General features: G+C 44.7%; 4 protein-coding genes across 9 annotated transcripts; all 4 read left to right on the forward strand.

Moving 5' to 3' along the window:
• The first annotated feature begins 15,075 nt into the window (after nucleotides 1–15,075).
• On the forward strand, nucleotides 15,076–41,994 carry rbm10 (RNA binding motif protein 10). Of its 3 annotated transcripts, none has more exons than XM_083769242.1 (23): nucleotides 15,076–15,213; nucleotides 16,913–17,007; nucleotides 17,889–18,453; nucleotides 20,353–20,526; nucleotides 21,063–21,132; nucleotides 23,239–23,312; nucleotides 24,942–25,028; nucleotides 26,081–26,141; nucleotides 26,581–26,739; nucleotides 27,068–27,228; nucleotides 29,157–29,254; nucleotides 30,109–30,196; nucleotides 31,210–31,390; nucleotides 31,624–31,718; nucleotides 32,311–32,398; nucleotides 33,057–33,148; nucleotides 34,839–35,036; nucleotides 35,508–35,696; nucleotides 37,305–37,367; nucleotides 38,405–38,605; nucleotides 39,550–39,597; nucleotides 39,973–40,034; nucleotides 40,959–41,994. In XM_083769242.1, the coding sequence occupies exons 2-23, from the start codon at nucleotides 16,991–16,993 to the stop codon at nucleotides 41,047–41,049; spliced, it is 2,862 nt and encodes a 953-aa protein (XP_083625368.1). In that variant the 5' UTR covers nucleotides 15,076–15,213; nucleotides 16,913–16,990; the 3' UTR covers nucleotides 41,050–41,994. The 3 variants fall into 3 exon arrangements, with proteins under 3 accessions (XP_083625368.1, XP_083625369.1, XP_083625370.1); XM_083769243.1 differs by having other exon boundaries at nucleotides 17,892–18,453; XM_083769244.1 differs by lacking the exon at nucleotides 20,353–20,526.
• A 783-nt stretch (nucleotides 41,995–42,777) lies between these two features.
• lrrc23 (leucine rich repeat containing 23) lies at nucleotides 42,778–47,755 on the forward strand. Its single transcript, XM_083768534.1, has 8 exons — nucleotides 42,778–42,959; nucleotides 43,128–43,237; nucleotides 43,368–43,488; nucleotides 44,149–44,290; nucleotides 44,394–44,524; nucleotides 45,509–45,645; nucleotides 47,281–47,485; nucleotides 47,696–47,755. The coding sequence occupies exons 1-8, from the start codon at nucleotides 42,870–42,872 to the stop codon at nucleotides 47,738–47,740; spliced, it is 981 nt and encodes a 326-aa protein (XP_083624660.1). The 5' UTR covers nucleotides 42,778–42,869; the 3' UTR covers nucleotides 47,741–47,755.
• A 1,415-nt stretch (nucleotides 47,756–49,170) lies between these two features.
• Nucleotides 49,171–62,569, forward strand: tktb (transketolase b). Its single transcript, XM_083769377.1, has 14 exons — nucleotides 49,171–49,391; nucleotides 53,454–53,571; nucleotides 53,811–53,924; nucleotides 54,082–54,179; nucleotides 55,968–56,159; nucleotides 56,284–56,411; nucleotides 56,516–56,712; nucleotides 57,808–57,972; nucleotides 59,036–59,192; nucleotides 59,721–59,851; nucleotides 60,096–60,179; nucleotides 60,560–60,656; nucleotides 60,796–60,915; nucleotides 61,320–62,569. The coding sequence occupies exons 1-14, from the start codon at nucleotides 49,285–49,287 to the stop codon at nucleotides 61,490–61,492; spliced, it is 1,881 nt and encodes a 626-aa protein (XP_083625503.1). The 5' UTR covers nucleotides 49,171–49,284; the 3' UTR covers nucleotides 61,493–62,569.
• Nucleotides 62,570–67,988: 5,419 nt separating this feature from the next.
• Nucleotides 67,989–102,634, forward strand: LOC310861676 (extracellular matrix protein 2-like). 4 transcript variants are annotated; one of them, XM_083769238.1, is made up of 11 exons: nucleotides 67,989–68,681; nucleotides 69,265–69,425; nucleotides 71,093–71,293; nucleotides 72,162–72,306; nucleotides 72,853–73,179; nucleotides 74,875–74,990; nucleotides 79,180–79,312; nucleotides 80,444–80,601; nucleotides 80,940–81,079; nucleotides 94,855–95,181; nucleotides 100,522–102,634. In XM_083769238.1, exons 1-11 carry the CDS (start codon nucleotides 68,453–68,455, stop codon nucleotides 100,685–100,687), a joined length of 2,103 nt encoding a protein of 700 aa, XP_083625364.1. In that variant the 5' UTR covers nucleotides 67,989–68,452; the 3' UTR covers nucleotides 100,688–102,634. The 4 variants fall into 4 exon arrangements, with proteins under 4 accessions (XP_083625364.1, XP_083625366.1, XP_083625365.1 ...); XM_083769240.1 differs by having other exon boundaries at nucleotides 67,990–68,681; nucleotides 69,262–69,425; nucleotides 72,162–72,273; nucleotides 72,877–73,179; XM_083769239.1 differs by having other exon boundaries at nucleotides 67,991–68,681; nucleotides 69,262–69,425; nucleotides 72,889–73,179.
• Nucleotides 102,635–110,157: the final 7,523 nt, after the last annotated feature.

Genomic DNA, 110,157 nt, shown 5'->3' on the forward strand with positions numbered 1-110,157 from the left:
GTCGAAGGGTTTGGTTTGAGGGCTGGCTGATTGAGGTTGGTCTGATACCACTGTGCGATGTTATTCTCCTGTGGGTCGGTGGCGGTTTTTCGCGTCTCGGTTCCTCAGGTGCAAGCTGCATAGTTGGGTTTGTGTGTGTCTTTCTTTTTCTGTCTTTCTTTCTTAGGACGGAGATCAAGGTAGACGCCGTTGGAAGGCTCAACACAAGCCGATGCCCCTAGAGATCCATCCCAAAGCTTCCCTCAGGGAGTTCAGCAAGCCAGCTAGCCAGCAAGCCTGCCCAGTCAGCGAACGCAGCCAGTCGGCTCCGCCAGTCAGCCAGTGTAGAAAGTCAGGCTGCCAAGCCAGAGCATATCAGCCGTTGCAGTCAGCCACTGCAGCCATACCAGCCTTGCTCAGTCAGCTCAGCCAGGCCTCTCTCGAGGCCTGGCTCTCTGTCTGCCTGGCCCGGTCTGCCCTGCCCTGCCTTGCAGCAACAGAACCAGCCTTTCTGGCAAGCCAGCCAGCTCAGAATGCGAGCTGAGCAAGCCAGTGCAGCAGCAAGCCCAGACTAGGTTACCGCAGCCTTACTGTGCAGCCACAGCCACTCAGCCAAGACCAGCAGGAGCTGGCCAGGCTCCAACCCTTGCAGCGCAGCCTTAGGCCGGATAGTCCCCCTGCCTGCACTTTGTTGCCTTCCTGGCCTGTCTGCCTGCCTAGGCGCCTCGGTCTTCCTGTCTGTCTGCCTTGGCCTGCCTGTCTGAAACTGGTTTAGACTAACTGCGTGCTTGCCAGCTGCGTTGGCTTGCTGAGCTCGTATTCTGAGCTGGCTGGCTTGCTAGCAAGGCTGGTTCTGTTGCTGCAAGGCAGGGCAGGGCAGACCGGGCCAGGCAGACAGAGAGCCAGGCCTCGAGAGAGGCCTGGCTGAGCTGACTGAGCAAGGCTGGTATGGCTGCAATGGCGGACTGCAAGGGCTGATATGCTCTGGCTTGTCAGCCTGACTTTCTACACTGGCTGACTGGCAGAGCTTGCTGGCTGCGTTGGCTGACTGGGCGGGCTTGCTGGCTAGCTGGCTTGCTGGGCTCCCTGAGGGAAGCTTTGGGATGGATCTCTAAGGGCATCGGCTTGTGTTGAGCCTTCCAACGGCGTCTACCTTGATCTTCATCCTAAGAAAGACAAACAGAAAAAGAAAGACACACACAAAGTCAACTATGCACCTTCCACATGAGGAAGGCAGGCAGGAAGGCAGGCAGGCACGCAGGCAGGCACAAGCTGCCTGCGTGCTTGCTTCGCCCTCCAGTTGCTGCTCCAGTTATTTGTTTTCCCTCAAACCCATCCTCAATGTGTTGGGTGAGGTTGAGCTCTGTCCAGCACAGGACGGGACGGAAACCAGCTTGGTCTTTAGTCAGCTTGGTGTCTATGAGTGGTATGAGGCGTTGGAGTAGCAGCCTCTCTTGTAGGTGATGCAGAGGAGGGAAATGGGTCGGTAGCTCTTTGAGGATGATGGGTCTTTGCCAGGTTTGGGGATTGCAACCACTTTGGCCTTTCTCCAGACAGAAGGGATGGTTTTCTGTGCCATGCATGTGTTCAGCATCCCCACGAGCCAGGTCTTTGCGTTAGGTTCCAGGTGCTGTATAATTTCTGCCAGTATGTCATCAATCCCTGCTGCTTTTCCGGGTTTCAACTTTCCCATTGCAGTTTCGAGTTCTTCTAGGTCGAAGGGTTTGGTTTGAGGGCTGGCTGATTGTGGTTGGTCTGATACCACTGTGCGATGGTATTCTCCTGTGGGTCGGCGGCGGTGTTGGTTACGACTGTTGGCCACCAGTTGTGATGCAACAGAGTTCGCTGTGACCGTTGTGAATTATGGGTGGCTCCCTGAGGTCCTTGATCCCCATGGGGTCCAACAGTGGTCATTGAAGCGTGCACACACACATGCACACATGCACCTACACACGCACAGGCGCACATGTGTATGCACACCTGGACCTTTAAATGAACAACAACACAAAAACTAAGGCACTGGTGTCCGACTTCTGGTTTACCGGAACGGGGTTCAACTCCCTGCAGTGCCCTGCTCAATGTGTTGTATTTCATTCATTGGTCCATGGTCTCAGGTCATTGAGCGGCGCGCTATAGTGCGCGATTCTTCATCATTGTTGAGGATTTTTTAAAGGTGAAAATCAAGGAAAAGCAAAAGGCTATAGTCCATGGTCACGGACCGCATACTGGTCAAGGTCATTTATACTGGTGAAGATCATTTACTAGTCTTATAAAGGTCATTTATACTGGTCACGGTCATTTACTAGTCTCATGAAGGTCATGTATACTGGTCACAGTCATATACTGGTCACGGTCATTTGTACTTGTCAAGGTCATTTATACTGGTCAAGGTAATTTACTAGTCTTATTGAAGGTAATTTATACTGCTCAAGGTCATTGATATTGGTCAAGGTCATTAAGTGGCATGCTATAGTGCACGATTCTTCATCATTGTTGAGGATTTGAAAAAAGGTTAAATCGCAGAAAAGCGAAAGGCTAAAGTCCATGGTCACGGAGGGCATACTATAGTATGTTGTTTTTCTTTTTTTGGTGGTGTGCGGGCTCCATCCAATAACTACACCAGTTGTGATGCAATAGAGTTTGCTGTGACCGTTGTGAATTATGGGTGGTGTGGTCTTTGCCAAGACGGTGGATTGTGGCCCATGCCTTCCTGCTGTTATTTGTCATGTTGGTGTTCTCTATATCTTTTCGTCCTGGGCATGACGTTAAACTGTTCCGTTCGAGAGGACCGGCGACCCTCGAATGTAAACAGCCACGAAAGGAAACTATGTGTGTGTGAGGTGTTCTATCATTTCATTCCAGTACTACTACTTTGGGTAGTGGCTGGACGTTTGTGTAGATATTGAAAAGGAGGGGGCGAGCAGGCTACCTTGTGGTAGGCCGTTCTTTTGGGCTTTCCATTTACTCCTCTGGTCATTTAAGTGGACATAGAAGCGCCTGTTGTTGAGGAGGCTTTTCCTGACCATTGTGCGGTGTTGGACAGTGTCATAGGCAGCAGAGAGATCTCTGAATGCTGCTCCAGTTATTTGTTTTCCCTCAAACCCATCCTCAATGTGTTGGGTGAGGTTGAGCTCTGTCCAGCACAGGACGGGACGGAAACCAGCTTGGTCTTTAGTCAGCTTGGTGTCTATGAGTGGTATGAGGCGTTGGAGTAGCAGCCTCTCTTGTAGGTGATGCAGAGGAGGGAAATGGGTCGGTAGCTCTTTGGGGGTGATGGGTCTTTGCCAGGTTTGGGGATTGCAACCACTTTGGCCTTTCTCCAGACAGAAGGGGTGGTTTTCTGTGCCATGCATTTATTCAGTATCCCCACGAGCCAGGTCTTTGCGTTAGGTCCCAGGTGCTGTATCATTTCTGCCAGTATGTCATCATTCCCTGCTGCTTTTCCGGGTTTCAACTTTCCCATTGCAGTTTCGAGTTCTTCTAGGTCGAAGGGTTTGGTTTGAGGGCTGGCTGATTGAGGTTGGTCTGATACCACTGTGTGATGGTATTCTCCTGTGGGTCGGTGGCGGTGTTGGTCACAACTGGTGGCCAACAGTCGTAACCAACACCGCCACCGACCCACATAGAATACCATCGCACAGTGGTATCAGACCAACCACAATCAGCCAGTCCTCAAACCAAACCCTTCGACCTAGAAGAACTTGAAACTGCAATGGGAAAGTTGAAACCCGGAAAAGCAGCAGGGATTGATGACATGCTGGAAGAAATGATACAGCACCTGGGACCTAGTGCAAAGACCTGGCTTGTGGGGATGCTGAACACGTGCATGGCACAGAAAACCATCCCTTCTGTCTGGAGAAAGGCCAAAGTGGTTGCAATCCCTAAACCTGGCAAAGACCCATTATCCCCGAAGAGCTACCGACCCATTTCCTTCCTCTGCATCACCTACAAGCTCTATGAGAGGCACTAACATTTCTGAACAGACTATATTTACATCAATATGTCTGGGTCCCCACATACTCACTCAGGGTTGACGTGTCACACCTGCAGTGATGGGAGGGGCACCAAAATGTGGTGTTTTGATTGGTTGATGGGGGCACTCCCTTAGTATAAAAGTGTATGTTTTGTGTACACATGACCTGATGAAGATCAAATAGATCGAAACGTTGTCAGTATTTCAATACAGAACGTTTTTTTTACACCTGTGATGTGCGGGCTCCATCCAATACCTACACCAGTTGTGATGCAACAGAGTTTGCTGTGACCGTTGTGAATTATGGGTGGTGTGGTCTTTGCCAAGACGGTGGATTGTGGCTCATGCCTTCCTGCTGTTATTTGTCATGTTGGTGTTCTCTATATCTTTTCGTCCTGGGCATGACGTTAAACTGTTCCGTTCGAGAGGACCGGCAACCCTCGAATGTAAACAGGAGTAGCAGCCTCTCTTGTAGGTGATGCAGAGGAGGGAAATGGGTCGGTAGCTCTTTGGGGATGATGGGTCTTTGCCAGGTTTGGGGATTGCAACCACTTTGGCCTTTCTCCAGACAGAAGGGATGGTTTTCTGTGCCATGCATGTATTCAGTATCCCCACGAGCCAGGTCTTTGCGTTAGGTCCCAGGTGCTGTATCATTTCTGCCAGTATGTCATCAATCCCTGCTGCTTTTCCGGGTTTCAACTTTCCCATTGCAGTTTCGAGTTCTTCTAGGTCGAAGGGTTTGGTTTGAGGGCTGGCTGATTGAGGTTGGTCTGATACCACTGTGCGATGGTATTCTCCTGTGGGTCGGTGGCGGTTTTTCGCGTCTCGGTTCCTCAGGTGCAAGCTGCATAGTTGGGTTTGTGTGTGTCTTTCTTTTTCTGTCTTTCTTTCTTAGGACGGAGATCAAGGTAGACGCCGTTGGAAGGCTCAACACAAGCCGATGCCCCTAGAGATCCATCCCAAAGCTTCCCTCAGGGAGTTCAGCAAGCCAGCTAGCCAGCAAGCCTGCCCAGTCAGCGAACGCAGCCAGTCGGCTCCGCCAGTCAGCCAGTGTAGAAAGTCAGGCTGCCAAGCCAGAGCATATCAGCCGTTGCAGTCAGCCACTGCAGCCATACCAGCCTTGCTCAGTCAGCTCAGCCAGGCCTCTCTCGAGGCCTGGCTCTCTGTCTGCCTGGCCCGGTCTGCCCTGCCCTGCCTTGCAGCAACAGAACCAGCCTTTCTGGCAAGCCAGCCAGCTCAGAATGCGAGCTGAGCAAGCCAGTGCAGCAGCAAGCCCAGACTAGGTTACCGCAGCCTTACTGTGCAGCCACAGCCACTCAGCCAAGACCAGCAGGAGCTGGCCAGGCTCCAACCCTTGCAGCGCAGCCTTAGGCCGGATAGTCCCCCTGCCTGCACTTTGTTGCCTTCCTGGCCTGTCTGCCTGCCTAGGCGCCTCGGTCTTCCTGTCTGTCTGCCTTGGCCTGCCTGTCTGAAACTGGTTTAGACTAACTGCGTGCTTGCCAGCTGCGTTGGCTTGCTGAGCTCGTATTCTGAGCTGGCTGGCTTGCTAGCAAGGCTGGTTCTGTTGTTGCAAGGCAGGGCAGGGCAGACCGGGCCAGGCAGACAGAGAGCCAGGCCTCGAGAGAGGCCTGGCTGAGCTGACTGAGCAAGGCTGGTATGGCTGCAATGGCGGACTGCAAGGGCTGATATGCTCTGGCTTGTCAGCCTGACTTTCTACACTGGCTGACTGGCAGAGCTTGCTGGCTGCGTTGGCTGACTGGGCGGGCTTGCTGGCTAGCTGGCTTGCTGGGCTCCCTGAGGGAAGCTTTGGGATGGATCTCTAAGGGCATCGGCTTGTGTTGAGCCTTCCAACGGCGTCTACCTTGATCTTCATCCTAAGAAAGACAGACAGAAAAAGAAAGACACACACAAAGTCAACTATGCACCTTCCACATGAGGAAGGCAGGCAGGCACGCAGGCAGGCACAAGCTGCCTGCGTGCTTGCTTCGCCCTCCAGTTGCTGCTCCAGTTATTTGTTTTCCCTCAAACCCATCCTCAATGTGTTGGGTGAGGTTGAGCTCTGTCCAGCACAGGACGGGACGGAAACCAGCTTGGTCTTTAGTCAGCTTGGTGTCTATGAGTGGTATGAGGCGTTGGAGTAGCAGCCTCTCTTGTAGGTGATGCAGAGGAGGGAAATGGGTCGGTAGCTCTTTGAGGATGATGGGTCTTTGCCAGGTTTGGGGATTGCAACCACTTTGGCCTTTCTCCAGACAGAAGGGATGGTTTTCTGTGCCATGCATGTATTCAGTATCCCCACGAGCCAGGTCTTTGCGTTAGGTCCCAGGTGCTGTATCATTTCTGCCAGTATGTCATCAATCCCTGCTGCTTTTCCGGGTTTCAACTTTCCCATTGCAGTTTCGAGTTCTTCTAGGTCGAAGGGTTTGGTTTGAGGGCTGGCTGATTGAGGTTGGTCTGATACCACTGTGCGATGGTATTCTCCTGTGGGTCGGTGGCGGTTTTTCGCGTCTCGGTTCCTCAGGTGCAAGCTGCATAGTTGGGTTTGTGTGTGTCTTTATTTTTCTGTCTTTCTTTCTTAGGACGGAGATCAAGGTAGACGCCGTTGGAAGGCTCAACACAAGCCGATGCCCCTAGAGATCCATCCCAAAGCTTCCCTCAGGGAGTTCAGCAAGCCAGCTAGCCAGCAAGCCTGCCCAGTCAGCGAACGCAGCCAGTCGGCTCCGCCAATCAGCCAGTGTAGAAAGTCAGGCTGCCAAGCCAGAGCATATCAGCCGTTGCAGTCAGCCACTGCAGCCATACCAGCCTTGCTCAGTCAGCTCAGCCAGGCCTCTCTCGAGGCCTGGCTCTCTGTCTGCCTGGCCCGGTCTGCCCTGCCCTGCCTTGCAGCAACAGAACCAGCCTTTCTGGCAAGCCAGCCAGCTCAGAATGCGAGCTGAGCAAGCCAGTGCAGCAGCAAGCCCAGACTAGGTTACCGCAGCCTTACTGTGCAGCCACAGCCACTCAGCCAAGACCAGCAGGAGCTGGCCAGGCTCCAACCCTTGCAGCGCAGCCTTAGGCCGGATAGTCCCCCTGCCTGCACTTTGTTGCCTTCCTGGCCTGTCTGCCTGCCTAGGCGCCTCGGTCTTCCTGTCTGTCTGCCTTGGCCTGCCTGTCTGAAACTGGTTTAGACTAACTGCGTGCTTGCCAGCTGCGTTGGCTTGCTGAGCTCGTATTCTGAGCTGGCTGGCTTGCTAGCAAGGCTGGTTCTGTTGCTGCAAGGCAGGGCAGGGCAGACCGGGCCAGGCAGACAGAGAGCCAGGCCTCGAGAGAGGCCTGGCTGAGCTGACTGAGCAAGGCTGGTATGGCTGCAATGGCGGACTGCAAGGGCTGATATGCTCTGGCTTGTCAGCCTGACTTTCTACACTGGCTGACTGGCAGAGCTTGCTGGCTGCGTTGGCTGACTGGGCGGGCTTGCTGGCTAGCTGGCTTGCTGGGCTCCCTGAGGGAAGCTTTGGGATGGATCTCTAAGGGCATCGGCTTGTGTTGAGCCTTCCAACGGCGTCTACCTTGATCTTCATCCTAAGAAAGACAGACAGAAAAAGAAAGACACACACAAAGTCAACTATGCACCTTCCACATGAGGAAGGCAGGCAGGAAGGCAGGCAGGCACACAGGCAGGCACAAGCTGCCTGCGTGCTTGCTTCGCCCTCCAGTTGCTGCTCCAGTTATTTGTTTTCCCTCAAACCCATCCTCAATGTGTTGGGTGAGGTTGAGCTCTGTCCAGCACAGGACGGGACGGAAACCAGCTTGGTCTTTAGTCAGCTTGGTGTCTATGAGTGGTATGAGGCGTTGGAGTAGCAGCCTCTCTTGTAGGTGATGCAGAGGAGGGAAATGGGTCGGTAGCTCTTTGAGGATGATGGGTCTTTGCCAGGTTTGGGGATTGCAACCACTTTGACCTTTCTCCAGACAGAAGGGATGGTTTTCTATGCCATGCATGTGTTCAGCATCCCCACGAGCCAGGTCTTTGCGTTAGGTTCCAGGTGCTGTATAATTTCTGCCAGTATGTCATCAATCCCTGCTGCTTTTCCGGGTTTCGAGTTCTTCTAGGTCGAATGGTTTGGTTTGAGGGCTGGCTGATTGTGGTTGGTCTGATACCACTGTGCGATGGTATTCTCCTGTGGGTCGGCGGCGGTGTTGGTTACGACTGTTGGCCACCAGTTGTGATGCAACAGAGTTTGCTGTGACCGTTGTGAATTATGGGTGGCTCCCTGAGGTCCTTGATCGCCATTGGGTCCAACAGTGGTCATTGAAGCGTGCACACACACATGCACCTACACACGCACAGGCGCACATGCGTATGCACACCTGGACCTTTAAATGAACAACAACACAAAAACTAAGGCACTGGTGTCGGACTTCTGGTTTACCGGAACGGGGTTCAACTCCCTGCAGTGCCCTGCTCAATGTGTTGTATTTCATTCATTGGTCCATGGTCTCAGGTCATTGAGCGGCGCGCTATAGTGCGCGATTCTTCATCATTGTTGAGGATTTTTTAAAGGTGAAAATCAAGGAAAAGCAAAAGGCTATAGTCCATGGTCACGGACCGCATACTGGTCAAGGTCATTTATACTGGTGAAGATCATTTACTAGTCTTATAAAGGTCATTTATACTGGTCAAGGTCATTTACTAGTCTCATGAAGGTCATGTATACTGGTCACAGTCATATACTGGTCACGGTCATTTCTACTGGTGAAGGTCATTTATACTGGTCAAGGTCATTTGTACTTGTCAAGGTCATTTATACTGGTCAAGGTCATTTACTAGTCTTATTGAAGGTAATTTATACTGCTCAAGGTCATTGATATTGGTCAAGGTCATTAAGTGGCACGCTATAGTGCACGATTCTTCATCATTGTTGAGGATTTGAAAAAAGGTTAAATCGCAGAAAAGCGAAAGGCTAAAGTCCATGGTCACGGAGGGCATACTATAGTATGTTGTTTTTCTTTTTTTGGTGGTGTGCGGGCTCCATCCAATAACTACACCAGTTGTGATGCAATAGAGTTTGCTGTGACCGTTGTGAATTATGGGTGGTGTGGTCTTTGCCAAGACGGTGGATTGTGGCCCATGCCTTCCTGCTGTTATTTGTCATGTTGGTGTTCTCTATATCTTTTCGTCCTGGGCATGACGTTAAACTGTTCCGTTCGAGAGGACCGGCAACCCTCGAATGTAAACAGCCACGAAAGGAAACTATGTGTGTGTGAGGTGTTCTCTATCATTTAATTCCAGACTTTCCTTCGTTCATTCCCAACTTCACTGTCTATCTCCTGTGTTCTCCATTCATCTTGAGCGATACACAGTTGTCTGATGTGCGGGGGGAGGTGCCGGCTAGTGCATAAAGGCACGGGACAGGTGTTGTCTTGACGCATCCCGTGTTGATGCGACAGGTGTCATTTAGGGCTGTGTCGACCAATTTGGTGTGACGTGATCGGCTCCAGCTTGAGCAGGCATACTCTGCTGTAGAGAAAGACAGGGCCATGGCAGTTGCACGGATTGTTTGTGGGTCTGCGCCCCTCTTGGAGTTCACTAGTTTTCACAGGATGTTATTGTGGGTGTTGACCGTGGCTTTTGTGTTCTCCAGGTGTTTTTTGAAGAAGAGGGTCCTGTCCAGTGTAACTCCAAGATACATGGGGTGGGTATGGTTGGAGAGTTTGTGACCATCCCAAGTGACGCTCAGTTCTTTTTTCGCGTCTCGGTTCCTCAGGTGGAAGCTGCATAGTTGGGTTTGTGCGTGTCTTTCTTTTTCTGTCTTTCTTTCTTAGGACGGAGATCAAGGTAGACGCCGTTGGAAGGCTCAACACAAGCCGATGCCCCTAGAGATCCATCCCAAAGCTTCCCTCAGGGAGCTCAGCAAGCCAGCTAGCCAGCAAGCCTGCCCAGTCAGCTCCGCCAGTCAGCCAGTGTAGAAAGTCAGGCTGCCAAGCCAGAGCATATCAGCCCTTGCAGTCAGCCACTGCAGCCATACTAGCCTTGCTCAGTCAGCTCAGCCAGGCCTCTCTCGAGGCCTGGCTCTCTGTCTGCCTGGCCCAGTCTGCTCCGCCCTGCCTTGCAGCAACAGAACCAGCCTTTCTGGCAAGCCAGCCAGCTCAGAATGCGAGCTGAGCAAGCCAGAGGTTGGGTGAGGTTGAGCTCTGTCCAGCACAGGAGCGGCCGGGACGGAAACCAGCTTGGTCTTTAGTCAGCTTGGTGTCTATGAGTGGCATGAGGCGTTGGAGTAGCAGCCTCTCTTGTAGGTGATGCAGAGGGGGGAAATGGGTCGGTAGCTCTTTGGGGATGATGGGTCTTTGCCAGGTTTGGGGATTGCAACCACTTTGGCCTTTCTCCAGACAGAAGGGATGGTTTTCTGTGCCATGCATTTATTCAGTATCCCCACGAGCCAGGTCTTTGCGTTAGGTCCCAGGTGCTCAACTTTCCCATTGCAGTTTCGAGTTCTTCTAGGTCGAAGGGTTTGGTTTGAGGGCTGGCTGATTGTGGTTGGTCTGATACCACTGTGCGATGGTATTCTCCTGTGGGTCGGCGGCGGTGTTGGTTATGACTGTTGGCCACCAGTTGTGACGCAACAGAGTTCGCTGTGATCGTTGTGAATTATGGGTGGCTCCCTGAGGTCCTTGATCCCCATGGGGTCCAACAGTGGTTATTGAAGCGTGCACACACGCACGCACACACACATGCACCTACACACGCACGGGCGCACATGTGCATGCACACGCTAACCAAATGTAACTCTGAGAGTGTAACACATGTAACCAAATGGACCCTTACAGCTCTAACTCTGAGAGTATATATGGTGGCCGACGGGCACGTACAGGTCTAGTGTAACCAAATGGACCATTTGGTCCATGTCTGTAAGTCTGAGAGTGTAACACATGTAACCAAATGGACCCTTACAGGTCTGTCATTCTGAGAGTGTAACACATGTAACCAAATAGACCCTTACAGGTCTTTAACTTTGAGAGTGTAACACATGTAACCAAATTGACCCTTACAGGTCCAACACTGGTTATCGAAGCATGTACACACGCACGCACGTGTAACCAAATGGATCCTTACAGATCCAATACTGTTTTTTGTTAATCATCGAATGAAATGTGGGAGGTCGGCAAAAGAGAAAGTTTAAAAAATCAAAGCAAAGGTAATTCGAAAATGTTATTTTTGTGCTTTTGTGTTTCTCTTCTTTATACATTACTTTACTGTTTGAAATGTAAAATTTACATTTCAACGAAAGGACCTGTAAAGGACAACACAAAACCTAAGGCACTGGTGTCGTACTTCTGGTTTACCGGAACGGGGTTCAACTCCCTGCAGTGCCCTGCTCAATGTGTTGTATTTACATGGTTCATTGAATGGGGTTCAACTCCCTGCAGTGCCCTGCTCAATGTGTTGTATTTACATGGTTCATTGAACGGGGTTCAACTCCCTGCAGTGCCCTGCTCAATGTGTTGTATTTACATGGTTCATTGAACGGGGTTCAACTCCCTGCAGTGCCCTGCTCAATGTGTTGTATTTACATGGTTCATTGGTCCATGGTCTCAGAGGTCATTGAGCGGCGCGCTATAGTGTGCGATTCTTCATCATTGTTGAGGATTTTAAAAAAGGTGAAAATCGTGGAAAAGTGAAGGGATATAGTCTATGGTGTCGGACTGCATACTGGTCAAGGTAATTTATACTGGTCACGGTAATTTACACTGATCAAGGTCATTTATACTGGTCAAGGTCATTTATACTGATCAAGGTCATTTATACTGGTGAAGGTCATTTATACTAATCAAGGTCATTTATACTGGTGAAGGTCATTTATACATGTCAAGGTCATTAATCCATGGTCTCGGAGGTCATACAATAGTATGTCGTTTTTTTTCGATTTCGGAGGATTTGAAAAAAAAAAGGTGAAAATCGCGGAAAAGAGAAAGGCTATAGTCCATGGTCACGGACCGCATACTGGTCAAGGTCATTTATACTGGTCAAGGTCATTTATACTGGTCAAGGTCATATATACTGGTGAAGGTCATATATACTGGTGAAGGTCATTTACTAATCTTATGAAGGTCATTTATACTGCTCAAGGTCAGTGATTGATTGATTGATTGTCGAATTACAGTACATTTCAAGCACAAACTCAATACTAAAAAGTTCCAGCATGTGTCTCCACAGTAAGCTGAATAACAAAGTGTGAATGTAGTTTCTAGGTGAAAGTGATTTTTAAATTTCCCCATTGACATGAATGGGAAAAGGCAAAAATTCACATTCAAGTATTTGTTCCTCGGAGACTGTAATCACTATAGTTACAAAACTTTTAGGGATAATTCAACATTATCCCTAAAATTATTTAACCCTAAAATTTTATCGGTCGGCCTCATGGTGGCGCTATAACAGCCCACTTTACCTTTTGGCTTATAACTCTTGAACCGTAGGTCGTAAAATAAAAAATATTTTTTCCCTGGATTCCTTGGGTCATGACGCATCTCCCCATATAGGCCACGCCCATTTCCGCCATGATAGATTTTCCGCCATTTTGAATTTTGTCCAAAACACACTTTTTGCTTTTCCTCCTACAGATTTTGTCCAAATCTCACAGAAATCGGCACACGTGATCTCTGGACCCATCCAATTAAAACTGAACTGCAGAATTTTGAAAGTGCGTATCGTTCGGCCGTAATCGTCTTCCGAAGTTAGTAGGAGGGGCCTATATCACAAAAAATGCCATAAATCACGAACGGAATGTCCAATCCATCCCAAATTTGAATCACATGTCCGGGGTGGTTCAATCAACCAAGTTCTAAAAGCAATTCCATTTTCATCCATAGGGGGCGCCGCAAATGCGAGAAATGTAACCGTTTGTCGCAAAAACATGAATTTCGGGGGTTAAATCCCCTCCGAATTACTTACGCATGATCTAAGGCGTGACTTGAAATTGTAATTGGCTGGTAATACTAGTGGGAGGGGCATATGTAAGCCACTGCGGCAACCACACTCTGCAATTTTTTTAAATTGCGAATTTTCTAGTTGGCATATGTGACCATAACATGTCCGGGTTCACAATGGGGCTCTATGGGCTGGCTACTAGACTACTGTGACATGACATGTTTAATTTTATATATAATCTTCAATGATATTGGCATTGACCACATTTACAAAAAACGATTTTTAACAAAGTACTTTCCATTCTTTCTCTTGAGAGCCAAAGAAATGTTCAACTTGTCTTGAACTAAGAAGAGAAACACTGAGGAAACAAGGCAGGTGTTTTGTATGTCTGGTAGGCAGGCATGTCGCGCGTAATTGTAGAATGCAGCAGGGCATACTGAGACATTGATGAGTGTGCTGTACAAAGTAAACAAAAATATACAATATTTGGAATTATAAACATATCCAATAAACTAAATAAATAGCATTCAATTCATATTCAAGATTGGCAATAATAAATAATAAATCATATTGATAATCATAAATCTGAATATCATATAATACTTAAAGCATCAAATAAGATTACATAAGTATACCTCAGATTTACTCAGGATTAAATGTGAGAAACTATATTTAAGCAGGATAAACATTTCATCATATATTAAATAATCAATAAACATAACTTAAATGCACTGCTTAGGATTTCAGGTCAGAACAAACAGTTTTTTGATTGATTGATTGATTGAAATATTTATTAACAGTTTGTAGAATTTACAGTACATTTTAAGCACAAACTGTTAAAAGACTGTTAAATGTGAGTGGACGACCCAATTAAGCATTACACTTGTTTACAACAGGGTCCACATTGTTCAATTCATCAAAACATTTAGAGACATACAAACATTTAGAGACATACAAATAATTAAAGTGGTCGAGCTACAGCTCAAACATATGCTGCAGTCCATAATACATTGTGGTACATTGTCCCTTATATTAATGTGTGCTCATTAACCCCCACTGTACAGGGGAGAATTAACAAACAGTGGCTAAATGATTCAAACTTAGGTTCGTTCTTGGACTCACACAGGTTGGAGGGTTGCAGATGATTAAACGGATGATAGTTTCTTAGTTTACTTATGATCCTAGATGATTTTCTATGTATTTGTACCCTGTGTTCTTGCTTACTGTAAATGTAAATCGCTCTGGATTAAGAGTGCCTGCTAAATGGCTAAATTGTAGACAGAAATGTAAGCACGAGGTAGAGTGGGCTAACACAAAAAAGTCCTATATGTTTCCATTGTGGACCTATGTATTCAATATTCATCAACATTGATTGAATACTTTATTTACAGTTTGCAGAGGGAAAAAAGCACAGGATAGTACATTTCAATTCAACACAAGGTCCCTGGATTTATAACCCAAGAGAACCTATGGCTTGTTTCCACTCGGGTCCTTCATATTCAATTCGTCAACATAGCATGTGTATGATGTCATGTTGAGTGCATGAAATGCTAATGAGTTCATGATATGCTGATATGTAGGGCACAGGCCACAGGGTTCATATCAGTCATACCACCCGTTCATATCATATCATATCAGACGTCACGGTCAGACCCTGGCCTATACTAACTAAACGTGAAACGTTCAGGGTTGACCTGTTTTACTTAGGAATATCAGTTATCCAATCACCGTCGTGGTAGCTCCGAGCCTGAGCCATAGAGCACCAATCAAATGGTCGGATAGAGTATCTAGTCTTCGTCCACTCCCACAAAGGAATGTGGCCAGGGTTGCCATGTCCGCTTATTATAAGCAACGGTGGGCTTGCTTTTCTGTTGCTTGTAAAGATTTGCAGTTGCGGGTTGCGACTTTTTGGGGGGCTTGTTTACTAATGTTAATTTCCTAATTGTCTAAACAAAAGTTTTTCATCAAGTCAAGAACCCCCACCACACATTTGTCTGCGGACCCTCAGGACCCGGCCCCCATGCAATATTTGTGTTGTTAAAATGTTTAAAAAATATTCCACATTTTTCCAAATTTATGTTTTTGTTAACGCATTGCATCACGCCGTCACAATCACAACGGCGTGATGCAATGCGTTGTGAGCTTGTAGGGCTCGCTTCTTTTGGGCTTGTTTTCACAGACCTGGGTTGCTTGTTTCTCGCAAAACCAGGCAACACTCACTGGCTGTGGCTGAAGTGACTGTAGCCATTTTAAATGTTTTACACTCTGTTCTCTTGGAGGAAATTACATTTATGTTTTCAGCCCGGCATCCTTCCTAGTTCCTACATGTCCTTTCAGGCACCGATGCAGATCAAACGTGGCACTAGTAAGTTTTCCGCCTTAGTTTGTGCGTGACTGCGTGTGTGCACGGGCTGGCTGGCTGATGACCCAAAACAAGAGAATGCTAACCAGCCAGCCATGCCTCTGCTTACATGTAGTGCTGCTAGCTAACATTATGTTTAACCTCGCGTCACCAGGCTTTCACCTAGGAGGAAATACATTATGTTGGATCATTGTGTGTGTGTGTGTGTGTGTGTGTGTGTGTGTGACTGTGCACATCATTTTGCAACTGTTGGTAGGACGTGTGTGTGTGTGTGTGTGTGTGCGCGCGCACACATCATTTTGCAACTGTTGGTAGGACGTGTGTGTGTGTGAGGTCTGCACATCATTTTTCAACTGTTGTTTAGACTAGTGGACAATACATCTGATGCAACGGATCATGCAAGAATTGAAACTAGCTTCCCTCCCTATTATTCTAGGGTTGAACAATAGGCGAAAATAGCAGATCTACAAGTTCTATTTTCGGTTAAGATATTTAGTAGTAGAGAACGAAAGAAGGAGGGTCCCTAATTCTTATTCTGGGGGCGAACATTTGGTGAAAACAGCAGATCTTTTATAAGCTTGCCTATGCCTCTGGTCCATAGCCAATGCTTCTATATGAGCTATGGACCAGAGCTAGCCCTCCAAGCAGAACCCAAATGCTACTGAAGTTTCTGACATTTGTTCGACCCAGTGCATTGGGTCCTGTTCCTCGTCGTCCATGCCACCTGATTAAAACATTTACTGGTCATGTTTACATGTTAAAACGCCTCCCCGCGGCATGTGACGCCATTATTTTCCTTGAGTTATTCTGAATTCGGTAACTTTAAGTAGCTATACATCCCGGTGCGAATATCTCCTGTGGCGCGGAAGCCGTTAAGTATTTTTAATATATGTTTGCCCGATTTGGAAGCTTGGATTCTTCTTGTTTATTGACACCTCATTGTACCGCCTATCTGGCTAGCTAGTGGCGCTATAGCTATGACACAGCAGATCAGAGGCAGGGACGTAGCCTCACAAGCCAACCGCACACCGGGAGGCGGTACAATAAACGGTAAACAAACAAGAAGAAATAAAGCGACCAAATCGGTCAAACAAAGATTAAAAATACTTAACGGCTTCCGCGCCACAGGAGATATTCGCACCGGGATGTATAGCTACTTAAAGTTACCGAATTCAGAATAACTCAAGGAAAATAATGGCGTCACATGCCGCGGGGAGGCGTTTTAGAGAGAATCTCCACATCCGCATTTAGGAATTTCCATACGAAAATACACTAGCGAGCAGGGACCCAACGTAAAACTAAACAAAATATCAAAAAAGTTTTACGTAGGGTCCCGAAAGGGGCTAGACCAGAGCCAAAGCTTGCCTTGATGTGTAGAAGAAATGGCCTGCCTGCATATAATGGGGGTTTATAGTGGTTTAATAAAACACAGTGCCACTAGCCACATTCTTTACCTTCACCAATCAATTGCATTGTTGACATTGTCATCAATACACTGATAGCACAAAATTCCTGTGTGTGACTAAAACTAGGAGGTGTCTTTGTCTACTAGGCCTAGAGGGAACTCCGTCTCGGGGCATTAGTTCTTTAGTAGTGTTTCAGAGCTTTCACCCTGTCTGTCTGCCTGCCTGTGCCATCTCTTGTGTACAGGCTTACAGTGCAACAACCTCCATTATTATATCGCATCGATTTGTTTTTCAAGGGCACCTAATGTGGTAACCGAGAGGAAGGACGAAGCAAAGCAAGCAAAACATCCCCAAAACCGAGTCAGTGGACCAGTATGGAATATGATAGACGGTGAGTAACAACAGCTACAGTCACCCCACGTTGAGAACCAGGGGTCCTTGTGGTTCCAGTTTCAGTTCCAGATGGTCCCCAGCTAAATATTAAATAGTTAGAAACTCAATGGACCACTATCGCCGGGCGACGTCGCCCAAAAGATGATTTCTTTTTATCTTTTCGTACGACGTTCCTCCGCCCACTTTTCGACCATCACTTGCTTGCCTTACCTATCGCTTCTATCGCCAGTAGTTGCCGGGTCCCATTGACAAATAATGCACTTCCGGAAAATTAGTCTGGCTGTCGCCCACTGTTAAAACTTACTGTTATTCGTCACATTCCATTCGTACATCTGAGAGTGTACATACGGTTGAGTTAATGAGTTGTGGGGGGGGGGGGTCTGTGGCCTAATTAAGCATTATCATACCACATAGTGGGTCCTAGACGTTAAAAAGTTCCAGTAGATTTGTGAAACGGACTGTCTTAGTCCCACAATTAAAAAATGCTTCCGTCATATGGATGCATTTGAAAGAGAAAGCGGTTGTGACGCCTCCTCCCCTCTCCCCGGCTTCTGTTTTCTGTCTTCACACGTCGTGCAACTTTGTCCTAATATATAAATGTAAATAATCAAAGCCTATATAGCTGGCTGATTATGAAAAAATAAAATGTAAAGATATTTTAAAAATGTATTTTCGCTGGAAATGACAGAACAGATGACGGCTTCTTTCCTTGGCTTTCGGGGAGGTGTAGCTCCAGACTATGGAATTCGGGGAAGGTGGATAAGTTTTCTGGCTATGCGAGACTACAGTACCAGTGTCGTTAAAACATCTGTCGGCTGTCGCATAATGTTCCTAAATAATTGTAATTTCTCGTAAATCTCCATTGTTTTGTCCCGGCAGTAGGAGTGGGCGTGGCGACCGCACGGGTCGCTATGGCAAAAACGCCCCCAACGATCACAACTTTCGAGACATGGACTACCGCGGCTATGGCCAAGAGGATGAAGACCCGGGAATGGGATACGATGGCGTGGAGATGGAGAGACAATATGGCCGTGACGAGCAGCCGGCCGGCAATCGAGACTTCTCCCCGGGTCGCTTCCAGGACCGACCCGGCTTTCCACAGAGGGGAGAGGGGCGAGGAGAGGACGGGCGCAGCAGGGGGAAAGGCCTCCTGTGCCCCTCTCGGTCCCAGCAGGCCCAGCCCGATCTGGCCTTCCCCAGCAGGCTTCAGAAAGACGAGGAGGGATCCTCCAGGAGGGACTTTCAGAACTTCAGGACCGGCTCGCAGGGAAGGGGCCAGGGGGGCCAAAGTGGGAGAGGCTACCCCGAGAACAGGAGCCCCCGCTCTGGGGCCCGAGAGGGCGAATGGGGCCGTGAGGCTGGAGTTCAGTCGGAACAGTTTGAATGCAGTCCAGCGAGACACGGGGAGGAGGAGAGGTTCCCCCGTGGGCCAGGGAAGAGGAGGGTAAGCTGAATAGGGCTGTCAGTCACCATTACAAATTTGAGTTGACGATGAATTTTCACACAAATAATTAAGATTAATGATTTAATTGTGTTTTTTGCATTGAGCATTGGTATGTAACAATTTGCATTTCCGTTTGCCTTTTAGGCTTTGTAATCACAAATTGCACAGTATAGAAGCTGTGTTAGTAGGAGTTTTGTCCACTCAACCATTGTTGCAGCGCTAAACAAACTGCCTCGCTGAAATGTTGGTTGTGTACTCTGGGGACTGTGTTGTCTTTATTGTCTCCACCAGGCCGAAGGCATGGGGGGAGAGTATGTTTTGCACTCCGTCCGTCCGTCCGTGTGTGTGTCCGTCCGTCCGTCCGTCCGTGTGTGTGTCCGTCCGTGTGTCCGTGAGCAGCTAATCTCAGCCACCGTTAACCCGGTCGATGCCAAATTTTGCACACACACTCCCTGGATGCCAACGATGAACCTCTGCCCCAAACTTTCCAGAACGGCCTGTTATAGCGCCACCAAGAGGCCGCTTTGTGCAAAACAAGTTTTTGCACAGTACACCTACAGATTTTGTCCAAACATCACGCAAATTGGTACACAGTCTAATTGTCTCCACCAGGCCGAAGGCATGGGGGGAGAGTATGTTTTGCACTCCGTCCGTGTGTGTGTCCGTCCGTCCGTCCGTGTGTGTGTCCGTCCGTGTGTCCGTGAGCAGCTAATCTCAGCCACCGTTAACCCGGTCCATGCCAAATTTTGCACACACACTCCCTGGATGCCAACGATGAACCTCTGCCCCAAACTTTCCAGAACGGCCTGTTATAGCGCCACCAGGAGGCCGCTTTGTGCAAAACAAGTTTTTGCACAGTACACCTACAGATTTTGTCCAAACATCACGCAAATTGGTACACAGTCTAATTGTCTCCACCAGGCCGAAGGCATGGGGGGAGAGTATGTTTTGCACTCCGTCCATCCGTCCGTGTGTGTGTCCGTCCGTCCGTCCGTGTGTGTGTCCGTCCGTGTGTCCGTGAGCAGCTAATCTCAGCCACCGTTAACCCGGTCGATGCCAAATTTTGCACACACACTCCCTGGATGCCAACGATGAACCTCTGCCCCAAACTTTCCAGAACGGCCTGTTATAGCGCCACCAGGAGGCCGCTTTGTGCAAAACAAGTTTTTGCACAGTACACCTACAGATTTTGTCCAAACATCACGCAAATTGGTACACAGTATCTCTAGAGCCATTCAACGAAACAGGTCTTTCAGATTTCTCAGACTCCATCCTGATTGGTTAAGATTGGCTTCCAAAGTTCACAGGAGTGCTCAGTTTCAAACAAAATGCTGCAAATCATGAACACATCGCATGATTTCCGTGAAATTGTGCACCCACATTCCCACTAGGCCAAGGACGAAATGCCACATGAACAATTTCGACTCAGCCTCAAGGTGGCGCTATAACTGGCCGAAAAGTGTTTTTACCTCTAACTGCACGGATCTGTGGATAACTTTGTATGCCAACTCCCTAGAGGCCAAGGAAAAACCTTTGCCTGGAATTCTTCACATCTGCTCATCCTGGTGGAGACCTGTGCCCAGAAGGGCACTTTTTCTAGTGTTGTGTATATTGTTGACCATACCATACCATACCACCTTTTATTTATATAGCACATTTAAAAACAACAACGTTGTACCAAAGTGCTTTACAGTAAAACATTAAAAAACACAACTTCATTGAAAAACCACAAACAACATGCACAGTGTCACATTAAACATCAAAACATCTCATACTGTGCTTGGAAATGCCAAGGAATAAAGGTAAGTTTTGAGGCGTGATTTAAATACCTGGAGGGTGGGGGCTTGTCTTATGTGCAGAGGCAGCTCATTCCAGAGCTGACTGTGTGACTGTATACAGGGTTTCCCGGGCGGGGCAGATGATCGAGGGGCTGTGGGTCCAGGCCTCATGGACATGACCCTGGACGAGCTGGAGCAGAGAGACCAGGACTATCGGGCAGACCCAGACCTCAACGAGAGGCACAGCAACATCATCATGCTGCGCATGTTACCGCCCAGCGCCACTGCCAACGAGGTGTGTGTGTGTGTGTGTGTGTGTGTGCAGTGATGCAAATAGCCTGCATGCTGCATCCTTAGACTCCCTAAAATGAGAAAGGACCCAATCCTGTCACCCTCCGGGGGTCCTGGGATGCAATACTGCAGGGGTTCTCAAAGTTTTTGCCTGCGGAACCCCGGAAATGCTTTGGCCATGTCTCGCAACCCCCGCCCGGCCCCCCACCCCCAATACAAACTGACTGACTGACTTTTTGGGGTTTTTTTTAAATAATTTGGCGACCCCCGAGGGGTATTTTGTGGTTCACCTCGAAAAAAGCCAATGCATTTTTCTCATAGAGATTTCCAAAATTGGCAAAACTGTTCCTGTGTGTGTATGCAAAACGATATTATACTATATATCTGATTGACCTTTATACCACTTAAATGGTACAAGTTCCAATGTTCAATGCCACAAACACAATTAAATCGTTAAACACAATTATTTGAGGGACAATTAATGGTCAATTTGTAATCGTGACAGCCCTACCTGTGTCAGACTGATCTTTGCGTCCCCAGATCCGGACCCAGCTGGAGGAACAGGGGATTCTGCCCAGAGAGGTTCGCCTGATGAGGAACAAATCTTCAGGTGAGGACCGCTCCATTGGACTGATTTCTTTATTTTTGAGGGGGGCTGCTTGTTTCCTCTCTCCCTCCTCTCCCTCCATTATATTTTGCTCTCCTGTTTTAACTGTTGGAATCTTGCATAACCTTCCATTTACTTCCTGATGTCCCCTCCCCTCTTCCTCTCTTCCCGTCACCCCGCCGTTCATATTTCCCTCTGGAACTAGTAGTAGTATTAGTTGTGGAACACACACTACTCAAACTCCCCTCTGTGACTCTTGTCTGCTTGTTGTAACCTTGCTATTACATGACTCTGGACAACAACACACACACACACACACACACACACACACACACACACACACACACACACACACACACACGCCAGCAAAGGCAAACTCAATTCATCGCTTATTCATAAATCATATAATACCTCTCAGCACTAACCGGAATGAATTGTAGGCTGCTCAATCTATAGGTATTCTCTCCATGGCTCTCATTTCCCATGTCCCCATCCCCCCAGTCCCCCTCCCCCTTCACGCTGTCGCCTACTCCACCTTGATGGCAGATGTTTCTGATCCTGCAATCACTGAACAACGCTGAAATACTGTCAGTTGAGAGAATCACGGAAGAAGACTGTGTTTATGCGTGCCATTGTGGTGTGTGTGTGTGTGTGTGTGTGTACGTGTGTACTATCCACTTCCTCTGTGTTCACTGGCTAGAATATGAGTGTTTCTCTCAGTCTCAGCTACATGGTAATTCTTCACAATCACAACCCTCTAACTGTGAAGTTACTCTTGTTTTTCTAAACAGTAATACGGTCTAGCTAGCCTATGTGTCACCTGCTCCATGCTGTAAGGTTGTCACCCACCGGTCACACTTACAGTCTCCCCTCTTTCTGCCTCTCACTCTCTGTACCTCGGAGTACAAGTTTGTGTGTGTGTGTGTGTTTTCTTTAGGATGCTCTTGATTTAAAAGAATCTCTGTAATATGTCTGAATGCATCGTTGAATGTGTGGTCATGTAACAAGCATTCGTGTATGGCAAGGAGGACCAGTGGCGTAATATCATGGTGTTTCTCTCTTAGTACTCGGGTGCTTCGTATTTCAAAACGAATGAGCCTCGGTGACACAAAGTGAGGAGTGGGTAGAATCTCTTCCCTTTCCGTACCCTGTTGAAATGCATGACACGTTGACATTGCTTTTCTCTCCCACCCTTGGTGTCCTCAAATCATTTGATTGTCTTTCCAATTGGCCCGGGTGCATTTCTTCGAGCGGGGAAGAGGAAGCAATATTTAATAACAGTGGTTCTCAAGCATTTCCATGTCAAGGACCTTCGACATGGTGGGCATTTGGCTGCGGACCCCCCCCCCCCCCCCCCCATAAGAGAAGATTTAGTTAGTGTTGACGTGTCCTTGAGCAAGACTCTGAAGTCTGAACCCCTAATCGCTCCCGATGTGCAGGTTGGTTGGTGCCTTGCATGGTTTCCTCCGCCATCGGTGTGTGAATGTGTGTGTGTGAATGTAATGCACAATCTATGTAAAGCACGTTGGATAAAATAACGCTATATAATTGCACCATTTAACCCATTCTGACCGGGCACCCATTTTGGTGTCAGCATCATGTTATGCTTTATCTATTTAAAAATAGCAGATCTACAAGCTCATATCGCGCCACCGAGTGGCGTGATACGAGCTTGTAGGTCTGCTATTTTTTTTAAATCGAAGAGCGACTGACATTTTTTAGAATCTGATCTCAGGTCAGAATGGGTTCATCAGACCAGTGTGTGTCCGGCGGAAACCTCGTATGAATCTGATCTCAGGTCAGAATGGGTTAAGATTTGTCAACATCAAGATCTTTCAACATTTGTAGCTGGAAAAATAAAATGGGGGTGCTTATGTGTTTAAAACTGTTCCTCATTTTGCTGGGGACCCCTCGGGGTACTCCCAAGGACCACTGGGGGTCCCTGTACCCCACTTTGAGAACCAGTGATTTTAATCAGTACTGATACAGGGTCTTTCTCTCTCTCCCTCTCTCTCTCTCTCTCTCTCTGTATACATGAAGCACTAACCCCTCACTGCGTTGTCATGTTGTTGTTGTTGTTTGGTTGCCATGGCGCTGGGCGGTGTCCAGGTCAGAGCCGAGGATTCGCCTTCGTCGAGTTTAATCACATACAGGAGGCCAGCCGATGGATGGAGACCAACCAGGTCACTCTCCCCTACACAGACACACATACACATACAGTACCACACGCACGCACAAGTCACATCACAGCCTATAGTCATAACTAGGAATGGAGCTCAAAACCCCAGCCCATTACAAACTCCATAACAAATGTATCAATAAGGTTTGTGGCTTGTGCTTATCGAGTCTGTTATCGAGCATAGCGTTAGCGGACTACGATGTCAGAAATCAAATCACCCACGCTGGCTGGTCTGTCTAAAAGTGTGTTGATACCTCCCAACCAGCACTGCCCGGGTAAATAAAATGACGCTTTAAAATGGACAGTGAGTACACACATTAACCAGTTAACAAGAAAAGTTGTCTTCTGTCTGTTAGAAAAGTACTGTATTTGAAGGCCTTAGTAAAATGTAGTCCAAGTGATATTTGTTGGTTAAATAATCATGCATTTTCTATTTATAAAGAGCTGAAGAGACATTAATTATTTCAGTACTATTCATAATATAATTAGTAAAGCCGTTTAACACTAATTGCACATTAATTAATCGTTGATTTAATGATGGGCAAAAATATTTTTTAACTGTTCTCTTCATTTAATTGTAGATGGTCAGCAAGATACCAGTTTTGTTCAGAATTTGTCTATTGAGAGATGTCCACAACATAATTAGAAAACGCTCAATAGTAGGCTCGATAAAAGCTTCGATCAATAAGCAGTATCAATAAGGTGCTCATTATCAATGAAAAATGAACGAGCTCCATCCCTAGTCATAACGCACACCTAACAGACAGTCCAGTAAGAGGTACACGAGAGATTGGCCAACACTTCATGTTTGTGTCTGAGGTAGGTAGGATTTCATACTCACTCTCTACACAAAGACAGTGAAATCCACCACAAGCAGGCACATTCCCTTTAGGGCCATGTTGATGATGTCTGTCTGGGCGTTGATGTGCAATTTCACAATTGGACCCTACCAGTCACATAATTCACATTTGTTCTTTTTTTGCTTTTATTTTTGTTTTACATTTGGACACAGGTTCCTATTTCCCAAAATGTTCTCCCTCTTATCCCTTCCCCAAATATTATGTCCTGACACCTGGTCTTGGGTAGTAGACCGTGTGACAGTCAGACTATCATATCCGACATGGTATATTCCATGTGTTTGTTTTTCTTGAGTCTAGTAACTTCACGTTCTTTTTTTTAAAATCACGTTTACGACAACGATGTCTTTTGGAGCCGCGATGAGGCTGAAGGTCGTGCCGGCCGGGTTGGAATGGGTGGGATGGTCGAAAGCTGAAAACAAAGAAAAAGGTTTCCCCTTAAGGGGGGGGTTTCATTCATAAGATCCAACAGAAACACATTGTACCGACAGACACAGGTCTGGGGGCACACACACACACACCTACATACACCATCACAGTCCGTCCCAATTTCTCTAAAGCTGAAGGTTGCATTTCTCTCTTGTCCTCTTTTCCTTTCAACCTCAATTCTATATTCTCTCTCTCTCTTTCTCCCCCTCTTGTTCTCTCTCATCTCTGGTGAGATGAGGCCTCTCTCTAGCATGTGTGGCCTATTTATCCCCGATAATCATTCTTTGTCATCCCCCCTCCTCCCCCCCCACCCCCTTTTTCTTTTCTTTTTTTCCTTCCTCCCCCAGAGAGTCCTGTCTATTCTGGGACAGAGAGTGTCCATGCACTTCAGCGACCCCAAACCTCGGGCCAACGAGGACTGGCTCTGCAACAAGGTATTGTTGTCTGAGGCGGCGCCGTTTACCCAAACTGTGGGTCACATTTAGTTTGAATTATTTCAAAACATTTAAAAGAGAAATCCCCCCCTCCCCCCCCCCAAAAAAGGAATTGACAACAAATTTTACGATTTCAGAAAAGTCAGAAATTAGAAATCAAAATAATGAAGTAGTAACTAGTGAAAATATCTACAATATCTATATCTACAAGCTCTGATCGTATGGAGCGTTGTGAGCTGTAGATGTGCTATCTTCACTAGCTTGGGTCCAGGGAAGGAATCAAATTTCTCTTTTTGGTCGAATAAATGTTTGGGAACCAGTGGTCTGAGGCGTCAAGCGATATTTTTTGTGGGGCCGAAAATGGTGAAGCCAGTGTGAAAGTGGTTAATCAATCAACGTATTTTTATTTTAATTGATACAGTACAGATTTCTAATATGTGCTGTTTACACCAAAATGTCGATGCTCCACTTTGTTCCATATTATAAAATTAAACTGCTGATGTACATTAAGCATACTTTGTTTTATTGTTATTTTATGGTCTAAAATGTATCCAATAATCAATAGATTAATCGATTGGAAGTATCAAAATTATTGTTAACTACACACAGTGCAGGTCTGATAGTCTGCGATGTGTTACATATTGTTGCTGTCAGGAGGAAACCACCTAACTCCATTTTTGAGGCATAAATCCGTGTTTAACCCTGTGTTTCGAAGAATTTTACCGATAAAGTAGTAAAAAGTGATTTGGATAAAATCACCTAACTCCATTGGACCTTCAAACTGTGCTAAAGCAACTAACCACCACCTCTCCGGCTCGCCCCCTCTCATGCAAGTGAGACCAACTTTGATGAGGCATTATTGGTTTGTTTTTTAATCTTCTTTTTTCCTGAAAAAATATATATTTTAATTTCCTGAACAATGAGCATTTTGGAGTTAAGTGGTTTCTTCCCGACAGCAGAGATATGCAATGCATGCAAATGTAAATTTTTAAATGTGTATATAAAGTGACTGCAGACAGTCTCATTAAGTATTTAATTAACATTTCCTACAGTGTGGCGTACAGAACTTCAAAAGGAGAGAGAAGTGCTTCAAGTGCAGCGTGCCCAAATCAGGTAAACATGGCTGTCATTCATGACCTCAGCTCACGGTCACTGACTGCTCATGGCGCTACGGCTGGCCAATATATAAACTCCTCAGAGAACCTTTGGAAGCTTAGCTTTGGTCAATTATTTCTCCTCATCAATAATACCAATTGCTATAGAGCGCCGAAGTCCTGACGTCACTCGCTCATCCCCTGGTTCATGGAAGTTTTGAGGTCAGGCCTAGTATGCTGGCAGGTCGCTGAGACTATGTATGTAATAAGGGTTTCACACTTAAGACCTCTTTTATTTTTAATGTAATTGTCTGTGTTAATATAATGTAATGCTTTTCTAGTCTCATGTGTGGACCCCCAGGAAGATTAGCTGCTGCCATGTAGCAGATAATGGGGATCCTAATAAACTTGAATAACACTCCAATGTAATTGAAGTAAAAAAATATTTTCTTTGTCAGAGGCTGAGCTGAAGTTGCCCCAGCTGCAGAGGGACTTGGACTCGGGGCCCACCAAGGAGGGGACTCAGGGCTTACTGCCCCTGCCAGTTCCCTACCATTCTGCAGGTCCTTCCGTCGGCACCGCACAGGCTGCACAGCAGGCCGAGGTGGCCAACGACAGTAAGTCCTTAAGTACTTTCGTTTTGTGTTCGCGATAGTCAGGGATCGGACTATAATCGTTATTATTGTGGATCGTGATTAATGCAGTGTTTTATAAATCGGATTTTTCTCCCGTGCTCTTGCACACCAGCTCTACTCCTGAGGAACCTGGGTCCTCACTCTATACTGTCTGATAATTCTCCCATTCTCTTGCACACCAGCTCTACTCCTGAGGAACCTGGGCCCTCATCCTGTCTGATAATACTCCCATTCTCTTGCACACCAGCTCTACTCCTGAGGAACCTGGGTCCTCACACTATACTGTCTGATAATTCTCCCATTCTCTTAGCTCTAATCCTGAGGAACCTGGGTCCTCACACCTCGGTGGAGGCCATCCTGTCGGCGCTGTCTCCGTTCGCCACGCTGTCCGTCTCCAACGTTCGCCTCATCAAGGACAAGCACACCCAACTCAACCGAGGCTTCGCATTCCTCCAGCTCTCCACCATAGTGGTGAGAAATAATACACTGAGTCACTGACATAAAGCACCACAGTGGTGAGAACTAATACAGTCATGGATTAAAGTTCTCAGTCGTCACAACTTATTTGAGTTGTTTGGATTTCATAGTAGTCAGCACTCAGCATGTCTTTTATGGAAGGAAGTGCCACTGGAAATGCCAGATCTACAAGCTCACAGAACGTAGCGCTGCGTTTTGTGGATCAGCTATTTTCAGTCATTAGTAATTTTTAGATGAAGGCGTATTTGAAGTGGTCAATAGACTGCATGTTCAGATTGAAACATGAATGGTTTCAGATATTTCATAAAAGGATTAATGCCTCAATCTGTGATTTCTTCAACTGGTCGGCTGTGTGTAGAACAGCAGGTCATCGGTTTTCAGAACGATAATGATGACACCTAAACATTGTCATCTTACATTACATACTGTGTTTTATTTGGGAAATAATAGTAATAGAAATAATAGAAATAGTCACTAGTCACTATTCAGATTGGGACAAAGTGGTTCTGTCCATGAGATTTAGCTTTATTCCATGTACACTGAGTCACTGACATGAAATATGCACGTCAAGACTGGAAAGCCATGCCTGGGCACTGATATTATTGGTTAATATTTATCTAAATGGGATGGCGTCTGGATATTATCAGACCTTATGGGTTAATATTCAATCGGAAGGATAACTTTTTTTTAAAGTTCATTGATAATGTTGTCGAAGATGTTTGCTCTGCACAAAGAAAATTGCTCTGAACTTTGCAGTTGCAGTTTAAGTATCTACATTTATTGCCTATTCATAGTGTCCTCTGGCACACTAGGCCATAGCCACAGACTTTGGGGAGAGACGATGTACAATCAATTGTAAAATGATATATTTGATTAGTAGGTGTGGCTGCTACTCAATGTTTAATGTTTTTGTCAGTTCAACCAAATCAGTGGGTGCTGATGGTCTTTAACTCATTAACTACCCAAGTTTCTCTAGAACAGTCTGCCCACACCGCCAGCAATGAAGATAATTGAAAATCTTAATTTTTATTCTGTTCGATTTGCAAAAGGAACAAACACCCGCACACTGTCTTCAAATGCAGTGACCAACTTTTATTTCAGGGAAACGGCAACGTTTCGGCCTATGTGGCCTGGCCTTCATCAGGCTATCTTTATCACATAGGCCGAAACTTTGCTGTTTCCCTGAAATAAAAGTTGGGGGGGGGGGGAACCCCGACACCAGCGCTGCAAAAATAGACAGATCTACAAGCTCTCAACGCGTAGCGAACGGCACTGCAAAAACAGGCAGGACGCGATGCCTTGAGAGCTTGTAGATCAGCAGCAGCCTGGCCGCAGCAGCTTGTGGGCTCCGCTGCTCCGCTCCGAGCCTCCGACGGACCGCCGGTGCGGGGAGGCAAGGGAGCAAGTTACCCTGGCTGCGCTGCAGTCTGCAGAAACGGACTGATCTACAAGCTCTCAACGCCTAGCGAACGGAGCTGCAAAAACAGGCAGGACGCCTTGAGAGCTTGTAGATCTGGCTTTTTTGCGACCTGCAGTGAGCTGTTCTCACTTTACTTTTATGACACGAATACATCGTTAATCGGCGAATATTTGTCAGACGATGGGCGGTTGAAAAAAATTGGCATATCGCCCAACCTTACTGTAGGTGTGCAAAAGCTTTGCTTTTTATTGATTCTGTTCGATTTAAAATTTCTGAGCTCAGTTGACGACCCTAATAAAACACACACATCACAGGTTTGTATTACTATATTTGTGAGTACGTCAGTAGTGTGAGTAGGTTGGCCATTTTATGAATGGCATTCTTAGCCTAAAGCCGAAAAATTCCTAACAATAATCGTAATGCAAACACGCGCGCACACACACACACACACACACACCCCCCCTTTCCTCACTGGTCTATCCGTATGTGTTTTTGTCTATAGGAAGCGTCGCAGTTGCTGCAGATCCTGCAGGCTCTTCAGCCAGCTCTCACCATCGATGGAAAGGCCATCGCCATAGAGTTTGCCAAGGGCTCCAAGCGGTAAACAAATTCTTCCACCTCCAAATCTGACTGCTTGTTAATAAATAAAATCACACCCATGTGAAGTGTAAAATTGTCAGTGAGAATATTTTTTTTATGTAGGACAAGGTTTGTGAACATACACTGAAAGCTGGATATAGGAGGGGCTAGCGCCCCGCAAAACAAACACACACACACACACACACACACACAACAAATGCGCTGTTGTGCAAAGGAGGGAAAAGGTCAAATCTTGAGGCTGTCACGGTTAAAAAGACGCTTGCGACAAGCGTTTTTACCAAGATATGAAAATTCAGGGCACTCGGGTGGCACAGTGGTTAAGTGCCTGCCCACCACTGCCGAGTCAGAGGGTTCGAATCCACCGTTGGTGCATCCGGCTTTGTGGAGCGTCTATATGAACACAATTGTCCCTTGTTCAGGAGAGGGAAGGGTGATATTTATCACTGTACATACTCCTACGAGCTGGAGAGTAGGAGTAGGACGGAGGCTCTATGTCCTCCCGGTGGGGGCTCCTCACTGGCAGATGAGCCAGTAGGATACAGTGACAACACACAAATATGTGTGGGGAGGAATCAATTGGCATAACGACTACATTTGGGAGAAAAATTGGTAAAAACACCTAATACCAAAAAGATAATACTATATATTTTTTACTGAATTAGATCCTTTCATGTGTAGGCCATTTTATCCCATACACCTTAAGTTTGAGTTCATGAGAAAAGTTTAAATATGAAGGATTTGTTTTTACGTCCGGATACCCCGTCCAGGACAGGCTTCAGACACGCCTCCTCAGGAGACTTGGCTCAGATCTGAACCCATTTGATTGTGAGTGTTCTCTCTCTTTGTCCTGTCAGTGATGTGTTCCTGACGGACGGCAGCAGAGTGAGCGCTGCGACAGTGGCCAGCACAGCCATCGCTGCTGCCCAGTGGGCTGTCACACAGGTAAACCAACATCCATTTATCTATCTATCACAGTGGGCTGTCACACAGGTAAACCAACATCCATTTATCTATCTATCACAGTGGGCTGTCACACAGGTAAACCAACATCCATTTATCTATCTATCTATCACAGTGGGCTGTCACACAGGTAAACCAACATCCATCTATCTATCTATCACAGTGGGCTGTCACACAGGTAAACCAACATCCATCTATCTATCTATCACAGTGGGCTGTCACACAGGTAAACCAACATCCATGTATCTATCTATCTATCACAGTGGGCTGTCACACAGGTGAACCAACATCCATGTATCTATATCTATCACAGTGGGCTGTCACACAGGTGAACCAACATCCATTTATCTATCTATCTATCACAGTGGGCTGTCACACAGGTGAACGAACATCCATGTATCTATCTATCTATCACAGTGGGCTGTCACACAGGTGAACCAACATCCATGTATCTATATCTATCACAGTGGGCTGTCACACAGGTGAACCAACATCCATTTATCTATCTATCACAGTGGGCTGTCACACAGGTGAACGAACATCCATGTATCTATCTATCTATCACAGTGGGCTGTCACACAGGTGAACCAACATCCATGTATCTATATCTATCACAGTGGGCTGTCACACAGGTGAACCAACACTATTAGAATAATGTTAGGTTCAAGTGAGCTAACCCAGACGCTGCCGCGGCAGCATTACTTTATCTCTGAAGCAGTCTGCACGGCTGCACGGTTCCTTAGTTATGTACTCTTTATTTTTTGTATGTACTTTTCCGGATTTCCGCATTCAATTCTGTGAAGTTTCTCATAAAGACCTCAGGTTTTAGGGTGTTTTTCAGGTGCTGGACAAACGATCACTGGGATCTTCTTCAGGAACTATTCCTGAAGATCCCAGTGATCAAAACGTCCCTATCGCACCTCAAAGAATATTTTCTTTATAAATGGAACCTCTAGATTAAGCCATCATGTTGTCCTCTCTTTGGGCCACGCCAGTCTGTTCAGAGTGAAGCTGGTGGAGATGTAGATGTGTCGGTGTACCAGCAGGGGGCAGCGGTTCCCTACAACCTGGAAGGACAGGAGTACGTGGTGGGCTGTGATGGCACCGCCCTCCTCAGAGCCCAGGCATTACACGGCGCGGGAACAGGCCTAATGGGGCCCTACACCGGAGCCCAAAGTATGGAGAGACCCCATTATTACTGCACAATTACTCAGCCTTTAGCAACACACTTTAACAAATAAACATAGTTTTAACCAAATGTATAGCTGCACCTTTTAAAGACTGTGTGTGTGTGTGTGTGTGTGTGTGTGTGTGTGTGTGTGTGTGTGTGTGTGTGTGTGTGTGTGTGTGTGTGTGTGTGTGTGTGTGTGTGTGTGTGTGTGTGTGTGTGTGTGTGTGTGTGCGTGCAGCGACCTCATCGGAGGTTGTAACAGTGGGTGGTCTTCTGCAGCCTCTCATTCACACACAGGGTGCTCTCATCGCCACCAGCGCGACGTCCAGCCAGGTAGAGTCACTTATTCACCATTTTCACTCCTTGACATGACTTTTGGCATAATTTCTATTTTCAATGGCACTCCCCGATGACGTCTTTTTTATGTTTTTTATTGATAAAGTAAAAGAAAATCATCTGGCGACCCACCGGTTGAGAATCACTTTGGTACAGTCAAGTCAAGCATTAAGGAAACTTGCAGAAAGACAGATTAGGTAGATGAAGGCAGAAATTGTACAGAAGGGTCCAACCTTACATGCACAGAACATGTATAGCCCACAGTTACATATATGTTACAGTAAAAGCGAGAAACCAGTAAAAGTGTGAAAAAACTTAACAGGAGAATGCCCGTTGTTCCTGCAGACCCCACCCCCGCCTCCCCCCCAACGCTAAACTCATCACCGGGGGCCGGGGTGGCGGGCCCCAGTTGGCACCTCTGCCTCCCATTCGCCAACCCCACCACGGCCCCAAACCGGGCGTTCCTCGCCTCGCTTTTCTTACTTTACTGGTTTCTCACATTTCCTGCAACATATTCATTGTTTAGTTCATATGATCCTCCGTCCGCCACCTCCTCATTTTGTGCTGTGTCGTTCCCTTTCCTGTCTAGGCCCTGGTGTCGCAACAGGTGGAGATCGTTGGGAAACCTCAGCCTCACCCGGCCACCCCTGGCACTGAACACGAGTTCCAGCAATACCGTAAGGCTTTGTGTGTGTGTTCGTGTGTTCAGAAAAGTTTGCATGTTCTCCCCGTGTCTCCTAGGGTAGGTACCCTCACAAAAAACATGCAGTAATCCTGGTCACTAAACTGCCTCCCCTGGCCAGCCTGATGGAGGGGAAAGGAACTGGTTGGAATAACGTGTTCCTTTCACCCGCTACGTCCAACCAGGGAAACTCCCCCCTGTCAGGTGTAAAGGTGCAACCTGGACACTCATGCATGAAGGAAGCATGAGTTCAAGTCCGTTGCTCTCCCCAGGTTGGCGGAGGGTGTGTAGAGCCCAGGATCACAATAGATAATTGACACAGGGGTGAAAAATGGGTTATAAAATCGTGGAGAAAAAAAAAGGTATTGTACTCCTTGCCGATACACATGGCTACTGTATGTACTGTATTGATATGATAGTTTGTTTGCATATAGTTATATCGCAGTTTTAACAGCCTGCTAAAGGACTACAGATAAAAATGAGCTTCTGGGCTACCTAGCTCATTTACATGGATGTGAAAACTGACATGTTTAATATGCAGATTATGCACTGTCACTGGTTGGTGCATAAATAAATACAGTGTGTGTGTGTGTGTGGGTGTGTGGACTGGATCGCTGTACTCTGCCTGTAATCGTCCGTGTCTCTGCCCGTAGCTGTGCCAGACGTGTCCACATACCACTATGACGAAAGCTCTGGCTACTATTATGACCCCCTGACCGGACTGTACTACGACCCAAACTCGCAGGTAAGCCCTGTAGAACTGTTGGGAATGATCTTCTAATCTTTGACCCATTAACACATTTAGTACAGGAAGTGCCTTCAAAATAAAGGCTATAGAGTGCCAGAGTTGTCTGATCGCTTTTACTTTGAAAGCCATGAAACAGGAAACACTTGCCTAAAAAAGTTGACTTTACAAAGGGACCTCACATCCCCGATCATCTTAATATATTGTTTTACGCTTCAAAAAAACGTTCATATTTTGCGGGAGAGACGGATGAGGAGCAGAAATGAAGCGCCAGCATATCGATCCATTCATCACCGCGGAGAGCGCCTTGGATTAGGAGATACGAGTCATTCTTTCCGCCGCGCTAACATGGGAGTCAATGACAAGCTAATAGTTGCACTGAGTGTTAGCATATGGCAAGCGAAAAGCGAAAAGCCAAAAAAAAAAAATAGGAAAAATTCTGAATATTCTTATCTCGCCCCGCGTCGCTGGGACGTCGCTAGGACGTCCTCACACGTCAATAGTACTAATATTTCGGGGTCCTTATGACGTTCTCAGACGTCATATGTACAGAATCTGTTAAAAACCATGAAAGCTTCCGTGTCATTTTAGAGTTGAACCCAGGGGGGCAGTCAGCCAGATATTTCGTGAAGCCTCATTTGAAATCGGTAGTTCATATAATGGCCTGTTGGACTGCTGGACTGGACCCAAAAAGCCCCATAGCTCCATAGAGGCCCATGTATTTTGGCCCAACTTCACCTAGACTGTATTACCTTAATAAACATGGTCATGAATACTTTCTTCTTCCAGTCACTAGTTTAAAGTCTCATTTCTAATGTCATAATATTCTTTTTGGAAAATTATGGTCCCATTAATTAAAAAAATGACCATAAAGTCGCGTATGTTCTGAGGGGCGTGGCTACCGTTACAGTCTATGATCGGGATTCCCCTCCCACTCAAGAGTCTTCTCCTCCCACTCGAGTCAAAATAAAAACCAACGGAGAAAAGGGGGGAAGTCCCGCCTCGTTGTCTGGGCCGCCAATGACCAGCTGGTACAAAACGGAGCCAGCCAATGGCCAGCTGGTACCAAACGGATCTAGAAAGATGGCGACTTACATCAGGAATTAGCATATCATTACAGGCTTCATTTTACGTTCATGTTAGACCCGGGGAACGCTTTGTCCATATTTTTTACAGTCTATGGTTGAACCACTTAAACCGTTATTTTTATACTTTGGCTATTCAAAAAGAGCAGATCTGCAGGCTCACAAAGCGTCACTTTGTGCTGCGCTGTGAACTTGTAGATCTGCTATTCATAGAAAAGTTGTGAAGATTTGTGCAAATCTTTGAATATATATATTTATTTTGATATACTGTGTGAATGTATATATATATATTAATTTTTTTAAACTCCAATCTTTGCTTCTGGGGGTCTCTGGAACACGATATTTTTAGATGTGGGGCGGTGGCATACATTTGTTGGGGGTCCTTGACATGAAAATGTTTGAGCCTGGTCTGCTCGAAACTTTAACACAGTAAACGTATACACTTGGGAGCATTAATTGGTGCTGGTGACTCTTTTTATTCTTACACAACATACGTTTTTCAGAAAACTGGCCTCTGGTCTTAATGGGTTGAAATGTTAAGTAAACATTCTTAATATAAACTATGCACATGTTTTACACCATGTCTTTTCTTCCTCTGTGTTTAGTACTACTACAACGCCCACTCACAGCAGTACATGTACTGGGACGGCGAGACGCAGACGTACGTTCCCGCCGCGTCCCAGTCGACCGCTGAGGCCGCCGCCAACGCCGCTGAAAACCCCTCCCCTTCAGATCCTCTGTCTGGAGGCGTGGCTGGCGCCAAGGAGAAGAAGGAAAAGCCCAAGAGCAAGACTGCCCAACAGGTACGCACCCGGTTATCCTGTTGCAAAGAGATGCACGTGAATGATGCAAGCTGTCCGAGGTCTAATTTCCAAAAGAAATGGGAGGTGACAAAAAATAAGCCCCACTTCTAAAATAACAAAAGTAGTGGATCTATAAGCTCTCATCGCGTCACTTGGTGACGTGTTGCCAAGAAGTTAGCCTGGTCGGCAGCATTCATTGGGCAGCCCACCGGCCATATGCCCTGTATGTCAAGTGGCCAGTCCAGGCCTGGAGTCGTGGCTAAACACATCCAGGTTAACTGGCTAAATTAATCTGACGAGAAACTCTGCTTTCATGAAACCGATTCATGGCTGACCCTGGATACATTTGCTGATAAATCTTGGTTTAATCCCCAATCTAGGTTTCGTGAAACAGGCCCCTGGATTCAGTTTAGTAATTTGGATGAAGTTAGTAATCTGATGTTTCTTTTTAATTTATTTTGTTATCCACAGATCGCCAAAGACATGGAGCGCTGGGCGAAGAGTCTGAACAGGCAGAAGGAGAACGTTCGCTCCGTCTCGTCCTCCCCAGCCATGGGATCCACGTCACTGCCCTCTGGCTACAGCAGGGCAGCCAGTCGTCTTGACGACCGCCGGGAGTCGGCAAGCGCTGACGCAGGCTATGCCGTCCTGGAGAAAAAGGTTTGTAACTTGCGCACACACACAAGTTACGACTATACTTGAGAGGATATCAGCAGTTTAAGGCCAGACCGCACCAATGCAACTAGTTGCAACTCCTTGCAACAGAACAGTTTTAAGGCCAGTCCATACCAATGCTACTCCTTGCAACAGAACAGTTTTAAGGCCAGTCCAACTGTCCATACCAATGCTACTCCTTGCAACAGCCATGTGGTTGCAAGGAGTTGCAACTTGCAAGAGTGCAAACCACACCAAATATTCACCATGCAACTCCTTGCAACATGCAACTACCTGCAACCATTATCCCCAATTGCACACATGATTGCCTTTTTTGTCCTTAGACATTTTTAACCCTACCCCTAAAACTGAAAATAGCTAATCTACACTCTTGCAACGCCTCGTGCTGCGATGTGTTGTGAGCTTGTAGATTGGCTTTTTAACCGGCATGCAACTAAAGTATTAAATGGGCATACTGTAACTCTGTTCCTAATTGTAATCCTAACTGTAATCTTTCTTAACCATACAATGGTCCTCACAATGTCCATTTCTACTATACTGTACTGGTATAGTACAGTATAGTATAGTATGGGGACCTTTGACTCGTATAGTTACCGCATACATACACACACCAGGGGCCATCAATAAGTCCATACACGAACAAATGTGTCTGCGGCAAAGACTTGTTATTGTCCATGGCAAATTGTATATTTTCTTTTATGCACAGTAAGTAGCCTTGCCGAGCCATGAGGCCCATAGGGCAGGAGCCTATCTCCTGTTTCTGTAGCATGAGGCAGCTTGATGTACAAGTACACCCCCTGGACATGACGCTAATATGTCGCAGGGACTTATCCTCAATCCAACCCTTGATGCTGAGTGTCAAGCAGGGAGGCATTGGGTCCCATTTTTAGAGTCTTTGGTATGACCCGGCCGGGGATTGAACCCCGACCTCCCAGTCTCAGGGCGGACACTCTAACCACAAGATCACTGAGCTGGTTTTTTTATGCACAGTACACTGAAATGCAAAGCTTTTGCACACCTACAAGCGACAGGTGCGTAGGAGAGGGTACGGTGCCCCAAAAATGAACAAGGAAAAAACAACCGCACACTGTCTTCAAATGCAGTGACCACCAATTTATTTAAAGGGAAATGTAGCAACGTTTCAGCCTATGCGGCCTTCATCAGGCTATCTTTATCATGCATATTTATTTATGCACAGTACACACCATTAGAATGTTCTTATTTTGATCATAAGACCCAATTGCTAAATGTCAAGTCTCCAGGTTTTCTTCAAAATATGTATGACACTGATTTACTTATTACTTAATTGCCCACTATGGCATATTAGGAATCCAACTAGTTCTCACATGTATTTGCAAGCACCTGACAAAAAAGACTGATTCTGATTCTGGACTCTGAGAGTGTACAAATGGACAACACTCTCAGAGACCTGTTATGGACATTCAGGGCTAGCTCTGTTTCTGGTAATATTAATGTCCACTCATTTTGTATGTCTAATGCACATAGTCAGCCATAACCTACTGTTGTGTTGTGTTGTGTGTGCCCACATCAACAGTCCTGTATTAACAAGTGTGGTGTTTTTTTCACTTGCAGGGAGCACTGTCGGAGCGACCCCAGCTCCTCCTGGACCAGATCAGACACACCGCAGACAGAGAGGTTAGACTCGGTTTGGCACAATGGAAACTTTTATGGGATTTTATCCATTTGGCAATTTTATTCTATGCTGTTGTGGATGTATGGAACGTGTGTCAAATTTGAAGTCAGTGGGGCGAACGGTTCTCGAGTTACGTAGATTACAGATGTACACACGTACATACAGACAGGGACTTGGTGCATTTATAGTTAGAATACATATTTACTTAGTCATCGTTTTAGTCATCATAGCTCAGTTGTGTGTGGGGGCCCTGAGGGTGGCTACTTTCACACCGTTTCACAAATCGCAGATTAACTTCAAAGCTTTTGACTTTTCAGTCGTCAGGTTGACTGATGATGAATGGTAAAATAAAATGGTAAATGGTGCATTTATATAGTGACTTTATCCAAGGTGCTTTTCATAGATTGTGCATTACATTCACACACCGATGACGGCGGAAACCATGCAAGGCACCAACCAGCACATCGGGAACAATTAGGGGTTCAGTGTCTTGCTCAAGGACACTTCGAAATTAACTCTGGGGGAGCCCTGGTTCGAACTGCCGACATTGCAGTTACCGTCCGGCCACTCTACCCCTGAGCCATTGTTCCGCAACGTGTAGGTGCATTTTAATTTTGCAATGCACTAGCCACTTCAAACAGTGCCTTGGTCTCACCTTTTTGCATCCAAACTTGGTAGAGTGTTTGTCTTTACAGCCTAAAACATAGCACAGCAAACATTGTGCTTTTTCTGCACATTCAGAGCACTGATTTCAATTTGTTACCTCACTGATTTAGCTCGTGTCAGGAGCTGAATGTCTCTTCACCGGGATCCTCCACCAAAGGGATCCCAGGACATGCCAGCCCTTTGCAAAGACATAGGAGCTCATTTTAATGCTCATAGATGATATATAGTAGCAAGAATTATGCTAAATCTATTCAACCGAAGTCGAGCCGTCTTTGTAACCCAGAGGTACAAAATGGTACGGGCGGACCTCGCCCGAGTGCAGTCTAGTTTATTTTTCGCTTTGAACCCTTGTTGTGTTTGCTTCATTCTGCAGCGCTCTCCGCCTCAGCAGCAGCAGCTAGGCCTGGTCCCGGCCTACAGCGGGGAGACGGATAGCGACGAAGAGGGAGGAGACCGAGAGGAGAAGGAGGGCAGAATGACCGACTGGGTCAAGCTGGCCTGCCTGCTCTGCAGGAGGCAGTTCCCCAGCAAGGAGGCCCTCATCAGGCACCAGCAGCTGTCCGAGCTGCATAAGGTGCTTATAACCCTAAGAGACGTACACACCAATATACCTTGGGTGATATGACAGCTGTCCGAGCTACATCCTGCACCTTTCCTTTTAGATTATTCTGTCCTATATGCCTGTTGTTTTATTATTGATGTCTTCTGCACTGTATTGTATTGCATTTGTGAAGCACTTTGGTACAATGAGAAAAACAATGTTTTTAAATGTGCTATATAAATAAATTTAATTTGATTTGATTTGGCATAAGGTGCTTATAACCCTAAGAGACGTACACAACTACACACCAATATACCTTGGGTGATATGACAGCTGTCCGAGCTACATAAGGTGCTTATAACCCTAAGAGACGTAAACACCAATATACCTTGGGGGATATGACAGCTGTCTGAGCTACATAGGGTGGTTATGACACCCAGAAGTTACTTTTATGACCTTTATAATATCTCCCCAAGAAAATAAAGAACAAACATTGGCCAAGCTTGTAGATCGGCTAGTTAGTTTCACAATATTTATCTGTGGCAGCGAGTCACACTCAATGTAATGCCTCAACTTTTTTGGGGGGTCGCGGCCTGAAAAGCTTGAGAACCACTGATCTAAAGCCCAAACTGCACCAATGCAACTAATCGCAACTACTTGCAACAAAACAGTTTTAAGGTCAACTGCACCAATGCAATTCCTTTCAACTGCCATTGGGGATAATGGTTGAAAGTAGTTGCATGTTGCAAGGAGTTGCATGCGAATCATTGGTGCGGTTTGGCTTAAGTGATGGCTTGTGGCCAGCCGGTTGTATCTGTCTAGAAAAAAAGTAAATACGTTCATTACACTATCGTTTTACTTTCCATCATCACAATATCAATTCCGGCCTTGAAAGTATCACAATTTTCTTTTATTAATAAAGCATACAGGCCGCTATTTGCTACTCAATGTCAACCTCTATACTTGTCTGCCCTCAGCAAAACCTGGAGCAGAGACGAGGTCAGCCAGATCCCACGCCTGCAGAGGTTGGTCACCCCGAAAAACAATACACGTTGAAATGAAATGGGATTGTGTCCAGTGGTGGAAAACGTACTCTAAATGTAGCAATACTGCTATATAGAAATACTCAGTTACAAGTAAAAGTCCAGAATTCAGCATGTAGTTAAGTAAAAGTACTCATTGTTAAAAAAAAAATATATATATATATATATATAATGAACAAAGTAGCTAGTAATTAAAGTTGTCAAATGTAGTGCAGTAAAAGTACAATATATTGGAAATACTCAAAGTACAAAAATACCTCAAATTGTATTTAAGTACAGTATTTAGTTACTTTCCACCACTGAGTGTGTCATGTCGTTAGTTGCTTCTTAGTGACTGTTCTTTTGTCTGTCTTTCAGCGCCAGAGAACCACAGACAGATCCGAGCCTCCTGACCCCAAGAAGAGAAGATTCAGCCCCATGTAAGCAGCGTTAGAAAATGTCACACACGTCGTTGTGATAAAGGCTTGTCTGCTTGTCCCTACAGACTTGTAATTCCAACCAAGTAGGCCAAAGGGCTGCTTTGCAACATAGTGGAATGCATTGTCTTGCCGCCGTGCCGTTGTTTGAACAGGGCGGCAGCCAGATTGATGTGCGAGTCGTGGTGGATTTGCAACGTTGCACGTTTGTGCACACGCGGCTGTTTCTTTCACTTTCTTTTAGGGATGGGCAATCAGTCATCAGATCATATCGGTCATACGGATGTTGGCCTTAAAATGTGGTATCGAAACGAAATTCTGGGGAAGCTTTCAAAAGGGTCAACAAGTTCGAACAATTTTAAGTGAAAATACTACATTCAAGCTGTTTATGTTGGGATATGGGCCAACATTTAAATAACGGTTCATCCCTACTATTGGAATAAAGACTCATTGCTTTTTCAAATTCAGTATTTATATGCCTTCTTTTCAGAATGGACAAATTTTTTAAACTTTTCTGCCTTAGTTTAGTTTATATAGTGCATTCAGTATCGCTAGTATTATTTTTATCGGTTATTGACGTCCCCGCCTGGGAACGTTTGGCTTCCGGCTGAAAAGCGTCAGAGGTAAAACATTAAACGCAGTACTTAAGGTGTTAAATACAGAATGAGATCACATCGACATCGAGTTATTTAGTTTAGTTTATTAGTTTTATTTATTTTTCCCATACAAAACATTCTTAGTTCGTCAGTTTTTTTCTTTTTCTTATTCTGGAAAAAAAAAAGGTATAGACTGAAGCCTAGGCTTATTACGTCTACCCTTTTGTACTTGAGGTGTTAAATACAGAATGAGATCACATCGACATCGAGTTATCAGCCATAACTGCAATTATCGGCCCATCCCTAACGTTCTCTCTCTGTCTTTCTATAGTGATGGACTCAGCGGCACTAGTCTGGGTGCCAGGATGCTGCAAGGAGGAATGAAGAAAGGCTTTTTACTGCGCAACGTGCAAGTGGACTGAACCTCAACTTCCTGATCCAGATAGGACTAGGGTGCAAAACCCCGCATACAACACTCCCACCATTATTACCGTTATCGTTACAGTATAGATAGAAAAGTAAAAAGCTTGACATGGAATTTACCTCAACCGTTAAATTAGACTCCGATGAACTGAACTTGTAGCAGTGGGGTTATCGCACGGAACGCACCTTTTACTTTTCTCTTGAATGATTAACATTCAGATGCTAGCTCATACTCTCTCCGACCACCGAACTTTTCGTCGGAAAGATCAGACTTTAATTTTTTCTCCGAAGTAGAGTTCGGAGAGTCACAACATCTGGGAGTGCAGCTTTCAGAACAAAAATTCAGAAGAATGCGTTTCAGAAGTTGCAAGTGACGTCATGTTGTAGTTGTACCGGAGCTTTCCGACGAAAGGTTCGGTGGTCGGAGAGAGTATGGACTGCCCTTAAGCTTTCACTTTTCTCTTCAGAGCTTGTGCATCACGAGCAAGCTGTATTACAATGGGAGACTGCTGTTTGGAAGATGAAATCAAAGGATGGTTAAAAAAAACAATGTAGATCTCTGGCATCAGAAAAAGAAAGATATTTTAATGTCTATGCAGCCTAGATTGTTTGATTTAAAGATATGCCTTGTCATTCAATGAATGACTGATCTGGACTGTGCAAATTTTAGAATGAGCACTTTTGTACCCCTAGAGAGAATACCGTCTCCTATGGACTGGATACGGTTACTCTTAACACTAGTGTGTGTGTGTGTGTGTGTGTGTGTGTGTGTGTGTGTGTGTGTGTGTGTGTGTGGATTGTACCTGTGTACAGTATGTAATATTATGGTGTTTTGGATGTGTATGTATGTATGTACACTTAAATGCATATTTGTCTCTTGAAAACTGAATTTATTGCATCATTCTTATTCGTAAGTCATCTATGAAAATACAAACTCGGAATGATGTGTCCCACTGTCTACTGGCCTGTTAATTATGCTAATATTGCTACATCACTGTATGTAATTTCCTACGGTGGATTTGCAAGAGTAGTGGTCAAAAAGGAGAAGTAAATACTAAGAATTGAGCGCATCCTTGTAGGTAGGCCTGTCACAATTATTACCTAATCACAATTTTGACATAGCAATGTTTTTTGCATAATCAATCGTCCATCGTTTCAATGTTGAAAAATGTCCATACATTTTCAAACATTTTTCAAAAATAGTCAAATTGTAGCGTTCAAATGTTCAATGCAAAAACTACAACGCAATTTAATCCCAATTTTTTGTGCGACAATTAATCTTCAATTTAAATGTTTAACCGTTACAGCCCTACCTACCTGTAAGTTTTATCTTGTTTTGTGTTACCGGTTCAACCACCTCCAAAGACAGCAGAAGTTGCACCACCTTATTTCTGCACTGCAGTATGCATTGAGGTTGCTGCTGATGTGAAGTGACCCTGTATCTCCATGGAAACCACAACAAACGTTGCACAGCCTGTCCTTGCTGCAGAACTAGCAAGCTAAGCTATGGTGTTAACTGAGACAATTAATGAACTCTATGACACACTTAACCATACCATAACCTACTCGGGTAAGTTAGATTATTTACTGTCTAGCATAAAGATTTAGACATTGGATAACGTTGGCAGATTGTCATAGGCTAGGGATGCCATGGTTAATGTTGCTACTGTCAAGTCCAACCTTTTGACCGTTTAATTTTTTCTGTATCAAATCCATAGAACAAAACATTAAACAGGAATTACTGTTTAGCCGACCACCCCAATTTATGAGTGCCTTTTAGGTGAACCCTCTGTAGTAAAAAGAAAGAAGTCAAACAATTATGTCGGATTCTGAGATGGACGAAGATGTGGTGCCTTCAGAGGCTGAGGGACAGGACGGAGTCCAAGAAGGACATGCAGAAGAGGACAAGGTATAATAATGTTACTGATGTTTTTAAAATAAGTTGTGAGGCAAACATGACTCGATAAAACCACCCGGCAACGCAGGGCTCCAGTAGACGAGAAGTTTTAACAGTTTTTGGGGGTTTGTTTTGAGCGCTGCTCATGTCCTATTCCTCCTCAATGCTCCACATCCACAGCCAGAAGAATGTCCTTTGACCAAAGAAACCATCGCTCAGGGACTGTCATTGCTGTGCCGTACAGGAAACGGACTAGCGCATGCCTTTGTCAAACTGAACCTTAAAGACAAGTAAGAGTATACTGTATATGTCACACAGTACAAAACAATTCTTTGGCCCATGGCCTGCATGACATGACATGACTAACTTTGAGCCGTAAATTGTGCAATCCCCCATTTGTCATCTCTCTGTGCTCTGCAGAGGGCTGACAGACATGGCTGCGATTTGCAACTTTGTGCACCTGCGCTTCCTGGACGCGTCCAACAACCACTTGACTGACCTTTCCCCTTTGGCTTCATTGAACCAACTGCTTTGGCTGAAGGCAAGCTGTTCTCTGCTCCTTTATACAGTTTCTGTACATCTCAATTACTGGCATTTACAGTGGTGGAAAATAACTGATTATATTTACCTATGTAGTATGTACTGTACTTAAGTACAATTTTGATGTGCTTTTACTTTACTGGAGTATTTCCAATTTATAATACTTTTACTTCTACTCCACTACTCAGATCCAAATGTTGTACTTTTACTCCACTAGAATTATTTGAAAATGTCTCCTGTGGTCAGCACCTCCCCGCTATTGGTGGGCGCTCCTACCTCTTTGTATTACAAAACATACATTAACCATTTCAGCCCTGAATACATTTCAGCCATTTCAAAATATAGCCGATCTACAAACTCATGTGTCGCGATGTGACGCACTGTAAGCTTTTAGATATGCTATTTTCAAACGTTTTTATAGACATTTTATACATTTGAAATCTTGTGAAATGGGACATTCTGCATAATGAGTACTTTCTACTTTTGGTACAAGTACATTTTGATACCAATACTTTATTTTGAATTCCGGACATTTACTTCTACATTCTACTTCTACGTTGCAGTGTTGATACTTTTACATAAGTAAAGAATTTGAGTACTTTTTCAACCGCTGCAGAATTGTATAACCCTGAATTCAACTCTTGTCTCTCTCTACCTGTAGCTTGATAACAACTCACTGACCAGTGTGAAAGGGCAGCCCTTGGATGGGCTGCCTTACCTGCAGTGGCTGAGCGTGGCAGTGAACAAGTTGAAAGATCTGGCGGGGCTCGGTGGGCCGGCGCTCGAGAGCCTCAATCTCTTCGGTGGGATTGGAATGTGTTTGTTCTCCTTTTGTGTGTAACGTTTTCAACCACAATATCATGACCACTCTACATGGCAATGTGTTGTGTGATCTCTCTTCCATAGGCAACAATATCCATAAAGTGAGTGGTCTGAACTATGGCCGCTTAACCAATCTGGTGACTCTTGAGTTGAGAGGAAACCGCCTGGAAACCACCGACGGCATCTACCTCCCCAACTTGCGGAGGCTCTATCTGGTAATACCATACCCATGGACAGAGTACAGTACATCTACCTCCCCAACCTGCGGAGGCTCTATCTGGTAATACCATACCCATGGACAGAGTACAGTACATCTACCTCCCCAACCTGCGGAGGCTCTATCTGGTAATACCATACCCATGGACAGAGTACAGTACATCTACCTCCCCAACCTGCGGAGGCTCTATCTGGTAATACCATACCCATGGACAGATTGGGGCCAGTGCCCAGGTGCCCAATTGGCCTTGACTGCCACGGGGCCCGTGGGCCATGAGGCCAATCAGCAATTTACTAAAATCTATATAGGTTAACGCTCAAATATGTGGCCCCTTCATCCTATACAGTGCGAGGCTATCTTACTAATAGATCTGACTGTTATGTTATTGGATTTGGGGGCGGCAGTGACTCAGGGGTAGAGCGGCCACTTGGGACCCGAAATGTTCCCAGTTCGATCCCAGGCTCGCCCAGAGTTGGTGTCAAAGTGTCCTTGAGCAAGAGTCTGAACCCCTAATTGCTCCCGCCTTGCATGGTTTACTCTGCAATCCTTGTATGAATGTGTGTGTGAATGGTAATGCACAACCTATGTAAAGTGTCTTGGATAAAGGCACTATATAAATTACCATTTACAACTCAGAATCAGCTGGAATGATCTTTATTGTCACATCACATGTGGCCGATATGTAAAGAAGCGCACACTCCCATCATTCTGTAGTGGATATAGGTAGAGTGAGAGCAGGAGAGAAAAGGGGAAAAGGCAGGATAGAAACAAGTTATATAATACGACATAGATGTGTGTGATAGCGGGTATATGTTCAGAACATTGGCATTATATGTACACAAACATATGTTCAGAACATTGTCATTATATGTACACAAACACGAGTAGTGCCAACTCAGCCCAGGGTCCTCTGTGAGTGTAACACTGAAAGCATTGCTCTGTCCCGAGCTGTGACTCTTCTATCTGCTTTCTTTCCGTTCAGGCCCAGAATGCCATTAAGCGCCTGGAGGGTCTGGAGAGGTTGGAGCGCCTCACCACTCTTCACCTCCGAGACAACCAACTGGAGTCTTTGGATGGCATCAGCCCCAACATGAGGTCTCTGCAGTACCTTAATGTCAGGTACTGTAACAATCAGCCCCAACATGAGGTCTCTGCAGTACCTTAATGTCAGGTACTGTAACAATCAGCCCCAACATGAGGTCTCCGCAGTAGCTTGGCTTAGGCCTGGGCTATACGTCTCTAGGTTTTTATAAAACTGATATTTTCGTACTCCGTTGTCGTATGGGCAGGGGCCCATACGACAAAGATATCTGTGTCCACACATACAACCCAAAACGATAATTTTTGACTCCAACAAGCATGCCAGGCCAGTAGGTGGCGATAAGAAATATGTAACGCAATAGAAAAATGTTCTGAGCATGCGCGGTGAGCTGGTTTCCCAATAAATCCCCCCACGTAACCCGGTAGTACTAAAAACAAAACAAACAAGGCATGCAGACAGGACTCCGTCTAGTGAGCAACTTTGGAACTCACCTTCTAATATATAGGCTATAGGTTTGTGTTTATATTAGATGGTGATGATCCGCCCGCGCGGGTGGCGCTAGCTTCCATCGTGTTTGTTGTCGTTTCTATGGTAACCTCACGTTCACCCCGGAAGTTGTTAGTTTTCAATCCATGAACTGATGCGCATGCTCAGTGTTAAAAGCAACAACGAACATGCGCGACTAGGGAGGTGACGTCATCCTTCCTCAAAAACTCAGTTTCGCATGACTACACAGCTCCACCATCCGGATCTTTTCGAAAATCTCCACTTATTTATCCGTTGCCAAAAACCTCCGTTTGAGTGGCCGAAAACGCCGTTTGCGTCTGGCTGAAAGGCCCAAACGCACATAGAAATGTGCGTTTGAAAAAACACCCAGAGTCGTATAGCCCAGGCCTTAATGTCATGTAACAATGTTTTCCCCATACAATGAAGGGCCATATCTTGCCATATTCTACTATTTTTAAGACGAACCCTGGCTAATAAGACAAATATGCTTTAAAACATTATACGTGCCCTCTATAACTTAAGTATTTAATTTCTTTCATAAAGAATAAAGTATTTAAAATATAGCCTACTCATATTAACCTTAGGAAGTATTAAGTTGTTTTTTATTAGCACATGCATTCCATATATTCCATAGGGCTGGACCACACATGGACATATGACATCATCAACATGCGAAGGGAGCAGTTCCTATTGAGTGAAAGATTCTCTATTTATGAAAGCAATAAAATATTTAAGGTGTTTTTATTTTTTTATTTTAGTTATAGAGGGCAAGTATAATGTTTTAAGGCATATTTAGCCAGGGTTCCTTTTAAAAACATTTTATAATAGTTCAACTAGCCGATCTATCGACACGTTGTGAGCTTGTAGATTGGCTATTTGAACTATTTTAAAATGTTTTTAAAAATAGTAAAAAATTGAAGTTTATGGATAAGGTGTAAGGCAAGATAAAGCCCGAAGTCTCTCTACTACAGTATCTCAATGTTAGCTAACAATGTAGACCTATAGTACAGTGTGTTTTACTCTCATAAAATTGACATTTCTGCCTAACTCTACTAAATAAATAACTAAATAAATGTTATGACTTGACGGCAAGAAATTAATCGGAGAACAATTATGATATTGTCACACAGAACTTTGAAACAGTGCATTTACATAGTATATCAATCATGCTCTCTCTCTCTCTCTCTCCCCCTCTCTACATTTAGAGGTAATGGAATTGCCAATCCAAACACCCTGCGGAACCTGGTGCCAGTGTCCAGTGCTCTGCAGACCCTGGTTCTTTCCGAGAACCCTCTGGCAGAGACAGAGGACTACCGCCTGTCTGTGCTTGATCACCTACCGCGTCTGAAGCAGCTCGACAAGGATCGAGTCTCCTCCGAGGAGAAGGAGGAAGCGGAGGAGAGAATTCAGGTAAAGTTACACGCTGGAAGTATGCTTCCTTGTCTTGGCCAGATGGAAGCAGCTGCTCTAATGGTTAGGGCTGTTACGATTACAAACTTAAGTTGTCACACAACACGATTATGACAAAAATAATTGTGATTATCTCAAATAATTGCGATTAGAAGATCAAGTAAAAATTGTGACAGGCCTAGCTCTAATGGTGTGTTTGTCACTTTTTAGGCACTCCAGGAAGAGGAAATGCGTTCATCAGAAGACTTACAATAATGCCTGGATGGAAGATGTGTTGTGACTGTCAGTGTGGTACACCTGCTGTCTTCCTTCCAGTATGTATGGGTCTGGTGTAACGGGTTGGGTTTGGAGGGTGTGACTGAGGAAGAGTGTGGTTTGTAAGAGAGCAGATATTACCTAATATTACACAAGATTGTGTGTGTTAAGGGTTTTGTGGTTGAGATAAGAATTAAGGTCTTACTGTAAGTCTGGCTACTGCGATCCAAAAATAATATCCTTGAGTTATTTAATTCACTGAAATTAAGAGTGCATTTTTTTTAAACCCGCTTTGTTTTGTAAAACAATAAAACAAAGTTAATCTCTTTGTTATTACAATAATGCATGTGTACATTATTTTCAGCAGTGTTTCATTTCTTTTTCATGTCTGTTTTCTGTCTTTTGAAAATATAATTATAAAAAAAGTTAAGTCAATGTTTTAATTAAGACAATTATCAAAAGAAAATAGATTTAAACATCAGTTAATTACTGGCTAAATGCTGTGGCGTAAAGTAACTAAAATACATTTACTCAAGTACTGTACTTGTAAGTTTTTAGATATTTTTTGTTTGTTTTGTTTTTACTTTACTTGAGTATTTCCAATAATTTCACTTCTACTCCACTACATCTCAGAGGAAAATAATAGGGTACTTTACTCCACTACAATTTTTTATTCTACTACAAGTTACTATAATTACTATGTCAATTGTAAATGAATACTTTTCCTTTTGGTGCTTTTTGCCTTTTGATATCAATACTTTACGTTTAAATGCCAGACTTGTACTTGTAACAGTGCATTTCTAAATTATGATAAATGTATACTTTTACATGAAAATGGCTGTCTAAATTCCTTTTTTTTCCTGAGTAAGAATGAGCAGGCACAATGTGAACTGCAGATCAGTTCCATGTTGGCAGCAGGCCAGCTCTGACAGGGCGACGGTGACTTAAAGGAACAGTGTCTGTGATCATGGAAATTTCCCACGAAGCAACTCTTTTGAACCTGCCAAAATATATACAGTTGCTATTTATTTCTATGTCCAATATTAAAACGTGCTCTAATATCAGTCATCTGAGTTAGTATACTGTGGCACTGGCATAAGTGGCATTATATTCAAAATAAAATAAGACTGAATAATGTTCCTGGATTTATTGCAATGCATGGTTTGCAATGCTTTTCACTGTAGGTCTACTACTCCACTGTTTTTCCTAGACAGTCCGGCTTGTGTCAGTGTTACTTAACTTTATTGGTTCATTCATTTATGTTTTTGGACAGATAAGCTGACCTCAGTTTAGACCGATCTGAGTCTGATCAGTTTAGAGATAAAGGCATAATATCCCCTTTACTGCGCAACTTGCGCCACTACTGATCCGTCCAATGAGTGTGTGCGTGCCTGCGTGGTGGGAGGAGTGCTTCAGAGACAAGACATCATAAAGCTCCCTTTCTTCCCTCTCTCCTCCTTGCACGCCGTGGTCACACACATATCATCCCCCAGCAGCCAGAACAATTGTTATTTAATTAATCATCTTTAAATATTAAAACCACCATGGCAAGCTACCACAAACCCGACGAGAAGACCCTGCAGGGGCTGAAAGACGTGGCCAACAAGCTGCGGATCAACTCCATCAAGGCGACATGCGCTTCAAACTCTGGGTGAGTTGTTGAAAAGTCATTCACTAGAAATAATATTGAATTTAAATATAATATATAACCGGTTATAAACGGTTGAAGGTGGACGACTGCAAGTGAACTATAGGCTGATTTACCTGCCGTGAACCGTAAACTGCTTAATAAAAAATAAGAACAGATCATCTAAGCTAATAGCCCTGGAACATGACTCTCGTATTCATACGAGAGTCATGACGTAACTTCACCCTGGTTTTTGCGAACGCTACATTTACAAATAATTAAAATATATAAACATTCGCATTTCAAATATAAAGTACTCACAAAGTGTCCCACGGGTGTTAGTTAGTAGCAGCGCCAGCGATTAGAATTTCTGCATCCCGCGTTGTTTAATAAAAAGCATTTTTATCCGAGGTGTTATTTTGCCATTGGCTTTCAACTACGCGGCCCTATCGGTCGGGAGGAGGGTGGCACTCGGTGTGTTCGATATAGGTAGGCTGACCGCCCTGCCAATACAGACTAATAGGCGAGTGCGCTCCCGGTGTGGAACTGTGGATTTCCCAAACGAACCCCGTTTGAAAAAAGTAGCCGGGGAGCTCGGACAAAAATGCTTTTTATTAAACAACGCGGGACGCAGCAATTCTAATCGCTGGCGCTGCTACTAACTAACACCCGTGGGACACTTTGTGAGTACTTTATATTTGAAATCTGAATGTTTATATATACGGAAATCTTGTAAATGCAGCGAGCACAAAAAACAGGGCAAAGTTACTGCATGACTGTCATGATAATCATCATGGCAGTCATGTTCCAGGGCTACTAAGCTAATAACAATTGGGTGCGAGTGAACGCGTTGTTCTTTTTGTGCTGTTGACTGTTGTTGGCTGTTCTTTCTGACAAGCGACACCGGGCCCGGCCTGGAAGCGACATGGGCCCACGGAGCTGTGTCCTGCGTGCACCGGCCTGGTGGGGCTCTGTGCACCGGCCTGGTGGAGCTCTGCACCGGCCACAGAGCTGTGTCTGTGCACACCAGGCCGGTACACAATTTCTGTGTATACGTGTGGAGACCCACGCTCCACATTATGGCCCACACGTGCGGATTATCTCCTCCCAAGAGGCACGCCGTGGTGTGTCGAGTAAAGTAAACGTTATGTCCGAAGCCGCATCAACACAAAGTAAACAGATTATTGTAACTTTAATCTTTCTTCATGGAACCTGCGGCTAGGCATTGCTATATGTTATCAGCTCTGAGCTAACACTAGCTCCAAATTTTGTGGGTGTGTGTGTGTGTGTGACTGAGTCAGTGTCTTTGTTGATGGCGCAGCACAGCAGTTTCACTTTAAATGTTTAATGGCTCTGAAATGGACGCTGCTCAGATTTTAAGAACCAGTCCCTTAATAAATAATAATAAATAAGATTAAGTAAAATGGTCAACTTTACTTCTAAGGCACAATGTAACGTGTTAAAAAGAGACCCATTTTATAACCAAAGTCACATGGCCATTGGCCATTCATTGGAGAGGGCAGGTCTCGTGGTCTGCTTGCTTGACTGTCTGATTTAAAGTTGCAGGCTTGACGATCGGCAGACAAGACGATCGTTTACCCTATTAAACTGCGTCTGTTATTTACCTTGCTAATGGTGGTTAATCAGTTTGTCATATATCTAGCATAGTAGCTTAGGTTTGCACCCTTAAGTGACTTAACAGCAGTTGGTTCATTTTTACCTCCCTTTTCATCCCTTGAGCCCCCCATTTTACACTCTGATCAAAGTTTGAACCACACACACACGGGATACTTGGGAGTATGTAAAGTTGCAGTTGGAACAATGAACAGTCATTGAGTGAATGTCTTTAGACTTGGTTAGGATTAGGACAATTATGATTTTGAGCATATTAAAAAAAAGACCACCTCAATACTTTTGAGGGATACTTAAGTTCACACTATCTAATATCAAGTTCACGCAATATCTAATATATGTTCACTGCATTTTCTTTGCAGTGTGTATGACCGGTACATTTCAGCACATCCACACATGACACTTCCTCAATCCTACTAGCTGCTACTACTTCTTTTTTTTTTTTTTTTTTTTTTACTTAAAATTTGATCCCACGATTTTATAACCCAGTTTTCTTTTCACCCAGTGCCAATTATCTAATGTAATCCTGGGCGCTACACTTCCTCTGCCAACCTGGGGGGCAGCGGACTGACCTCATGCCTCCTTCTATGCATGAGGAGTCCAAGCTGCTTCTTTTCACCTGACAGAGGGGAATTTCCCCGACCGGACGTAGCACGTGGAAGGGACATGTTATTCCGACCAGTTCCTTTCCCCTCCATCAGGCGCCCCGGCTGGCAAGGGGGAGGTAGTTTTAGAGACCAGGATTACGGCATGTTTTTGTGAGGGCATCTACCCTAGGGGACACAGGGAGAACATGCAAACTCCACACAGAAAGGCCCTTTCGCCAACCCCCGCCTCGGGTATATGGGCACTGATGACGTGGAGGAGGGAACACGCCGCCAGTGCCCACAGCGTCCCCAGCAGGGAATCGAACCCAGGACCTTCTAACTGTGAGGCGACAGCACTATCAACTGTGCCACCGTGCCCCGTACTACTACTACCTTTAGTATACTTTTCATCATCGGTTAAAGTAACCGCAACTTCCAGACCGTCCGTGAGATGCAACCTTGCCGGCAAACCAGTTTTCGATCACTTCCTTCTAGTGTACTGTACAAGGAAATGAATGAATGCCCTGGCTTAGTCACACAGAGGTCTACTGTAGCTCAGGAATGGTCCCTGTCACCTGGCTCATTTTTTCCATTATGTAGCATGGTCATGTCTGACACCTTATACGTATAGCCTACTCAATGGCTGCTGTTGTTCATTGATTCACTGAATGAAATGGATAAATATGCCTTTCTGATTTTATGCCATGCCTTTTTATCTGAGTGACTTTGTTGATTTTACACCGAATTGTTTCTTAGCAGGATTTCTCTCAAAGGAAGAACTATGGGTAAATTGATCACTAGATTTGACAATGTTTTTTTTTTGGAATGCACAGTTTGACCCAGTGTGTGTCCCCATGAGAATGATGTTGACATTTCTAGATTAACACACACAGGGAAGCTGAACTGATATTGGCTAATGCATGTGAGATTTCCAAACCTGACCGCCGGTTTCAAGACTGACCAATGTTCAGTAACTAACTGTTTCCCAAGATTGCCTTTCTTCTTATCTCGTTTGGATTTGGATGTAAATAATTCCTAAGTGCGCTGAAGTGATGTAACGCCTCTTACTGAAAATGTATATCTTCTGTTTGGATGATAATGGTACATGGCTGTACCACTCATGCAGAAATTAATCAACGGCCATGTCAACACACATTTCTTGCTTGTCTTGGTTCAATGCATCCTTTACATAGTACTGTAAACTTGATAGAACAGCAAAACTTTAGATTGGATTTTCACATGTGTCTACCAACCAACATGTTTTTATAAACTAATTGCTCCATTGTGTACGCCTGCAAAGAGAATAGACTATTTGCATTGTTAGCTTAAAAATAATTTGGATCAGTGGTTTTCAACCAGTGGTCCGGGGACCACCAGTGGTCCTTGTCCTTAAGGTTCCAGGTTGTCCCCTCCCCTGCTAAATGATAAAGTAGTTAACCAAATGGACCCTTATACTGTAGATCTTTAATTCTTGAGAGCGTAAAAGGACACCAAATGGACCCGTGATTTTATATTGCACTCTCAAAAGTTAAACATCTGCATTACCTAATTTACAAGAAGTCTACACAATTGGAGAACGTAGAAGAATTGTTATTTTGATCAACGTTTGCCTGTTCTCTCTCCTAATTGTACAGACATCAATACAGCATGGAATTCAAGTTTCGGGTCTGAGAGGCTAAATCTCATGGTGGTCTGTGTGGCTCAAATGCCGAATAAATAATGGACCTTGATATGAAAAGGGTTGAAAACCACTGACATAGATTATGGTAACACATGCATGTGTGTGTGTGGATTGTGTCCTTGGCTAACGGTTGGCTGGTTGTTGTCATGAGCTGCCTCTAACATGCTGTCTCTCCCCTCCTTGCAGTCACCCCACCTCATGTTGCAGCGCGGCAGAGCTCATGTCCGTGCTGTTCTTCAACACTATGCGCTACAAACCCAGTGACCCTCGCAACCAGTGTAATGACCGCTTCGTCTTGTCAAAGGTTGGTCGTGTATACACACACACACACACACACAACGCTATCGGTTGAATTGACTATTTCGGAGGCCAAAGCAACTTGCAAGCAACTTGCTAGGCTGCTGAGCCAGCTTGATGGCATGCCGCAGGTTCGACTCCCGATCCCGACGGCCTTTGCCGTGCGCGAGAATCTTTTAGAACATCTACCCAAAATGGGGACGCCAGAGTTAATGTGGTTAATGGTGTGTGTGTGTATGTATTCAGGGTCATGCGGCGCCGGTGCTCTACGCTGCCTGGGCTGAGGCAGGTTATGTGAAAGAGGCTGACCTGCTCAACCTGCGCAAGCTCGACTCTGACCTGGAGGGACACCCGACACCTGTGAGTCATGGATCTTCAGTCCCTCTCTTTGGAACGCTGTTATGGCGTAACCACTTATTAACATGTTGCCCTGTGTTTATCTGATGGCGTACACTATATATAATAGTAATTTTAATTATTAATTTAATCCTTTTAACTGTTACTGTGTGTCACTCAGAAACTGGCCTTTACGGATGTGGCCACAGGCTCCCTGGGCCAGGGCTTAGGAGCTGCGTGTGGAATGGCCTACACTGGGAAGCACTTCGACAAATCCAGGTGAGAACTAGTCCATATTAAGTTCAACGCTTGCATGGAAATTAAGCTAGAAGGTGTGGCACCCACATCTGTCTTTGGCCACACTAGTGAATTCCACCAGATGTGTCCCTGTCCATCACTCTGCTAAAACTACACGCCTCGTCTATTTTTACGCACTTGCGTGAAAGCAGCCAAATCCTGTAGCTTGACATCATTCACCCGTCATTATAAGATCTTGGCTTATAACTTTTCCAGGCCCAGTCATTGGACATTTTTTGATTGATTGACTTCATTATCGACTAAGTGCATGTGCAGTACACACACATTTCCGTTCTGTATCCGCCACTGATGCTCTCCAAGTAGGTTAATTGGACAATTTGTTGGAAGTAATTTCATTAAACCGTAGGCTCTGCTGTAATTCAGGCCTCCGGAGCTAGTTGAGCTAGCTCAACTGCCCCACTTATTGCTAGATTTAATAACATCTTATTGTGCATTGGGCCAGATCTGGCGACTTTTTGAATGACAATAGAATAATGTGCGATATGACCACAATGTCACGAAATATCTCATTTTAAAGCTGCACCTTTCTAGTTTACACCGAAAAAATTATAATGTTCCTAGCATGTTCCATCGTTTACTTATAACCATTTTAGTACACCTTGGTTTGACTTATCACTGAAACCAAGGTCTACTGAAAAGCTTATAAGTAAACGATGGAACAAGCTATAATCATAATTATTTTTTCATTGTAAAGTAGTGACTTGGAGCTATAAAATGAGACATTTCGTGACATTGTGGTCATATCTCACATTTTCCGATTGCCATTCAAAAAGTCGCCAAATCTGGCCAATGCTGGCCAATGCCCCATTTCTTAATTCGTCATTTTAATGCAATAAGAGGGATCAGCAATCTAAATAAAATACATGACGTTTTACTTTCATTTTCAAATTAATACCCAGAAGTGCCACCAGATGGCGGGAACGTTCCATTATTCTGATTTCTGCAAAAGTGTCAAATCTGGCTAAATCACTTCCTGTCAAACGGAAGTAAACAAAGGAGGCTTATATGACCCCTAGCACATAGCTTGGCTGTCCGGATTGCTAAGCTAACATTAGCTTTTTCATAATTTAGTCAAATTAAGCTTAAACGGCCAGGAACATCCCAAAATATCACATTTTTTGCCGCGGATCACATAGAGACGGCGCGCATGCACGATAGTGCACGATCGCGCGGGTTTCGGCCGGTTTTTGGTAGATTACATAAAAATTAAAATAAAAGTAAAAAAATTCCATTATTTTCTTATAATAAGACGTACTGACAGGGCAGTACGTCTACTACGCAGATAACGTCATTGGCCACGAGGGATTTGTTGATTTAACATGCAAATAACGTCAATGGCCACTAGAGGGTTAATGCCGAGCCTTGTTGTCTTGTCTTTCCTCTCATTGTAGTTAATTTAATCCATTATGCCAAGGTTCCCTTCTTTGTCCGGCAATAACTACTGTGATTTTTGGAATACTGGCAAAACTACACAAATGCTAATGCTTAGGGGTGTAACTCTGTAGTAACTGCATCGAAAAATCTATTTTAATTTCAAGAATCAAAGTATATTGATATCTAAATGGCAACATAGTATCAAGTACTTGTTTGTTGTGTTCACTGTTTATATCCATAATAAATAGTTACTGTATCCATTTAAAATCAATCGTATCGTATCGCCACGAATGAACCAATATCGTCCATGTATCGTACCGTTGTTCAAATCTATCGTTGCACCCCTGCTAACATTCACCATGTTGTTGGTGGTAGTTACCGTGTGTACTGCATGATGGGAGACGGGGAGTGCTCGGAAGGCTCCGTGTGGGAGGCCATGGCCTTCGCCTCCTACTACAAGCTGGACAACCTGGTGGCCATCATGGACGTGAACCGCCTGGGCCAGAGCGAGGCCGCACCTCTGCAGCATGACATGGAGACCTACCGCAAGCGCTGTGAAGGCTTTGGGTCAGTCCCTCCAGATCTAACGCATTGAATCACATTGATTCTTGGCACTTTATCTTTCCACATCTGCAGTGTGGCTCTTGAGTTAATATTTCTTGTTATGGGTCGTGTTTGTGTAACACTGTAGGTGGAACACTTATGTTGTGGATGGCCATGATGTGGAGGAGCTGTGCAAGGCGTTCTGGCAGGCCCAGCAGGTAAAGGACAAGCCTACCTGCATCGTTGCCAAGACCTTCAAGGGCAAAGGCCTCAAAAGTGAGTGAATCCATTTGGGATGCATATTGATTTTATTATAAATATTATTTGAATAGCAGATTTACAAGCTCACAACTCGTTGTTTTGTTTGTTTTTACTCCCAGACATTGAGGACTTGGACAACTGGCACGGGAAGCCCATCCCCAAAGACCGTGTGGACGACCTGCTGAATGACCTGCAGTCTCTGATCCAGGTCCCGAACAAGAAACTCACCCCCGAGCTGCCCAACGAGGACACGGCCCCCGCGGACCTGTCCCGCATCAGCCTGCCCGAACCCCCCGCCTACAAGCTAGGAGAAAAGGTACTGACCCCCGGGCTACAAGCTAGGAGACGAGGAGGTACTCCTGAAATCTCAATGGACTTGCTTGGTCCAAGTGAGTCCATTACTCAAGTTGCAGACTTATATTACTTGTAACAAAGTATTGGAATCAAAATGTACTTTAAGTACCAAAAGTAGAAAGTACTCATTTAGCAGAAAATGACAGCTCACAATGTGTCACATTGAGCTGTTTTACACTTAAATGTAGCTTACCGCACCTTACATTTTTACAAATTGAAAATCTTACCATGCTTTGAGCTTGTAATTGGGCTGTTATTTCATTTTAAGATGAAGTGTACATGGCTTGGAGGTTAAAAGTTTGTAACGGCCTGAAACCACAGCACCATCTGTGTAATCCATGGTCTATAATCAATGGGTGGGTCAAAGTTCGCTGGGCTGTTGGTGAACCCTGTCTTGTTCTTAGCTCCGAAAAAGGTTTGTTGGGTTAAATGTGCAGGGTCCCTTCTCCCACTGACCCTTATCAGTGTCTGAGATTAGATAACACATTTTAACCCTTTTAGACCGGCTGCCGCCACAGTTTCTTTATTTCTGAAGCTGGGTGCTGCGTGCATGTCTGCTTGCAGTCTTTTTTTGCACTTTTCCGGATTCATTGTCTGCCTTCTGATATGTCCCTGACTGACTAATCAGCAGGCTCTTTCTGTCTTGTTCTGCCCTGATTCAGCCTTATGGTTTAAGTTGAATTTGCTAAAACATTTTAAAACATCATTAATGCCCAGTCACTATACTGCACCTGAAATGATTTTTATTTACCACGTTTAAAATAAGAATTTAATACACTGAATATCAATATGAAGCAACTGGAGGAAAAGCCCGTTATTTCAACGGTAGTGGATGGAGAGGAATTTTGTCCAACCAAGAAATTGCAACCAAAGGGTGCGAAGAGGGGCACAACCACGGACGGGACTTTATCTCAGAAAGACCTCTGACTTTCATAAAAATGCCGTGGGTCTAAATCGGGTTGCGGTACATGGGTTTTACTTGACACAGGTGCATATGAGAGCATGCGTTTTATTTAAAAAAAATGACCTGGTTCTTTTTCTAACTCTGTCCCGTCAGATGGCAACGAGGAAGGCGTACGGCATCGCCCTGGCCAAGCTGGGCAAGGTGAGCAAACGGGTGGTGGCCCTGGACGGAGACACCAAGAACTCCACCTTCTCTCAGACCTTCAAGGATGCCTTCCCCGAGCGCTACATCGAGTGCTTCATCGCCGAACAGAACATGGTAAAGAATGCACACTTTTTCGTTTTACAAGATGTGGTGTAAACTAAATACTCATGTTGACATTTATCTTGAAATCAAGCTATACTTTCTCAGTTTCATGTAGTGTAAACCCAAGCATCAATTTGATAATGGACCCTTCGCTAACCACCACAAAAGCAATTGTCCAATGCCAATCCAAATAGTTTAGCAACCATTGCTAAGCTGGGCAAGCTTCTGTCACCTCATACTATAGCTGTCAATGTTATTTTGCATGGCTGTACACATAGTTTAACGTCATGAAAGTTGCGCGACTCACCCACCCAGGCCAGCAGATGATTGCAATGATACTAATCACCCTAAGTCTTACCGTGCATTACATGAAATCTCCTGACGGACGTTAAAATTGAGATGGATTGAAGTTGAGTTGATTATCACTCTTAACATTTCCTTGTATTTCTACTTCATTGAAATGTCATGCACATTTTTCCAGTGCATAGCCTACTGCAGGCCTTGTTGACTTGACATTTTGAAGCTCTTGCTACTGAAATTATCGATTATATGGAGAAATCCCGTCATTTAATGCATCTCAAAATGCTTAACTAGCACATCTGCAGTGATGGGAGGTAGTCTTGTTCCATTGAGAATTGTGTAGAGTGGTATTGCATGAAGCTCAAAGCACAGTATCTGCCCAAGCTGGCATTCCATCTTACGTAGCTCAGTGGTAGAAATGTTATCTCCCACGCTGGAGACCTGCATTCGAAAGCTGTGAAAAAACAATGTTACAGATTGCAGTTTTAAGTTAGGATTATTATGTTACTGATGCTCAGAATCAAACTGGCTTTTCTGACATTCACAAATGTTTTGCATACCAGCATGACATCAGAAGAGGCTGAACGTCTAGACATAATTGTTTGCAGGCCAGAAAAAATGCAAGCGCAGCGTTCCATCTTTTTGTGACATGTGTAGCCTACAATCAGTCATGGAACATGTTCATAAACGATTGGGGTTGAACTGTATATTTGATGCCCGTTTCTTGTTCTTTGAAACCCCCGACTTCAAGTTCCACCTCTTCTCCTCTTTGTAGGTGAGCGTGGCCATCGGCTGTGCCTGCCGTGATCGCACGGTCTCCTTTGTCAGCACATTCGCAGCATTCTTCTCCAGAGCCTACGACCAGATCCGCATGGCAGCAATCTCTCAGTCCAATGTCAACCTAGTGGGCTCCCATTGTGGAGTCTCTATTGGTAAGAGGTTCTATTTCATACCTACTGACCGCCAGAGGGTGGTGTTTTCAACAACTGGATATCTTCCAGTATTCATAGAACCTTAGTTATATACATCACCCTCGTGACAATGAATGGTCATACAAATTAGAAATTGCATACTCACGACTTGATGTTTTTTGTATTTACGTAGAAATAAGAATTACGTGTGTGTGTGTGTGTGTGTGTGTGTGTGTATATATGACAATTATGTATTTTGAACAAAACATGGGCGAAGTATGGCTTAAAAAAATTGTGAAAAAGCCAACTTACTAGCAGGCAAAGTGTGGATAATGATGGAAATGAAACTTCCATTTTCAGAGTTGCTTCGCTAGTTTTATTTAAATAACCTGGGTTACGTTTGTAACCACCAGTTCTTTTTCTAAAGATGATTGGAAACCATTTTAACGATTATGCAAAATACTTTGGGTGTTAATGTAATCATTATGACCGGCCTAATGTCTGAGAGGGACGTATCCACTAAAACACTGTCCTTTTATTTATTTTTAGGTGAGGACGGTCCCTCCCAGATGGCCCTGGAGGACCTGGCCATGTTCCGTGCCATCCCAACATGCACCGTGTTCTATCCCAGCGACGCCGTATCCTTGGAGAGAGCCGTTGAACTGGCGGCAAACACCAAGGTCAGTGACCATGTCTGTCTGGCTGCCTGATTTGTGGGTCACGGACCAATTTCTACACACACACACACACAATAATCTAAGAAATTCCATAAACACAAAATGCGGCGTGTGCTTGTAGATCTGCTATTTTCACTAGTTTGGGTCCCGGGCAAACATCTAATCTCTGTTTTGGGAACCACTGCTGTACATGGCTGGGAACATTCCACAGATGTGGTTCTCATGTGTCTCTCTGCTTTGATTCCAGGGAATCTGTTTCATCCGTACCAGCAGACCAGAGACCGCCGTCATCTACCCCCCGGGAGAGAAGTTCGAACTGGGCTTGGCCAAGGTAAAGAAAAACCCCCTACTGTCTCCCATGACATTTTACTGGACCATTTAATTGTAATACAAATGATTGCAATTAATTGTAGTGTTGTTGGCATTGGACTGTGGAGCATGTATGAAAAATGCATATCAGTTGGCCTTTTTAGGCTTTGTAAACAAACAAATGGTACAGTGCAGATATGACTAATACCTTAAATATACTCTTATACTTGCAAAATAAATTTAATTTTTGAAACTGAACGTTTTTCAACATGGAAACTACTTTGAATCATTATGTCTAATGTAGTAATTGTGAGAGGCCTACAATACCTGCGACGAGGTTGATTTCAACCTGTATAACTAGTTGGAAAGTCCTTTATAAAGTGTGTGTGGGTTTTTTCCTAGGTGGTGCGTCAGTCCGACAGTGACCAGGTGACTGTGATTGGAGCAGGCATAACTCTCCATGAAGCTCTGGCTGCTGCTGATATCCTGGCCAAAGAGGGTGAGCTTAGTGTGCCCTCTAGTGGATATATACTGATACAACGGTTTATGATGCTATAACAGTTCAGCAATGGTTATCTGAAAACAAAAAATCTACTGGATCACATTGATTAAACATATTTCCAAATGTCTTCCTGCAGGAAAGAACATCAGAGTCATTGACCCGTTCACCATCAAGCCCCTGGACGCGGCCACCATCCTGACCGCCGCCAGAGCCACAAGGGGAAAGATCATCACAGTGGAAGACCACTACAAAGAGGGTGAGTTCATTATAGGAGTGCTAAAGGCTATATATATATATTTTTAAATAAAATATATTTCACAACATTCAATGACTGGGGAAAGGTAATCGATGGAGGAGGAAATGATCAGTGCTTGCAGCCCTAGTGTTGTCACAGTAACCTGCATGATTTGCTTTGACATCTTTTGTGTAAACTCAAAGTGCAAGTGAACATTGAAAGTGTCTGTGGGCTGCATGGGTGTGCCTACCACTATGGGAGACTTTTTGAATCCTGCACCTGACAAATAACCCAAAGTGTGAATAAAACTAATATAAACTAATAAAACAACCCGCTCTAAAAATAAATCAAAACTAACAAATGGGGGGGATAAAAATGGCACTACTGTGTGCGTGCACTGCTCACACGGGCCCTGCTGTGTCCAGGTGGTCTGGGCGAGGCCGTGCTGTCGGCGGTGGGCGAGGAGCCCGGCATCGTGGTGACACGCCTGGCTGTGACCGAGGTGCCCCGCAGCGGCAAGCCCCAGGAGCTGCTGGACAAATACGGCATCAGCGCCATGCACATCGTCAACGCCGTGCGCCAAACCTTCGCCAACTGAGGAGGAGAGACGCCCCGCCTGCCCGCCCTCCCTCCCTCCTCTTGAGCTTGAATTTAACTACACAACTCTTTGTAAAGCTACAGCGGAACCAAAACGAACGGTGCATTCCAATCGGTTTAGATTCATTTATGCTGTAGTGTCATCTTGCGGCTCTAACTCTTTAGCATACTCTGGTGTTCACTGTGGGAGTTGCTAGCTATTGGAGAGGGAGTGAAATGGAACAGCCCCCCCCCCCCGTGTGTGTGTGGAAGTTTCTAACCTCATAGAAGTCATACTGTTCCCTGTAATTCTCCTCTGTTTTGCACCTTCTAGCAACCACTGCCCCAGTAGTATGGTTCAGTTTAATAATATCCTGTTCAACTAGTTTGTTTCCTATGTATTTTTAATGGTGCCAGCTGGGATAGCCATTTAGAGAAGGCATGTCATAAACGACACACAAAGGGTAATTTATACACCTGTGTCTTGCGCCTAAATTGGCCTATTTACAAGCTCTCGACGCATTGCAGTGTGGCCAGTCGTGAGCGTGTAAATGGGGCTGTTTGTTGGTACGCCACCCCTAGTGTAAATCAAACGTGTCGACTGGATGATTTGGTAAAAACCCGTTTTGTGATGCGAGCGAGCTGTCCAGCTGGGCCCACACCACTTCCATGTACATTCCACCAAATCATGTTCTCATTACATGATCTGTGCATTCCACCACGTCACAGCTCATTGTTCTCATTACATGACCAGCACTCATGTCACCTCAATCATTCCCTTTTTAAGTTCTGTTACACTGGCTCTGCGATCAGGCTAGTATTGTTGTGGTTAACTGTTCTTTTGGCGCGATACATAAATGGCCTTTTTGTTCAACGCTAGCGCTGTGGTAAACTTCTGTTTTGAATTAACTTGAAATTGAACCAGCCAGCAGCGGCGCGTTGATCAAATGTTCGGAGCGATGATGTTGATCCGTGTCTGCAAGTGTTACTGATGCTCATGGTAGTGAAGCTACCTACTCTATGGTCAACCTGTATCAACCCATGTGCTTTGCTGTGGAGTTCTGAAATAAATAAAAACATGTGACCCTGCGATACTGAACTGACTTGTTTTATTTATTTCCATATGTTAATAATATAACGCATAAAACGTTTGCACTTTTAAGAGTTATTACCTTATTTGTTTGAATTGAGCCTAATTTGTGCGATGGACCATGACCGCTTACATTCTCACCAGTGTGTAGAAATGTTTGCTTGGGGAGTCGTTTTTACACATGGGTGTCTTACATCCTATAGGATCGCCGGTGGGCAGACTGTCTAAGCCACATTCACCCTGAAGGGAGAGTATACAAGGGAGTGTGTACACACGTGCATGTATATTTATTACTAAAATGGTGGGGGGTAAAAGTTGGGAACCACTGCTCTAGATGTGGGTCACGGACCAATGTTGACTAAATGTCCCCTTTAACTATACATAGATAGATACCCTATAGATTTAAACAAATCACGACCTGTCATCAATTAAACGATTCCAACATATTTCACAAATTAAATAATAAAACTGTCCTACATTTAACATTTCAAAAAAGTTAAGTACCTAGTAAATGGCAGCTCCACAAGCTCACAGCGCGTTGGGGTCCGGGACAAATGTATAATTTGTCTTTCGGGCAACCACTGTTCTAGAACGGGTTGTCAACCTTTTTCATATCTAGGCCCATTTGGCATTTGAGCCTCGGACCCCAGTTTGATATTTAGCCTCGCAGGCCCAAAACGAAATATTTAGCTGTCATAGGATACGATTTTGTCCTTTACAATTTAGGCATTTAGCAAACGCTCTTAATCCAGAGCGACTTACATTAAGCAAGAACAAAAAGCTTGGGAATACACACAAAAAAGCATTTATCATGAAACATGTGTAAGCTAAGAAAGTAACAGTGGAATATCTATATTATGAGACTATACATATGAACTATCTATACTACTATGCTATACATATGTACTATGGCGTGCTATGACTATATACAATGCAATTATAGTGCTGTCTACATAACATGCTATAAGTCTGTATCAAATGCTATCTAAGTCTACAGAATTGCTATCTAAGGGGGTAGGATAAGTGGTAGGATAAGTGCTATGGGCCATGATGGAGTCTGAAAAGGTGGGTTTTCAGACTACGGCGGAAGATTGGGAGTGATGTTGCAGTTCTGACTGCAATGGGAATGGTCCATTTCCATGCTGTTGCCAAACAATCAAAATAACTTCCTTTCTCTAATTGTCACTGTAGACTTCTTGTAAATTAAGTAATACAGATTAACAATATTTTAACTCTTGACAGCGTAAAATGAAACCAAAATGGACATGTAAGGGTCCATTTGGTTTCATTTTATGCTCAAGAGTTAAAGATCTTTAAGGATCCATTTGGTTGCCAACTCTCCAATTAGCTGGGGACCACCTGGAACCTCAAGGACCACTGGTGGTCCCCGGACCACTGGTTGAAAACCACTGCAGTCTAGAACATACATTTAAAAGGACTGGTCAAACATACCTCAGTCTACCTCTTCCCCAGAAATAGCCAATCTGCAGTACATTCTCACAACGTACCATTAAAGCCTTGCCAGCTTGTACTGTAGATCTGTCCAATGTTTGCCCCAAAATAGGGACACTAGGGTTCATGTCCTTAAACCCTGAGTGTGCAACAAGCCAAGTCCTAACCGCGTTCCCCCGCCGTCTTCAAAGAATCTATATTGAATTCGAGAGAGTACTTTCTTTGGATTTCACCTGGAATGGAGCATGCCATTTAAAAGTATACTATTTTAAGGGGCACCCAGTAATTTGCGTTGGTTGGTATATTTATGTTTGGATGCATCCTGGACCTCACACACACGTCTGCAGTGGAAACTTCCAGTGGTGGAAAAAGTACTACATGTTGTTACTTCAGTAACAAGGGTCAATACTGCCATGTAGAAATACTCCAGAAAAAATATACTTAAAGTACAAAAGTAAAACTACTCATTATGCAGAAAGTCCCATTTCACAAGGTATTGTGTATAAAAAAACACATCACATGGTGACGCGTTGTGAGCTTGTAGATCGTATATTTTCAAATAGCAAAGTTTAAATACTACGGCTGAACTGGTTAATGTATGTCTTGTAGTAATACTAATAATTCAAATCTAAGTAACTAGTACCTAAGGTTTTGTGTGGAAATACTCCAGTTAAGTAAAATTACCTCAAAATTGTACTTTAAGTACAGTACTTGAGTAAATGTACTTATTTGCTTTCCCCCACTAGTGGAAGCATGTAATCCAGTCGGCTGGGCTGAGGTTGAGGTGGTCAGGCAGATTACTGCATGTTCCTGTCAGGACCTGAGAGAGACGTGCCTGTTTGTCTTGGCCGGCCATATCAGGACACGACGAGCATTTCAGTGTTTAGTGTAAAACACTGTTAACTGGAACCCATTTGGAGCATGTCTGTCATGGGTTCTGGTCCACGCATGCCAACCCATTTGGAGCACGTCTGTCTGGGTTCTTGTCCACGCATGCCACTGTCTTTCTCACCAAATAGCTACTGTCTGTATTCTCCACCACACACCAAGCTGCACCTTGACAAAGGGTTGTGTACCTCTAAACATGATGCAAAACATCATACTATAATTCACTCAATGTCTGAATGTCTGTCTGTCTGTCTGAATGTCAGAAACACCAGCGTATCTCCTCATTGCCTGCACCAATCGCTCCCACTTTTCACACAGGCATTGACCATAATAATATGGAGGTCTTAACGAAGCCATTTGTCCAATAAGATTAATAATGAATTTATTAGTGAATAAAATCCCGTTTATTTGTCCGTGGTCTATCTCCGACCGAGCCACACTATTAGCACACATCTCTCCATGCCAAAAAAAATCTGCACGCTCCCAGAATCCAGCTAGGCTACATTTTACCGACGTAACTGTCATATTTACTGTACAGATATTGTTTTTACATCACCACACGATCCCACGGGCAAAGTTGCGCTGATCTGCTCCACAGTACACCACCTCAGGCCCCTTCCCCTTTGCACAGACAGGCGATTGACGATTCAAACCACACACGGGTAAAAACAGCGCAGGCACCATTGTGGCAGACAGGCAGCTGTTACACATGGCGCATAGCCTACTAAGGTTATTTAAACACTTTTTGCAATGCAATGTTTGAACGTCACTTCATATTATAACTTCAAACCAAACGCGGGTGACACGCCTGGTCACTGACGACGCGCGTTGCACAGTTACAGATCTCATCTTTCCTGCACCTAATGTGAAACATTGAACAGCACGGCCACGATCACAACGGAATGATTATCTATCGGGCTGGCTCTGTTGGATCACTTGATATAACTTTTAACCAAACGTGGGTGAAACAGCGTGCAGCCGCGCACGTAAAGAGTGCACGTGCGCACGCACATGGAGTGGACGGATTGATTGATATACCAAAACAACCCTTGCTATAGCACCTCGCTAAAAGCGTGTGCGCAGGCTACTCTGAGGTGGGCACCCACTGTCGTTATAATAGGAACCTTCTGCCCTTGCCTGGCTGGATTTGTGTGTGTGTGTGTGTGTGTGTGTGTGTGTGTGTGCGTGCGTGTGTGTGCAGACTACTTTAGCTGTGAGCGTGTGTGTAAACTACTTATGCTGTGTGTGCGCACGTGCGTATGTGTGCACGTGCGTCATCGCGTGGCCGTTTTCAGTTCGCTATAAACACAACACGAGATACAACTGTCTTGAACATAAGCCACACACACACACAGCGTGAAGTGGCTACAGCGCACGCTCCGGTGAAAACAGCTAATCTACAAGCTCACAACATCACAGGTTGCAAAAGCCATGAGTTCTCGCAAGCCAAAGCTCACAATTGAGACCGTTTTGGACGCAAATCCACCTGCAAATTGGATCTGTGCGACTGTCCATATAGGTGCATGTCAAACTGGATGTCCTTGATACTTTTCAAATGTGGCTCTGTGGGCTAATAAGTGTAAATGTTGCGGTCCTTGCTCTTGCCATGAAAACGTTTCCCTACCATGCATTTGTAAGAATACTTTCATGTTATACTGCTGTTTTTATTCATAAAAACACACACACACACACACACACACACACACACACACACACACACACACACACACACACACACACACACACACACACACAAATATATTATACAAGTTGAAATATATCAGAACGGGTATGGACTAGTGTTTTAAACTGTAGTGTAGTGTAAACCAGTGGTACTCAACCTTTTTCTCCCTCAAATAATCCCATTTGAACTGGGGACACCCTGACAAACACTTGGAAATGTAGGAGTTGAGGCACTACATTTCGTTTGACTCGGTTCCACAGAAAAATATTGTGAAAATATCAGATCTACAAGCTCACAACGCAATGCGTTGTTAGTTAGGCATTGTGAGCTTGTAGATCGGCTATTTTCACAATGTTTGCCTTTCTTACATTTGATAATTTGGCCAATGTTTGACTAGTATTTATGATGTAGTTGTAGTGGTTGATTACTTTGTGGTGCAGTAATGGTCTTTTTATTTTCTTTCTTTTTTTAGATATTAAAAATAAATTGTATATACTGTATGTACTGTCATCTGGGGACCCCCCCCCCAAAATCATGTGGGGAACTCCCTGGCGGTCCTGACCCACAGTTTGAGAACCACTAGTGTAAACCATTGTGGTTGCTATGTTATATCATATGATCACTAAATATTATACTGTGTGCGTGTGTGTGACGTGCATGCGTACGTGTAACGTGCGTGCGTGTGCAAATAAAGAAGGGTCGTCAGCAGGTTTGACCCTACAGTGAGAATCCCAGGTAGACTCAACAACCAGGCAAGTGGCACCTGTTTGGCCGTGTGTGTGTGTGTGTGTGTGTGTGTGTGTGTGCCTATACACGTGAGTAGCATGTACATTAACCTATAGACAGCCAGTGTCATCATTCATAGCTTGCTGTCTTCTTTCGGTTCGTATGTAGATGCCAGTGGAGGCTGGCCAAAACGACGACGACTCCAACCTGAGCTGTTCTTCCCGTCCGTCTGCCAGCCAGTCTTGTTGTCTACGGTTGGCACAGGACAGGCTCTCGCTGTCCGGGCGGGCGGGCACACACACACACACACTCAGGTGAGATACACACACAGAGCTGACGGTGGATCTCCCACACCTGCGTGTCAAATCACAGAGAGCTGACTCACTATTGTGTTCCAGACAATTTATATATTTCTCTGCCCGTTTGTCTCTTATTTACTCATTTTATTCTACTCCCTCGATCCCTCCCTCCCTCCCTCCCTCTCTCTCTCTCTCTCTCTCTCTCTCTTTCTCTCTCTCTCTCTCCATTTAGAGGTAATGGTATTGCTCTCTCTCTCTCTCTCTCTCTCTCTCTCTCTCTCTCTCTCTCTCTCTCTCTCTCTCTCTCTCTGTGTGGGACGGTCTACATGTGTAATTCTATTGCTCCGTGAAGAACGAGGGCCTTTGTTAATGCGAGGATATATTTTTTGACCTCTCTGCCTCCTCCCTATTCCTTCTCCTTCTGTCTGCTCTGCTCTAGTCTGGGGCTCATCACAAACATTCAGTTATAGGCAGGTGCTGTATCACTGCAGACTGGAGAGCCAATATTATTACTCCATAAATAACTTATCTTTTCTTATTGTTAATCTAACGCTTTTAGGAGTAGCTGGTGCCCTGTTTATTGCCGGATCATTCTGCAGATTTTAACATCTACTTTATTAACACACCTTCCCATGCTGGACTGGATTTGCGTTCTACATCAGGGTGGCTTCTTTGGTGTACAGTAAAGTAAAGTCAGATCTTTTTGTGGATTTGTCCCATCCTATCCTGGACTGAACCAGCCCTTGGCCTCGAGGTTCCCTCCCAGTCTGTAGTTTATATACTGTACATATTACAGCTGTGTAATTTAACCTAGGCTTCAGCCAGAGCTCCAGTTCTGCAGCGATGCCAGCCATGCTCAGGACATGGGCCGTGTGCGTTTGTCTGAGTGCTCTGCTTTTACAAGGACAAAGCCTGAGCCCCGGCGTGGATCCAGGTGAACTGGCCGAGTCAATGGCCATCATGACAGACGGGACACCTGAGGAGTTGGAAACAGCTGCCGTTCACGTGCCAAGAAGCGGAATAGCAGAGTCTGTGTCTGACACAGATGTACCGGCAGCACGCCTCCTCGCTGGTGAGTTGAGTTATGTCTTTTACAACATTATCTGTGTCCTCTCTCTCTCTCTCTTTGTAATGCCAGAATATAGGCTGCTCTATGCACACAGAATAACCCTTCCTACATCTGGGCCCCTAACCTACTTCCTTCACAGGTGTTACCGATGATACTAATGAAGGCTCTGTTCCATTCTGGTCAAACAGAGTCAGGGTGCTGCTGTGCATGTTGGCTCTCTGAAAATATTAATTCTGCTACACCAGTGGGTCTGGTTCCAAATGGCCCCGTACGGGTGTGTAACTGAGTGTGTGCAAATGTACAAATGGTTCCATTTGGTTCCAATTGTACACTCTCAGAGTTATGGGAGTCCTTGAAATGAAAAAGTTTGAGAACCACTGTACACTAAATGGAACAGAGCCTTAATTAGTATCATGTTACCATCCTGGTAACACATGGTAACACCTGAAGGAAGTCATGGTAACACCTGAAGGAAGTCGGGAAGTAGGAAGAGTTATTCTGTCTTTGTGCCACATGTTCTTGATTGCTTACTTACTTATTCCTCACTAACTCCTTGATTGTTGTCCCTTCTCTCTGGATGAAGAAGAGAGTGACGATGAGAGGACACAGAATGACACCCCCCGAGAGCACGAGGAGCTGAACCTAAACGTCACAGAGCGGGCGTCTCGCAGGGGGAAGAGAGGAGCTTGGCCGTGGGGACGAGGGAGGAAGCATGCAGCCACAGTGGAGTCCACCGCATACAGACTGGTGAATGAACGCACTATAGAGCCGCTTTGCTGATATATTCGCCATTATTTGCCTTTTTTCTTTTTCTTTTTCATCGGTATCAGTAATTATGCTGCTGCCGTGTCCTGATTTTTAACCAGTTTAAACCTGGTGTCCCTAATTTGGGCATATAGGCGAAAATGTTGAAAACCTTTCAAAAGTTTGGATTGAGCTTGAAGCTGCACTATGTAACTTTTGCCCTTCTACCCCGGTTTTGAACCCACGGGTTCAAATCATCAAGTGCTGACATTTTGTGTCAAACCAGAAACAGGATCGTGTCAAAGGTCATGTCTCAGCTAGACACTGCAGGATCTAAATGTCTAATAGAAGAGCAGGGAGACAAAATACAACCACCGCAATTGTATGAGTCATATTGTAGTAACATACGCTACCCACATACATTTTTTTAAATTAAATAGATTATTCATAAAAAATAAGTTACATAGTATTAAGTGGTTAAATAAAATAAAATCAAGTGGTTAAATACAATCAAGTTCAGTCAGGGTTTGTTTTGCCTATCAAAAGATTATTTTTATTTTTATTTATTGTTTTTCAAATAGAAATGTTTGACAAAATCAGTCTGTCTACAGCACACAACTGTATCTGCTATGTGTAGATGCAGAAATGTACAGTCCCAAGACTCCCAAATCATACTTAGGCGTAATACTCCTAAAGTGCATTACTCTTTCCTATAAGTTGTTTGGATGCACCTATTTTTGTCTGTAAATATACAGTATAATGGACCCGTTTCACAGCAGACATTTTGATAGACCTACACAGCTGAATTTAGCAACACTAATTGTGTGTGCGTGTCCTTGAGGCGTTTCTTGCCAGTGGTAGAAATTAACTAAGTAGCCTACATTTACTTAAGTACTGAGGTATTTGTACTTTTACTTTTACAATTTCCAATACTTTTACTTATACACTGGATCTCGGATCCAAACATTATATTTTTATTCCACTATGTATGTGAAAACTTTAGTTACTAGTTACTTTGTAGATTTTGATTATTATTACAAAACATACACTAACCACTTCAGCCCCATATACATTTTGGCCATTTGAAAATAGCCAAAAATAGCTCACAATGGTTGTGATCTGCTATTTTCAGAAGACTTTTATGCATTTTGATAACTTTTGAGTACTTTCCACTTTTGGTACATTAAGTACATTTTAGTTTTGTACTTTTACTCAAGTACATTTTGAATTCCGGACCACCACTGTTTACTCTGATGACCAGAGTCTCCCAGGGCTCTATACTAGTCCCTTGTTGTCACTCACCACTAAATGTTTGCAGAAAATAGTCGATCTACAAGCTCAAAATGCGTCATCGTAATGCGTTGTGAGCTGTGTTTGTGGATCTTGTTTGGGGGTCCGGGTACCTGACAGAATCTGTTCAGGTCGGGTGTCCACGAATGCATATTGTCCTCGACATCATGAGAAGTTGAACCACTTATTTTAAAGGACATTAAATCCCAAACAAGCAACTGCACTTTAGACACAAGCCCAAAATAACACAACCCACAACCGCAACTAGCATTTACATGCGGCTTTACCCAAATGTCGCTTATAATCAGCAGACTTGGCAACACTGGTCCAAGTGTTTAGACAGCCTATATTCATGGATGTGTTTTAAATGTTCCCTATAGGCAGGGCTAGGGCGCCCTCTGCCTGGCTGGGGGAAATGGGTCGCTGAAGGCCTTCTGAGTTTCATCCTTAAAGATCTCCATGCTGACAAGACCAGGCTGATGGACCAATGGAAGAGCAAGGGAGGAGAGGAGGAGGATACCGATGAAGACACCGAGGAGGAGGAGGAGGAAGAGGAGGAGGAGGAGGAAGAAGAAGAAGAGGTTTGACTTAATTGTGTTTTTTGCAAAGTATTTGTTTCTTTAAATGGCATTAATGGAAGTAGGCTGAGTTTATATTTCCAGAAATTACTTTCTGATTAGGTCCAGACTAATATAGCCTATTATTATAATGTAATGTAATGTAATTTAATATAAATATAATACTACAGTAGATATACATTACTTTCTGATTAAGTCCAAATACAAAGCCATAGATCGGTCATATCCCCAACCGCTTAGCACAATCCTTAAAAGTTGTTACTCTGTATGTTGTAGAGCACAATATCCGACTCCAAGTCTTAGGAATTCATTATTGGGTGAATACACACACAGCGTGCAATCGTTTTATGCCACCGAGATCAGTCTGCCAACTGGGCGAGGATAGGACCTATCTATGGGAGATCAGTCTGCCAACTGGGCGAGGATAGGACCGATCTATGGGAGATCAGTCTGCCAACTGGGCGAGGATAGGACCGATCTATGGGAGATCAGTCTGCCAACTGGGGGAGGATAGGACCGATCTATGGGAGATCAGTCTGCCAACTGGGGGAGGATAGGACCGATCTATGGGAGATCAGTCTGCCAACTGGGGGAGGATAGGACCGATCTATGGGAGATCAGTCTGCCAACTGGGGGAGGATAGGACCGATCTATGGGAGATCAGTCTGCCAACTGGGCGAGGATAGGACCGATCTATGGGAGATCAGTCTGCCAACTGGGGGAGGATAGGACCGATCTATGGGAGATCAGTCTGCCAACTGGGGGAGGATAGGACCGATCTATGGCTGTGTATTTTGGTATGTACGTCATATATCACTGTCATTCTAGGGCTACCTCTATATGTTTGTTTTGTGATTCTGTTCTTTGATAGGAAGGAGGAGAAGAGGAAGAGGAAGAGGAAGAAGAGGAAGAGGAAGAAGCAGGAGGAGAAAATGGCAAAGAGGAGGAAGAAGAAACGGAAGGAGGCGAGGGAGGAGAAGGAGGTGAAGAAGGAGGAGAAAAAACAGAAACAGGAGGTAGGGCTGTCACAATCACACAAATAATTGAGATTAACTATTAAATAATTGTGTTTTTGGAATTGAACATTGGAACATTATGAATATAAATTACATTTCTGTTTGCCATTTAGGCTTTGTAATAAAAAAGTGCACAGGGCAGATATGACAAATAATTTAAATATACCAAGACATTACTGGCATTTATATACATTTTATACTTTAAAGGTAAAAACTGCGGAAATAGCTGATCTACAACGTAAGCTTGTAGACAAAGTGACACGTTATAAGCTTGTAGATCTGCTATTTCTGCTTTTATGAGTGGCGCTCCAATGCATGGCTTTTGAAATTGACGTCATATGGCGGCCAAGTCTATGGACTTTTTTAATGTTTGTTTAGAGCACTTATGATGTAAATCGTTTGTTTAGACGTCGTGTGGACGATATAAAATAAATACAGTGGGCCTCACCTTTTTTTGTGTCAAACGATTATGACAAAATAATTGCGACTATCTCAAATAATTGCGATCAGACGATTATGTAATAATTGTGACAACCCTAACATCAGGAGGAGAAGAAACAGAAACAGGAGAAGAAACAGAAGGAGGAGAAGAAACAGAAACAGGAGGAGAAGTAACAGAAGGAGGAGAAGAAACAGAAGGAGGAGAAGTAACAGAAGGAGGAGAAGTAACAGAAGGAGGGGAGGAGGCAGAGGAGGAGGGTACCCCACCCGTTCAGACAGAGACGCACACAGAGTTGCATCCTGAAGACGTGGCAGAGCAGCTGCCTGGGACGTGCTGGAGGGAGCACGGACACATCAACTGCAAGGCCCTCGGCATGACTCACCTGCCAATCATCAGCGCTGACCCCTCGGTCACAGAGCTGGACCTGCAAGGTGTGTGTGAACATTAATATCAATTACCGAATGTCTAGCCTCGGTACCCAGGCTTATATTTTCCTTCGCATTCAGCTAAAAAAAGAACAGTCTGGGGAAACGCATTGGAAGATTTGGCATAGGAAGCTCACTTCCTTGTATTTCGCTATCCAATAACAGTGCAGAGGGGCGTCACTCCAAATTTGGTGTCGTCCGTGTTCTCCGCTGTTTTCTACCGGGGAGGGGAGGAGGCGGGCCCTCAGATCGGTGAACCAATAGGATCCATCGCCGTACTCACGCCGGCACCAATGGGATCCCGCCTTGTACTCACTGGCACCGGCCCCTCTAGACCCCCGCCCCTCCTCCCCACCCCCAATACAAACTGACTGCAAAAATAACATTATAATAGAGAAAATATATCATAAACGAATACTGAAACCAGATAGAATCATTAAGGAAGGTTTATGCATGTACTATGTAAGCTCTTAATTTCCATATTCCATAGCCATTCAGTTGCACAAAAAAGAAACTTTTGTGGAGAAACCCCCCCCCACCCAAATACTTTGGGGATCCCCCAAAATTATTTGGCGACCCACAGGTTGAGAAACCACACAGGCTGGGCCTTTATGACACTTATTTATTCACTATGATGATTTATTCACTTGTTAAAATCAAGTTTTTATGTGGACACGACCACCAGTTCATTAAGTATGCCTGGTTTGCCTGGTGGGTGGTGATGGGTGGTGATCCACCTGAACTGAAGCCGCACCCACAGCTGTAGTTGTATGATAAAGGTGGAGGGGTTAGGGGAGGGGCTGATAATGTGATGTCACTATATTACCGTTTATTTCATTGGCCCGTTTGACTGTCAAGGGTTCAGCCTCCAGGAAGAAACCCTAAATACAAAGTTAATACACCATTGCACGGCCCAGGCGGTGGCGTAACCGTCTGGGCACCCGACTGGTAATCCAGTCGCAGTGTGCCGCGGGTTCGACTCCCGAGCCTGACACGGCCTTTACTGCATGTCTTCCCCCCATCTCTCTCCCGTTTCCTGTCAGCCTACTGTCTGTCCCTTCAAAAAACCAATAAAAGCCGCAAAAAATATCTTAAAAAAAGAAAATACACCATTGCACATAAAAACGACTCCAGGGTGTCTAATGAAGTACTGTCACCTCATAGACACATGAAAAACTATGAGAGTGTACTACAAATGGAACGGGTCCATTTGGGCATGGGCTATTTGCAGCGGGCAGCTATTTAAACCTCCCTGCTCACTGCTCAACACCCGTAATGGTCCATTTGGTTCAATTGGTACACTCAGAGATATGATGCATATCATCAGACTGTAAATATGCCATGTCTCTAGATATCAGGATGACGATGCATGCAGACATACCTTGGTCATCGTGTTCAATGTTACTTCAATGTTACAATTCAATGTAATTTATCAGTGATCAGTGGTTCTCAAACTTTGTATTTGGCTGTGGACCCCCATCCGACAAGGTTTTGTGCCAGGCACCCCCAGAAGAGAAAACCTATAAGTAAATGATTCAAACTGTCCCCCAAAAAAACGATATTCTTCCACAAGATGTAGGCCCTACAAGCTCACAGTGATTTCTTTTGAATATCCAATGTATTAAGTGGTTAAAATGATTGTGATGCTACATTAACTAATTTTGTTAGGCTAAATTGTTGTTGTTATTGTTTTTCTTTTAGAGAACCACATCAGCCAGATCGCCCCAAGAGCGTTTTCGGGTCTTCCCCATTTGGAAACACTGGATCTGAGTAAGAACCAACTGTACGACGAGTCACTGAGCCAAAACCTCCTGTCAGTAAGTACTACCGTGTTGTGTGCACAATTTAAACCCCCCACATAATCATATTTGAACTGGGGACCTCCAAAATAATCACAGACAGACAAATCCAGACGTTAATCTTATATGACAGAAGTCTTACGATCTCATATCAGAGATCAAGAAGGTATACAATGCTGTGGGTTCCCTGGACCCGGACAGTACCACCGTCGATAACATCTCCAAGAATCTGGCCATTAACGTGGCGTACATTGACCGGATGAACATGGTGGACTACCTGCGGCAAGTGTCTCCCAGTAAGACAGTGAGAAAAGTTGTATGAGGACATGGCGCTCATGAGAGACGACGTGAACCTGAGGATTGAGAATTCACGTTGTGAAGAGAACTCTGCGGAGTTGGGGAAGCTACGTGCACAGCAGAGTGCTTTGCAGGGCTTCAAATCCCATTGCGAGTCTGTCCTAAAGATGAACGTCGCAAAACCTGCCAAGGCGGTACCTTCCTGAAGGAGCTGGCCCATAAGCTGAAGGACAGAACCAGATCCAGATGCACGGGGCCACAACCCTGATCAGTTCATAGACCTTTGGGGTTCTGTTGTCTCGTCAGCGGGGGACCGCGTCAGATGTATCGGGCAGGTTTGGGCCTGTGACCTGTCCCTGGTACAACAAGCCGGGAGGCTAATAGGCCCAAAGCAATCTAGTCAGCTTGCAGCTCGCGCCGGAGTTTAAAAACAGTGCATAATGATAAGATCAGAGATCAAATAACTTACTCGATTGAGTGTAGTTTCACTGAGATCTTGCAGTTCTCGACTCGCGGTCCAAGTAGTCGAACTCTTGTCCTTTTGAGACTACCTGAGCAACCACAATCTGTCGTCAGTGATCGAGCTTGGAGGTGTTCTCTCTATGCAGAAGAAAAACCGAATGGCGGTCAGTGACTGATTGAGCGCACTAGTACCCCGGAGGGGAGGAGCTACGAACTTCGTCATGACGCAAAAGCCCAGACTCTTGGAGAGTATGTGAATTTATAAGGAAAGTTCTGTCGAATATGTCAAAGATGCCATATTACACTAAGCGAATTGCTCGCTAATGCTTGTTTACATAACCAGGGTTATGTTATAACCCAAAGTTAGGTGGTTTCCTCCCGACAGCAACGAATAATGTAGGACAGTGATTTACTACGACACTATGGAATATTATAGGAGTCCAACTACTAGTGGTTAACTCTGAGAGTGTACAAATGGAACCGTAAGAGTCCATTTGGTTCCATTCATATACTCTCAGAGTTACAGACCAGTTATGGTCATTCAGGGCTAGCTCTTTGTGTTTCTGGTAATATTATTGTCGACTCATGTTGTATGTCCGTGGTAGAAATGTTTATTTTGACAGGAATGTCCATCATTGAGGCCTTTGAGGATTCAGGGGCGATGAAATTTAAACAAAACATCTTAAGCCCTGTCTCAAAAATAGGGATGCCTGGTTGAAAGTGCCTATTTAATGTATTGAAGACAATAAATGTGTCTACAACATGTATGTACGTACATCTACATGTATTTGTCAGTATGTCACACGCACGCACGCACGCACGCACGCACGCACGCACGCACGCACGCACGCACGCACGCACGCACGCACACACACACACACACACACACACACACACACACACACACACACACACACACACACACACACACACACACAGGATCGATGGGGGTGGTTTGAGATCTGATCATAAAAGACTTATCTGAAGAGATCCAGAGGTGGTGAAAATGTGCATCCAATATCTGAGTTGAATGTTAAACGTGAACGCCAGGGGGCGACATTTGCCATGCATCCACTAAGGGACATCCACTGAACTGCCCTGGTTCAGACTTGACTCACTATATAATATCTCTGTGCACTAACTACATTTTTGGACACAGCTGTGTATCCCAAAGATCTGTTTAGCCTTTGTGATTTTTGTGATTTTTTTACCTCAAGAACAGATTTATAATTAGGCCTAGTGAGATATCACTTATATGCCGATAACCGATTTGACTGACTGACTGTTACGACCCCCTGTCTAGGGTAGGGGGAGGTGACATAATAATGAGGAGACAGCTTTTACAAAATAAGATTTGTTTATTATCTCACCTTTTTTTCTTTTGACAGAGACAAAAACTTGTCAATTCTTTGTTGGTTCAAAGAAATAATGGCTTCAGGGTGTCTGTTACATTGAAGAAAAACTTGCTATGTAAGAAAAGAAAATTACCCCTAACTAAAGTCCCTAACAAAGTGGAAACAAAAATACAGTTATACTAACCTCACTACACTAACTAACAAAAATACAATAACACTGACCAATTGAAACATTTTTAAACCCTTTTATCCGTTAATTATTTGCGTAGTAGTAGTTACTGTACTATTTGTAGGGCAGTATGTGCAGCCTGCGTAGCTAGTTCAGGCATACAACTCAAGACCGTTCAGGTGACTATCATTGTAGACGGAGCCCTGACGCCAAACTATGCTTCATGTCTATCTACGTATACATGCTCAATAAATATTCTAAATTCATTCTAAGAGTTGTCTGACTGAAATGGGTAAAAGCAGTGGTGTAAATTAACTAAGTACAGTACATTTACTCAAGTACTGTACTTGAGTAATATTTTAGGTAATTTGACTTTACTTTTTCAACTTTTCGCTTTTACTCCACTGGGAAATTGTGAGTACTTTTTCCAGAACTGACCAGAATCTACATTAGCTAATCCCTGCTAAGAATAGCATCCGGTCAGCGACTGACCACAGGCCCAATCCAGACGCCGCTGACCACACCGAGGCCACACCTTACCACATTCCAACCAATGGCTGCGCGTCACCAAAGGCCCGCTCCGTCAGGATAGGCCGAGCAGAATTCTTTTAGGAAAACAGCTGTAGCCAATGACGTGGAAGATGAAAAGGGAATTATTTTCAGAAGAAGAAATGTTTTTCTTTTCTTTTTTTCTTTTTTCTTTATTTCCCAGTAATGACAGAGTGGTGGATGGTGGGTGGACTGACTGACTGACTGGAGGGACACTGGGAGAGACTGTTTCACTAGACACACACACACACGCACACACACAGCAACCACGCCAAGCGCTCAAGGGCCACGTAGAATGGCATTTAGACCCAGAATACTGCATGATGGACGGCTGACTGGCAGTGACTGCAGACACTGTTCTGATCCTCTCTCATTTTCAAGCACAGCTCTGTGACTGCCAGTGTTCTGATCCTCTCAGTGGTGAACAGTTCATGACCAACTAGAGTACTGTGTACTTAAGTACTTTTTTTGAGTATCTGTGTAGAAACGACATGCTGAAAGAGAACCCGGAAGAGAGATTCATTCAAGTGCCGGAGCTTTGCCTCTTGGTAGGGCTGTCACGATTACAAATTTAAGTTGACGATTAATTGTCACACAAATAATTTGCGATTAACGATTGAATTGTGTTTTTTTGCATTGAACATTGGAACATTATAATTTGGTTTTCTGTTCCTTTTAGGCTTCGTAATCACAATTTGCACAGGGCAGATATGACAAAATACATATGACTAAATATAGAAAGAAATCACAGTCACATTTAAATAATATTTCCAAAAGCTACGCTTGCCGTTTCTGCTATTTTTTGAAAAATGTTTGAAAATTTACATTTTTCAGCATGGAAACGAGTGACAAAATAATTGTGATTATCTCAAATAATTGCGATTAGGCGATTATTATGTAATAATTGTGAGAGGCCTACCCCTCGGCCTACCCCCTCGGTTCCCTCTCTGGTCTCCTTGTCCACCGGGGTTGAACCGGTTCCGTTATTGTTTCCCCACCTAATTTTGAACAGGTTCAGATTGTTTCTACTAAAGAATAATTGGTTTAGAACCCTAGAAGTTGGTTCAGAACGGAACGGAACGGAAAATTCCTTGGTATTTCTTGCCCTGAAATGGAAACCAAAGTGGCTCTCTTTTGGGCCTCGACCTGAATAGTTTGGGAACCACTGTGTGTATAGAATATGAACCTCTGATCTCTACATGTGTGTTGTGTTGAATAGAATATAAACCTCTGGTCTCTGTGTGTTGTGTTGTATAGAATGTAAACCTCTGGTCTCTGTGTGTTGTGTTGAATAGAATGTAAACCTCTGGTCTCTGTGTGTTGTGTTGTATAGAATGTAAACCTCTGGTCTCTGTGTGTTGTGTTGTACTTATAGAATCTGAACCGGCTGAGGAAGTTGAACTTGGACAACAACCATCTGACCAGGATCCCTCCGCTGCCTGCCTCTCTGGAGGAGCTCAAGATGAACGGAAATAAGCTCAGCACACTTACCGCTCACTGCTTCACAGGTGTGTGTGTGTGTGTGTGTGTGTGTGTGTGTGTGTGTGTGTGTGTGTGTGTGTGTGTGTGTGTGTGTGTGTGTGCGTGTGCGTGTGCGTGTGCGTGTGTGTGTGTGCGTGTTTTTGACAGAGAGGAGTAGGCAGAATCACCAAAAGTGTCTGTTGATTGCACAGGACAAGAGTTCTTTGAAAGTTCTATACCTTTGAATTTGTAAAAATTCACAATGAACCTTCATCAGTGTCCCGTGTCCGTTGGTTGATTAATTGAACACTTTATTTGCAATTTGCAGAAAAAAGCACAGGAAAGTACAGTTCAATACAAGGTCTGCTAAGATGATTTAAAACCCAAGAGAGCACTATGGGCTTGTTTCCATCAGGGTCCTTCATATTAGTTAAATTCATCAGGACATTGATTTAATGAAATACAGATATACAGTACTATGCAAAAACATCATATCATCAGTTAGAAATCAGAAGAAGGAATATGTACAGTAATGCTGCGTTCACACGGGAAGATGCAAAGATCACAGAGCATAATTTGTCACGTTGTCGCCTTGCTCTAATCTGTTGCGCACGCGGTCGTGACGTCATCAAGCGTGTGTCCGTAGTGCCGCGTGTCATTGCAGCTACAGCTGTGGCTTTGTAGCTCTGCATCTAAAAGTTGAACCCAGCTCAGCTTCAATTTTTAGCTTTGTAACTTTGTAACTGTAGCTACAAACGTCAAATGCATCTTTGCATCTTCATGTCGCTGGCTTCCTTTGACAATGAATGGTAGACTGTATCTTTGCATCTGCCCGTGTGAACGCAGCATAAGGGGGGGGGGGGGGGACTTTGGCTTTTTACTGGGGTCAGTTTCGAATTGCACAGCCAAGAGCACTTATGTGTCCATCATGTCCCTGTCCTGTCCTCAGGTCTGTCCAGTCTGTTGTCTCTGTAATGTGTCTGTCCATCATGTGTCTGTCCTGTCCTAAGGTCTGTCCAGTCTGTTGTCTCTGTAATGTGTCTGTCCATCATGTGTCTGTCCTGTCCTCAGGTCTGTCCAGTCTGTTGTCTCTGTAATGTGTCTGTCCATCATGTGTCTGTCCTGTCCTAAGGTCTGTCCAGTCTGTTGTCTCTGTAATGTGTCTGTCCTGTCCTCAGGTCTGTCCAGTCTGTTGTCTCTGGAGCTAGAGGACAGCGGCCTCTACGAGAGCATCGTGTCCCCTTTGGCCCTCCGACCACTAGAGGGCCTCCTGCACCTGAAACTGGCTCACAACCGCTTCCGCTTCCTGCCAGAGGGCCTTCCTGCTTCCCTAAAGGTCCAGTGTTTTATGTCGTTTTAGTCGGTCTTTTGAATACAATTCCATTTAATTTTAGTTATATTTTAGTCATCTGAAATGTTTTTGTTTGAGCCGACTAAATATCATGGGCCGGATTTCTGTCTGCTAAATCTATAGTTGTACAAAAATGTATTTTGGCGAGCCTTGATGGCGTCATAATGCCTGATTTTACACTTGGTTGCATGCTGAAAAGAGCAGATCTACTTGAAGCTCACTACGTGTCACGCTTATCATTATTGCTCTCCTACAATCTGCACGACAACAATGCAGTGTCCTTTTTAACTCTCTCCATGCATGTGTCATCTGTCTGCGTACAGGAGCTGAAACTGAACGACAACGGCATCGAGGCGTTGACTGAAGTCAGTCTGAGACAGTGTGTCCATCTGAAGGAGCTGAATCTGAGTCACAACGTGCTGCACGAGTACAGCCTTGCTACCGGGGCCTGGGTCCATCTCACGTAAGACATCCCTCCCTCTACTCATCCATCTATTCATCTGTCCATCCATCTATTCATCTATACATCCACTATTCATCTGTACATACATCCACTATTCATCTGTACATACATCCACTATTCATCTGTACATTCCAGCACGGCGCCATGGCCCGATTTCTGGGTTCGATGCCGAACCCGATTTTGCAGAGTCCTAGACCAGTGGTTTAGCCTTGCAGACACAAAACTAAAGAAGATTCTGTTATCGTTGGATAAGATTCTGTCCACAATTCCATGCTGTATTGATGTGGTTTCATAGGAGAGATCAGAGATAACAGGCAAACGATAACAGGCAACACTGGTGGTTCCCGAACCACTGGTGGTTGAGACTCACTGTCCTAGACCACTGACATGCCGATAATCAATTTGAAAAACAGATTACATTTGCTATTTAACATTTAACGTATAGCTCAGATCTACAAGCTGAGCTTGTAGCTCACATTTTGGAAAACATGATTGCCAATACGATGATGTCATTAAAATGGTCATCGGTCCCACCCTAACTCATAGGAGTGAGAGTGCTGTCCTCAACACATGCTGTCCTCAACAATTCTACAGCAGTGCTTCTCTAACCTTTTTATTTGGTTGCTGTGCAACTAGGCCTCAGACCCCCATTACACTGACATTGTACGTGTGTAGTAGAGCACAGAAGTGACAGACATTTTGTGTCTCCACAGAGAGAAAGCCCATTCATGTTTCCCATGCACAGTTCACAGCAGTGGCAGAACTGATGGGGAAACAATACAGTGCATTCCAGCAGTCCATGCGTTGTAATATCTAATGTGTTGTAGTCCCCCCTGTCAGCCACAAGAGGGAGCCCTGAACTTTGGTATCTTCAACTCAACTCCTATTTTATTTGGCCTCCTAAACTGTGTGCTCTTTTTAATATAGGCCTATATATTATATTATTTGTTATTTTCATTTTTAAGAACACAGAATGAGATTCACAATAACACAGTATATGTGTCCCCTGGCTTTCATTCTAGAATGAAACAAAACACTTCACAAAGATTTCTGTCCTCGGCGGATTAAGTGATGATTAACTGGATTAGTGATAATAGATTCAATGTGAGATTAGTAGTTCTGTTTGTTGTTTAGCGTGCCTGTCCTTTATTTAGCCCCCTTTCCTCCCCCGCCTTTTTGCCAGGCCGCAGTTGTAATTAAGAATGATTCTGTTCTTAAGCTTTGCCTTTGCCTGGTTAAATAAAGGTTAAATTATAAATAAATCCAAATAAAAGTCCTCAATATAAACGGATATATGAGACACAGACGCACAAACAGCCGAACGCACGTACATGCACGCACGCACACGCACACACGCACTCACTCACGCACTCACGCACGCACGCACGAACACACACATACACACAGACACAAGCATGGACACATATCTTGGAAGTTTTGACAGCTGACCTTGTGCATTTTGATGAGCGTTCGTGTGAGGGAGAGCTTGAGAATGAGAAAGAGAGCGAGACTGTGTGTGTGTGTGTGTGTGTGTGTGTGTGTGTGTGTGTGTGTGTGTGTGTGTGTGTGTGTGTGTGTGTGTGTGTGTGTGTGTGTGTGTGTGTGTGCGCGTTTGTGTGTGTGTTGTTTAAATATAGTGAATTCCAGTGGGTTTTTTTCTTCGCTCCCTGGGATCCTTGTGAACCACAGTGGGAGCTTCAGGGGAACAGAGGCAGAGAGAGAAAAATGCAACAAAAAGAGGGAGATTGTTTTGTTCTCTCTGCCTGATCCACTCCCAGGAACCATGCACGGTCTGAAAGGCACAGAGAAATAAAACCATGCACGGTCTGAAAGACACAGAGAAATAAAACAAAGCAAAAGAAGGAAGACATTAGGAAGATAATTAACCAAACGTGCATGGAACCGCAACAGCTGGTGAAAAACAAAATTTAGAGCACAGGCTTAATGGACAGACACGGGTGGCATTTTCTGTTTAATAAAACGCTGGAGAGACATGGAGAACAAACATTCTATAGCAATGAATACTATCACAATATAGAGCTTTTTAACACGTATTGTAACCAAAGAAAATTACTTTTAAGTACTGTATTGTACTGTAAATATATATGAGGTGTTTGTACTTACGTGTATGTCGTTTAGTTTTTTACATTTTGCCTAAGCTGAGCCATGAAAATAAATTGTACTGAACAGAGTGCATTGGATTTTCTTTGAGTTCACCCCTATTTGCACTTGATGTCTGCGTTGTCCCACTACCACAGAGGAAGGAACTTACCTATTATCGAACCCTCTCTAACGAGTACCTGTTTCCAGTTACTGATAACCACGCAGCGCTTCTTCTTATCTTTATTCAACGTATTTGTACTTCACTTGAGTATTTCCAATAGTTTTACTTCTACTCCACTACATCTCAGTCCGACTGTTGTACTTTTACTCCTCTACATTTATTTGAAAACTTCAGTTACTAGTTCAACCATTTGGAAGGAGATGAAATGCAAGCTATTTTGAAAATATGTATATACATTTGAAAACTTGAAATTAGACATTCACTTCATAATGGGTACTTTCTACTTTTGTTACTTTTAAGAACATTTTGATTACAATTTCATTTTACTATTACTCGAATACGTTTTGAATTCCAGACTTTTTCCCCTGTAACAGAGTATTTCTACATTGCAGCATTGATACTTTTACTTTTAATAAAGTAAAGAAAACAACACTGTAAAACGTCAAAACCAATATTTATTGGTCAGTCCTAATGGAGTTCTCCTTAAACCTTAAAGCCCATAAGCCAGGCAGCAGTGTGACGCTGCCACTGCCATGATGTGCTCATTTGACCTTTGACCCTTTCCCATTTGACCCGTGATCTCATTAGAGCGCCAGGCTTCCACTGTGCGTGCACGGCGGGCTCATTAGCGGGGTTCGCTATTTTAGAAAGCTGACCTCGAGAACAGAACCATAGATCACTGAACTTTAACTTAAGACCAGACTGGAAGTGTAACCACTAAAAACCACAAACATTTTCACATCAAGTGCCCATTATTTATGTGGCATTTGAACCACGGACGGACCACCATTTGATGAGATTTAGCCTTGCAGACCCAAAACTGAAGAATATTTTGTTATCGTTGGCTAAGATTTTGTCCACAATTCAATGCTGTTGGCAAACACTGATAAAAAAAAACTATTCTTCTCCATTGTCTTGTGTAGACGTAAAATGAAACCAATTGGACCCGTACAGATCCATTTGGTTTAATTTTACGCTCTCAAGAGTTAAAGCTCTATAAGGGTCCATTTGTTTACCAACTCTCCATCATTTAGCTGGGGACCACCTGGAACCCCCTCAAAGACCACTGGTGGTCCCCGTACCACTGGTTGAGAACAACTGACTTAAACAACCAGAGGACCCCTATAGCTTAGACCCCACTACATTATTAATTGTCTTGCAGATTAAACTCTTTCATAAATGTCATAGATACTCGTTGGACAGCAGTATATCATTAGTGTATGTTGGATTCATGACTTCATTTTTGAGCAGCGGTATAGCCCCTCCAATGCATGGCTTTCCGAAATTACATCATGCAGTGACAGCCAAGTCTATGGACTTTTAATGTTTGTTTAGGGCAGTAAATTACAACGTAGGACGTCATCTGGCTGATATAAATACTGCCCTCGCTGCGAATTCACTTAATACAAGTGTGATTTTTATTTATAGTAGCCAATTATCTTTACCCCCTTGTTCTCCCTAATTTAGTCGTTATGCCAATTAATTCCTCCACACACATTTCTGTGTTGTCACTGCTGTTGTATATCCTACTGGCTCTGCCTGTGAGGAGCCCCCACCGGGAGGATGTAGGGCCTTCGTCCTACTCCTCCCACTCAGTGAGGAGCCCCCACCGGGAGGATGCAGGGCCTTCGCCTTACTCCTCCCACTCAGTGAGGAGCCCCCACCGGGAGGATGTAGGGCCTTCGTCCTACTCCTCCCACTCTGTTAGGAGCCCCCACCGGGAGGATGCAGGGCCTTCGTCCTACTCCTCCCACTCAGTGAGGAGCCCCCACCGGGAGGATGCAGGGCCTTCGCCCTACTCCTCCCACTCAGTGAGGAGCCCCCACCGGGAGGATGCAGGGCCTTCGCCTTACTCCTCCCACTCAGTGAGGAGCCCCCACCGGGAGGATTTAGGGCCTTCGCCTTACTCCTCCCACTCAGTGAGGAGCCCCCACCGGGAGGATGCAGGGCCTTCGTCCTACTCCTCCCACTCTGTTAGGAGCCCCCACCGGGAGGATGTAGGGCCTTCGTCCTACTCCTCCCACTCTGTTAGGAGCCCCCACCGGGAGGATGTAGGGCCTTCGTCCTACTCCTCCCACTCTGGTAGGAGCCCCCACCGGGAGGATGTAGGGCCTTCGCCGTACTCCTCCCACTCTGTTAGGAGCCCCCACCGGGAGGATGCAGGGCCTTCGTCCTACTCCTCCCACTCTGTTAGGAGCCCCCACCGGGAGGATGCAGGGCCTTCGTCCTACTCCTCCCACTCTGTTAGGAGCCCCCACCGGGAGGATGCAGGGCCTTCGTCCTACTCCTCCCACTCAGTGAGGAGCCCCCACCGGGAGGATGCAGGTCCTTCACCCTACTCCTCCCACTCTGTTAGGAGCCCCCACCGGGAGGATGCAGGTCCTTCGCCCTACTCCTCCCACTCAGTGAGGAGCCCCCACCGGGAGGATGCAGGGCCTTCGCCCTACTCCTCCCACTCAGTGAGGAGCCCCCACCGGGAGGATGTAGGGCCTTCGCCCTACTCCTCACACTCTGTTGTTAGGAGCCCCCACCGGGAGGATGCAGGGCCTTCATCCTACTCCTCCCACTCAGTGAGGAGCCCCCACCGGGAGGATGCAGGGCCTTCGTCCTACTCCTCCCACTCAACACTCCCCACTGACAGGTGCGGCCCCCAGCCCGTAGGAGTATGTGCAATGACCCATATCATCGTCGCTCCCCTGAACATGGGTCAATTATATGTACGACCCACAAAGCCAGTTGCACCATGGTGGATTCGAACCCACAACCTCCGTGGTGGTGGGCAGGGACTTTTACCACTGTGCCACCCGGGCGCTGGATTCATGTTGACCAATTAACCAATTTAAACCTCAATACTGTGTCACCATCAAGGCTGGCAAGAACAGTCGCACGCACAAAGAAGAGAAGAGCAATGACTTCCAACAGACAGATTAGATGTCGTTGATCAATTTCTATTAGGACGTGTGAGACTTAATCCATGCCATGTTGAACCACTTTTTTCTGCATTGTGTTGAGAGAGAGAGAGAGAGAGAGAGAGAGAGAGAGAGAGAGAGAGAGATTTGAAACTCATTGAAGTGGAAATTAAATGTGTAATTATTATTGCTCCGTTACTACACATTTGTGTTTAATGTGTGTATAATTGTGACAGACAGGCTCAGAGACCATGATCTAAGATGAGCAGGACATTATGCAGAGACGGAGAGAAAGAGGGGGGGGGGGGGCAGGGGGGAGGAGAGAGAGGGAGAGAGAGAGAGAGAGAGAGAGAGAGGGGAAGATGAGAATGAACCGGATCATGCTGGTTCTGGTTAGTGAGGGTTGGATCTGACGGACAGAGCCAGTGTTTTTGTAGCCTCCTGCCAGGCAGGGTGTGATGGATGGGGGGGGGGGGGGGACAGGACAGTGAGGGATGGAGGGTTGAGGGCGGGAGGGGAGGGGGGAACAGCGGTGGTGGAAAAAGTACCACTGTGTGTGGGGTTAAATATGTGGGATTTTATTTAAATGGCATTCATAAAATCTACGTCCCAAATACTTTGATGCCCTCAAGTATAGACGAATCCACAGAGGGGTGCCCTCCATGGCTGCAGTGCCCTGTTGGCCAGGTGTAGTTATTCAGTGCTGATTACACCTCAGTAATGGCTGCGCCCAGGGCACCCTTCTGTGGATTCCTCTACAGCAGCGGTTCCCAAACCTTTTTGGCCATGCACCCCCTGTTACCTCCCGACCTAGCTGATGCACCCCCCCCCCCCCTCCCACATGGAAATATAAATTGAATAAGCTAAATAGAGACATATATTTCCTATTTATCCACATATATGCACATATATAAACCTGAATATGGCATATATATGCAGCATAGGCTATATTCTGCATATACTTGCCATATATTGGCATAATATGTTAATTTAAAATAAAACCAAAGCACCACCATTAGCCTTTTCATGTCGCGTACCCCCTACAAGGTGCTCGCGCACCACAAGGGGTGCACGCACCACAGGGGGTGCATGCACCACAGTTTGGGAACCACTGCTCTACAGTACGAGAGTGTGTGTGTGTGTGTGTGTGTGTGTGTGTGTGTGTGCGCGCGCGTGAGTGCGCGCAAGAGTGTTTGCAGTACACACATACGTTACGCAGTAATAATAGTTTTCTCATTTGTCCATGGCTCAGCTTAATGGATAGAGAGAGGATATAATGCTGTATTACAGTTAATCGTCACAGTCTGCAGACTTGCTTCAGACATGTCTGAGACGGTGTATTTGGACAGGAGCGGCCCAGCGCTTTAAAAATGTGCAGAGTGAACAGTACGCGCAAATTCAGCATGTGTGTGTGTGTGTGTGTGTGTGTGTGTGTGTACAGTATACGTGTGTTGTACAATCAGACAACACACGTATACAATTATCTGAGCATAAATCATGCTGCTCTTGAGAGCTGTGAAATTAGCTTCTCTTCCTCAGGGCACGACTAACTTGCTTTCTTACTTACCTTTTAACACACACACACACACACACACACACACACACACACACACACACACACACACACACACACACACACACACACACACACACACACACACACACACACACACACACACACACACACACACACACACACACACACACACACACACACGTATTTCCTTTCATCTTCTGGCAGTGCATGAACCCATCAATTCCAATTTGCAGCTCTAACACCACGTCAACCGTGTTCTCCGTCATGTCCTCGCCATAACTCCATAACTCTGTCTGTCATAACGTATGCAGATCTAGGCACACTACTACACAGTGAAATGCTCAGAGGGCCATCAGGTTTAACCGGAAGGCTCACCAAAAACACGCTCACCCCTAGTTTGTTTTTTTCACGCCAACCACACGCTTCTTGTATTCTTGTATTTAGTGTTACTGAGATTAAGATTAAGAAATATGTTTTGACATAGTTTTACTGAGGTTAAGTTAAGGAATAAGATTAGGTTTTGGCACCGTTTTACTGAGGTTAAGTTTAGGCATATTGAGTTAAAGATTAGGAATAAGGTTAGGTTTAGGCATAGTTTTACTGAGGTTAAGGTTATGAATAAGGTTAGGTTTAGGCATAGTTTTACTGAGGTTAAGGTCAGGAATAAGGTTAGGTTTAGGCATAGTTTTTCTGACGTTAAGGTTAGAAATAGGGTTAGGTTTAGGCATAGTGGAAAGCCAACATCTTAACCACTAACCCAAAGTAATATCCCTGTGATTCGGGGGAGATAATAGACTTTTTAGGCCATCAGGCTGAGGTTGTAATGTGAGCCACTCTGCTACACAACCAATTGTAAAATCTGCCATTACGAAGCCATCAAGGCCTTTATGTCGACAAAATCAACCATAGATGTAGTCAACTAAAATCTTATATTTAGTAGACTTCTGACTAAAACAAGACTAAAACAAAAACTTTTCAGATGACTGAAATGTGACTAAAACTAAACTAAACTCAACACAGCAGCATGGTTTGTTTTTGTTTACATCCATCCAACAATAAATCTACATAAGCACAATAATTGCATTACTGGTAATATGTTTTCAAATGTACCGTGCCCCGTTTTATTATTTTTGGATGTTTGCAAATATTATTTTCTTTATCAGAATATTGTCATTATTGCTGCATACTAGCTGTATGCAGCAAGTATGCTGAAGTTTTTTTGGATGATACTGTGTGCTGTGCTGCCAAGAAGTCATTAACAAAACAACCTTGGAAATGTCCCAGATACTTGATGGCTTTTGCCAACAGGTTTTTACTTTTTAATAAGAAATATTAAAGTTTTCTGCCTAAAGGGATAGGCAGAAACACCTACCATCTAGTCTAGATGGTAGGTGTTTCATAGCTCTGCAGCAGACCAATTTCCAAATTGTTGCAACATGCATTGTTTCATCTCAAACTAAGTAAAGATTTCTGACAAGCAATATTTGTTGCCATACAGTCATACTGACACATACTGTACACATTTACTTGTGCAAGAGGAGGTCTGTGACAGACCTCCTCTTGCACAAGTAAATTATTAAAATCATATTTTTTGTGCAGTGATTCCAAACGTGCGCTGAACGGTACGCGCCGCCCTCCATCAGCTTGACAAATGGGCCGTGATGTTCCCTCATATCATCCGATGACAAATCAGTTTATAATATCCTGAAGAATAATATCCAGACATAAGCCTGATTCATACTTCAGCCACGCTCCGTGCCTGAAAATAGCCGGCCTACAAGCTCACAGCGCGCCACAGACACAGCATGCTGTGAGCTTGTAGATCCTCGGCAGACGGATCGGGCCATGCTTGGCTGACGCCTTCTGTCGAGAGCCCATCCGTCATGTTGACGAGTCATTTGGGCACTCGGTTAGGTCCGGTCTCGCCTCAGCTGGCTGCCGCTGTTGGCACGGCCCGCCTGACTGCCGGCCCGGCTGCCTGGCAGGCCTGTCTTGCCCACTTAGTGTGCCAACTTGCATAAGTGTGTCTGAGTAACACTGGCACAGTTGAACACACACAGAAGGGGGCTCTGTGTGTGTGTGTGTGTGTGTGTGTGTGTGTGTGTGTGTGTGTGTGTGTGTGTGTGTGTGTGTGTGTGTGTGTGTGTGTGTGTGTGTCATCCTGGTTCTTAATAGATTCCAGCTCCTCGAAGGAATGGACCATCGGATCGATTACAGTTGGCCAACTTCTTGACGGGGGGAGAAACTTCCTTAGCCTTAGAATGTGTTTGTGTTTGCGCGTGCGTGCGTGATTGAAATAACACAATTCTGTGAAAATACAAGCTGACAATGCATCACGTTGTGAGCTTGTAGAAAATATAGAAAGCTGAAGTAGTTAATATATATTTAATAATGATAATCAAAAGTAACTAGAAACTAAAAATAGTAATAATTGTAGTGGAGTAAAAGTACATTATTTGGATCTGAGATGTAATGGTAGTAGAAGTAAAGGTATTGAAAATTGGAAATACTCTGTAATTGTACATGTGCGTGCATGTTTGATTGTTTGTTGCCTTAATTGCTCAATGTCCTCTGCGTGTTTCTATTTAAATGTTGTCATTGTGCTCTCTCTCGTTTCCGCGGCCCTCGTCGCGTCCCCATCTCTGTTTCAGTAAAAGTCTTTATGGTCGTATTAACGTGATGTTTTATGACGCCCTTGTGAAACACGAAGGCCTGTATAACCCAGGCCAGGATTCCTGCAGTCGACCCAACTCCCTGGGTTAAACCCATAGAGTATTAAAAGGACAGAGACTGAACCAGAGCGATAAGCGATAAGTGCATTCTGTACTATGGCCATATATGGAGCGTGTCTTGAATGCACAGGGTTTGATGAGGTCAGATCAACAGATGGACGTGACATGCATGTTTTCATAGTAAACTGCGACCTGCAGTCACAATTATGGTTAATAGTAAAATGTCACAGATGCTCTCCCGGTTTTAATGGGTTCATTGAATATGGACCACTAACCACTCCTTGGCAGTTTGTTTGTTTGTTTCCGATTGATCCGGTAACTCCTGCTGTCTCTATGAAAGCCCTCAACAAGGAACCAACGTGACTCATAAAACTCCCATGAGCTTCAAAGCCACTCTGAGGAGAGTCGTCGTGGCGCGTGTTGGCGTGTCGAGAGGTCAGAGTTGATTGATTCAGACACGTTTAAGAGTGCCGGGAAGCAAGTGGCGTAAAGTAACTGATTGCATTTACCCAAGTACTGTACAGTTTAGAGGTACTTTTACTTTACTGGAGTATTTCAATTTCAATGAGTACTTCCCTACTTTTGGTACTTTAAGAACATTTTCAGACCAACACTTTGTACTTTTTTATTCAAGTAAATGTAGTGTTTTCTACGTTGCATTATTGATACTTTTACTTAAGTAAACGTGTGTGAGTACTTTTCCACCATGCGCTGCTGGGAAGTGAGCGCTCGCTGATGTGTCTTATATGTCAACATCCAACGACACACGCATCATGCCCCACCCTCTCTCCTCGCTCACACCTCATTGGTTCTCCCGTCCGGCTGCGCTCCGCAGCCATTGGCCCTAGCTGTTTGGTGTTCGATCTACCACTGCATTGGTCGTTCCACAATTTATGGTCTGTAAGTGAAGTGGGTGCCTGGGGAACAGGAAATGAGCTTGCTGTGGTGTTGTGAGCTGTCTGCACGCCCCCTGTAAATGCACACAGCTGCATACGATCAGTTAACCCCCCTGTATGCTACCATTGTTACCACCTTGCGTCGTGGAAGTCTGTAGGCAAGAGGAGCTGGGAGACAACATTCAAGGTGGTTGTGTTTATGCTTTAATATGCATGATGTCATGGGGAGGGAGTACAATAACGCTCAATTCAATTCAAAGGAGCTTTATTGGCATGAGAAAATATTTCAAACTAGAAAAAGTGCCCTTCTGGGCACAGGTCTCCACCAGGATTTCTTCCTCAGCCTAGTGGGAATATGCGTGCACAGTTTCATCGCAATCGGACGCTGCGTTGAGGAGTTGTGGCGATTTGTACAAAGCGGGCTACTCCTGAAAACTGTAGGAGCCAATCATGGCCAATCAGGATGGAATATGAGAAATCAAACAAACCTCTCTTGATCACATGACTATGGAGATCATGTGTACCGATTTGCGTGAAATTTGGATAAAATCTGAAGGAGTAATAATAGAAAATGTGTTTTACATATGTCGGCCTCCTGGTGGCGCTATAAAGAGCAGATGTGAAAAATTCCAGGCAAAGGTTTTTCCTTGGCCTCTAGGGAGTTGGCATACAAAGTTATCCACAGATCCGTGCAGTTAGAGGTAAAAACACTTTTCGGCCAGTTATAGCACCACCTTGAGGCTGAGTTGAAATTGTTCATGTGGCATTTCGTCCTCGGCCTAGTGGGAATGTGCGTGCACAATTTCACAGAAATCACGCGATGTGTTCATGATTTGCAGCATTTTGTTTGAAACTGAGCACTCCTGTGAACTTTGGAAGCCAATCTTAACCAATCAGGATGGAGTCTGAGAAATCTGAAAGATTCGTTGAATGGCTCTAGAGAGACTGTGTACCAATTTGCGTGATGTTTGGACAAAATCTGTAGGTGTACTGTGCAAAAACTTGTTTTGCACAAAGCGGCCTCCTGGTGGCGCTATAACAGGCCGTTCTGGAAAGTTTGGGGCAGAGGTTCATCGTTGGCATCCAGGGAGTGTGTGTGCAAAATTTGGCATGGACCGGGTTAACGGTGCCGGAGATTAGCTGCTCACGGACGGACGGACGGACGGACGGACGGACGGAGTGCAAAACATACTCTCCCCCCATGCCTTCGGCCTGGTGGAGACAAATATAATAAAAACTGTTGAAAATGGAGACAGTATACAGTTGGAGGGCGTACAGCATAAACAGAGCTATGTCACATTGCGTCAGCACATGTTATACTGGCTATAAAGTTTTTTTGAAACAAATAGCAGTCACAAAAAATCCTCACATTTCAGATGTGTTTAACGGTCTGTTTACATGTGCAGTACTGTAGGTCTACAGTTCTACTCCATATACAGATAGTAGTCCTTAGTGTTTGTATTCCATTGGCTAACCTTTTATCGCAACAGTTCACAAATCTTGCTGCTGATAGCAGATTGTTGTTGTCGGCCATAGTTTCAAACTCATTTTGGGTGTGTGTAATCTGTGGGAAATGTGTGTCTCTGATGTCTTGGTATAGTTGGGCAGGTGGTTAGAAACTAGAAAGTGTAGCTCTGTTTCCACCACACCACACTCAGGTCGGTATGGTGGTTCTGCCAGCGAGCACAGGGATCAGACCATAGTTCTTCTACTCTGCTACTAAGGAAAAGCTGAGCCACAACAAGACAGGCTGTACCAAAACAATAGGCCTGGCTGAGACATATTGGCTCCTACAAGCTACAACATATCATATATTATATTATTACGCACAAAGATGAACAAAGTAAGGTAATATGAGTGAACAGGGGTCAGTACACAGACAAATGTGTCCGTGGCAAAGACTTGGTCTTGTTCGTGGCACATCTTTGTGCCACATAAGACCCAATTACTGAATGCCAAGTTCTCCAGAATATGTATGACACTTATTTACTATGACACTATGGCATATTATGAGTCCAACTAGTACTAGTGGGTATAGTGGTTCTCAAATGTTTTATTTGTGTACAAATGGAACCATATAGGGACCCATAAGGATCCATTTGGTTCCTGTTGGTCATTCAGGGCTATCTCTTGATGTGTTTCTGGTATTATTATTGACCACACATTTTGTATGTCCATGGCAAAAAACACATTTTGACGAAAATGTCCACCACCAGCCAGCATGGCGATGACCCCTGTGAGTGAAGGTTAGATAAACAACCACAATATAATGCAATTCTATCACGATTCTTCCTCACTCCTAATTCTGTCTCTGCACCAATCCCAGAACACCTCCCTATTAGTTCTGAACAATCTGTTCCACCACCCCCCCCCCCCCCCCCCTTTCACGTGCAGCCCACACATCTCTGCCCCCCAAGCCTAAAGGGCCCCTAAAGTTCCTAAACCCTCATATTCTCTCACTTTGTGTACCCCCCAGGGTTCATTATTTCTATTCCCCCACTCTCCTACACTGTGGAATATATCCCCCACCCCCCTCCAGCGTAGCCTCCCTCCCGCTCTGAAATCCCACCCGGGGCCAACATCAGGCCAACGTCCTCCCGCTCTGTAATCCCACCCGGGGCCAACAACAGGCCAACGTCGGCTCCAGCTGTGGGAGTCCAGAAGTGAGGCAGAGCTATTAAAACAAAGAGGCCCTCATCAGTCCGGCGCCCTGGAGGCAGAGTGAAAGTGGCAAGCCCCGTCTCTAGTCCTGCGCCTGTGCATTGTAAAACACTTCTGCAAAGTGGACAGGTCCTTGGATCTGGAGTGATGTGACGCCACCTCGGTTCCTCCATCGCGCTTTGCGTTCAAGTCCCTGTCTCTCAGCGGTGTCTGTTCTCCGTCTCTGTCTGTCAGTCTGTCTGTCTGTCTGTCTGAATGAATGGCTGCCGAATCTGTTTGTGATTCAGTGTGCTCTTTCTTATCAATTCAAGGCTACAGTAGTTGAATGCCAAAGGGTGAATTTGACAAAATGTTTCTCTTTTGCCCATCTTCTCAGCTAAATCCCTTCAATGTATTTCTCTCTCTCTCTCTCTCTCTCTCTGATTATGGTTTTCAGTTTGCTTGTGGTTCGTTTTGTTGAACTAAGTTCAGATTTTTCTTCTTCTTTTTTCTCTGTTTTGTTATGTTTTGTCTGTAACTAAGTTACTAAGTAAAAGTAAAAAGGGTGGGCGTAATAAGCTTTGGCTTCAGCCGTCACCTTTTTCAGTGTCACCTCTGTTTATGAAAACTAAATTGAAGTTTCTAACCATGTAATCGAAAAACACAGAAATAAACCATTCATTCATTCATTCATTCATTCACTTTCTGTTCAATGTCGCAGTGAGTCCGTACCTTGACATCACTTGTCCCCTTTTGTGTCTCCACACACACACACAGCGTCCTGGAATCCTTGGACCTGTCGTACAACCGCTTCACCACCGTGCCGCTGTACCTGCCGCGCCGCCTACGACACCTCAGCCTCCAGCACAACACCATCAGCCGTGTGTCCTCCGAGGTGCTCAAGCACCTCCAGCCGGGCCTGGAGAGCCTGCGGCTGTCCTACAACGACCTGGGGGACGAGGGCCTGGAGCGGCTGTCCTTCCTGGGCCTGTTCCGCTCGCTGCAGGAGCTGCTGCTGGACAACAACCGGCTGAGGACGGTCCCCGCGCGCATCCCCATGTTTAAGAAACTGAGGGTCCTGCGACTGGACGGCAACCACATCAGGTAGGCCACTGCTCACTGGTTGAAAGCCACTGCCCACTGGTTGAAAGCCACTGCTCACTGGTTGAAAGCCACTGCCCACTGGTTGAAAGCCACTGCTCACTGGTTGAAAGCCACTACCCACTGGTTGAAAGCCACTGCTCACTGGTTGAAAGCCACTGCTCACTGGTTGAAAGCCACTGGCCACTGGTTGAAAGCCACTGGCCACTGGTTGAAAGCCACTGCTCACTGGTTGAAAGCCACTGGCCACTGGTTGAAAGCCACTGCTCACTGGTTGAAAGCCACTGCCCACTGGTAGGAAGCCACTGCCCTACTTGATCCCACTAAAGAGTCACACAAAAGCATCAAGACCCACTCAGGAAAAGAATGTTTGGGCACTATATTACCACCAAAAGTACAGGTAAAGGGTTTTCTTCTGTGTGGGTCTTAGATATTTACCAGTACACACTTTTGCTACAAAAAGTACAACTGAAAGGTCTCTTAGCATTATCCACAAAGAGTACAGTACGTAAAGGTTTTTTCCCTGTATGGGTCCTTGTGTGCTTTACTATTTTTTCCTTCTTTTTAGTACTTGAGATAAGATATGTGGTATGTGATAAGTAATGTGTTGGGCAGAAACCTCTTAAATATCTGTATTCTAACTTTTTGTGTTTTATTCACCCTACTTTATCACACTAAAGAGTCACACAAAAGCATCAAAAGGACACGTTTTGAGCTTGTGGATTCTTGGATGACCCCAAGTTCTAGCTACAGAAACAGGAGATACGCTCCCTGACCTATGGGCCTGCATGGCTTGGCAACCATCAGTTCCCATGAAGGCTACATATTTACATTGTAGCATAGAGAGGGGGGGGGGGTCTGTGTAAATGCTACCATGTATGACATCATGGACGTTAGCCTCCCGTACTGTACAAACCAAGTTAAACAGTTGGACGTCCTCATGACTTTACCACATACCACCATAATGGATTCATATGTTTGTTATCATGATAAACAAACAACCATGGCCCAGGCCATAGCGTAACGGTCTGGGCACCGGACTGGTAATCCAGTCGCAGTGTGCCGCGGGTTCGACTCCCGGACCCGACACGGCCTTTACTGCATGTCATCCCCCCATCTCTCTCCCGTTTCCTGTCAGCCTACTGTCTGTCCCTTCAAAAATCAATAAAAGGCGTAAGCCGCAAAAAAATATCTTAAAAAAAAACAAAAAAAAACAACCATAATGGATGCACAACATGCCTCCAATGTACTGTAAAACCTATACAGACACCATAGAGAGAAGTGTTAACAGTCCCAACTGGTCACCAGGGGCTGCCAATCAGGTTGGCTCCGTGTGGGTGAGAGAACCCTTGTGTCCTTCCTGCTTCTTGCTTGCAAAATAAGTGTCCAATTAGAGCCCTGGGAAGCATAATCTCACACTAATCACCCAATCACTGGGCTTGTTTTGGCACCGTGCCCAGAAATGCCCATTATGTAAAGTTTGCAAATTAATTATTCCCCTTTGCCCAAGTGTGCAGTGTTTTTAAATACAATTGTGAATAAAAAGTTTGATAGAGTAATTAATAAAACAATATGCCACAAGAGGCTGTGGTTTACCATGAATTCTACCACAGGTCCTTTCGAGGAAGCAATCTGATTGGTTGAAACAGCCTTCTAGCCGTGGGTTAAACCAGCATTGTTCACCACCTAATCAAAACAAAGAATTCAGCCGCTCTGTTCTCCCAGAGCGCTAGCAAACTCGGTGGCTAGGCTAGCTAGTTTCTTGGGACATTTGTGGTCGTAGTGACTACATCTGTCATTAAAAAAATATATTCTTTCAGCGATTTTCTTAGTTTTAAGGGTAACTGGTAGAATTACAAGGTACACTGGTAGGCTAACAGTACGTTTTAACAGTGGGCGACAGCCAGACGAATTCTCCGGAAGTGCATTATTTATCCATGGGACCCGGCGACTACCGGCGATAGCACTCGAACGGGTGATGGTCGAATAGTGGGCGGGGCAACGTCGCCCGAAAAGATAAAAATAATTAATCTTTTCGGGCGATGAGTCGGGCGATGCTCGGCCGCTGTTAAAACGTACTGTCCTCTTAAGGCCAGTACATGGTCCTTCCGGTTCAGACAGGTTCGGACATCTGGAGGTGCATTCTCATGATATGTGCACTGGGAATGTTCCCAGTTGTTTTTAGTGTACTGTCCGGTGACATCACAGAATGACATCACAGTGAACAACCCCAACTTCAGTGTGGGCTTTTTTCTCACTGACAAAAACTAAATGAAAGCTAAGCTATGATGACTAAAACTATAAGACTAAATATTGACAATCTCATCAACAAAGAAAAACTAGACAAAAATGTTAGGGAGGGACAAGTGGAGGCGAGATCCAATAGAACTAAAAGACAAGTAATTTTATGCTTGGTTGAGCTCAGAAAAAATAGCTGATCTACAAGCTCACAACACGTTACAGTGCAACGAGTAGATCTGTAGCTTGTAGATCAGCCATTACGATGCCATCAAGGCCCGCCAAAATACATTTTAGTTGGCAAAATCAACTGTAGATTTAGTCAACTAAACTCTTATGATATTTAGTCAACTAAAACTAGACTCTAAAACATGACATTAAAACATTTCAGAAAACTAAATGGAATTTTATTCAAAAACACTAAAACTAAATCAGAATTTTCTGTCAACACTAATGCAGTGTTGTTAGCTGTGCCGTCGCACCGCAGTGTGCCTACGTAGGTGGTGGTGCACCTTTTCCCCTTCACCCTATAGCATGGCAAGCTTCCGCAAAAGCTTGCCTCCATGTTGCCCTACACCCCAGAGCCAAAGGAGGCGTCTATACAGAGCCGAAGAGTTATGATAATCCGCAGCCCCGCCTCCCCGCACCCCCCGCAGCGTTTTTTTTTTTTTTTTGCTGGTACTTTTATTTACAGATTGTTAATAAACACAGCGGTACGATTTCAGAACACATGATTCACTCATCTTGTTTCAACATTTCAGCATGCAATGTTCAACAGTAAAGAATTAAATTGTTTCAACATTTTCAATGATCAATAGTAAAGATTTAAATTGTTTCAGCATATTGTTGCAGCATTTCAGCATGATCAATTATTCACGTACCATTCAGCACACGAGGAAAGTGTTTCTCCTTACAGCACAGCGGTCAATGAACTCGTTGGCTATGTCAGACACGTCCAATTTCTTTACTAAATTCTTGTAACAATTGGCTCTTTAAAGAACCATTGGACTCGGAGTAGCTGCTTCGGCGGCGGGTTTAAGCGGCGACAGGCTGGCGGCGAACAGTATCTCTCTCTCTGCTGGTTACTGCTGCAGGAATTATTGGCTCTTAAAAGAACCGTTGGACTCGGAGTAGCTGCTTCGGCGGTAGGTTTAAGCGGCGACAGGCAGGCTGGCATCACTGGCGAACTGTAGCTTTCTCTGGACGAAGCGACCCTTCTTAGCTGGTGGCGGTTTCATTGTGAATGAAAAGTAAGCAGGGCACTGTACTGTACTGTAGGCATATTTATACCTCCCTGGCTAGGTGAAAACAAAAGAAACCCGATTAGCATTTAGTACTTGGTGGCCGCACCCAACCCTTTTAACACCTCTGAACAGTGTAAATATGTGTAAATAGTATGCTCTGACTGTGACATAGTCACAGAGGGTCAATAATTCCCAGGAAATCTGTAATGTAAATATAAAATGGCCACGAAAATCTTCATGGGGGCCTAAAGGGGCCCTAGGATTCTTCATGGGGGCTGCAGCCCCGTGGCCCCCACAGACTCTACGTCGTTGCGTCTATACCTTTCTATGTCTACGGCGAACCAGCCTCACCCTTCTGTCCCTGGCTGACCTTGTCTGTGACCCGTGGTATAGGAGGAGGCTCCCGTAGACATCCTCTCCTTTTTTATGTGGTCCGTCCGTCCACGGGACACCAATAAGTGCCACTCGTAGCATTCCTGTGTAGAGGCCGTCTGTCCAGGGCGTTTCCCTGCTGTGCTGTGAGAGTCCATGTCTCGGCCCAGGGCTGATTTATCCACCTCATACGGCACCACTGTAGCTAATAGCTATCCATTTTAGAATCAAAATGATATATTCCGCCTAAGTAGTAGGTGGGGGGGGGATGTTTCTGTGATTAACCACTGAACCATAGAATCCCTATTTTGAGGGCAACATTAGCCAAACATAGCAGATCTACAAGCTCACAATGTCTCGCTTTAGAATTACGTTTTCTAAGTATTGAGGGTTTAAGTGGTTAACTGTCAATTCACATTGACATGAATCTAACAAAACTCTACACAAGTCTTAGAAGCCATCTATGAAATGTATTGTCTCCACCAGGCCGAAGGCATGGGGGGAGAGTATGTTTTGCACTCCGTCCGTCCGTCCGTCCGTCCGTCCGTGTGTCCGTGTGTCCGTCCGTCCGTCCGTGTGTCCGTGAGCAGCTAATCTCGGCCACCGTTAACCTGGTCGATGCCAAATTTTGCACACACACTCCCTGGATGCCAACGATGAACCTCTGCCCCAAACTTTCCAGAACGGCCTGTTATAGCGCCACCAGGAGGCCGCTTTGTGCAAAACAAGTTTTTGCACAGTACACCTACAGATTTTGTCCAAACATCACGCAAATTGGTACACAGTCTCTCTAGAGCCATTCAACGAAACCAGTCTTTCACATTTCTCAGACTCCATCCTGATTGGTTAAGATTGGCTTCCAAAGTTCACAGGAGTGCTCAGTTTCAAACAAAATGCTGCAAATCATGAACACATCGCGTGATTTCCGTGAAATTGTGCACCCACATTCCCACTAGGCCGAGGACGCAATGCCACATGAACAATTTCAACTCAGCCTCAAGGTGGCGCTATAACTGGCCGAAAACTGTTTTTACCTCTAACTGCACGGATCTGTGGATAACTTTGTATGCCAACTCCCTAGAGGCCAAGGAAAAACCTTTGCCTGGAATTCTTCACATCTGCTCATCCTGGTGGAGACCTGTGCCCAGAAGGGCACTTTTTCTAGTTAAAAAGTGTAATCTGCCATACAATTTTACAACATGTAATGTCCCTGCTTCACCTCTCTCTTTCAGCTAAGGGGTCCTTGGCCTGAGGACCCCTGGCTCTAGTCTGTGTGTATACTGTAGGCCTACTTACTTTAAATTGAGTAAAATACCTGTGGGGGGTGTGTGTGTGTGTGTGTGTGTGTGTGTGTGTGTGTGTGTGTGTGTGTGTGTGTGTGTGTGTGTGTGTGTGTGTGTGTGTGTGTGTGTGTGTGTGTGTGTGTGTGTGTGTGTGTGCGTGTGCGTGTGCGTGCGTGCGCGTGTGTGCGTGTGTGTTGCGGCTGCAGGTCTCTCCAGCAGTGGGCGCTGTGCCACCCTCGTAAAGCCTCCCCGCTGACTACGTTGCACCTGGAGAACAACCTTCTGGACGTGACGCAGATTCCCAAGAGGAGCCTGTCCTGTGTGAGCGCCCACAACGGGCTTGTTCTACAGCCACAGCATGGAGGGGGCTAAAGCATAGACTTATATAAAGGCTAGATGGCGCAAGGCGGAGTTTCCGGTGTCGGTCAACGGCGGCCATCTTGCTTCAGTGAACTTTTCTGGTACGTTCTGTGGTACAGTAGCTGGTGATCAGCTCAAACAAAAATACTCTTTTAACTCGCTGAAATCATGATGGATTTACCGTTTGGTTTATTACAAACATTATCAACGTGGCTATGATTCAGGATGCTTATCAGCTTAAAGTTATTTTTATATGAAAGTCCATTATAGTATGCATTTATAACAAACCACCCAAACTCGGTTGAAAATTTATAGCACGTTATGGTTATTTAAAAAGTACATGCCCCATAGACACAATGTTAGGAGTGGGAGAGCTACCTGTAGCAAGATGGCCGCCATGTGGCGACGTCGCTCTCCATTGGCCAGCAGCGCGGGCGAGCCATCTAGCCTTTCCAGTAGAACCTTGGGATACACCATAGTTGGACACTATAGGGATATCTTGGCAACCTGTATGGAATATTGGCTATTTTGTCTGAAATGTAAAAAAATATATATAATATTTGAAAAGTGGTCTTAAGTAGGCTACTGTAGTTTATGGGTCACGAGTAGACATGTAACGATTCACTCAACTCACAATACGATTCGTATCATGATATGAGGTTCACGATAAGATTTTTTCACAATATTTTAAACAGAAAATATTTTCCAAAATTACAGTTTTTTATTTATTTTATATAATAAATCTTCCCCCCAAGCTTTTTTCACATTTTGTATTTAACTACATTGCAAAAGAAGTAGCATTAGTGTGGAAACAAAATTGCCCTCCTTGATGTATTAATGAGCATCAACGACCATCACCTGGGCACAGTTACAGACTCCCCTCTACAGAACTCTACTACTGAAAGTGACTGCATGTGGAGTCTGTCTCATTTCTGTAAAATTACTTAATTTCTGTGCAACAACTGTAAACTTGCTTTCTTGTATAGAACCTAGCTCGAGTTAACATGTAAAAAAAGCTTTCTTTGATGGCATCTCAGGATATATGTAGATCTATTTAACAGTGATCTACTTGATGTATTAATGAGCATCAACGACCATCACCTGGGCACAGTCACAGACACACACAGCTCCCCTCTACAATATATATGACTGTCTCATTTCTCTCCAATGGTGGAATATGATTAAAGCTCACATTTCATATCACACACCATAATTCACGTAGCCCCCCTTTTTTGAAAATCGATTATATTTTATTAAATCGATTCATATTGTCGGTATTAATATTTATATCTATATACGATATATCGTTACATGCCTAGTCACGAGTCACAACTTACTCCAGTCGTGACTTGAAGAATTGGTCCGTGACATACAAATGGGTCCCGACCCACTGTTTGGGAAACGGTGCCTAACGTATCATCATGTGATCATCATGAGCATCTGAGCGGCCACCAGCTGGGTGAATCAATCTGCTAATAAACACACACACACACACACACACGCACGCACGCACACACACATACATACCGTACACACGCACGCACGCAAACCCGCACACACACACAGAGGCAGACATGCACGTGCAAGGACTCCTCTGAGTTCCTATTATTTATCTGTCTCCTCCATTTATTATCATATGACATATTTTTCCTCTCATCTATGTAAACCAATACTATCATCACTCCATAAGATTTCACAATCTGCGAGGTAATCACTTCATCGTGTGTCCTCTGCAGACTGAGTCGAACAAAGCTCTCATTTTATCGTTCCATTTACTGTAACCTACCTGTTGGTCTGTTTTGTCTTCATTTAATGCATCCAGTCAGTACGACGTTCAGTGTTTTGAATCCATCTGTACAAAATGTGTCATTTATTTTATACACTGAACTAATGTAACTTACACTGACACCATGCTGATGACAGGGTTGTGAATGCAAAATAAATGGAAGTTGTTTTATGCCTTCTTGTGCTTTTCCAAAACTTCAGGTTTGAGGTACTTTGAGAGCGTGCCTCATTTGAATACCTCACATGCAGTGTGGATTTCCTCGAGTCTAAAAGGGGGTACTAGTGGAGAAGAGATCCAGTAGAACTAAAAGACAAGTCATTTTATGCTTGGTTGCACTCTGGTGTTGTGGTCTGAAAATAGCCGATCTACAAGCTCACAGCGCATCGCAGCTTGCGAGTGCGTTGAGTGCAAGCAAGTGTAAAATCAGGCATTACGATGCCATCAATGTCTGCCAAAACACATTTTACTAGACAAAATCAACTGTAGATTTATTCACCTAAAACCTTATGATATTTAGTGCGTGACGCGTTGTGAGATTGTAGATCTGCTATTTTCAGAGCGCAACACCCAAGTGCAACCAAATATAAAACAAACGAAATGTACACCGGTTGAACAGAAGGCCTGGTAGTTGCCCATGGTGCGGAGCTTGGACAACTTAGCTATAGGTACATACATTTTACTTATTATTACTTGGACAGGCTAAGTGGAATTAAATGGCAGTATTTAGGGTGGAGTTGGGGGGGGGGGAGGGTCAAAAGTACAACCGTGGGAAGGTGAACTAGTTTGGGCCCGGGCGGCAGGACTGGGAGGTCTTTTCAAGAAAGAAAATCGCTGAGGGAAAGTGAAAATGTACGGTGAAAACGTCGAGGCCGCTTGAAAGGACCATTGGGAAAGACAATATAAACACAGTCCATGTTCCCTGTTAGCTGTCACCAGATGAGCTGGTACATAAACATCCATCGACAAGCCATTACACGCACAGGAGGGTCGTCCCCCCCCCGTGCCCCCCGCCTGTCAGCCCTGAGGGTCCTGTCCCGTCCCCCCCTCCTGTCAGCCCTAAGGGGCCCCTAGTCTGCTGCATGGAGGGCCCCCTAAACATGTAGGTGACGTCAGTCAGGTGTGTTTAGTGTGTGTGAGCCCCCCACCCCCGAACGCACACGCAATAGTCTGCATGCATGTATCGCAGTCGCAGGACGGAGGAGCGCGTTTCATCATGTAGATCGGCTACTTATTGTTCTAATGTTGGTAGTGCAAAGAAAAGAAACTGCAGTCACTCAATGTTAATAATATTTGTGGTAGATAACAGTAGCACAATTTGAAATTTGCACCCTATGGCCAAATAATATATCTGTGTGTTTGACTGGATTTGACTGGATTGCTGAATTCCTACAATGACCATAATGCTTTGGTGCCCTGCCCCTCCATGTGGGAAGGGAGAGGCTGCGTGGAGTTGTGACTTGTAGTCCAGGAAGGAAGTGAGACCACATTTTCATGACAAATTGGTCATGAACATGGTGTCATGACTCAAATATATAAAAAACACATATTACAAACACAAAAACCCCAGGAAAGTGTTTCTTGTGTCCTAAACACAATTAAAAGAAACTCACTGCCAGACCCATCGATATGTATGCCACTGTCGCCATGCAACATGTTGTGAGCTTGAAGATGTACTATTTTCAGTAATTCTGGAAAGAAATTGCATCGTCCATTTCTTGAAAAGTATAACAGTTTTGAACAAAGCCGACAGAGATGTATGTGTACAGTATGTACAGTATGTGTCATAATATAGAGGTACAGTAAGGGGTGAGTGTGATATATTATTATACAGAAGACAGTTTTACACTGCAGTGCTGTCCTTGACATTTTCTGGTTGACTAATACTAAAAGACTAAATATTTTCAGTGGTGGAAAGAAACTAAGTATGTTTACTCAAATACTGTACTTATAAGTACAATGTTGAGAGATTTCAGTATTTCCAATTTTCAGTACTTTTACTTCTACTCCACTACATTCCAGCAAATATTGTACCTTTACTCCACTACAATTATTTGACATATGAGTATTATATATTTCCAAATAGTAGCCTCAGTGTTTAATACGCTAATTAATTTTGGACCCCGGGCATTTATTTTATATTTCAAGTTCTTATCTGTGTGTGTGTGTGTACGACAGTGCTCTGACATGACGAGCCAGATACATGTCCAGCAGAAGGTCGTCCATTTCATCCAGAGGCGTACTTGCATTCATCCATATATCCATCTTCAGCTTATCCGGGGTCGGGTTGTGGGGGCAACAGTTCCAGCATAGAGCTCCAGACTTCCCTCTCCACTTGGATTCACAGAACCCAAAGATGATGTCACTGTGTAAATGTGTGTCTGTATTCCACATTCAAACCAAACATTTATTTTACTAAAGATTAAAAGACTAAAACTAATATTAAGACTAGACTAAGACTAAAATATTTTGATATTTAGTCGACTAAGACTAGACGAAGACTAAACAATTTCAGATGACTATAAAAAGACTAAGACGAAATTGGAATTTGCATGTTTCCATGCCAAGGAACCCCAAATTGAAATTGTATTTGGCTGTGGATCACCAACTGAAAATAATTTGTTCCAGGGTCAGGGGTCCGCGGTCCAGGCACCTTGGCTGGTAATCCAGTCTGGCAGTGTGCTGCGGGTTCGACTCCCGATCCCGACGGCCTTTACTGCATGTCATCCCCCCCATCTCTCCCCCCATTTCCTGTCAGCCAATGTCTGTCCCTCCATAAAAAATATAAAATAAAGGCGAAAGCCAAAAAGATTTTTTTATTTTTTTTTACTGAAACTTTAAAGAAAACTCACAATACGTTGCATCGCCACGTATTGTGAGCTTCTAGATTGGCTATATTTTATTCGACCGCATCAGTGTAAAATAGGATTATAGTAGCTAATCTGTTCGTCATTCCTGGAAACCAGTTTGAGAACCAGTATAAACTTCACAGCGTACCGAGCTGGAAGAACGGCCGGCCCGTGGACCGCAGAGGAATAAAGACTGATGGCCTCTAAAGAGGTTCTAAACTCATGGCAACTGGAGGAAGGAAGGCAACGCGATCCACAACAGCTGACACTGAGTTCAGTCCAAAAACAGAGCAGAGTTGGAGGAGGAGCATTGTGGTGAGAGAGAGAGAGAGCGGAGGAGAAGGAGTGAGAGAGTTGAAGGCTATGCAGTTAAGTGAAGGGATGGAGGGCTGGAGAGGAGAGATGGAGGGATGGAGAGAGGAGAGGAGAGTTGGACAGGCTTCTGAGCGCCGGCTTTTTCCCGTTTGGGAACCGAAAGCCACAGGAGCGCTGGTGTCCTGCCAGCTTTATTGACAAAAGAGACTTAACAGATCTGAATGTTCCCGCTCTGTTTTTCTATCTCTCTCTCTCTCTCTCTCTCTCTCTCTGTGTGTCTCTGTCTGTCTTTCTCTCCGTCTGTCTGTCTCTCTCTCTCTCGTTCGTTCGGCCTCTCTTGCTGTTCTGTTTTTCAACAGCTCGCTGAATGTTGAAAAAAAGAAAGAAAGGAAAACAGAAGTGAACAATGCTTCATTCTTCTCCTTCACCCGACCCAGAGCGACGCTGCTCTCTCTGACGCAACATGTGACGCTCATTTAATCACTGCTTATGTGACATGACAATCTCTCTGTGTGTGTGTGTGTGTGTGTGTGTGTGTGTGTGTGTGTGTGGTCATTGCGGTCTGTGGACCTGTTGAAACTTGATGTCCCGAAGGTGGCCGAGCCTTTTCAGTAATAGCCCCCGAATTATGGAATGAGCTCTTTGTGCCCGGGAACCACCAGGGGTCAAAATGGGCCCTTAACTCAATTGCTGCCAGATTGAACCACAGTGCAAGACTTTTTTTATTTACATACCTTTTAAGTAGTCACAGAATATTTAGCTCCTCTACGATCGCGTCGCTGACAGTTGATAATCAGAGAGAAGTTCGCTGTGCATTCGCAAGGGGGAAAAACCGTGCATAAAACCGTCCATCTGTTCAATTAACCTCACGTCACCAGTCTTTCCACCTCACTGTTCAGTAGTTAGAGGCCATTGAAAATGGAATGGTGGTCGCGGCTGAAGTGGAACGATCCCACTCAAGGACACTTCATTGAGACCACAATGGAACAGAGCTTTCATTAGTAGCATCGGTAACACCTGTGAAGAAAGTAGAAATGGCCCAAAAATGTTCTTTCCAAAATGGCGTGTGTGCATAGAGGCCATTGTAAATTAGTGGATATTTTCCCTTCAGATGGCACATTCCACAAATAAGGGGCCGTGGGTTAAGAAGAGGCAGAGACCCTCGTTGCTATCTATATCTATGGATCAAGAGCTCACCAGGTAGCATCTGTTGTCCAGTATTCCTCTCAGATTTATTGCTAATCGTGCAGTTGGAGGTAACGGGGAGAGCATTTAGTATACCAGAAGCCTTCAGGAAAAGGCCCGGTAAGTCATTCTTCATGCCTGAGACAGAGGCCAGTGTATCTGTTTTCACTTTGTTAAAGAACGCTTATTCTAAAAAGCCCCTTTGTGGAAAACACGAGTGAGACTGATGCAACATGTTTGCAATTCAGATCGATTTATGTCAGGGCAGACTCCCTAAAGGCTACAGTTACGTCGTACAGCCCATATAGAAAGTGGCGCCACCGTTATGCCAGTTGGAAAAACAATGATGAATAAAAATGATAAATTATACCAGCCGCTTCTCGCCGTATGTGGTCCTAATTTACAGGCAGTGCACTTGCTGAGCTGGCTGGATCTCCGACTGACCGCTCCAGGTGTAGAGTTTCAGCTCAGCGGGTCTAAATGAAGAACAGAAGGTCCCCTGCAGATAGACAAAAGGTATCCTTCCTCCAAGTTGTAGGCCTACTGCTTGTCAAGGTGTAAGTTGCAGACTTGAAAAGAAAAGAAGGGAATGCAAGGCACTCCGCCTTTGGTGAAACATTTATTTTAGTTTATTTGATGAGCAAGGCAAATAAATAACGCGTTTCGACCAAAAGGTTTTCGTCAGGGTCTACTGTATCTGCCAGCTTGGCTGATTAGCCACCCTTAAATACAACCAGGTGGTGGGTGTGATCCAATCATGTCATCACATCGTTATTATTTCATTGGCATTATTTCATTTTAGTTACATTATTTCGTTATATAAATATCATGTTGATTATACACATCATAGGATGTTCAATAAATCAAAAAACTAATTATATAAAAATAACAAAACACCCAAAGTGACCAGCACCAAGTGAAAAGTAAAAGACAATTATTGGGAAAACAAAGGAAAAAGAATAAAGTAAATATTTATATTGACACATTTAAAAATTAACATCACAGAAAAAATACAGGACCATCTGAGAAAAGGCATCGTGAAAAAGACATGGTATCTGGAACGATGGAACCAGAAAATGGACGCCACTGCTATGCCCTATATAGGAATGGCTGCAGTAGGATTGATGGGAGCACACAGTTTACAAGGCAGTGAAAGCACACGCAAGGGCGGTCCGTCGGCCCGGATGGTTATAGCTCAACCGTCTGGGCACCTAGCCTGACGGCGTGCCACGGGTTCGACTCTCGATCCCGATGGCCTTTGCCGCGTGTCTCCCCCCCATCTCTCTTCCCCTTTCCTGTCAGATTACTTTCAATTTATCAATAAAGGCGGAAAAAGCCCCGCGACTCCAGGGACCTGGCTTCCACCTGTGTGATCACCATCACACAGTCACAGACCTTTACTCGGTCACACTTTGCCCTGCTTCTTGGTACGAGCAGCAGGCAAATGTCTATCTACGTCCTGTAAGTAGACTTAGAAATAAAACTAGTGTTGACTAATCATTACAAGTGGCTCTTATTTTGAAGAGGAAGTCAGCTTTGGTTGTAGCCAAGCTGACATGACAGTTGTTATGATACCGGCAATCGCTGTCTTCTAACCAAGAAGTAAACAAGAACCCACTTGGATTAAACACACGCTTTTAGCCAAAGTTCATATACGGTATTTAGATATGAAAACCATGCATCTGTGACTTAAACAATGTACACACTTTGGAAGTACGTTAAACATGGAACGGAGCATTAGGTGAGTAGTTCATTGGATCCTGTCAAGGCTCATGCTGGTAAAATCATCAACAACAGCTGCCCCAAAACACATGATAGGCTACAGTACACTGAGTACAGTATTGTTGCTGTCACTTAGTCCTGCTTATGTCAGGCCCATAAATAGTGCTTGTATACTTGGAACTGTTTGGCCGCCGTGCCAATTCTAATCAACATTTTGTTGAAGTGTGTCTGCCGTATGTGCACGTACATGAACTCTCAAATGGTTTTAATTTGTGTGAGAGAGAAATGCAGTAGCCGAGGCTTGTACTGTAAGACCCGCAGTTGCGGTGATGTGTTGTCAATGGGCTATTATATCGCACCATAATGCATTGTATCGTAAAAGGGGGGGGGGGGCAATCATGCACTCTGCAGCAACTACTTCTCCTGGGGGATCCCGAGACGTTCCAAGGCCAGTGAGTGGATGTAATCCCTCCAACTGCGCCTTAATCTGCCTCGGGGTCTCCTCCCAGTGGGACATGCATCGAGGACCTAGGGAGACGCTCGAGAGGCATCCTTCACCTGGGGTAATGTTTTATTCCCTGACTGTACAATTCATCGGTTTCCTGCTGAGAACCATGGCCTCAGATTTGGAGATGCTGATCCTCATCCCAGCCGCCGTACACTGGACTGCAAACCGGTCCAGTGAGAGCTGAAGGTCTTGGACCGATGGTGCCATCAGGACCACACTGCAAACCGGTCCAGTGAGAGCTGAAGGTCTTGGACCGATGGTGCCATCAGGTCCACACTGCAAACCGGTCCAGTGAGAGCTGAAGGTCTTGGACCGATGGTGCCATCAGGTCCACACTGCAAACCGGTCCAGTGAGAGCTGAAGGTCTTGGACCGATGGTGCCATCAGGACCACATCATGATGCAACCCTTAGCTCACCGAGCCATATACCCCCTCTGCCACGACTTCACCCGGAGATCCTGTCCATGAAAATCACAAACAGGATAGGACACAAACGCATGCATGATCTAAATATGTAGAGCTGTATTTTGCGTGTCTTAAGTACCAGGTCTTATTACTTAACTTAAGACCTGGAGGCGTGGTCAATGCTCTTTGGCCACTCAGAATAGCCAAATGGCATTGATCACGCCTCCAGGTCTTAAGATAAGTAATAAGACCTGGTACTTAAGACACGCAAAATACAGCCCGTAGTGTGCACAACCCACATACAGTATAAATACAAACAAACACATTTACTTTTCACCCTCTCGCTGGGGCGTGTAATCACATGTTATATCTCTCCTTTCAGTATTGTGCATGTCTCCATTCTGCATAATTGTACAGGCTTTTTCTTTTTCTTTTTTTTCAGACAGCACATTACTGTCTAAGAAACCACACATCCACATTTAGGCCTATAATACTCCTGGTCCGTGCATGTACAGTATGTGCACACATCCCACAAAAGCTTGCATGACATGACCAAAGTAGATCTCTGCTGTCTTCACACATAATTTATCCATTTGTAATCAAAGTATACTTCATGTCTTTTGATTGATTGGTTGATTTTATTTTAGTGATAACAAAAGAGCACAGAGCTGCTTTCCGACATACTAGTTAGAAATCACAGAGGATGTTAAACACA

The sequence above is a fragment of the Protomyctophum parallelum genome, assembly GCF_964188405.1.
Source record: "Protomyctophum parallelum genome assembly, chromosome: 7".
Taxonomy (NCBI): domain Eukaryota; kingdom Metazoa; phylum Chordata; class Actinopteri; order Myctophiformes; family Myctophidae; genus Protomyctophum; species Protomyctophum parallelum.

Coding starts and splice junctions, on each gene's coding strand:
- lrrc23 (XM_083768534.1), top strand. CDS start 42,870: ATGTCGGATTCTGAGATGGACGAAGATGTGGTGCCTTCAGAGGCTGAG. Junction 43,238..43,367: donor AAACTGAACCTTAAAGACAA/GTAAGAGTATAC, acceptor TGTGCTCTGCAG/AGGGCTGACAGACATGGCTG. Junction 44,291..44,393: donor CGAGAGCCTCAATCTCTTCG/GTGGGATTGGAA, acceptor TCTCTTCCATAG/GCAACAATATCCATAAAGTG.
- tktb (XM_083769377.1), top strand. CDS start 49,285: ATGGCAAGCTACCACAAACCCGACGAGAAGACCCTGCAGGGGCTGAAA. Junction 53,572..53,810: donor ACCGCTTCGTCTTGTCAAAG/GTTGGTCGTGTA, acceptor GTATGTATTCAG/GGTCATGCGGCGCCGGTGCT. Junction 53,925..54,081: donor TGGAGGGACACCCGACACCT/GTGAGTCATGGA, acceptor TGTGTCACTCAG/AAACTGGCCTTTACGGATGT.
- rbm10 (XM_083769242.1), top strand. Junction 23,313..24,941: donor GATGGATGGAGACCAACCAG/GTCACTCTCCCC, acceptor TTCCTCCCCCAG/AGAGTCCTGTCTATTCTGGG. Junction 31,719..32,310: donor CCAGCGCGACGTCCAGCCAG/GTAGAGTCACTT, acceptor TTTCCTGTCTAG/GCCCTGGTGTCGCAACAGGT.
- LOC310861676 (XM_083769237.1), top strand. CDS start 68,453: ATGCCAGCCATGCTCAGGACATGGGCCGTGTGCGTTTGTCTGAGTGCT. Junction 69,426..71,092: donor AGTCCACCGCATACAGACTG/GTGAATGAACGC, acceptor TGTTCCCTATAG/GCAGGGCTAGGGCGCCCTCT. Junction 81,080..94,854: donor GGGGCCTGGGTCCATCTCAC/GTAAGACATCCC, acceptor ACACACACACAG/CGTCCTGGAATCCTTGGACC.